Source organism: Aquarana catesbeiana, linkage group LG04 (genome assembly GCF_042186555.1).
Source record: "Aquarana catesbeiana isolate 2022-GZ linkage group LG04, ASM4218655v1, whole genome shotgun sequence".
In the NCBI taxonomy this organism is placed as follows: Eukaryota; Metazoa; Chordata; class Amphibia; order Anura; family Ranidae; genus Aquarana; species Aquarana catesbeiana.
Window position 1 is genome coordinate 684,682,770 of NC_133327.1, and position 144,179 is coordinate 684,826,948.

The 144,179-nt window shown below is 45.3% G+C and overlaps 1 protein-coding gene across 1 annotated transcript; it reads left to right on the top strand.

The window, feature by feature from the left end:
* The first annotated feature begins 24,579 nt into the window (after window positions 1-24,579).
* KCNK17 (potassium two pore domain channel subfamily K member 17) lies at window positions 24,580-92,696 on the top strand. The gene is made up of 5 exons (XM_073628753.1): window positions 24,580-25,277; window positions 82,455-82,569; window positions 84,154-84,320; window positions 87,707-87,875; window positions 92,112-92,696. The coding sequence occupies exons 1-5, from the start codon at window positions 25,026-25,028 to the stop codon at window positions 92,423-92,425; spliced, it is 1,017 nt and encodes a 338-aa protein (XP_073484854.1). The 5' UTR covers window positions 24,580-25,025; the 3' UTR covers window positions 92,426-92,696.
* Window positions 92,697-144,179: the final 51,483 nt, after the last annotated feature.

The following is a 144,179-nucleotide window of genomic DNA, read 5'->3' on the forward strand; positions in this document are numbered from 1 at the left end:
GAGGTGAGAATTATCCGATAATATCCGGGGAGGTGAGAATTATCCGATAATATCCGGAGAGGTGAGAATTATCCGATAATATCCGGGGAGGTGAGAATTATCCGATAATATCCGGAGAGGTGAGAATTATCTGATAATATCCGGGGAGGTGAGAATTATCCGATAATATCCGGAGAGGTGAGAATAATCTGATAACATCCGGAGAGGTGAGAATTATCCCATATTATTCGGAGAGGTGAGAATTATCCAATAATATCCGGAGAGGTGAGAATTATCCAATAATATCCGGAGAGGTGAGAATTATCCAATAATATCCGGAGAGGTGAGAATTATTGGATAATATCCGGAGAGGTGAGAATCATCCCATATTATTCGGAGAGGTGAGAATTATTGGATAATATCCGGGGAGGTGAGAATTATTGGATAATATCCGGGGAGGTGAGAATTATCCGATAACATCCGGAGAGGTGAGAATTATCCGATAATATCCGGAGAGGTGAGAATCATCCCATATTATTCGAAGAGGTGAGAATTATCGGATAATATCCGGAGAGGTGAGAATTATTGGATAATATCCGGAGAGGTTAGAATTATCCGATAATATCCGGAGAGGTGAGAATTATCTGATAATATCCGGATTGGTGAGAATTATTGGATAATATCCGGGGAGGTGAGAATTTTCCGATAATATCCGGAGAGGTGAGAATTATCTGATAATATTCGGAGAGGTGAGAATTATCGGATAATATCCGGAGAGGTGAGAATTATCGGATAATATCCGGAGAGGTGAGAATTATCGGATAATATCCGGAGAGGTGAGAATTATCGGATAATATCCGGAGAGGTGAGAATTATCGGATAATATCCGGAGAGGTGAGAATTATCCGATAATATCCGGAGAGGTGAGAATTATCCGATAATATCCGGAGAGGTGAGAATTATCCGATAATATCCGGAGAGGTGAGAATTATCCGATAATATCCGGAGTGGTGAGAATTATCCGATAATATCCGGAGAGGTGAGAATTATCCGATAATATCCGGAGAGGTGAGAATTATCCGATAATATCCGGAGAGGTGAGAATTATCCGATAATATCCGGAGAGGTGAGAATTATCTGATAATATCCGGAGAGGTGAGAATTATCGGATAATATCCGGAGAGGTGAGAATTATCCGATAATATCCGGAGAGGTGAGAATTATCGGATAATATCCGGGGAGGTGAGAATCATCCCATATTATTCGGAGAGGTGAGAATTATCCGATAATATCCGGAGAGGTGAGAATTATCCTATAATATCCGGGGAGGTGAGAATTATCCGATAACATCCGGAGAGGTGAGAATTATCTGATAATATCCGGAGAGGTGAGAATTATCCGATAATATCCGGAGAGGTGAGAATTATCTGATAATATCCGGAGAGGTGAGAATTATCGGATAATATCCGGGGAGGTGAGAATCATCCCATATTATTCGGAGAGGTGAGAATTATCCGATAATATCCGGAGAGGTGAGAATTATCCGATAATGTCCGGAGAGGTGAGAATCATCCCATATTATTCGGAGAGGTGAGAATTATCCGATAATATCCGGAGAGGTGAGAATTATCCGATAATATCGGGGGAGGTGAGAATTATCCGATAACATCCGGAGAGGTGAGAATTATCCGATAATATCCGGAGAGGTGAGAATTATCCGATAATATCCGGGGAGGTGAGAATTATCCGATAACATCCGGAGAGGTGAGAATTATCCGATAATATCCGGAGAGGTGAGAATTATCCGATAACATCCGGGGAGGTGAGAATTATCCGATAATATCCGGAGAGGTGAGAATTATCCGATAATATCCGGAGAGGTGAGAATTATCCGATAATATCCGGAGAGGGGAGAATTATCCGATAATATCCGGAGAGGTGAGAATTATCCGATAATATCCGGGGAGGTGAGAATTATCCGATAATATCCGGGGAGGTGAGAATTATCCGATAACATCCGGAGAGGTGAGAATTATCCGATAACATCCGGAGAGGTGAGAATTATCCGATAATATCCGGAGAGGTGAGAATTATCCGATAATATCTGGAGAGGGGAGAATTATCCGATAATATCCGGAGAGGTGAGAATTATCCGATAATATCCGGGGAGGTGAGAATTATCTGATAATATCCGGAGAGGTGAGAATTATCCGATAATATCCGGAGAGGTGAGAATTATCGGATAATATCCGGGGAGGTGAGAATTATCCGATAATATCCGGAGAGGTGAGAATTATCCGATAATATCCGGGGAGGTGAGAATTATCCGATAATATCCGGAGAGGTGAGAATTATCTGATAATATCCGGAGAGGTGAGAATTATCGGATAATATCCGGAGAGGTGAGAATTATCGGATAATATCCGGGGAGGTGAGAATTATCCGATAATATCCGGAGAGGTGAGAATTATCCGATAATATCCGGAGAGGTGAGAATTATCCGATAATATCCGGGGAGGTGAGAATTATCCGATAATATCCGGAGAGGTGAGAATTATCTGATAACATCCGGAGAGGTGAGAATCATTCCATATTATTCGGAGAGATGAGAATTATCCGATAATATCCGGGGAGGTGAGAATTATCGGATAATATCCGGGGAGGTGAGAATTATCCGATAATATCCGGGGAGGTGAGAATTATCCGATAATATCCGGAGAGGTGAGAATTATCCGATAATATCCGGGGAGGTGAGAATTATCCAATAATATCCGGAGAGTTGAGAATTATCTGATAATATCCGGGGAGGTGAGAATTATCCGATAATATCCGGAGAGGTGAGAATTATCCGATAATATCCGGAGAGGTGAGAATTATCTGATAACATCCGGAGAGGTGAGAATTATCCCATATTATTCGGAGAGGTGAGAATTATCCAATAATATCCGGAGAGGTGAGAATTATCCAATAATATCCGGAGAGGTGAGAATTATCCAATAATATCCGGAGAGGTGAGAATTATCCAATAATATCCGGAGAGGTGAGAATCATCCCATATTATTCGGAGAGGTGAGAATTATCCGATAATATCCGGAGAGGTGAGAATCATCCCATATTATTCGGAGAGGTGAGAATTATTGGATAATATCCGGGGAGGTGAGAATTATTGGATAATATCCGGGGAGGTGAGAATTATTGGATAATATCCGGAGAGGTGAGAATTATCCGATAATATCCGGAGAGGTGAGAATTATCTGATAATATCCGGATTGGTGAGAATTATTGGATAATATCCGGGGAGGTGAGAATTTTCCGATAATATCCGGAGAGGTGAGAATCATCCCATATTATTCGGAGAGGTGAGAATTATCGGATAATATCCGGGGAGGTGAGAATTATCCGATAATATCCGGAGAGGTGAGAATTATCCGATAATATCCGGAGAGGTGAGAATTATCTGATAATATCCGGGGAGGTGAAAATTATTTGATTTTATGCCGATGCATTTTTTATTAAACTCTTTCCATAGACTCTGTGACGTCATCTATCCATCAATCACCAGATTCCTCCATCCATGCTGAACTGTAGAGATGGAGGAATCCCCCCGGTCACCAGCCGTTGTCAGAATCCACCCACAGTGACGGCAGCGGATTGAACCGGCTCCTGAGATCTTCAGATTGAAGCTTGTTGAGTCGGGTGAAGTCACGTTCACCCAGAGATCAAATCTGGGGTGACATTTGATCTGTAAATGGCCAGCTTTAGTCACATGACCTATCCCAAGTTTCTCCTCCAAGGGGGATTATCCAATCACATGAATGTGACTCATCAATTCAATGAATGAATTATGGGTCTAACATGTAACACGTTCAAAAGGTGAACTTTGCCTTTAATTCAGAGCAAAGTTGTCACTGTGGTGAAGGCGGAGCCTGATTGCATTTCCAGTGGGAAGAGAAGATGTTGCAGGAGGATGACCACGCCTATCATCGCTGACTCATAAGCCTATAGCTTGTCAATCATCAACTAACCGCACCTAGTCCCACCCACTGCTTTGCAAGGCCTCTGTTGCTTAAACCCTCCCATTGGGAGCTGCAGTGTCTGGTAGAGGGAGCATGTGAGACACATATGAAGGAGGATTTGGGGGGGAGGAAATTTTAATTTATAAAAAGTTCAATAGACATATGTCACAAGCATTTACCCTGCTTTAATAGAGTTGTTTTTGTTTGATCATCAGCTCCATCTAGTGGTGATAATGCAGTATTTTTTCTTGATAGAAGTATTTCAGGAAAAATACCACTGTATGGTCACTAGATGGAGCTGATGGTGATCGGAATCAACATATTAAGGAAAATATGGTCAGAATTCGTAGTGACTGGGCATATGCTTGTGACATGCATCCAGTGAATTTTTTATGAATGGACCCCATAATAACTGGATCTGGTACTTGTTTAGACTGACATATAAGAGATTTTAGTGGCAATTTAAGACCTATAACACTAGTGTTTACATTATGTGTGCCCACCCGTGTAGGTGGAGTCAATCCCATCAAAGTATTAAAGAGAGTTGCTAACACATAAGGAAAGCAATCAGGTGGTTTAACTGTTCATCACCTGGACTGTGGGTGGAGTGATCCTTTAAGAGTGAGCTCATCAGTTTTCTGGACGCTGTGCCGGGACACATTTGCTGGGCTTATAGAGGGGTGAGGAGGTTACAGAAATGAAGAGGAGGCAGCCGGCTCTTGTGAGAAGTACCAATAACAGGATATACATCTGCTAAAGCTTCTCTGTATAATATGTCACAAGACCCTCCCATTCCATACTGGAAGCCCCCAACTATAAACAGCAAATTCCTTCCTCCCCACTCTGCAGAATTCCCATTCCTGAGCCCGGGCCCCGTAATATCTGCACCTCCCAGAACTCCACAAACACACAGCCAGCACCGTATGCATTCTACAGTGGGGACGGAAAGTATTCAGACCCCCTTACATTTTTCACTCTTTGTTATATTGCAGCCATTTGCTAAAATCATTTAAGTTGATTTTTTTCCTCATTAATGTACACACAGCACCCATATTGTACACACAGCACCCCATATTGTACACACAGCACCCCATATTGTACACACAGCCCCCCATATTGTACACACAGCACCTCATATTGTACACACAGCCCCCCATATTGTACACACAGCCCCCCATATTGTACACACAGCACCTCATATTGTACACACAGCACCCCATATTGTACACACAGCACCCCATATTGTATACACAGCACCCCATATTGTACACACAGCACTCCATATTGTACACACAGCACCCCATATTGTACACACAGCACCCCATATTGTACACACAGCACTCCATATTGTACACACAGCACCCCATATTGTACACACAGCACCCTATATTGTACACACAGCACCTCATATTGTACACACAGCACCCCATATTGTACACACAGCACCCCATATTGTACACACAACACCCCATATTGTACACACAGCACCCCATATTGTACACACAGCACCCCATATTGTACACACAGCCCCCTATATTGTACACACAGCACCTCATATTGTACACACAGCACCCCATATTGTACACACAGCACCCCATATTGTACACACAACACCCCATATTGTACACACAGCACCCCATATTGTACACACAGCACCCCATATTGTACACACAGCCCCCTATATTGTACACACAGCACCCCATATTGTACACACAGCCCCCTATATTGTACACACAGCATCCCATATTGTACACACAGCACCCCATATTGTACACACACCACCCCATATTGTACACACAGCACCCCATATTGTACACACAGCCCCCTATATTGTACACACAGCCCCCTATATTATACACACAGCCCCCCATATTGTACACACACCACCCCATATTGTACACACAGCCCCCCATATTATACACACAGCACCCCATATTGTACACACAGCCCCCTATATTGTACACACAGCACCCCATATTGTACACACAGCCCCCCATATTATACACACAGCCCCCCATATTGTACACACACCACCCCATATTGTACACACAGCACCCCATATTGTACACACAGCACCCCATATTGTACACACAGCACCTCATATTGTACACACAGCACCCCATATTGTACACACAGCCCCCCATATTGTACACACAGCACCCCATATTGTACACACAGCACCCCATATTGTACACACAGCACCCCATATTGTACACACAGCACCCCATATTGTACACACAGCACCTCATATTGTACACACAGCACCCCATATTGTACACACAGCACCTCATATTGTACACACAGCACCCCATATTGTACACACAGCACCCCATATTGTACACACAACACCCCATATTGTACACACAGCACCCCATATTGACAGAAAAACACAGAATTGTTGACATTTTTGCAGATTTATTAAATAAGAAAAACTGAAATATCACATGGTCCTAAGTATTCAGACCCTTTGCTCAGTATTTAGTAGAAGCCCCTTTTGATCTAATACAGCCATGAGTCTTTTTGGGAAAGATGCAACAAGTTTTTCACACCTGGATTTGGGGATCCTCTGCCATTCCTCCTTGCAGATCCTCTCCAGTTCTGTCAGGGGGGATGGTAAACATTGGTGGACGGTCATTTTTAGGTCTCTCCAGAGATGCTCAATTGGGTTTAAGTCAGGGCTCTGGCTGGGCCATTCAAGAACAGTCACAGAGTTGTTGTGAAGCCACTCCTTCGTTATTTTAGCTGTGTGCTTAGGGTCATTGTCTTGTTGGAAGGTAAACCTTCGGCCCAGTCTGAGGTCCTGAGCACTCTGGAGAAGGTTTTTGTCCAGGATATCCCTGTACTTGGCCACATTCATCTTTCCCTCGATGGCAACCAGTCGTCCTGTCCCTGCAGCTGAAAAACACCCCCACAGCATGATGCTTCCAGCACCATGCTTCACTGTTGGGACTGTATTGGACAGGTGATGAGCAGTGCCTGGTTTTCTCCACACATACCGCTTAGAATTAAGGCCAGAAAATTCTATCTTGGTCTCATCAGACCAGAGAATCTTATTTCTCACCATCTTGGAGTCCTTCAGGTGTTTTTTTTAGCAAACTCCATGTGGGCTTTCATGTGTCTTGCACTGAGGAGAGGCTTCCGTCGGGCCACTCTGCCATAAAGCCCCAACTGGTGGAGGGCTGCAGTGATGGTTGACTTTCTACAACTTTCTCCCATCTCCCGACTGCATCTCTGGAGCTCAGCCACAGTGATCTTTGGGTTCTTCTTTACCTCTTTCACCAAGGCTCTTCTCCCCCGATAGCTCAGTTTGGCCAGACGGCCAGCTCTAGGGAAGGTTCTGGTCGTCCCAAACGTCTTCCATTTAAAGATTATGGAGGCCACTGTGCTCTTAGGAACCTTTTTGTGCAGCGGAATTTTTTTTGTAACCTTGGCCACATCTGTGCCTTGTTCCTTTGACCTCATGATTCTCATTTGCTCTGACATGCACTGTGAGCTGTAAGGTCTTATATAGACAGGTGTGTGGCTTTCCTAATCAAGTCCAATCAGTATAATCAAACACAGCTGGACTCAAATGAAGGTGTAGAACCATCTCAAGGATGATCAGAGAAAATGGACAGCACCTGAGTTATATATATGAGTGTCACAGCAAAGGGTCTGAATACTTAGGACCATGTGATATTTCAGTTTTTCTTTTTTAATAAATCTGCAAAAATGTCAACAATTCTGTGTTTTTCTGTCACTATGGGGTGCTGTGTGTACAATATGGGGTGCTGTGTGTACAATATGGGGTGCTGTGTGTACAATATGGGGGGCTGTGTGTACAATATGGGGTGCTGTGTGTACAATATGGGGTGCTGTGTGTACAATATGGGGTGCTGTGTGTACAATATGGGGTGCTGTGTGTACAATATGGGGTGCTGTGTGTACATTAATGAGGAAAAAAATGAACTTAAATGATTTTAGCAAATGGCTGCAATATAACAAAGAGTGAAAAATTTAAGGGGGTCTGAATACTTTCTGTCCCCACTGTATATACAGTATCTCACAAAAGGTAGTACACCCCTCAGTCACATTTGTGTAAATATTTTCTTCTATCTTTTCATGTGACAACACTGAAGAAATGACACTTGTCTACAATGTAAAGTAGTGAGTGTACAGCTTGTATAACAGTGTAAATTTGCTGTCCCCACAAAATAACTCAACACACAGCCATTAATGTCTAAACCGCTGGCAACAAAAGTGAGTACACCCCTAAGTGAAAATGTCCAAATTAGGCCCAATTAGCCATTTTCCCTCCCCCGGTGTCATGTGACTCGTTAGTGTTACAAGGTCTCAGGTGTGAATGGGGAGCAGGTGTGTTAAATTTGGTGTTATCGCTCTTACTCTCTCATACTGGTCACTGGAAGTACAACATGGCACCTCATGGCAAAGAACTCTCTGAGGATCTGAAAAAAAGAATTGTTGCTCTACATAAAGATGGCCTAGGCTATAAGAAGATTGGCAAGACCCTGAAACTGAGCTGCAACACGGTGGCCAAGACCATACAGCGGTATAACGGGACAGGTTCCCCTCAGAACAGGCCTCGCCATGGTCCACCAAAGATGTTGCGTGCACGTGCTCAGCATCATATCCAGAGGTTGTCTTTGGGAAATAGATGTATGAGTGCTGCCAGCATTTCTACAGAAGTTGAAGGAGTGGGGGGTCAGCCTGTCAGTGCTCAGACCATACGCCGCACACTGCATCAAATTGGTCTGCATGGCTGTTGTCCCAGAAGGAAGCCTCTTCTAAAGATGATGCACAAGAAAGACCGCAAACAGTTTGCTAAAGACAAGCAGACTAAGGACATGGATTACTGGAACCATGTCCTGTGGTCTGATGAGACCAAGATAAACTTATTTGGTTCAGATGGTGACAAGCGTGTGTGGGGGCAACCAGGTGAGGAGGACAAAGACAAGTGTGTCTTGTCTACAGTCAAGCATGGTGGTGGGAGTGTCATGGTCTGGGGCTGCATGAGTGCTGCCGGCACTGGGGGGCTACAGATCATTGAGGGAACCATGAATGCCAACATGTACTGTGATATACTGAAGCAGAGCATGATCCTCTCCCTTCAGAGACTGGGCCGCAGGGCAGTATTCCAACATGATAACCACCCCAAACACACCTCCAAGATGACCACCGCCTTGCTAAAGAAGCTGAGGGTAAAGGTGATGGACTGGCCAAGCATGTCTCCAGACCTAAACCCTATTGATCATCTGTGGGACATCCTCAAACAGAAGGTGGAGGAGCGCAAGGTCTCTAACATCCACCAGCTCTGTGATGTCGTCATGGAGGAGGGGAAGAGGACTCCAGTGGCAACCTGTGAAGCTCTGGTGATCTCCATGCCCAAGAGGGTTAAAGGGGTAGTAAATCATCGTGTTTTTTCACCTGAATGCATCCTGGCTCTTGATTGGATAGATTGATAGCAGCGCAGCTATTGGCTCACACTGCTGTCAATCAAATCCAATGATGTGGGGGCGAGGCCGAGTCGTGTCTGGACGCATTATTATGTGTATTAATAATGTATTCAATTAATTATTATTCTTTAATATTTAATAATAATATTAATAAATATTATTATTAATAATAATGTAGCACTTATCCCTGAAGGAGCCGCTGGATGTTTTTGGTCCCCTGTTCCTATGCCCACATCATTGCAAAGAACACAATGATCTGTGTTATAGGCTATAGCTGGCGGCACTGATCATTAATGGAAAAACTCAGCAGGCTGGTTACACACAAATTGATCGATAGATCTACTTGTGTACACCCAGCTAGCCCCTACATGGAACGAAATTCAGCTGGTCCCTGCTGAATCAGCCGAATTTCGATTCCTGTGTGACCAGCTTAAGAGAACTATGCTGTGACGATTAGGCAATCGGAGTAGTATGATGCAGAAACAATTGTTATAAAACAGAACCTCCCCCGCAGAACCCTGTGCTGGGAAACCCATTTTATGCAGGTGTAATGCAGGGTTGGCCAGTGGCCTCTCACCACTCTATGTCACCAGGGGATCTCCTTCTGCTCACTGACAAAGTGTGCCTTGGGCAGTGTCCTTAGCATCTGGCTCTTCAATTAGGCAGCCGGCTCAACCAGCATCCAGAACTTCCTCCGATGCTCTGGATCAGCTGCCACTGTCTCGCTTTCTCCAACAGTCAATAATTTACTACTTTATTTCTTTTGCTGGCCAGCTCAACCATTATGGTGGAGCGCTGAAAGTAATGTCCATTTAAGGACTGATGCAGGCACTATCACTGTGTTTCATGCAGACAATATTGTCCCTCATTTATCCAGGTGTAATGCAGGGTTGGCCAGTGGCCTCTCACCACTCTGTCACCAGGGGATCTCCTTCTGCTCACTGACAAAGTGTACTCCGGTTAGTGTCCTTAACATCCGACTCCTCAATTAGGCAGCAGGCTCAACCAGCATCCAGGATGTCTTCCGATCCTCTGGAATGGCTGCCAATCTTTTTTTCAGGTGCAGAATTCCACTTGCAGACTCAGTTTCTTTGACGGTTCTTTTTTCTTCCTCTCCTCAGCCCAAGGACACAATTACAACACTCTCCTTTCTCTCCGCTACAGAGGAAGGGAATATGTCCCCCCCTCCCCATGAAACGTACTTTGCAAGAAGATGACGTGACAAAGCCTGTTAATGGGATCAGGATTCATCCCTACATTCTGTCCTCCAATAGGGATGTGTGTGTGGGGGGGGGGTCTGAGGGAGGCGAGACTTATCAGTACCTCCAGCCCATCAATTTGCAAAGCAGGCACTCCTACAGCTGATATAAAATTACAGCTGGTGTGTGTTTTAGGTAATTGCACTGGCTGAACTGAAAACTGTTTTATTTCTTTGTAAGGTATTAGTGAACCAAAGGGGGTGGAATCATCCCTTGCCTTCTTATGCTGGATGTACATTTACGGGTCATTTGCTGTATGAATATGTTAAACATTCCCCAGTGAAAAATCACTGCATGATTATTTCCTTTTATCATCAGTGCCATCTAGTGGCTATAATGTGGTATTTTCCTGATTGAAGCATTTTGGGAAAAATGTTGCATTATGGCCACTAGATGGCATGTATGATCATAGGAAATAATCATATTACACAAAAATATGGCGATTTTATTTGGTTGCAGCTGTGCAAATTTTGTCCCATTCATGCAGCAGTTTTTCATGCATAGACCCCATAGTGACGAGTTAGATAAATGAAAAGGCCAAAGGATAGGTGATTGTGTGAAATAAATTGGAGTTATTTAAGCCAGATTATCTTTTCAAATAGAAGAAATGATCAGATATTGTACTTCCCATGAAAAGAACCGAAAACGTCAATTTCTGACCTTTCTTAATACTTCCCACGGACGGGACGGACGTGTCACTCAGTTTCACATCTGTAAGTAAAACTTCCTTTTCTTCTTTGTGTTTCCTGTGAGTGACCTCATCCTGTGACCTCATCTCCCGCACGGCTCTCTGTGTGCAACGTACACAAAACTGATCTGTAAGAACTGCAATCTGCTGACACAAGAAAATGTATCCAATCAGAAAAGCGCTCTTTAAAAAATCAACAAAGCCTCATATAATAAAATGCAGATACTTCACATGCGATTGTCAATTCAAAGGTCTTTTTTTTTTTAACTCTGCAGCTTTCGTTAAAATAATCCCTGGTGATCCTGCCATAAAAGGTCCCTTTCTCAGGCACTTCCTTTTATAGGGTGGCAACATCCTGTTTCTGTCTCCGAATTGTGGCTCGTGTGTTGTCATCCTAACTTCCAATGGAGAGGTGCAGCATTTATAAACCCACATTCCATGCAGCCGACCTGCATGGTGTGACCATAAGTGCCCATCAAACGGGGCTCCAGATCTTGTAATTTGCACTGCCATTACCTCCATATATTCCCGATTTCCCATTTGTTGCTCTTAAGTGCTCCATGCACATAGTAACAATTGTTTGTTTGTTCCCTGCATGTGACGATTGTTCATGTGAGGTCTGAGTATTGCAACAATTGTCTATTTGTGTCCCACACATTGTAACAATTGCCAGTTTGTTGCCCATGTATTGCAATAATTGCCAGTTTGTTGCCCATGTATTGGAATGACTGTCCACTTTGTCTCCCCACACATTGTAACACTTTTCTGTTTTGCTCCCTGAAAATTGTCACAATGCATGTTTGTTGCTTGTACATTGTAACGACTGTCCATTTTTTTGCCAGCACATTGTAACAACCGGCTATTTTTTGTCCACACATTTTAAAGAATGCCTTTTTTCCCCCTGCGCATTGTAATAACTGCCCATTTTTCACCCTCACATTATAACAACTGGCTATTTTTTTTACCTGCACATTGTAAGACTGCCTGTTTCTGCCGGGACATTGTAACAACTGCCAATTTTTTTACCTGCACATTGTAACCATTGATTGATTTCCATCTGTACGTTGTAATGACTACCTATTTCTCACGTGAACATTGTGACAACTGCCCATTTTTTACCAGAGCATTGTAATAACTACCCATTTTTTACCAGAACATTGTAATAACTGCCCATTTTTTACCAGAACATTGTAATAACTGCCTATTTTTTACCAGAACATTGTAATAACTGCCCATTTTTTACCAGAGCATTGTAATAACTGCCCATTTTTTACCAGAGCATTGTAATAACTGCCCATTTTTTACAAGAGCATTGTAATAACTGCCCATTTTTGGGAAAAGATAGCCTGGCCACTGCACACCTCACCCGGCCCCAGTGTCTAGCAGGTAAAAGCAGCCTCAGCTCGATTCATCCAGACCACAACTCCAACATGTTTCGCCCCGCCCTCGGGACTTAATAGGTTTGGCTTTGGGTCTGAACAGACCTTTCCTCTGCCTTCACCCTCACTAGCCAGCAACATCCAACTCATCGGACCTTGAAAATCTGAGCGGGGACCCTTAAGCATTTATCATTGCCCTTTTCTTGCCCACATATTGCAACGACTGCCCATTTTTCACTCACACATTGTAACAACTGCCAATATTTTACCTGCACGTTGTAATGACTGATTGATTTCACCTGTACATTGTAACAACTCCCCATTTTTCGCACGTACATTGTGACTACTTCCCGTTTATCATGTAAAATTTGTAACAACGGTCCATTTTTCACCCACACATTGTAACTACTGCCCGTTTTTTACATGTACATTGTGACAACTGCCTATTTTTAGCCCACACATTATAACAACTGCCCATTTTTTTTATCAGCACATTGTAACAACCGCCAATTTCTTTACCTGCACCTTGTAACAACGGATTGTTTTTCACCTGCATATTGTAACAACTGCCTATTTTAACCCACACATTGTAACGACTGCCCATTTGTTGCCTCTGCATTGTTACATTGCTAATTTGTTGACCATGTTTTTGTGCCTGGTTATAGGGGGGATTCTGGGACCCTGTAATTGCCCAGTGCTTGTCCATGTTGGAGGTACAGATATTATGGGGCCCAGGGTCAGAAATGGAGTTCTGCAGAGTAAGGAGGAAATAATTTGATGTTTACAGTTGGGGCCCCTAGTATGGAATCGGAGGGTCTTGTGACACATTATACCGAGAAATTATGGAAGATGTATGTCCTGTTATCAATACTTCCTACAGGAGCCTGTGCCTCCTCTTCTCTTCTGTAAATTCCTTGTCCCTCGCTCACCCGCTCATCCATGTCTTTATGGACCTTGCTTTGTGCACTGGTGGGCAGTCATGTTGGAACAGGAAGAGGCCATCCCCAAACTGTTCCCACAAAGTTGGGAGCGTGAAATTGTCCAAAATGTCTTGGTATGCTGACGCCTTAAGAGTTCCCTTCACTGGAACTAAGGGGCCAAACCCAACCCCTGAAAAACAACCCCCACACCATAATCCCCCCTCCACCAAATGATTTGGACCAGTGCACAAAGCAAGATCCACAAAGACATGGATGAGCGAGTTTGCGGTGGAGGAACTTGACTGGCCTACACAGAGTCCTGAGCTCAACCCAAAAGAACACCTTTGGGATGAATTAGAGTGGAGACTGCGAGCCAGGCCTTCTCGTCCAACATCAGTGTCTGATCTCACAAATGCGCTTCTGGAAGAATGGTCAAACCTTCCCATAGACGCACTCCTAAACCTTGTGGACGGCCTTCCCAGAAGAGTTGAAGCTGTTATAGCTGCAATGGGGGGGCCAACTCAATATTGAACCCTACGGACCAAGACTGGGATGCCATTAAAGTTCATGTGCGTGTAAAGGCAGGCGTCCCAATACTTTTGGTAATATAGTGTATGTGATCCTGCCTTATATGTCAGGAGCAGGAGAATTCATTTTAGGTTGTTTTTTTGTGGTGGGTCATAGGAGTGGCAAGAAATAACCAACTAAAGCTTAAAAAATGATATTCTTTTACTATTTTCGAGCCAGTGTTCCTTTGATAGCAAAACAAAAGCAGTAGATATTAATTTTTATTTATCGATAAATGAACGTCTGATTGATCCTGAAAAAAACAAACCAAGGTCTAATTCTCCCGGATACATGAAGTAGCTGCAGAGACGTCCAGATTTATAACATAGACCTGTGCTGTGTTCAGACATTCTTCTCATTGTCTTTTGTTGTATTTCTCATACATTGTACAGTCTGTGATTGAGGAATATTGATGGTCTGATGGTGGACAATATATACAGATCCCTTTGTGATGTCAGAAATCAATATTCCAATGTCGTAATATAAACAGCATTCATGGAAAGGTCCACAGTACTGAGATATACCGTATACCAGCAATATTCTACACTTACCAAGCAAAAAGTCCCCTGCTTGTTTATTTTACTTTATAGAGTTTCAACATTATTATCACTGGATTGGCCAATGCCAATCCATTAGTCAGTGCACCAGAAGAGCTTACACTCTAATGTCCCACCACAGCCACATGCTATTATAATTATACATGTATATAGCTATAACATACAGTGCATTAAAAAAGTATTCACACCCCTTGAAATTCTCCACATTTTGTCATGTTACATCCAAAAACGTAAATGTATTTTTTTGGGATTTTATGTGATAGACCAACACAAAGTGGCACATAATTGTGAAGTGGAAGGGAAATGATAAATGGTTTTCAAAATGTTTTAGAAATAAATATGTGAAAAGTGTGGGGGGCATTTGTATGGCGCCCCCCGGAGTCAATACTTTGTAGAACCCCCTTTCTCTCCAAGTCTTTTTGGGGATGTCTCTACCAGCTTTGCACATCTAGAGAGGACATTTTTGCCCATTTTTCTTTGCAGAATATCTCAAGCTCTGTCAGATTGGATGGAGAGCGTCTGTGAACAGCAATTTTCAAGTCTTGCCACAGATTCTCAATGTGATTTAGGTCTGGACTGTGACTGGGCCATTCTAACACATGAATATGCTTTGATCTAAACCATTCCATTGTAGCTCTGGCTGGATGTTTCGGGTTGTTGTCCTGCTGGAAGGTGAACCTCCGCCCCAGTCTCAAGTCGTTGTTCTGTATTTGTCTCCATCCATCTTCCCATCAACTCTGACCAGCTTCCCTGTCCCTGCTGAAGAAAAGCATCCCCACCGCATGATGCTGCCACCACCAAGTTTCACAGTGGGGATGGTGTGTTCAGGGTAATGTGAAGTGTTAGTTTTCCCCCACACATAGAGCTTTGCTTTTAGGTCAAAAAGTAAAATTTTGGTCTTATCTGACCAGATCACCTTCTTCCACATGTTTTCTGTGTCCTCCACATGGCTTCTCACAAACTACAAACAGGACTTCTTATGACTTTCTTTCACCAATGTCTTTCTTCTTGTCACTCTTCCATAAAGGGCAGATTTGTGGAGAACACGACTAATAGTTGTCCTGTGGACAGATTCTCCCACCTGAGCTGTGGATCTCTGCAGCTCCTCCAGAGTTACCATGGACCTCTTGGCTCTTCTCTGATGAATGCTCTCCTTGCCCGGCCGGTCAGTTTAGGTGGACGGCCATGTCTTGGTAGATTTGCAGTTGTGCCATACTCTTTCCATTTTCAGATGATGGATTGAACAGAGCTCCGTGAGATGTTTAAAGCTTGGGAGATTTTTTTATAACCTAACCCTGCTTTATACTTCTCCACAACTTTATCCCTGACCTGTCTGATGTGTTCCTTGGCCTTCATGATGCTGTTTGTTCACTAAGGTTCTCTAACAAACCTCTGAGGGCTTCACAGAACAACTGTATTTATATTGAGATTAAATTACACACAGGTGGACTCTATTTACTAATTAGGTGACTTCTGAAGGCAATTGGTTCCACTAGATTTTAGTTAGGGGTATCAGAGTAAAGGGGGCTGAAAACAAATGCACACCACACTTTTCACATATTTATTTGTATCATTTATCATTTTCCTTCCACCTCACAATTATGAGCCACTTTGTGTTGGTCTATCACATAAAACCCCAATAAAATACATTTACGTTTTTGGTTGTAACATGACAAAATGTGTGAAATTTCAAGGGGTATGAATACTTTTTCTAGGCACTGTATCCGTAGACCCCCTTAATGCGAATCCTGCCCTAAAGTATAAATAAAACCTAATAATAAACTTCTCATATTTTGCTCTGCTAAATACGGTATAGAATTGAAATCATTGCATTGTATCTGTTCATTACGTGTAAAAAAACACCAGTTGATCCTCCCAGGAATCCTAAGAGCTGGAAACATTGTTTCCAGTTTTCTTTGTGGACTACAGAACCCCTCCCCTCTATGTTATGGGCACGGGGTGGGGGTTGGGTTCTGATAGATATAGTGCGGTGACCCTAAGAGAAGAAGTATGTTATTGGCAGGATCACTAAGTGAAAATAAAGGAACCAGCCTGGGAAAGAAATCTAATGCAGCCACCACATCTAAGGACAGGGAAGTTACAATGTATCAAGTTTTTGTTCTTGTGTTTACACTTGGGATACATTTTACTATCATTTGTATAATCTCCTGTCCTGGCTGTGGATATAATGCAGTTTGATGATACAATACAGATATCAGTCCTGGGGGGGGGGGCCATAACGTAACGTCTACATGATTACATAAAGGTTGTATTATGAGCGCTGGGTGCGGGCAGGCTGTGGTTCCTCTCTGCTGATAATAATGTATTATTCTATTCACAGAACAAAGAGAAGGAGAAGTAGAATATTCTCCCCGTGCAGCAGCTCTCCTCCCCCCCCCTTTTTTTTTTTTATAAAAAATTCACTTATAAGAGCCGGTTCAAACTGCTGCAGCGCAAATTTTGCGCCAATTTGATCCGATTGCGTTGCAAATTTTCGTTGCGAATTCTTTATGTGTTCTGGCGAATCTACTGCGATTCTACAGCAAATATTGCAAATTGGTTGTCAAATTGGGAGGGGATCGCGATTTTATGTCTGGCCAGCCATATCAAAAAAAAAAAAAAGAATATCGCAGTGATGCGAATGTACAATTGCGGTTTTCATGGCGCGTTCAATTGCAGTCTATGGAGCTGAATTCGCATCGCACACGGATCGAACTCGCGCAGGAACCTTTTTGTACGCAGCTTAGATTCGCAACGCATTGATGTGAACGGCGCTAATGGACACACTATGTTATTGAAATGACTTGCGAATTTGAGCGATCGCAGCGGCTCAAATTCGCAATAGAATTCGCAGCAGTGTGAACCGGCCCTTAATGAGTTTTAACCACTTCAGCCCCGGAAGATTTGGCTGCTGAATGACCAGGCCATTTTTTGCGATACAACACTGCGTCGCTTTAACTGACAATTGCGCGGTCGTGCGAAGTTGTACCCAAACAAAATTGACGTCCTTTTTTTTTTCCCACAAATAGAGATTTCTTTTGGTGGTATTTGATCACCTCTGCAGTTTTTATTTTTTTCGCTATAAACAAAAAAATAGCAACAATTTTGAAAAAAAAAACCCACAATATTTTGTACTTTTTGCTATAATAAATATCCACAATTTTTTTTTTAAAAAAGCAAATTTTTTCTCAGTTTAGGCCAATATGTATTCTTCTACATATTTTTGGTAAAAAAAAAAAAAAAAAATCACAATAAGCGTATATTGATTGGTTTACGCAAAAGTTATAGCGTCTACAAAACAGGAGATAGATTTATGGCATTTTTATTATTATTTTTTTTTTTTTACTAGTAATGGTGGCGATTTTATCGTGACTGCGACATTATGGTGGACACATCAGACACTTTTGACACATTTTTGGGACGATTGACAATTATACAGCGATCAATGCTATAAAAATGCCCTGATTACTGTATAAATATCACTGGCAGGGAAGGAGTTAACACTAGGGGGTGATCAAGGGGTTAACTGTGTTCCCTGGGTGTGTTCTAACTGTAGGGGGGAGGGGAGAGGACTGACTAGAGGAGGAGAGAGATCGCTGTTCCTAGCTATTAGGAACTCACGATCTGCACCTCCTCTCAGAACAGAACAGGGATTTGTGTGTTGTACTCACACATGTCCCTGTTCTACCTCTCGTGCCCGCGATCGCTCGTGACCGGTGGTCATCGCGACCGCCGGTCACGAGCATCAGCACCCCCGCAGTGCAGCGGAGCGCGTGTGCCTGCTATCCCGCTTAAAGGAGCCGACGTACAGCTACGACGGCTCGCGGGATTGTACTGACCTGCCACAGTATAATGAAGTGGTTAAAAAAGAATATCCCGGGGAAAATTACCTTAAAATGATACGACGCCCTCAGAATTTTAAGCACTTCCAACAGTTGACTTAACCACTTCAGCTCCGGAAGGTTTTATCCCCTTCATGACCAGGCCATTTTTTGCTAGTAAGCACTGCGCTACTTTAAAATGATTGTAAAGTCTCGTTTAAAAAAAATAAAAGCGATACATGTTATACTTACCTCCTCTGTGCAGTTAGATTTGCACAAAGCAGCCCAGATCCTCCTCTTCTCGGGTCCCCCTTCTGTGCTCCTGGCCCCTCTCTCATATCTAGTGCCCCCACAGCCAGCAGCTTGCTATGGGGGCACCTGAGCCGATGCCGATTGGTCCGGCACTTACCTGGATAGATCCAGAGTGTCATCTAGCGCAGCGGGGTGCAGGCAGCAGCTCCAGGTTAACGTGTGCGGGGTCCGGGCACCGGCTCCAGGATAGTGCATGCAGGGTCCGGGCAGCGGCTCCCGGCTAGCGGGTGTGGGGTCCGGACAGCGGCTCCAGGCTAGCGGGTGCGGGGTCTGAGGAGTGGCTCCAGGTTAGCGGGTGCGGGGTCCTGGCAGCGCCTCCAGGCTAGGGGGTGCGGGGTCTCGGCAGCGCCTCCAGGCTAGCGGGTACGGGGCCCGGGCAGCGCCTCCAGGCTAGCGGGTGTGGGGTCCGGGCAGTGCCTCCAGGCTAGCGGGTGTGGGGTCCAGGTAGCGGCTCCAGGCTAGCGGGTGCGAGGTCCGGGCAGCTAGCGGATGCTGGGTCCGGGTAGCAGCTCCAGGCTAGCGGGTGCTGGGTCCAGGCAGCGCCCCCAGGCTAGCGGGTGCTGGGTCTGGGTAGCGGCTCCAGGCTAGCGGGTGCTGGGTCTGGGTAGTGGCTCCAGGCTAGTGGGTGCTGGGTCCGGGCAGCGGCTCCAGGCTGGCAGGCTTCTTCTCCGGCTCCAGCGGCTTCCTCCCTGGCTCCACGTTAGGCATCCAAAAGCATCACCTGATGTTTTGGCCAATTGGGAAACAGGTCTCATACTTGCTTCCTGATTGGCGGGAAGCAGATTTAGTGACGCCCCCCCTTGCCTTCTTCCCATACTGTATCCTGGTGCCATCTCTTCCCCGGGTATGCAAGGCACGTAGTAAAGCAACGTAATCCATCAGACCAGGCCACCGTCTTCCATTGCTCTAGTTCTGATGCTCACGTGTAGGCAGGTGCAGCCTATTTTCCTTACCGCAGGTAGCGCTTAACCACAGAGGGAGAGAAAGTCAAGAGGAAAGCAGTACCTCTATGGTTTCATGGGTCACTGGAGCAAGGATCTGGTTGGATCCATGGATCACAGCCCATGTGACTCTGGTGGCCATCTTGGGTCAGGCAGAGTCTATTTAAGACCCTGGCTCCTGAGTTTGGCCAATGTTTAGTGTGTGGGTAGTGTAGGAACAGGTCACCCATCTGTCAGAGACAGAAATAGCGGCAGGGAAAGGTTCCAGATGAGTAGGGAAAGACTAGGGATACACCACTTCTCCTGGAAACCTTCCCTCTATGACACAGACTGGCCAGGCCGTATTCCACCCCTCAAAACAGACGCGGTCAGTTGTCAGCTGAAATCTGCTCTGGTAAAATCCCCTGCTGACTTTAATGTTAGCTGTAAGCAACAAACACATACTAGAAATATATTACATATCTATGTTCTGTGTACTGTGGGAGACCAGAATTAGTAAATGCAGGATCCTGGGGAGACCAGATATAGTGAATGCAGGGTCCTGGGGAGAGCAGTTATAGTGAATGCAGGATCCTGGGGAGAGCAGATATAGTGACTGAAGATTCCTGGGGAGACCAGATATAGTGAATGCAGGATCCTGGGGAGACCAGATATAGTGAATGCAGCATACTGGGGAGACCAGATATAGTGAATGCAGGATCCTGGGGAGACCAGATATAGTGAATGCAGGATCCTGGGGAGACCACATATAGTGAATGCAGACTCCTGGGGAGACCAGATATAGTGACTGCAGGCTCCTGGCGAGACCAGATATAGTGACTGCAGACTCCTGGGAAGACAAGATATAGTAACTGCAGACTCCTGGGAAGACAAGATATAGTAACTGCAGACTCCTGGGGAGACCAGATATGGTGACTGCAGGATCCTAGGGAGACCAGATATAGTGAATGTAGGGTCCTGGGGTGACCAGATATAGTGAATGTAGGGTCCTGGGGAGACCAGATATAGTGACTGCAGACTCCTGGGGAGACCAGATATGGTGACTGCGGGATCCTAGGGAGACCAGATATAGTGACTGCAGGGTCCTGGGGAGACCAGATATAGTGAATGCAGGATCCTGGGGAGACCAGATATAGTGAATGCAGGGTCCTGGGGAGACCAGATATAGTGAATGCAGGATCCTGGGGAGACCAGATATAGTGAATGCAGGATCCTGGGGAGACCAGATATAGTGAATGCAGGGTCCTTGGGAGAGCAGTTATAGTGACTGCAGGATCCTGGGGAGACCAGATATAGTGACTGCAGGCTCCTAGGTTTAGTAACATTTTAACCACTTTCCGACCGCTGTACGAGATTTACGTTGGCAGAGTGGCACGGGCAGTCAAAAGGGCGTACCTGTACGTCCCTTTGAATTTGCCGCCTAGCGGGCGTGTGCCGCGGGTCCCGCAAACTCGATGTTCGCCGGCGGCACGCGATTGCGGCGAGGAGAGGCAAAACGGGGAGATTGTAAACAAGGCATTTACCTGTTCTGCCTAGCAACATGACAGGGATCTACTGCTCCCTGTAATCGGGAGCAGTAGTCTCTGTTCCAGTGAGCCCATCCCCCCTACAGTTAGAACACATCCAGGGAACACACTTAACCCCTTGATCGCCCCCTAGTGTTTAACCCCTTCCCTGCCAGTGTCATTTATACAGTAATCAGTGGCTATTTGTAGCTCTGATCGCTGTATAAATGTCACTGGTCCCAAAATAGTGTCAAAAGTGTCTGACCTGTCCACCATAATGTCACAGTCCCGATAAAAAAATCGCAGATTATCGCCATTACTAGTAAAAATTAAAAAAAAATAAAAAATGCCATAAATCTATCACCAATTTTGTAGATGTTATAACTTTTGCGCCAACCAATCAATATACACTTATTGCACTTTTTTTTACCAAAATTATGTAGAAGAATACATATCGGCCTTAACTGAGGAAAACATTTGTTTTTTTAGATTTTTGGGGGGATATTTATTATAGCAAAAAGTAAAAAAATATTGCTTTTTTTTCAAAATTGTCACTCTTTTTTTGTTTATAGAGGTGATCAAATACCACCAAAAGAAAGCTCTATTTGTGAGGAAAAAAATACGTCAATTTTGTTTGGGTACAGCGTCGCACAACCGCACAATTGTCAGCTAAAGCAACGCAGTGCCGAATCGCAAAAAGTGCTCTGGTCAGGAAGGGGGGGTAAATCCTTCCGGGGCTGAAGTGGTTAACTTTAAGAGAGCAAGTTTTCCAAGGATGAGGGCCGCTCTCCAATACTAAAGCCCTAAAACGATCGGATTGTTGGCCAACAGAGCGTCAGATTTTTGTCCGAAGGGCATGTGCCAGGAACTTGTCTTGCAAACTAACGGCACACAATTGTCGGCCAACAAACACGAACGTAGTGACGTACTACGTGAAATTTCAGCTCTTGAGCGCCACCCTTTGGGCACCTTCTGCCAATGTCGTGTTTGGTGAGCATTGATCCCGAGCATGCGTGTTTGTACTTTGGACTTTTGTGTGACGGACTTGTGTACAGATGATATGAAAATCTGACAACAGACCGTTGTCCGCCGAAAATTTACTAGCCTGCCATCCAACATTTGTTGGCCGAAAGTTGGACAACAGTTGTCTGAAGGAGTGTACTAACGGTTGGATTTTAGGCAAACAGTCTGTCATCACACAATTCCCTGCTGAAAATCCGATTGTGTGTACAAGGCTTTAGACTGGGAGGGAAGATTGGCATCAATGAACACAGAACAGAAATAGGAATTCTTCTAAAAAAGAATGTATGTGAACTCACTGCAAAGAATATTCCCATGGGCAATACGTGTAAAAGACCAAAAATAAAACCTATGTGGCTCACAGCCAAAGTTAAAAAGAAAAAGCTACAAAATAATAAGAAAAAAGCTTTTTAGAAATATGAAAATGAAGGAATACTTTTATTGTTTAAATGCTACAAAGAAACAGGATATGTAGAAAGGAAATCAAGATCGCAACAATTCAAAACCAACGACAGATTGCAAAAGATAGTAGCACAAAAAAACAGAAAAATTCTTCAAAATGAATAGTAAAAAGGTCAGGTCTGAGCATGTAGGACCTTTACAAATGAATCTGGAGTGGGTGAGCGGGGACAAAGAGAAGGCAAATTTATTAACCACTTGCCGACCAGCCGCCGCAGTTCTACTGCGACAGAATGGCACGGCTGGGCGAAACGATGTTATGTAACGTCGCTTCGCCCTGTGCCCCCTGCTCGCCCCCCGTGCCGATGCGAGTGCCCGGCGGTCAAGATCACCGCTGGACTCCCGCGATTGCCGCTGACACACGGAGAACCGGGTCATCTCCTATAGTCGCATCCGCAGTCTCTGGTCATCTCCTGTAATCACAACGGCAGTCTGGTTATCTCCTATAGTCGCATCCGCAGTCTCTGGTCATCTCCTGTAGTCGCATCTGCAGTCTGGTTATCTCCTATAGTCGCATCCGCAGTCTCTGGTCATCTCCTGTAGTCGCATCCGCAGTCTCTGGTCATCTCCTGTAGTCGCATCCGCAGTCTCTGGTCATCTCCTGTAGTCGCATCCGCAGTCTCTGGTCATCTCCTGTAGTCGCATCCGCAGTCTCTGGTCATCTCCTGTAGTCGCATCCGCAGTCTCTGGTCATCTCCTGTAGTCGCATCCGCAGTCTCTGGTCATCTCCTGTAATCACAACGGCAGTCTGGTTATCTCCTATAGTCGCATCCGCAGTCTCTGGTCATCTCCTATAGTGGCATCCGCAGTCTCTGGTCATCTCCTGTAGTCACATCCGCAGTCTCTGGTCATCTCCTGTAATCACAACGGCAGTCTCTGGTCATCTCCTATAGTGGCATCCGCAGTCTCTGGTCTTCTCCTGTAGTCACATCCGCAGTCTCTGGTCTTCTCCTGTAGTCGCATCTGCAGTCTGGTTATCTCCTGTAATCACAACGGCAGTCTCTGGTCATCTCCTGTAGTCGCATCCGCAGTCTACCTAAAAGTAGTTCCTGCTGGGGGTTGTTTGCCGCCCCCCCCCCCCAAAATAAAGCACTAGTCGCCACTACTCTATAGTGTGTACTTGTTTTAATTAAGAGCACTAAGTGCCACTTTTGTCTGCTGCTTCGTTCCACTGCTATGATCATGAATCACTTCTGACAAGTTTTCCTGACACCAAGAGAAAAATGGTGACAGGGTAGGGAATCTACAGCACACAGCCTGCGATTGACAACCTCAGCTATGTTCCTGTGTGTTGTGTGGAGGGGGGGTGTGCCCCTTCCCTCCAATCAGCTGTCAGAACTCTCCTCACTGAGCTCTCAGACAAGCTGCAACATTCAGCAGAATGGATGTAGGGACGAGAAGACTGCAGATAAACAGGTACAACGTATGTGGGAGGATTTGTTTCATCTCTGTGTATCACCTGAGGCCGGTCATTTCCCTGGGGATATGGAAGGGTTTGCGACCACTTTAAATAAATCTATTTTTTCTACTTATTATAGATATTATAAGGATATATTATTATATATGGGATGTAGTACTATACACGTAACATCACACGGACTCAGTGTTGCTGTTGTGGAATGAGTCATCGTGTTTTGTACCAGAAAGAAGAGTCAATCCACCCAGCTCCGCCTATTTCCCCGAGCAGGCCCCACCCACCCCCTTTCCTCAGCTTCAGCACATTCTTGTTGCTGCTGTCAGATGGAGGGTGTAGGAGAAGTTGCAGACAGTTGTATGAGGAACTTGTGATGTCTCTGATGTTTAGATGATGGGATCCTACTGACACTGTTATACAGAAGGGCTCTGCAATCATTGACTATGGATGGACCATGGCGCCAAATTTTTGCATGGAGGGGCTCCATTCTGATGGCTAAGGCCGGGCTCTATTGCTGTCACTAACCCATTGCTGGGCTCTATTGCTGTCACTGACCCATTGCTGGGCTCTGTTGCTGTCACTGACCCATTGCTGGGCTCTGTTGCTGTCACTGACCCATTGCTGGGCTCTATTGCTGTCACTGACCCATTGCTGGGCTCTACTGCTGTCACTGACCCATTGCTGGGCTCTACTGCCTTTGATGACTATGCCTGGACTTTGCGATTGTCACTGACCATGGCTGGACCTTGCTGCTGCCAGAATGCCGGATCCCCATCCTACTGCTGTAAGCCTGAGCGTTGCCGGGTTCCCATCACCCTCATCCTGCTCATCCTTTACTTCTGCTACCTGCTGCTGGGGGCCACTGTCTTCTGGGCCCTGGAGAGCGAGGCTGAGCATGACCTGGCCATCAACTTCCAGCAGGAGAAGTGGGAGCTGCTGAGGAACCACACCTGTATGGACAACAAGACCCTAGAGATGTTCATTTCGGTGAGACATAACATATTCCATACGTAAGAATTATATGGACAGGGACCAGCGTCCTGCCGCTTGGTTATATAGCTTTTTGCAATCGAATTATATTGATATAATTATAATATAATTGATACGGTCGGGGAGGTGGTATCCAGTCTGGTCAACTGAATGGATGAGCTCTGAATGAATCTTAGGACTCTCCTGTATATGTATACTGTTCAGTGAACTTTCTGAGTTAAATTTACTGTTGTTGTATTAGGGTGATTCTACTCATGTGGTTGGTGCTTTTCCAATGAGTTGCACCAGTCCAAACTATATTTTAGGACATGGCTTCCCACTTTTACTAAATAAAACAAAAAGCTCACCTAGACATTCATTGCCCACACAGGGGTTTCCACCATCAACACAAAAAATCAACTGAAAATGACGATCCATCTGGCTCCCTTGTTTGCAGCACCCCTGTTCTTCTTACCAGTCTCTCTGACTATGTTGCTCAGCTCTCCTGGTTCACTTGGCTCTCTTAGCCTTTAGTTGCAGCACCCTGCTGCCCAGCCCACTCCTTGCCTCTGGATAAGGGTTCTCCTGACACCTGGATAGGAGCCCACCTGACTCCTAGAACAAGACCTCCTGTCTGGGCATCTCTGACCCCTGGGTAAGACCTCCTGTCTCCTGGCTGGGGCTCCTCTGATTCCTAGGTGAAACTTTCTGTCTCTTGGCTCCTGGCTGGGGCTCCTCTGACCCTTAGGTGAGACCTCCTGTCCCTTGGTTCCTGGCTGGGGCTCCTCTGACCCCTAGGTGTACCCTCTTCGCTCCTGGCTGGGGCTCCTCTGACCCTTAGGTGAGACCTCCTGTCCCTTGGTTCCTGGCTGGGACTCCTGTGACCCCTAGGTGAACCCCCTTGGCTCCTGGATGGGGGCTCCTCTGACCCCTAGGTGAGACCTCCTGTCCCTTGGCTCCTGACTGGGCCTCCTCTGACCCCTAGGTAAATCATCTTGGCTCCTGGATGGGGGCTCCTCTGACCCTTAGGTGAGACCTCCTGTCTCTTGGCTCCTGGCTGGGTTTCCTCTGACCCCTAGGTGAGGCCTCTTGACCAGGGTTGCCAACCTCCCACAGCATTTTTTACTGACAAAACATGGACAATTTACTGGCAGAGCACTTTTTTTTACTGGCAACCTGAGAAATTACAGAACTCCTATTGAAAACTAACACAGCGAATAACAGTATAAAAAACAGTATAAACATGATATGGAAACACTTATAATACCTATAACAAAGTAATTTGCTTGGTTTACCCTTAAAAAGTCAACACAGCATGAAATTATTTACTGATATTTACTGACAGTTGTAAAAAAAAATCACTGACTGTTACAAACTCTTAGTAAATTTACTGGTGGTTGGTAACCCTGCTCTTGGCTCCTAGCTGGTTCTCCTCTGACCCCTAGGTGAGGCCTCTTGGCTCCTGGCTGGGTCTCCTCTGTCCCCTAGTTGGGGCCTCTTGGCTCCTAGCTGGGGCTCCTCTGACCCTTAGGTGAGACCTCCTGTCTCTTGGCTCCTATCTGGGTCTCCTCTGACCCCTAGGTGAGGCCTCTTGGCTCCTAGCTGGGTCTCCTCTGACCCCTAGGTGAGGCCTCTTGGCTCCTGGCTGGGTCTCCTTTGACTCCTAGGTGAGGCCTCTTGGCTCCTAGCTGGGGCTCCTATGACCCTTAGGTGAGACCTCCTGTCTCTTGGCTCCTGGCTGGGTCTCCTCTGACCCCTAGGTGAGGCCTCTTGGGACTTTTCTGACCCCTAGGTAAGACCTCTTGGCCCCTGGTTGGGGCTCCTCTGACGCCTGGGTGAGACCTTCTGTCTATCAAACTGGGAGCTCCGAGTTATCCTCAGGCTTGAGTATATAGTGATCCTGCACACCTGTATACTCAAACAGGCTGCAGGCCATAGGTGTGCGCAGCCTATTGCATTAGGGTGTGCACCCCAAAGCTCAAACACACATATCTTTCTCTGCAGCCTCAGCTGCACTGGACAGTGAATGAATGGCAAAGTGCTCTGTGCTGGGTGGTTTGCTGTCCATTCACAAAATGAAGCATAGTAAACACAGTTTACTATACTTCGGTGATGAATGAACACCACAGGGAGTGATTGTGTTTACTGTGTTCATTTTAGAAAAGGAAGGGGCCAGTAAATTAGATATTTACTAGCCCCTTCCCCTACTCTCCATTCTGGGAGAGCAACATGGGGGGGGGGGGGAGGCCCAGATAATAGGGGAAAATTGGCACAGCACACAGTGATTGGAGTGTGCCCAGACACACCTGGCACACCCCCTGCACACGCCTATGCTGCAGGCAACTGGTAATATCCAGAGACAGAATTGAGGGTTCCGTCCCGCCCAATATACTTTGGAACCTTCAGGCCCCAGGTCCCGATTCGGGATACGGAATCTGGAGAAAACCAAAAACCCAGCTTTCCCTGCTCAGGAATGATAGCCTGAAACTTTTCATTAACCCCTAAAGCAATTTCTGTGTCATATTCTCCTTGTTCACAGTGGCAGGGCATCACACGGTCACACTGTTCATCTGCGAGAAACACCCCATACATGTACACAGTCACCCTCCGACCCAGGGAGGTCCAAGAGAATAGCATCTCGACTTATTGCTTCTCTTGCTTTAAAGCTGACCATACACCTTACAGCTTGATTGTTTCAAGCACCTACCTGACTGGAGGCAATCGGAATAGACTGTTAGGCAACGCTGTATCCTGGCCAACAAGGTCCAGACCTAGGGCAGCACTTTGCAGGGGGGCAGCACTTTGCAGGGGGGCAGCACTTTGCAGGGGGCAGCATGGAAAGAGTCCCCACCGGCTTGCGCTGTTGCCCAGTCTTATGGGCCAGACGGGGCTGAGAGGCAAATTAGCCTAGCGCCCCCATAAAGCAGCCGCACTACTTCTGGTATGCGGGGCGGCCGGCATTCCGCAACTGTGGGGGTGGGGGGGTGCTGCTTCTAATTTTGACTGTCCTATCATCGTGGACCACAAACCTTCCTCACTGTGCTATATGTTTTCTGCTGCACCATTGGCATGGTTATATCTTCTTAGTCCTCTCCATAAAATTATCAGAAATTTGTGCTTAAAGTAGAGCTATGGGCAAAACTTTTTTTTTTTTTTCATTTTGGATAGAGTAAGGGAGGGTTATAGCCCCTGTCAGTTTACTTTTTACCATCCCTGTCCCATTGCAGAGATTTCCCTTCACTTCCTGCCCCATAGCCAAACAGGAAGTAAGAGGATATCTATGAAAATTAAGGGAATCCATTGCAACCCCCCCCCCCCCGCCAGGCCCTCAGAACTAGTGTCCCCACTCGAAAATTTCAGGGTGGGTCTTGAACAGCAAGGGGTGGGTAATGTTTAAATTAGGGGGGTGCACGAGTAGTTTAGTCAGGCCTAGGGCAGCACAAAACCTAAATACACCACTGCTGTTAGGTACTGTATGTCTTCAGCTACATGGTTTTAAAAACTTTAACTTCTTGCCGACCAGCCGCTGGTCGTTGTACTGTGGCAGGTCGGCTCTTTCCTGCGATTTGCCATCATTGTGCACGCGCGCCCACTGGCCAGCAGGGGGGAGTCAATCAGCGGCACCTGACCCACCAACCCCTTAAGCCCCTCCTGCGTACCTGACCCACTAATTTCTATAACCCCTTCCTCCGCACCTAACCCACCAACAGCTGTAACCTCTCCTCTACACCTGACCCATCAACTCCTAGAACTCTTCCTTCACACCTGTCGACTCCTATAACCGCACCACCACTAACTTATCAACTGCTATAATGTATAATCCCTCCTCTGTACCTGATTCACTAGTGGAACCAACTACTAATATCTTTCCTTTGCACCTAACCCACCAACTCTTATGACCCACCCACCCCGCCACCCCACCATTGCACCTGACCCACCAATTCATATGACCCTTTCTTTTGCGCCTGGCCTATGTGGATTTTTTGAGGCACAGGGACCTCATAATATACTATAGAAATGGCTGTAGATTAGTGTTCTCTTATGTTAATTTAGAAGCTGGGTGTCATGAGGTCAAAAATGAGGTACCACATCCCATATACGTAAAGAAAAAAGAGGAAAGGGGCAGGTGGGACTTTTAAGGTACCAACGATTTGAAAATAAACAATTCATTTTTAGAAAAATATTAATTTTATTATAAGCAACTCTTAAAATCACAATAAGCACTTACAAGGATCCCGTATCGAATTTTTACATATACATCCACTTCTTACTCTACAAGTTTCTCTCAGATGAGCTTCCTCAGGAGATTTTTTGAAGTATCACATGAAGTAAAATATACTATAGGAGAAGCAACATTTATAAATGATTATACTAGGAAAGTTGTCAAGAAATTTCTTAGTGTTTCTTTCTTTCTTCTTTCTTCTAGTGTTCTCTTATGTGACCATTTTACATACGAATAACATCCAGCCCTGGAAAAAATTTCATACCAGCCCCACAGCATTATTATACCACCGCAACAGCATTAATAAACCAGCGCAACAGCATAACGTCATTGATTTCTTGTTCATGAAAGGGAAAACCATAAAATGCACATTTGAAGAGTGTATTGTATATAGATAAGACAGATATGAAATCACATAGGGCTTTATATATATATATATATATATATATATATATATATATATATATATATATATATATATACTTATATATATATTATTATTATTATTATTATTATTATACAGTATTTATATAGCGCCAACAGTTTACGTAGCGCTTTACAACTTGAGGGTAAACAGTACAAATACAATACAATTTGATACAGTAGGAATCTGAGGGCCCTGCTCCTTAGAGCTTACAATCTAAGAGGGAAGGTCAAGAGATACAAGAGGTAATAACTGTGGGTGATGTGCTGATTGAGAAGATAAATGTACAGTTGTTAGGTGGGGGCCAGATAGGCTTCTCTGAAGAGATGAGTTTTCAGGGATCGTCTGAAAGTGGATAAAGTAGGAGAAAATCGGACGGATTGGGGTAGAGCATTCCAGAGGATGGGGGAGGCTCTGGAGAAGTCCTGAAGGCGAGCATGGGATGAGGTGACAAGGGAGTTTGAGAGCAGGAGGTCTTGGGAGGAGCGAAGAGAACGATTAGGTTGGTATTTTGTGACTAGGTTAGAGATGTAGCTGGGGGCCAGGTTGTGGACGGCTTTGTAAGTTATAGTTAGTATCTTGAATTTAATTTGGTGACTGAGTGGTAGCCAATGGAGAGATTGGCAGAGGGGTGTGGCAGACGCTGAGCGGTTTGTGTGGTGGATGAGCCTGGCAGCAGCGTTCATGATGGACTGAAGTGGGGATAGCCTATTTAGAGGTAAACCAATGAGGAGGGAGTTGTAGTAATCGAGGCGGGAGATGGCCAGGGAGTGGATTAGAAGCTTTGTGGTGTCATTGGTTAGGAAGGGGCGTATCTTGGAGATGTTGCGAAGACTGAGGCGGCAAGCTTTGGATAGTGATAGAATGTGGGGTCGAAAGGTTAGTTCAGAGTCCAGGATTACACCTAGGACCTTGGCGTGGGGAGATGGGTTGATAGTTGAGCCGTTGATCTTGACAGGGAAATCAGGGGAAGTGGCACCTGAGGGAGGAAATATCATGAGCTCAGTTTTAGATAGGTTGAGTTTGAGAAAGTGATGTGACATCCAGGCTGATATGTCTGCTAGTAAGTTGGTAATGCGTGAGGAGACAGATGGAGAGAGCTGGGGGGTGGAGAGATAGATTTGGGTGTCATCAGCGTAGAGATGATATTTAAAGCCGTGGGAGGCAATCAACTGACCCAAGGAGGTGGTGTAGATTGAGAAAAGGAGAGGTCCAAGAACAGAACCTTGGGGGACCCCAACGGAAAAAGGAAGAGGAGAGGAGGAAGTAGAGTTGTAAGTGACACTGAAGGAGCGGTGGGATAGGTAGGATGAGAACCAGCGAAGAGTACAGTCACGGAGACCGAAGGAGTGGAGTTTTTTGAGGAGGGGGTGGTCCATTGTGTCAAAGGCAGCAGAGAGATCCAGGAGAAGTAGTACAGAATAGTGTCCATTGGCTTTAGCCATTAGTAGATCATTTGAGAGTTTAAGGAGAGCAGTTTCCGTGGAGTGTTGAGGGCGAAAACCGGACTGAAGGGGATCAAGAAGTTTATTCATGGTCAGATGGTCGCTTAGTCGGTTGTAGACCAGTCTTTCAAGAAGTTTGGAGGAGAAGGAGAGTAAGGAGATGGGACGTAAGTTGTTGAGATTGGTGGGATCCAGTGGGGGCTTTTTTAGTATGGGGGTGACTAGGGCATGTTTTAGAGAGTTTGGGAAGATGCCACAAGAGAGGGAGAGGTTGAAAATGTGAGTTAGAGAGCGTAGAATCGAGTCAGAGGGTGAGCGTAGCATTTGTGAGGGAACAGGATCCAGGGGGCAAGTGGTTAGATGAGTGTTAGATAAAAGTTTAGCAACCTCAGTAATAGTAGCAGGGTTGAATGAGGGAAGTAATGATTGTGTCTGTGGACATGGGGTGTTGCATGGGGGAGGTTTTTGCGCATTGGCGATCTCCTCATGAATTGTATCAATCTTAGTTTTATATATATAAGCAAATTCCAGTTAAAAGTGGTAAGTGATCAATCATCAAGGGGGGCCCCAGGAACTCAGAACGTGGGGGGGGGGGGGGGGACCACCTTCCGCAGAAAGAATACACTAAGGTAAGGGGGGGTGGGTTACTGATATAAGGCTGTGCTTTATATCGGTGCCCCCTTACATTATTGTATTCACTCCCCCCTTACATCAGTGACCCCCCCCTTCAGACTGGCCTAGCGGTGCTGTCACTGACCTCCTCTCAGGTGCACCGTGTAGGGCTCAGTCAGTCGGCTCCAGCTCGGTGGCTCTGGTTTTATCCTATAGTCTCCTCTCCACAGTCCACACTTGTCTGATTTCTCCCATGACCCCCATCCCGGCGGTGCTCCCACTCTTGACTCCTCTGCAGACTCCCTCAGAGACTGCAGACATGATACAGGAGATGGTCAGAGACTGCAGACATGATACAGGAGCTCAATGCAGCCTTACCAGTGCCCATCAAATGCAGCCTCACCAGAGCCCTTCAAATGCAGCCTCCCTGTGCCCATCAATGCAGCCTCACTGTGCCCATCAATGCAGCCTCACTGTGCCCATCAATGCAGCCTCACTGTGCCCATCAATGCAGCCTCACTGTGCTCATCAAATGCAGCCTCACTGTGCTCATCAAATGCAGCTTTACTCTGCCCGTGAATGCAGTCTCACTGTGCCCATGAATGCGGCCTCACTGTGCCCACCATTGCAGCCTCACTGTGCCCATCATTGCAGCCTCACTGTGCCCATCATTGCAGCCTCACTGTGCCCATCATTGCAGCCTCACTGTGCCAATCAATGCAGCCTCACTGTGCCCATCAATGCAGCCTCACTGTGCCCATCAATGCAGCCTCACTGTGCCCATCAAATGCAGCTTTACTGTGCCGTGAATGCAGTCTCACTGTGCCCGTGAATGCAGTCTCACTGTGCCCAGGAATGCAGCTTCACTGTGCCCATCATTGCAGCCCCTCCTGTGCCCCATGGCCCAGTCAGCAGTCCCTGTCTGTGGGAAGGTGTGTTGTTAAAGCTTGGTACGGTACCTTGCATGCCAGCAGGATATCCATGATGGCCAGCAGCAGGCAGGGTCTGTTCTCGTTTTGGATGGGGACAGTGCTCCTTCCAGAGGATCTGTTTGCTGTGAGATGGAGTGGTCCCTGGCCACCTGCACCTTCAGCCATCCTCATTTTCCGGCCCCTGTCAGTCTGTCCTCTGGTCCTGGGGAAGTGGAGAGCACTGGGTGGCAGCTGGAAAGAAGGGGGAGCAGAGAGTACTGGCGGGGTTGGAGAGCACATGGGTGGGGGCAAAGAGCAGGGGGGAGTGGAGATCACAGGGATGGGGAGCGGAGAGCACTGGGGGGGACTTGAGAGCACTGGGGGTCCAAAAAGAACAGAGGTGGAGAGCACTGTGGGGGCTAAGAGTGTGGGGTGGCGAAGAGCACTGGGGGAGGGGCAGAAAAACAGGGGTGGAGAGCACTGGGGGGTACAAAGAGCAGGGGGGAGTGGAGAGCAATGGGGGGAGCTTGAAAGCACCAGTGGGGGCCAGAAAGAACAGGGGTGGAAAGCATGGGGGACTGGAGAGCACTGGCGGGGGTTGGAGAGCACATGGGTGGGGGCAAAATGCAGGGGGGAGTGGAGGGTACAGGGGTGGGGAGCAGAGAGTGCTGGGGGGGAAGCCTGAGAGCACTGGAGGGGGAGCCAAAAAAAACAGGGGTGGAGCGCACGAGGGGCAAAGAGCACAGGGGGGGGGGCAAAATGCAGGGGGGAGTGGAGAGTACAGGGGTGGGGAGCGGAGAGTGCTGGGGGGGAAGCTTGAGAGCACTGGAGGGGGAGCCAAAAAAAAACAGGGGTGGAGAGCACGGGGGGCAAAGAGCACAGGGGGGGCTGGAGAGTGATGGGTGGAGCTTGAGAGCACCGGGGGGGGACCGAAAGAACAGGGGTGCGGAGAATGGGGGGCTGGAGAGCACTGTGGGGGGCGGAGAGCACTGGGGTGGGGGCTGGAGAGTGATGGGGAGAGCTGGAGAGCACTGGGGGGGGGGAGAAAGAACATGGGTGGAGAGCACTGGGGGAGTGAAGAGCACTGGGATGGTGGCTAGAGTAGGATGGGGAGAGCTGGAGAGCAGGGGGGGGCAGAAAAAACAGGGGTGGAGAGAACTGTGAGGGGGGGGGCTGGAGAGTGTGGTGAGGGGAGGAGAGCATGGGGGGGAGCCAGGGAGCACAAGGAGAACTGGGGGGGCCAGTAAAAGAAGTTGGATAGGAGGATCGGCGGGGGGCCACATATAGAGGAAATTAGCTTTCTATATTCCTCTATGCAGCCGCTGAATGCTTGATTCTCCTCCTCTCCCTCCTGCAAGTATTCAGCGGCTGCATGGAGGAATATAAAAAGCTAATTTCCTCTATATGCGGCCCCCCGCTGATCCTCCTATCCAGGCACACAGGGCGGACTGTACGGGCATCTACTCATGTGGATCACGGAGCTGGCTGGGTCTGTGTTCGGCAGCGGCGCTGTAACATGGTCTCGCCCCCTAGACCGGCTCGTGTGATAGGCGGAACACTGATTCTATCTACTATCACACAAGCCGGTCTAGGGGGGCGGGACCGTGTTACAGCGCCGCCGCCGAACACAGACCCAGCCAGCTCCGTGACACGCAGGAGCAGGAGAGAGGGGAGCACTGCAGCCTCAACTCAGGCGGCCTACTGGGAAATCTCCCGGTATCCCGGTTTGCCAGTCCGGCCCTGGGCGCAGGGGTGCCACCCCCCTAATTTCCATGCGGGGAGCCGCAATCAAACGGTTTCTATGAGGTTTTTTTTAAGCACATGATTAGAGCCTGAGGTTCCAATTGGCTTCAAAAAGGTTGAACCCACCCACTTGTGACATTAGCGAATCAATATTTACTTCCAGCTTCTCCTCCCGGCCAATCAGGACAGGAGGCGGACCTTAAGACCGGATTAGCCAGGAGGAGAAGCCGTGAAAAATACCCCCCAAACACACCCTACTAGCACAAATCCCCCCCCCCCCATGCCCCCTCCTAGCACTAATCATCTTCCCTCCATCCCCCTACCACAAACCCCCAAATCATCCTTCCTAGCACATTCCCCCTCCTAGAACAAATCTTACCCCCCCCAAAAAATATTCCTCCCTGTCTGCACAAATTCTCCCTCCCAAATTTCCTCTCCCTCCCCCAATATAATACCCTCTAGAACAAATCCCCCCCCCCCAAGCCCCATTTCTAACACCCCCAAAATCTTTCCAAAATAGTTGGGGACAACGATCATATTTTGTCATCCTACCTAGTAAGTATCTATACCTTGTGTGAGCAGCAAACATGCAAGATAGGAGTCGTCTATGGACTACATGGCTTGTCAGGTCATTGGCTGACCAGGATGGAAATGACAGTCCTGAACCTTCAAACAGCTGGTCAGCAATGGCAGCTCATGTGTTTTTTTTAACCTTCATAGGTTCGTTTTAAATGCCTGGTCACATGATAGCTATGGTCATGTGATCAGTATAGCAAATACTCCCGCAGCATTGTCAATACATTTCAGAGATAATTTACCAGGAATGAAAGGAGCGGACATCCAAAAATTGGTAATAAGGAAATGAAATGAATACAAAAGTAGCAATATTGTGTGCAAACAAATCAAACCTTTCATGCAAACGTGAAGTGAAACGCCAGCCAACACAATTAGTCACAGAGAGATGGAAATGACCAGGGCTGGACTGGGACAAAAATTTGGCCCTGGACTTCCTCATGACTGGCCCACTTTAATTTTGAGTGTCCCCAACAGCGTCCCCCTTACATCAGAGTGTCCTCAACAGCACCCTCCTTACATCAGAGTGTCCCCAACAGCGTCCCCCTTACATCAGAGTGTCCCCAACAGCACCCTCCTTACATCAGAGTGTCCCCAACAGCACCCTCCTTACATCAGAGTGTCCCCAACAGCACCCTCCTTACATCAGAGTGTCCCCAACAGCGTCCCCCTTACATCAGAGTGTCCCCAACAGCGTCCCCCTTACATCAAAGTGTCCCCAACAGCACCCTCCTTACATCAGAGTGTCCCCAACAGCATCCCCCTTACATCAGAGTGTCCCCAACAGCATCCCCCTTACATCAGAGTGTCCCCAACAGCACCCTCCTTACATCAGAGTGTCCCCAACAGCGTCCCCCTTACATCAGAGTGTCCCCAACAGCACCCTCCTTACATCAGAGTGTCCCCAACAGCGTCCCCCTTACATCAGAGTGTCCCCAACAGAGTCCCCCTTACATCAGAGTGTCCCCAACAGCGTCCCCCTTACAGAGTGTCCCCAACAGCGTCCCCCTTACATCAGAGTGTCCCCAACAACGTCCCCCTTACATCAGAGTGTCCCCAACAACGTCCCCCTTACATCAGAGTGTCCCCAACAACGTCCCCCTTACATCAGAGTGTCCCCAACAGTGTCTTCCTTACATCAGAGTGTCCCAATCAGCAGCTCCCTTCACAGAGAGTCCCCACCAGCAGCCCACTTCACATAGCAGTCCCCACCAGCAGCCCCCTTCACATCAGAGTCCCCACCAGCAGCCCACTTCACATCACAGTCCCCACCAGCAGCCCACTTCACATCACAGTCCCCACCAGCAGCCCACTTCACATAGCAGTCCCCACCAGCAGCCCACTTCACATAGCAGTCCCCACCAGCAGCCCACTTCACATCACAGTCCCCAGCAGCAGCCCCCTTCACATCAGAGTCCTCACCAGCAGCCCACTTCACATCACAGTCCCCACCAGCAGCCCACTTCACATCACAGTCCCCACCAGCAGCCCCCTTCACATCACAGTCCCCACCAGCAGCCCCCTTCACATCAGAGTCCCCACCAGCAGCCCACTTCACATCAGAGTCCCCACCAGCAGCCCACTTCACATCACAGTCCCCACCAGCAGCCCACTTCACATCACAGTCCCCACCAGCAGCCCACTTCACATAGAAGTCCCCACCAGCAGCCCCCTTCACATCACAGTCCCCATCAGCAGCTTACTTCACATTAGCATCCCCATCAGCAGCCCACTTCACATCACAGTCCCCACCAGCAGCCCCCTTCACATCACAGTCCCCATCAGCAGCCCACTTCACATCACAGTCCCCATCAGCAGCCCACTTCACATCACAGTCCCCATCAGCAGCCCACTTCACATCAGCGTCCCCATCAGCAGCCCACTTCACATCACAGTACCCACCAGCAGCCCACTTCACATCACAGTCCCCATCAGCAGCCCACTTCACATCAGCGTCCCCATCAGCAGCCCACTTCACATCAGAGTCCCCACCAGCAGCCCACTTCACATCACAGTCCCCACCAGCAGCCCACTTCACATCACAGTCCCCATCAGCAGCCCTTCACATCACAGTCCCCACCAGCAGCCCCCTTCACATCACAGTCCCCATCAGCAGCCCACTTCACATCAGCGTCCCCATCAGCAGCCCCCTTCACATCACAGTCCCCACCAGCAGCCCCCTTCACATCACAGTCCCCATCAGCAGCCCACTTCACATCAGCGTCCCCATCAGCAGCCCACTTCACATCACAGTCCCCACCAGAGAGCCCCCATCAGCAGCCCTTCACATCAGTGTCCTCCCTCTCCTCCCCCTCCCACATGTACTCACCGTTTTGAAGGCAGCTTCTTGTTCCTCTCTCCAGTCATGTGATAACAAGTGATAGGGGAGAGAGGAAGGAAAGTCTGGCGTTGGTCTATTTCCCCCTGCAGGCTGGAGGGAGCATAACGCCTAATGGAAGGAAGCTTCTCCTCCTGACAGGAGTGAAATTGCGATCACTCACTGTCAGAGAGGAGCGGCTCCAGGACTGCATCTGACTGGCCCACTGAGCCATCAGCCCACCGGGAATCTCCCGGTAGTCCCTATGGCCAGTACAGGCCTGGAAATGACCCCCTGATGCAATATGAGCTACAGTGCCTTGAAAAAGTATTCATACCCCTTGAAATTTTCCACCTTTTGTCATGTTACACCAAAAACGTCAATGTATTTTATTGGGATTTTATGTGATAGACCAACACAAAGTGGCACATAATTGTGAAGTGGAAGGAAAATGATAAATGTTTTTCAAAATTCTTTACAAATAAATATATGAAGTGTGGGGGGGCATTTGTATAGCGCCCCCCTGAGTCAATACTTCGTAGAACCCCCTTTCTCTGCAATTACAGCTGTCTTTTTGGGGATGTCTCTACCAGCTTTGCACATCTAGAGAGGGACATTTTTGCCCATTCTTCTTTGCAAAATATCTCAAGCTCTGTCAGATCGGATGGAGAGCGTCTGTGAACAGCAATTTTCAAGTCTTGCCACAGATTCTCAATGTGATTTAGGTCTGGACTGTGACTGGGCCATTCTAACACATGAATATGCTTTGATCTAAACCATTCCATTGTAGCTCTGGCTGGATGTTTCGGGTCGTTGTCCTGCTGGAAGGTGAACCTCCGACCCAGTCTCAAGTCTTTTGCAGACTCTAACAGGTTTTCTTCTAAGATTGTCCTGTATTTGTCTCCATCCATCTTCTCATCAACTCTGACCAGCTTCCCTGTCCCTGCTGAAGAAAAGCATCCCCACCACATGATGCTGCCACCACCATGTTTCACAGTGGGGATGGTGTGTTCAGGATGATGTGCAGTGTTATGCCGTGTACACGTGGGCGGACTTTCCAACCGGACCGTGTGTGGTCTGCATCGGACTTCCGACGTACTGTTTCAGTCGGAAATCCAACGGACTTTAGATTTGAAGCCTGCTTCAAATCTTTACGTCGTAACTCCGCCGGACTCAGTTCCTAATGGAAAGCCCGTTTGTCTGTATGCTGGTCCGACGGACCAGATACGACGCGAGGGCAGGGTACTGCATCTCGCACTCGCTGCATCAGGAAAAACAAATTTTCCTATTGCGACGATGTCACTTTGGTCTGGTATGGATTTTGGGGGGACCCCATGCCGTTTTTTCGGCATAGGGGGTTCCCCTTAAAATCCATACCAGACCTAAGAGCCTGGTATGCCCTGCAAGGTGTCAATCTTGCCGATAAAAGAGGCGAGATTGACTTCCTTCCTTTTCTAGTCCTGTCGTACCCGAGTCACGTTCAAAATGAATGGACTTGTTCGTGTGTGGGCATGTCCGTTCATTTGGAAAGTCCGCCGTAACTCCGTCAGGAAATAGGTCCACGGAAAGTCCGGTCGTGTGTAGGCAAGTCTGTTCGTAAAAAAAAGTCCGGCGCAATGTCCGTTGGACCAGTCCAGTTAAAAGTCTGACCGTGTGTACGTTGCACTAGTTTTCCACCACATGTAGCGATTTGTTTTTAGGCCAAACAGTTCATTTTAACTCTAATCTGACCAGAGCACCTTCTTCCACATGTTTGCTGTGTCCTCCACATGGCTTCTCACAAACTACAAACAGGACTTCTTATGACTTTTTCTCCAATGTCTTTCTTCTTGTCACTCTTCCATAAAGGGCAGATTTGTGGAGAACACGACTAATAGTTGTCCTGTGGACAGATTCTCCCACCTGAGCTGTGGATCTCTGCAGCTCCTCCAGAGTTACCATGGACCTCTTGGCTCTTCTCTGATGAATGCTCTCCTTGCCTGGCCGGTCAGTTTAGGTGGACGGCCATGTCTTGGTAGGTTTGCGGTTGTGCCATACTCTTTCCATTTTCCGATGATGGATTGAACAGAGCTCCGTGAGATGTTCAAAGCTTGGGAGATTTTTTTATAACCGAACCCTGCTTTATACTTCTCCACAACTTTATCCCTGACCTGTCTGGTGTGTTCCTTGGCCTTCATGATGCTGTTTGTTCACTAAGGTTCTCTAACAAACCTCTGAGGGCTTCACAGAACAGCTGTATTTATGCTGAGATTAAATTACACACAGGTGGACTCTATTTACTAAGTAGGCGATTTCTGAAGGCAATTGCTTCCACTAGATTTTAGTTAGGGGCATCAGAGTAAAGGGGGCTGAATACAAATGAACGCCACACTCCTCAGATATTTTTTGTAAAAAAAAAATTAAAAACCATTTATCATTTTCCTTCCACTTCACAATTATGTGCCACTTTGTGTTGGTCTGTCATATAAAATCCCAATAAAATACATTTATGTTTTTGGTTGTAACATCACAAAATGTGCAAATTTTCAAGGGGTATGAATACTTTTTCAAGGCACTGTATGTTTAGGTATAAAATAGTATGTTCCGGTTGTACAGAACCTCCTCAGGATCTTTATATGGATCTTGCTCATGGCAGTCATGCAGGGTTTGGACATGTCATGACAGGGATAATGCGCTGAAGTTGGAAATCATATCCCTGACCCGACCCCCAGAACCTAAACAAGGTTCTCGCCCTGGTTAGCGAGTCACCATGGGTATTCCGCCCTGACATCTGGTGACTTTGCTTATCGATTGGTCTCCCTCGCCCCTGTATCCTTTTTACCCCTGTTCATGAAATTATGGTATTAACCTCCTGGGGTCAACATGACATGTAGGCAAGGCCTTTGTTCAATGGGAATGTGGTGTTATGAAGTTCCAGCACCTCCATCACTGAATATACTGTATGTGTTGGTAAGAGGTGCTGAGGTATGCCAGGAGAATCTATTGATGCTGACTACTGGGGGATCTATTGTTGCTGGGGGGAGGTTTTATGCTGCTGGGAGGATCTAATGTTGAGGGAGTCTATTTTTGCTGGCTGTTGGAGGGTCTGTTGTTGCTGGCGGGGGTCTATTGTTGTTGGGTTGATCTGTTGTTGCTGATGTGGGTCTATGGTTGCTGGTGAGGGGGGGGGGGTATTTTGTTCCTGGGGGGAGGGTCTATTGTTGCTGGGTAGGACTTATTGTTACTAGGGAGATCTGTTATTGCTGGGGGGGGGGGGTGTTGGATAGGCTGATCTGTAATGACGAGACTTCTCGCAATACTCACATGATACATTCCTGCAGATTTCCTTTACTGAATCTTGTCTATGTTCTTCTAGATTCTCTATTCTGGTATCATCACTCTTTTTTTTTCTGATAATCACGGCTGAAAAATCACAACGGTAAAAATAGCAATTTTCCAGAGCAGTATTTATTTTTAGTGTTTGATCCCTTCATCTTCTTTAGTTGACTTATCACCAGTGTCAACAAAACGCACAGTGAATTAATCCAATGTTTGTACTATGAGCCATGTTCTACTGTGCTAGAAGAAAGAGAAACCTTAGAAGTATTGTATACTGACACGCTATACACGCCTATCTACTGACTACTGGATAAACACAACGCACATGAACAAGTTAGTTTATTTATGGCGAACCAACGAAAATCTAAAAAGTATGGAAACTCAAAGCAGCAGATCATAACTGAACTGACATTTGGTTGGTTGTTAATTGTGTTTTGCTTATTGGGTAAGCTCATTGACCATGAGGTCCTCTTACCGTTTCATTCACGGGTCCTGTTAGCAGTATCTCTCTCACTCTCCAGGAATGGGGTCTTACAAGGTTTTGCTTATTAGGTAAGCTCAATGACCATGAGGTCCTTCCCCCCCCCCCCCCCCCCCGTTTTATTCCCGGTACCGCTAGTGGTATCTCTCTCACTCTCCAAGAATGGAGCCTTACAATGTTTTGGTTATGACCATGATATCCTCTTCCTGTTTATCTGTCGGGTACTATTCGTGGTATCTCTCCCACTCTCCAAGAATGGAGCCTTACAAGGTTTTGGTTATGACCATGAGGTCCTCCTCCTGTTTATCTGTCGGGTACTATTCGTGGTATCTCTCTCACTCTCCGGGAATGGGGCCTTACAAGGTTTCGCCGAGTGGGCAAGCTCAATGACCATGAGGTTCTCCCCCCCATTTTATTCCCGGTACCGCTAGTGGTATCTCTCTCACTCTCCAAGAATTGAGCCTTACAAGGTTTTGGTTATGACCATGAGGTCCTCCTCCTGTTTATCTGTCGGGTACTATTCATGGTATCTCTCTCACTCTCCGGGAATGGGGCCTTACAAGGTTTCGCCGAGTGGGCAAGCTCAATGACCATGAGGTCCTCCTGCTATAGGAAGTTCAGCAGATTTCTGAAAAACCTTGTAAGGCTCCATTCCTGAAGAGTGAGAGATCCTTTTTAAGTTTATAGTTGTGGCAAAGAAAACGTTGGCATAATGTTTCATTTCCGTTGCACGCTATACACGCCTATCTAGTAACTACTAGACAAACACAACTCACATGAACAAGTTAGTTTAGTATGGAGACACAATGAAAGTCTAAAAAGAGTAGAATATTAGTCCATGACCATGAGGTCCTTTTACCGTTTCATTCACGGGTCCTGTTAGCTTTATCTCTCTCACACTCCAGGAATGGGGCCTTACAAGGTTTTGCTTATTGGGTAAGCTCAATGACCATGAGGTCCTTCCCCCATTTTATTCACACTACTGCTAGTGGTATCTCTCTCACTCTCCAAGAATGGAGCCTTACAAGGTTTTGGTTATGACCATGAGGTCCTCCTCCTGTTTATCTGTCGGGTACTATTCGTGGTATCTCTCTCACTCTCCAAGAATGGAGCCTTACAAGGTTTTGGTTATGACCATGAGGTCCTCCTCCTGTTTATCTGTTGGGTACTATTTGTGGTATCTCTCTCACTCTCCAGGAATGGTTTCGCCGAGTGGGCAAACTCAATGACCATAGGTCCTCCTGCTATAGGAAGCTCAGCAGATTTCTGAAAAACCTTGTAAGGCTCCATTCCTGAAGAGTGAGAGATCCATATTAAGTTCATAGTTGCGGCAAAGAAAACGTTGGCATAATGTTTCATTTCCGCTACATGCTATACACGCCTATCTAGTGACTACTAGACAAACACAACTCACATGAACAAGTTAGTTTAGTATGGAGATGCAATGAAAGTCTAAAAAGAGTAGAATATTAGTTTATTGTCAATCTAGTGATAGTGTTAGGTAGTGAGGAGGACCATCGGTGGCGGCCCATGCATTAAGGGCACACGGGCGCCGCCCCCTCTCTCCTGCCATCCCCTTTAGCACCAATAGCCATAGGCTCTAATAGGCATCATAAAACGTGACCTGCGAACGCTATGCTGGGCGCTTGCAGGTCATTCATCTGTGTTAGAAAAGCGAATAAATATTCGCTTTCCTAACACAAAACCGCCTCTCCACCAGGTGTTCAGATCTGTTATCCGTTACCTGATTGGCTGAAATCAAAGTATTCAAAATCGTCGATCTGAATACTTTGAAGTGCAAAGGAGGGATCAGGAGTCTTTTAGATAAAGAGTACCTGTCACCACCTATTACTGTCACAAGGGATGTTTACATTCCTTGTGACAGCAATAAAAGTCATCAAATTTTTTTTTTTTTTTTAAACACAATTTATAAATATAAAAATAAATGAAATAAATAAGGAAAAAAAACAATTTTTTAAAGCACCCCCGTTGCTGCGAGCTCGCGCAGCAAAGAAAACGCATATGGAAGTCGCGCCCGCATATGTAAACGGTGTTCAAATCACACATGTGAGGTATCGCCGCAATCGTCAGAGCGAGAGCAATAAATCTAACACTAGACCTCCTCTGTAACTCTAACCTGGTAACTGTAAAAAAAATTTAAAAACGTCACCTATGGAAATTCTTAGGTACCGTAGTTTGTTGCCATTCCACGAGTGCGTGCAATTATAAAGCGTGACATGTTTGGTATCTATTTACTCGGCGTAACATCATCTTTCACATTATACAAAAAAATTGGGCTAACTTTACTGTTTGTTTTTTTTTTTAATTGATGAAAGTGTCCCTTTTCCCAAAAATTTGCATTTAAAACACCGCTGCGCAAATATTGTGATATAAAATATTGCAACAATCTCCATTTTATTCTCTAGATTCTCTGCTAAAAAATATACATAATGTTTGGGGGTTCTAGGTAATTTTCTAGCAAAAACGGATTTTAACTTGTAAACACCAAATTTCAAAAATAGGCTTAGTCATGAAAGGGATATTCTTAATTCAATTTTTGATTTTGATACTTTTTAATGTATTAATGTTTAATTTAATGTAATGTGTTACCCGCACCTTAAAAGTTTACTGTCCTCTGGACTTTAGGGGAGCTGGACTGCGGCCATTGGGAGTAGAAATTGTCCTGGTGTCAGTGGTCGTAAACCGTATCCCATCATTGGTGTCAGTGGGAGGAATAGTGCCCCATCATTGGTGCCAGTGGGAGGAATAGTCCCCCATCATTGGTGCCAGTGGGAGGAATAGTGCCCCATCATTGGTGCCAGTGGGAGGAATAGTGCCCCATCATTGGTGTCAGTGGGAGGAATAGTGCCCCATCATTGGTGTCAGTGGGAGGAATAGTGTCCCATCCTTGGTGTCAGTGGGAGGAATAGTGCCCCATCATTGGGGTCAGTGGGAGGAATAGTGCCCCATCATTGGTATCGGTGGGAGGAATAGTGTCCCATCATTGGGGTCAGTGGGGGGAATAGTGCCCCATCATTGGTATCGGTGGGAGGAATAGTGTCCCATCATTGGGGTCAGTGGGAGGAATAGTGCCCCATCATTGGTATCGGTGGGAGGAATAGTGTCCCATCATTGGTGTCAGTGGGAGGAATAGTGTCCCATCATTGGTGTCAGTAGGAGGAATTATGCCCCATTGTTGGTGTCAGTGGGAAAAACAGTGCCCTATTGTTGGTATCAGTGACCGGAATTATGCCCCATTGTTGGTGTAGAAGGAATCCCTATCATTGGTGTCAGTGAGAGGAATAGTGCCCCATTTTTTGTATCCGTGGGAGGAATAGTGCCCCATCATTGGTATCAGTGGGAAGAATAGTGCCCCATTGTTGGTATCAGTGGGAGGAATAGTGCCCCATTGTTGGTATCAGTGGGAAGAATAGTTCCCTTATTGTTGGGGTCAGTGATAGGAATAGTGCCCCATTGTTGGGGTCAGTGATAGGAATAGTGCCCCATTGTTGGGGTCAGTGATAGGAATAGTGCCCCATTGTTGGGGTCAGTGGTAGAAATAACCCTCTATTGTTGGTATCAGTGACAGAAATTGTTGGTACCAGTGACAGGAATTATGCCCCATTGTTGGTGTAGAAGGAATCCCTATCATTGGTGTCAGTGGGAGGAATAGTGCTCCATCATTGGTGTCAGTGGGAGGAATAATGCCCCATTTTTTCTATCCGTGGGAGGAATAGTGCACCATCATTGGTATCATTGGGAAGAATAGTGCCCCACTGTTGGTATCAGTGGGATGAATAGTGCCCCATTGTTGGGGTCAGTGGGAAGAATAGTGCCCCATTGTTGGGGTCAGTGATAGGAATAGTGCCCCATTGTTGGGGTCAGTGATAGGAATAGTGCCCCATTGTTGGTGTCAGTGGTAGAATAACCCTCTATTGTTGGTATCAGTGACAGAAATTTTACCCCACTGAAGGAATAGTGCCATGTATCAGTGGGTGGAAAAGTGCCCCAAGGGCCCGATAAAGGCAAGCATAGGGCCACATCCGTCCCCTGGGCCGGAATCTGGAGACCTCTGGTCTAGTCAGTAGGGTGGGAGGACGTTCTTTACTAAACTGTACTGCTTAACTGCATTGGAGGCCAAGGGGGTCCGGTGGGGCCTCGTGGGCCAAAGAACTGGCTGAACAGAATTACGGATTTTATTGAGTTGCTCTTTAAACATTTGAAAGTGAAAAGTTTTTCTATCTCATTTGCAAGACAAACATTTTTGTTTTCCTTGTCTGCCATTGAACCCGGGGTAATGAGTGTAAGGTACGTTTCATATCTCTCTATCTCTTTCTTGGAACCGTAATTGTGTAACCCAATTACTTTGATATAAAACCATAAAAGAAAATTCCAGCGCAGCAGAATAAACAGATGAAAAGAACGATCGGGTGTAGGAGGTAATATTGGAATCGAGCACAATCTTATAAGATAAGGAACTGATTACACCGCGAACGCCAAAGCCACGGCGTGTTTGCCGAGAGGATGTGGACAGGTGGGATCTGACCGAGGAAGGAGAGGAATATATTTATTCTCGGGGTGGAATTCTCTTGTTTGGCTAAGGTTTATCATGCATTTAAATATTTGTATTTTTAATAGGGATGAGTTGTTAAAAGTCATCCCACAGGTTATAGCAGCCTCTCTCAACCTCTTCACCTGCTTAGAGGAACCCTTGAAAATAATTTTCACATCTCAGGGAAACCCTGCAAAACAAATTTATTCAAGATCAGAGGGGAAAATTACCCCCCCCCCCCTTACAGTGGTGGATCAGAGCGTCCTCCCCCTTCCAGACACTTCAACCACCTCGGTACCACCAGCCACTTTTACCCCCTTCCTGCCCAGGCCGATTTACAGCTTTCAGTGCTATGACAATTGGGCGGTCCATGCAATGCTGTATCATTTTTTTTTTTTTTGGAGACAGATAAAGCTTTCTTTTGGTGGTATTTAACCACTTGCCTACCGGACACTTTTTTTTACCCCCCCCCCCCTTCCTGCCCAGGCCAATTTTCAGCTTTCAGCGCTGTCACACTTTGAATGACAATTGCGCGGTTGAGACAGATAAAGCTTTCATTTTGGTGGCATGTATTTATCACCGGGGTTTTTTTTTTTTTATCAAGATAAAGGAGTTGCGGGGATTTTTGCGGTGCCAAGAAAATCCAGAAAAAGTAATTGTTTAAAAAGTATAACAAGCTCAAGGTTAAAAGATACAGGGAAAAATAATCACAATAATGATAATAATATGGTGGTCACAGAAAGCAGGTTCATGTAGAATAGATACATTGCACATTAGCCCGACATGTTTCGCCGATTGCTTCTTCAGGGGATGCAGATAGCGTGAAAAACTAAACAATCATAGAGACAAAGAAATGTAATGAATAAACAAAATAACAAAATATAATATATATATATATATATATATATATATATATATATAAACAAGTATGTCTGCCCCGGTTCACACAGGGGCGGCAGGACTTGCAGGTCGCCTTACCGAGGCGACCTGCACACGACTTCCACGGCGACTTGCAAAACGACTTCTGTATAGAAGTCTATGCAAGTCACCTCAAGTCGCCCCCAAAATAGTACAGGAACCTTTTTCTAAGTCGGAGCGACTTGCGTCGCTCCTATTAGAACGGTACCATTGTACAGAACGGGAGGTGACTTGTCAGGCTGACAAGTCGCCCCTGTGTGAACCGGCACTCAAGGTTTTTGTTTATATATATATATTATATTTTGTTATTTTGTTTATTCATTGTTTATTCATTATATTCCTTTGTCTCTATGATTGTTTAGTTTTTCCCGATATCTGTATCTTCATTCGCACATCCCCTGAAGAAGCAATCGGCGAAACATGTCGGGCTAATGTGCAATGTATCTATTCTACATGAACCTGCTTTCTGTGACCACCATATTATTATCATTATTGGGATTTTTTTTTCCCTGTATCTTTCAACCTTGAACTTGTTAAAATAAAATATTAGTTATATACTTTTTAAACAATTACTTTTTCTGGAATTTCTTGGCACCGCAAAAATCCCCACAACTCCTTTATCTTGATTTACCTATATCTGGGATGAGGTGCCATTTGATTGGGTGTTTCACCATTAATCAGACCAATTCTTTGTCTGGGGTTTTTTATGTTTTTTTTTTAATTTTTTTTAGCAAAAGACAGAAAATTTTGAAAAAAAAAAAAAAAAAGTTTTCTCAGTTTCTGTTATAAAATTTGTAAATAAGTAATTTTTCTTCACTGATGTGCGCTGATGAGACTCCACTGATGAGGAGGCACTGATATGCAGCACTGATGTGTTGATAGTCAGGAAAGTAATGATAAGTGCCCTAAATTATCAATTACCTGTGACAGCGCGTGAGGAAAAGACTGCCGATAACCAGCAAGTCTGTTTACATGTTATCAACTGTGATTGGATACAGCTGATCACATGGTAAAGGGCTGTTGTGATTGGCCCTGCTCGTGACACAGCCATTTTTTTTAGGGGGCCGTTTTGGAGTTTTTTCCGCTCACCGAGCATGTGTCTTATGGCTCTAACGTCCGAAATCTACATACCGGGAAGTCATGACGTTTTCTATGAACGCAGCAGGGGCCGAGGTAAGGACTATTTCTAAAAATCAAAGAAAGCTTTTCTTTTTCTGCAATCGAGGTATATCGGTACATAGGGGAGCGAGATTTAAAAAGAAAAGAAAAGTGAACTTAGCCTTTAAGCCTATGCAGGAAACCAGCAAGTTGGGCCGCAGAGAACCAATTAGACATCAAAGAAATCCTGGACAGCCCCACTCCAAAAATATTTGCCTTTTATTCAATAAAGTGTCATCCAAAATACAGGTCACAGCAGAGTGGAACAAAGCTTACGCGTTTCACACTACACAGAGTGCTTAGTCATAGCTATGACTAAGCATTCTGTGTTAGTGCGAAACGCGTAAGCTTTGTTCCACTCTGCTGTGACCTGTATTTTGGATGACACTTTATTGAATAAAGGCAAATATTTTTGGAGTGCGGCTGTCCAGGAATACTTTGATGTCTAACTGCTACAGCATTTCCAGCACCTGGACTTCTAGACTGAAGGAGATGCCTTTTACTTTGATCTGACCCACCTGGAGCGGTGATATACTCTCTCCGCAGAGAACCAATGATGATTAAGAGGCGTGACTGTGGAGTTCTGCATTTTTAATGTTTCACTTTAAGCATTGTTAAAATTTCTGCTCCCTACCAAACGGAATTGTTAAACTTTGTTTTTTGTTTTTTTCCCTGGTACAGTACATTTTCCCCAGGGTATTTCTCAGCCCCCCCCCATGCCGATTATTTGACAATCCCTTGCCTATTAGTCTAGAAAATGGCCGTTACTGACTTCTATGGCCGTGGCTAAAAGTTTTTGAGAATGGCACAAACATACATTTACACAAGGTCTGCTGCCTCGGTTTTTATGCTGGAAATTAGCATTTATGAAAAGTGATCAGATGAATTGCAATTAATTGCAAAGTCCCTCTTTGCCCCCCCCAAAAAAATTTTCACTGCATTTCGGCCCTGCCACAAAAGGACCAGCTGACATGTCAGTGATTCTTTCGGTAACACAGGTGTCAGTGTTCACGAGGACAAGGCTGGAAATCATTCTGTAATGCTGATTGAGGAAGAAGAACACACTGGAAGTTTTAAAAGGAGGGTGGTGCTTGAAATCATTGTTCTTCCTCTGTTAACCATGGTTAACTGCAGGGCGGGGACAAGGGGTGGGCAGAAGGTATGGCTGCCCTGGGCACTGTGGTATCATGTGAGGTGGGGAGGGCACCGCAAGGAGATTGGAGGAGGTGATTTGTGTTGGGGGGGGGTTTGAAGGGTGGCAGGGGATAAGAATGGTTCTAGGAGGGGAAAAAAAATGGAATGGTGTTTAGGGGGATTTGTGTTGTGAGGGGGAATGGGGGAAGAGGATTTGTGCTAGGTGGGGGGATTTGGGGGGGGGGGGTATGCGCTATATGTGCTAGAAGAGATAATATAGAGAGGAGGAAATTTGGCTAGGAGGGAAAACATTTTTTTTGGGGGGGGGGGAGGGTGAATGGGGGTATTTGTGCTAGGAGGGGAAATTTGAGGGAGGGGAGGATTAGTGCTATGAGGGGGGGACTGGGGGAAGAATTTGTGCTGAGAGGGGGGTTTGGAGTTGAGGTAAAGGATTTGTACTCTGAGGGGAAGTTTGTGGGGTATAGAATTTGTGCTAGGATGGTGATTTTTTTTTTTTTTGGTGGGGAGGGGGTTGGATTTGTGCTGGTGGGATTTGGGGAGAGAGAGGATTTGAGCTTGGAGGGGGGACAGGGGGGCAAAGATTTATGCTGGGAAGGGGGATTGCAGCAGGGGGGCAGAAGGGTACTGAGAGGAGGAGGAATTTATGCTTAAAGGGGAAGCATAAAGATTAGTGCTCAATTTAGTTTTTTTTTTGGTGGTGGTGGGAGGGGTGTTGGGAGGGGGGGGGTGGGTTTTGCTGATACTTAATGATCAGGGTTTGGAATGTTGGCCCTGGGCTCTAGATGATCTTGTCCCGTCACTAGTTACCTGCAAGGAAACATGTACAGCAGGGCTGTCTTAATGCATGGGCACCCTTAGGCACTCCCTGGGGGGCCCCGGGTGCATGGGGGGCCCCATGCTAATCTTGCATTACATCATACTTGCCAACTGTCCCGGATCTGCCGGGATAGTCATGCTTTTTACTAAGCTTTGTTGGGATGGCCAGCGTCCCGGGAACCTATACTTTGCCCTATTGATTCCAGTATCTTGCCCTCCTGATCCCCACCCTCTACTTTGCCCTTCTGTCTCCCCCCTGTACTGGGCCCTTTGCGTTAAATTAGTCTTTGATTTATGGCATGTTTTCTTATTGTTTAAAATCGAAATTTGGGCCATGCTGGTAGGGGCCCCAGCACATTACTTTGCCCAGGGGCCCATGATGCTATTAAGATGGCTCTGACGTGCAGTCATCATTGCTTTGCACAAAAAGGGATTCACAGCCAAGTATATTGCCGCTACTAAGATTGCTCCAAAAGCAACCATTTATCGGATCATCAAGAACTTCAAGGAGAAAGGTGTAATTGTTGTGAAGAAGGCTTCGGGGCGCCCAAGAAAGTCCAGCAAGCGCCAGGACCGTCTCCTACAGTTGGTTGAGCTGGGGGATCAGGGCACAACCAGCGCAGAGCTTGCTCAGGAATGGAAGCATGCAGGTGTGAGGACATCGGAACGCACAGTGAGGAGAAGACTTTTGGAGGATGGCCTGGTGTCAAGAAGGGCAGCAAAGAAGCCACTTCTCTCCAGGAAAATGATCAGGGACAGACTGATATTCTGCAAAAGGTCCAGGGATTGGACTGCTGAGAACTGGGGAAAAGTCATTTTCTTCGATGAGGCCCCTTTCTGATTGTTTGGGACATGGTTGCATAATAAGGAATAAGGAATAATAATAAGGAAAATTGCATAATCTACGGCCTGCTTAAGGGTTCTTTCACACCAGGTGCAGTGGGACTGTGTTTTTTGGCTATTCCCAAGCAGCCCCACAGCACCCCCAACACAAGACAAGGAAAAACAACGGCCTGCGCTGCGGTGGTGTGCAGGTGGTGTGTACTGAAAAAATACTGTGCACGGCACGGGTCACCTCCTGGCAGCTGACAGAACTCTATAACTGTGACAATTCAATAAAGTTTGTTTGCAAATAATAAAAAAGAAGAACAGTGCACTGCACTGGTGTAGGAGAAGACCAGTAAACCGACGTGCATTGGCCCGCATGCGCAGATGCACAAGAAGGAATATGCGCGAGCGCACTCGCGTGCACATACACACGTGCACGCATTGGCACCAAACGGCCTATTTAAACCAAGCAATGACATGAACACATTGCTGAGTGGTCTTTCAGCTTGTCCCTGTTTGCCTGGGCCCTGATCTGTTTCCTGCCTACCTGTGTTTGACCTGGCTTTACCTGAACCCTCCTCTAGACTTCCGCCTGCCTACCTGTGACCTCGGCCTGTGCTTAACCCTGCTCCTGTCTCATGCTCTTGTACCTTGCTGCCCGATTGTGAACCAAACCCGGCTTGTATCCTGTTCCTGCTTCAGTCTCACGTTCCTGTACCTGTACTGCCTGGCTGTGGATGAACCCCTGGCTTATGTTCTGGCTACGCTCCTACCTACTGATCAAGCGTCAGAGTTCCAGTTACGGGTGCCTGTCTGGTGATCTAAGGCCAATGGGTCAAGCCTCAGCTGGTGCCACCTGCTATACCGGCCCTCGTGCCACTCTGTGTCCTACACTCCCTGTCATCTCTACCAGGGGTGTTGGACAGGAGGTGCAAGAGAAGCCCCCTCTACAGCTCGATCTCCACCAGGTTCGTGACAACCGGTATCAGTGAATCAACACTGTGCTGTTCCTGCTGGGCCAGACCTCACCACACCACACACGTTGCAACGGTTGGTGTGACCCTAAGCTCCTGTGTTGAGAGGCTTTTGCTTGCTTCAAGTAGGCTTTCCATACCTATGGAAGTCTATTGGAATGTAAAATCTGCATGTCAAGGTTAGGTTTGGATTTCTTCTGGAGGCGCTTTGAGTGGACATAACTGATATACTCCGCTCTGCGGGGGCGGGCCTTAGAGAACAGAGGCCGCATATGGAGAGCACAGATGCTTAGGGGTAAATGCAGGTCAGAAGGAGGTCAAGTGCACCTGTCAATGAATTTGGACTGATCACTGAAACATCTCAGACTCATGTCAGAACAAATGCCTATGCTAAGTGATAACGAAGGCACTTCCAGTGGGGGAAGTGCTCATATTCACCTACTAAAATACCCCTAAATTACATCACATTGGACCAGCAGATAGGATTGGACTAAATCAATATTTGTGGATTATTGGTTATTCAATACTGATCTGACCACACAGGTACCGCTCTTGGCTGTCGGTGCCACTTATCCCAGGAGGGACACCAGGGATGGGGACCTGCCCAACTAATGTTCCATTTGATGGTGGTCATGTGACATTCACAAACCAGTTTAATAGTCAAAGAATTAGGACTCCATCAGGCCAAAAATTACCCCAAAATAGGTCAACACGCAGACTGAAAGATTAACCTGTGTATGTTTAATTACAATACATGTTGCTAAGTAAAACGGGATTAACTTGCATGAAGATGTTCCTATAGAGAGAAACCTAAGACAAATCAGCAGGTTGCAAAAAAAGTATACCTTCCAGCTTTACTTCTCATCCAGAAGAGGACAAAAGCCTTGTATTTTCATTACATCAACACCGGAGGGCTCAAATTTAGCCCTATCAAATTCCAGGACAACAGGTAAGATTCATTAGCTCTCGAAGTATGACTCACAAGGAAATAATTCCGTAATCTCTTTATATATCTCTTCAAAGTTATCAAGCAGGAAAGAAACCACCTAAATGCCCTCTTCAGTGTTGTCAGTGAGAATGCAAAGAATAAAAGAACCCTCTTCTGCCATACCCGGGGGCTTCCCTCCTCTCTTCTCCACGCTATCCACACAGAGCCATGGGAGGAAGTTACATTACAAATCGTAACTTCCTCCCAACGATGCCGCGGAGGAGGGTAGGTGGAATATTAGGCTGCTAAGACCTGCCAGTGACACTTCCTAGTATTGGCGGCTGCCAGTTGTATTAAGTGCGGCCACCGGTCTGTCCGAATTACAGACCAGTCACCGGCTGCCGGCCGGTATTATCACTTTATAGGGGCGCCAGATAGGGTTGCCACCTTATCCCTTTAAAACCGAACACATATTATTTACAGAGGTTCTGTGGCCCATTAAGGTGGTAATTAAACTCGGTGCCTTATCTGCATTAAATTAACCTCAGAACCTATGTAATTATTATGTGTTCAGGTTTAACGGTGTAGCAAGGTCCCGGGCCTCTAGAGGCCTAATGGTGACCCCCAGAGTCGAAGAGAGCTGACATCCTTCTTGGTAGAGTGGGTTACAAGGCATGGTGGGTGTAATACAAGTTGAAGTGATGGGCGCCAGACACTTTTTGAATGCGAAGAGATTTATTGTCTCTTGAACAAGAACTGTGGGAGAGAGGGTTAGGGCCAGGACACCCTTAAGTAGATGCAATGGCAATTGGCAGACTCTGAGACTTCTATAGGTAGACAGCTATACAGTGGAAGGCCTCCAGCCGGACACCACTTTTGTATAGGTACGACCACTATTTCCTATGGCAAAAAATCTTGTAACAGTCACTAACGGTGGTTGTATTTAACTATTGGTAACACAAATAGTTCTCCTCACACTCTACAGTCTCTCACTGTAGGTCTTCACTCACTGAGCTCCCAGTCTCTCATTAGACTCTCAGACCCCATCGCCACTGAGTCCCCTGAGCTCTTCCACTTCCATATCTCAGTGTCTTCCTCAAGCATCACCCCCGCTTCCCTGGTGGGTCCCTGGCTTGGCACTCACTGATGCTCCTCAAGCGTCACCTCTGCTGTCCCGCTGGATCCCTGGCTTGGCACTTGCTGAAGTTTTCCCACTTCTTCACCGTCCCCGGCTGGTGAGAAGACTGCTCTGGTACTGGCTCCAGCTTACTCACAGTGGTCTCCTGTAACTAGGTGGATGGTCCCTTAGTGGCGACAGCTTCCCCTCTACCTCCGACCACAACTGGTTCCTCATCCAGCTGAACCATTACTCTCGGTTGGACTCCAATCCTGCAGTCCCAACCCTGCGCTGCTTCTCCTGCTTCTGAATAGGCCCTCAGACCGCCTAGCAGCCAGATGTCCCCGGGATAGGCCTCAGGCTACCGGCCTAGCAGCCCGGCACAGGATAACACACGTCCACCCAGACAGCCGTCTAGATGGCATAGAACCCCGATCACCTGACTCCAAACTCCCCAAATAAATAGGCTCTCCCAGTAGGCCAAGGGACCAAAGAAATTGGCTGAGACACCCCATACACATTCATAACCTGACCTTGCTAAGCCCTTGTCTACCTAATGTCACCAGCATGATGCCACCTATCGACAGAAGAGAAAAGGTGCTAGAGGGGAATCAGTGGATCTACTAACAATTAACCTGCATCTACTGTCTGGCAAACTAAATTTACTAGCAACCCTGCCTAAACACAAAGGGACAAAGGGATGGGGTGGCAGCCCTAGCGCCAGACCGATTTGCCTCCTGGACCCTGCCCCCAGGCCCAGTCCACCCCATAAGACAGCGGGTACTCTTTTCGTGCGGGAGCAGGCTGTTTTTTGTTGGGCAGGGGCTTTCTTGGGCCCCCCTCCTGCAAAGTGTCACCCTAGGCCTGGCCCTGGTTGGCCTAGGACAAGATACAGTGTTGCTAAGAACACAGCCATCAATAAAGAATGGCGCAAAAACCTCCTTCGAGAGCAACTTCTCCCAACCATCCAAGAACAGTTTGTTGAGGAACAATGCCTTTTTTCCAGCATGATGGAGCACCTTGCCATAAGGCAAAAGTGATAACTAAGTGGCTTGGAGAACAAAACTTCGAAATTTGGGTTCATGGCCAGGAAACTCCCCAGACCTTAATCCCATTGAGAACTTGTGGTCAATCCTCAAGAGGCGGGTGAACAAAAAATAAATTCTGACAAACTCCAAGCATTGATTATGCAAGAATGGGCTGCCATCAGTCAGGATGTGGCCCAGAAGTTGATTGACAGCATGCCAGAGTGTTTTTGCAGAGATTTGTGTCATTCTCAAAACCTTTTGCCTGGGCTGTAAGCCTTGACTCCTATTGACTTTAATGGGGTTCAAAATTGGCATCCCAACTTGACTAAAGTTCCTTAAACCCGCCTAAACCAAACCTAGGTACAGTACATTAAGCTTGTTAGTAGTCAGGATCTTCAGTTATTTAACTTCACATCAAACACCGGAATGGGGGAATAATGTGATTTCAAGGATTTTGACCATGGTATGAATGTTGGCGCCTGGTTTGAGTTATTTCTGCAACTACTTATCTTCTGGTTGGAGATTTTAGTAAAGCTATGGTAACTACTTGTATAGCTAATATACCATACCTGTGGGATCCCTCTAGAAGCTGCCAATCACGATCTCCATGAGCTTCCAGGTCCTGTGCCTAGTGGCTGCCTTGCTGCTTACTTAACACAGGAGCTCTTTGGCACCAGCACCATTTAAAGAATTACTTTTATCAATATAGGCTCCTCTAGTATACAATGTAGCGAGGTGAATTTATACTGACTCAGCAGCTTATGTGAGTCTGGTAATTAGCTGTGGGTTCGGTTTAAGGTCAGGCTGAAAGGCTCAGCAGACCAGGCCTCTATCGCCTCCCCCTGGTTCTAGAGGTCCATGGAAAGTTCTAGAAGCTAGTGGGTGGAGGCAAGGAGGCAGGGTCTGAATCAGGGCTGGGACCAGGGGTGGGCAGGAAGGACAGCTGCCCTGGGAGCAATGGTTTATTGCAGGTATGTGGGCACCCTGACCCTAACCCTAAAGGGAAGGTGGGGGGGCGCAGTTTGGCATCTTTGCCCTGGGCGCTGGATGGCCTTGTCCCGGCACTGGTCTAAATATTGATGGGAGTTTTGACCAATCCCCAGACAGGAGGCCTGGCAAGGTGGTCAGACTGACACATAAATATTAAGGAGCCTGGCCAGGTGGTTGTTGTCGGGTCCCATAATCCCTCTTTCCCATCCAAGTTGTTTATCCTCAATAAAACAACAAAAACAAGCCCATGGACTGGTTACTGGAAGTTGGAAAATGTGTGTTGTCTGGCTGTGCAGGAATGGGGGGGGGAACCCAAAAATACAGTGGCTCTCTAGGGGGTAGCGCTGCATCAATGAGAGCAAATCGTTCTCTGATTAGAAGAGGTGGAGAGTGTGTACTCATTGCCCCAACTCTCCACCTCATCCAATCAGAGAATGCTCTGCATTCATTGAGAAAAAAAAAAACATCTGACTGGCACCCGCTGCAAGCGGACAACCTCCTGTGTTCGGAATACAGCAGGGCAATCGCTCAGCATGGGACCCAGAAGCTAGTGGAGATAACGGTAGTAGCAGTGTGATAGCAGTGTCTATTAGACATGTGCGCCGTCAATAAATTTGTTTCGTTTCATTCCATTTCGTATTAGAATTAATTCGTATTTCGTAATTCGTGTCCGAAATCTCGTACGAAATACAAATTTTCGTTAGGTTCGTTAACTTTTCGTAACAATTATGAATGTTCCTTAGGAATTTGGATCCGAAATTCGTAAACAAAATTTCGTATTTCGTACAAAATTCGGAAGCATAGCAATTCATTTTTTGGATCCTCCCGAATGTATGAATTTACGGAAATTCGTACGAAACTAATCGCACATGTCTAGTGTCTATTGATTTCCAGCTTCTAGGAGGGATCCCACAGGCATGGCATATACTGTACATAGCTGGGGCAAGCTGGAACAATGTAAATGTAATGTAAAATAGACATGTGCAATTCGTTTTATTCCAAATTCTTTTTTTAACGAATCTCGACAAATTTGTTAATTTCGGAAATATCCGAATTAACCAAAACCGTTTGACGAATTTTTCTGAATATTCGGAAAATAGAATATTCGGAAATTCAAAATTCGGAAATCCAAAAATAAGAATGAAAATCTGAAAATTCAAAAGAACGAAATTTCGAAAACCCGAAATTTCAAAAATCTTCTATAATAACTAATACTAACTTTACTAAACTATTAAATTATAGGTATTGGAATTTCCTTTCAAATTTGGCTGTTAGTGAACGTAACGAATACGAATTTATCTGAAGTTACGAATTATCCGAAAATAACAAATGCCGTATCTAAACAAATGGAACTTAACAAATTACTTTTTATTATTATCATTATTTATTATAAATTTGTTCCGTTCCACTTGTGTAGATGCGACATTCATTATTTCGGATAATTCATAACTTCAGATAAATTCGTATTCGTTATGTTCACTAACAGCCAAATTTGAAAGGAAATTCCAATACCAATAATTTAATAGTTAGTTATTATTAGTTAGTTATTATTAGTTAGTTTGTTATTATTAGGTCGTTATTATTAGGTTGTTATAATTAAGTCGTTATTATTGATTCGTTATTTTTGGTTCGTTATTATTAGGTCGTTATTATTGGTTTGTTATTATTAGGTCGTTATTATTAGGTCGTTATTATTAGTTTGTTATTATTAGGTCGTTATTATTGGTTCGTTATTATTAGGTCGTTATTATTAGGTCGTTATTATTAGTTAGTCGTTATTATTTTTTTTTTTACAAGAAAAGTTAGTCGTTATTATTAGTTCGTTATTATTAGGTCATTATTATTAGGTCGTTATTATTGGTTCGTTATTATTAGGTCGTTATTATTAGTTAGTCTTTATTATTAGTTTGTTATTATTAGTTAGTTCGTTATTATTAGGTCGTTATTATTAGGTCATTATTATTAGTTTGTTATTATTAGTTAGTCGTCATTATTAGTTCGTTATTATTAGTTTGTTATTATTAGGTCGTTATTATTAGGTTGTTATTATTGGTTCGTTATTATTAGGTCGTTATTATTGGTTCGTTATTATTAGGTCGTTATTATTAGGTCGTTATTATTGGTTCGTTATTATTAGGTCGTTATTATTGGTTCGTTATTAGTTTGTTATTATTAAGTCGTTATTATTGGTTGTTATTATTAGTTAGTCGTTATTATTAGTTTGTTATTATTAGTTAGTTGTTATTATTAGTTCGTTATTATTAGGTCGATATTATTAGGTCATTATTATTAGTTAGTCGTCATTATTAGTTCGTTATTATTAGTTTGTTATTATTAGTTCCTTATTATTAGTTCATTGTTATTAGGTCATCATTATTGGTTCGTTAAAATTAGGTCGTTATTATTAGTTAGTCGTTATTATTAGTTCCTTATTATTAGTTTGTTATTATTAGTTAGTTAGTCTCTATTATTAGGTCGTTATTATTGGTTCATTATTATTAGTTAGTTATTATTAGTTCGTTATTATTAGTTAGTTCATTAGTAGTTAGTTCATTATTAGTTAGTTCATTATTAGGTCATTATTAGGTCATTATTAGGTCATTATTATTAGGTCATTATTATTAGGTCGTTATTATTAGGTCGTTATTATTAGTTTATTTCGAATTTTCTGATTTTCTTTCTTATTTTCAAATTCCGAATTTATGAATAAAAAAACAAAAACGAACGAAACAAAAAAATTTTCGACAGTGCACATGTCTAATGTAAAATATCCAGACCTGGAATTCTTCTTTACATGATCTATGAATTTTTAATGAGCTTTGCAGGAATTTTGTAGTTTTTGGATGAGGTTTGAATCCCTGGAACGTGCCATCGCTCGGTGATGGATGCTCCTGCTGGGAAGATGACCAGACAAGGTCAGGACGTATCAGCTTCTCGGAAAACATCCCATTAACAGGAAGGGAATTCCGGCTGACAAGTGTTCGGTTCTCTCGGTTGTTGCGTCGGATATCCTTCAGCTCAGCAATATAGAAATTGATTCAGTAAGAGGCTTCTTCCCTCAGGAAATCGGGGGATTCCGGAACTCCACATCCAGCAACATGGAGAACAAGTGACTCCGTATCGGGTGCAGCCATCTTTCACTGTTTGTGCTGTATGTATTTTATGATAGGGTCAGTGTCTTAGGTTTTTTTTTTTTTTTTTTTTTTAGCAGGACTGTGACATTGCAGTGGACAAATCTGACACTAAGTGACACTTTTTGGGGACCAATGCTTAAAAAATAAAAATAAAAAATGCACTGTCACTGTACTAATGACACTGGCAGGGGAGGGGTTAACATCAGGGGCAATCAAAGGGTTAAATGTGCGCCTAGGGAGTGCTTTCTAACTGTGGGGGGAGGTGTTTTGACTAGGGGAAAACAGAAATCCTTGTTTCTGCTTATGAGAAACGCAAGATCTCCATTTTCTTCCTTCACAGAACGGCGGTCTGCCTCTCCTCAGAACGGTCGGCGGGCCCCGCATCCGCCGGACCCGCTGATTGGCTCCCGCTGTGTCCAATCACAGTGGGAGCGAGTTGCCGGCGGTGCGCGCCCCAGACCCCGTGCACGAAATCACGTACAGGTCCGATATTTTGTGCAGGAGAGCCGCCCTGCCGCAGTATATCTGCGCGGGGCAGTCTAGAAGTGGTTAACAGCAGATTCTTTTCTATGCTATTCTATTCTTTATGTTAACATAAAAAAAAACACAACGCAATGAATTCATTTTTTTTAGGAAAAGAAGTCTTATACTATACTCATAAATCCCCATTTACACCGGAGCGACACTGCCCCATTGCGTTTTTTCGCTCATTTTTTCTTTTTCTATAAATTGCTATTTATGAATCATTTTCAAGTTCAACCCGTCCCTCATGCTGCTTAGCGGTGGCCGTGCTCTCTTACCTTCCCTGCAGCTCCGCTCGGGCCAAAGAATGGAACTGCCGACGCCACTTCCGGCTTTCATCTGTTTCACGAAACCCGAGATTTGAAAAACAATGCTCCCACCCTTAGAACCACAGTGATTTTACGGGCGGAAGCTACTCGGCGCTTCGTATTGCGCCGCAAGGCGGGTTAAATGCCCGCATATGAAGCGCCATGTCTGCAATCTCGTGATTGCATTGACGTGGCGCTTCCCACAGTGCACTGCGTCCGGCGCCACAGTGCACTTTGTTAAAGGACTTTTTTTTTTTTTGTTCTTAAAGGGGCCATTTTAAATTTTTTTATTTTTTTTATTTTATTTTTTGAATACAGGAAGGGGGCAGCCCCCGGGCGCCCCCTATGGACAGGCCACCACTGAACTATCCCCATTAAACTCCCCCCATCCTTCTTCCTATCTTATAGAAGGATATTTACAGGATTTTTATGGAAGCAAAAACACCCGAGAATTACATATGTCCTTCAAACACGACCCAAAACGAAAGGGGGCATTGGTCTTCCAGATCTCAAGAAATACTACCGGGCCTGCCATCTTTCCAGAATTGTTGATTGGGCACTACATAGTCACTGCAAAGATTGGGTTAGACTCGAAAACTCACTGTCCCCTTAACCTTTATGATCGGCACCCGTGTTGTCGCCTAACCATATCCCCTCCATATCCCCTCCACACTCAAGGAACATCCTCTTATTGACCCGACACTCCACTGATTCCAGGAAACTTGTAAAAAATGTCCTCCATTCCGGGACCCTTAAAGTGGTTGTGCACCCCGTGCAGCCACTTTTACCCACAGGTAAGCCTATATTAAGACTTACCTGTAGGTGTTGAAAATATCTCCTAAACCTCCACGGTTTAGGAGGTATTTACAAAAAAGCCAAGCGCCGATGACTACGGCACTTTAGAAAGGGCACATCGTGCCATTTCTAATAGGGGTCATGCCGTGACTGGCGGCTCCCGCGCGCATGCGTCACGCGACTCCGGCCAGTCACAGAGCCGGAGTTCGCGGCCCCGGAAGGAAGAGGGGGGAAGATGGACGCTCCCTGCTAGTGGGGACAGCGGTGACATCGCGGGCTTCGGTTTCAGGTAAGTGACACATAATGGGCTACTATGAGATGCATAGTAGCCCATTATGCTTTACCCTTGCAGGGAAATAAAGAGGAAGTAAAACCCACCGGGGTTTACGTCCCCTTTGACTCCTATAAGACTTAACCCTGCCTTCATCCCTGGTATGTCCGCACAATTCCTCACAAATCAATGGCTACACCCAGAAATATTAGCACATCAATTTTTTCATGACGGCTCTCTCCTAGAACGTCTCGCGTTAGTGCCTACTCTCACCAACAACCCTCTCCCGCTCTGGACCTACTTTCATATCCGTCACCCCCCTTCTTTTCTCTTCTTTTCCAGAAGGCATGGGCCTCCCACCCCTACCCAAAGGACGAGTTCGGGAGATTCCATGTTGATGTTTTCCATTCATCGCTTTTCCGGACCAGGTGTCTAATACACCTAATTACCACCACCCCACCAAGAGATCTCACCAAAACCATTTAAGAATTGGCAGAGACTGAGGGGATAACCACTAACCCACCAATCCTCCTGATCTCCACCCTCCATCCGGGGGGGCGTCTTTAATGTTGATTGGACCCCGGGCAAAACTTTTCTTGGGGGCCCCCCAATGCAGTTTTGCTCTCCACCTGCTCTGAGACATACAATAAATAGCAGCTAGACTCAAAATCAGTTTACTGAATCAGGCAGCTACTGCGTTTGGTTACAGTGTATCATTACCGCTCACTGACTGGTTGCTAGAGGTTACAGCACACATTACGGATCACTGATTAGTTGCTAGAGGTTACAGCACATAATTTCTGCTTGTTGATTGGTTGCTAGAGATTACTGTGGATATGACCTCAGGGGGGAATAATATACATATAAATGCCGCCGGCCGCTGCTATTTACATATGAATGCCGCCGCTATTTACATATGAATGCCGGTAATTTACATGTAAACACAGGGTCTGCAGGTGAGTCATCTGTACACAACAATAGGGCAGAGCTGGGCAGCATTAGTAGCAGCACTTCACATTGAGATATTGGGACACAGCACAGGACTGAAACCTTAAGGGACAAGGGAATTTAAACCAGGATGTTAGTTGGCAAGGATGAGGCAGCTGCTTTGGGCCCCACAACAATGGCAGGGCCCAGGGCAGCTGCCCCTTTTGCCCTGCCTTAAAAACGGCCCTGCCTCCACCCCCACCCCCACCTCCCTGCCTCACCTCCTTTTGCCCCCCCCCCTATACCTTCACCTCTCTGTCTTCCACCACCCACTAAGACCCCATTTTTACTACTTGTTGCTAATCGGATGTTCAAGACAGAACACCCAGTTAGCAACATCATATTCCTTTGGATTGAATTATCATACAAACGCCCACACCACTATTCACACATATGGAATCTCCCTTGACTATTTTTACCACAAGACAGAAAGACGTGCCATGGTATGTAGTAATATTTACTCTAAGGTGGAACTACTGTTGATCTTTTTTACCCTGCATAACACTTAATCTTCCTCTGGATTTTAAACCGCTTACGCAAGAGACTCGTTGTAATGTCTAGGCTTTCGGCGCATTCGTCTTACCCACAACAACCGATGTTCTTTGATTCCTAAACGACTGTATGATAATAATGTAATCTTGCTACTGTTATCCAATCAAAAAAGAATTAAAAAAAAAAAAAAAAAAGAAACACGCTTGGAGTTGCATGTTTTGCCAAATGCGGCAAAATCGCCCCGCATTAAGATTCAGTGACGCACTGCAAGCATATTGGGCATTCCAGAATTCCAGGCAGGATTGTGCAATTCGGCCTGCGATTCCCATACGCTCAAGTGTTAACAGGGCATACTCACCCCTGAGTGATGCCGCTGCGTCGCATTTTTGCGTGCTTTGTTTTGTGCATTCTTTCTGGAGCGGCGCTATTCATTTTGAACGGGCTTCCCTCTGCTCCAAAACTTGGGAGCCGAAGAAGCTCATGTACCAAATTTTGGCTCTGAGCCAGGCGTGGGTTGGTGTCCCACGTCAATTTCGGCAAAATCGCACACTGCGTTTGGGAAGCAATTGGGAAATAATGACGCCGCAAGCGCGTTGCGCATTTTGCGGCGGTTCTGGGATCGTGGGCAGCATAGTGAGTTTCTGCTTGCGATTCCCATATGCTCAAGTGTGAACGACCCCGTGAAACTGCCACGTCACATTTTTAGCGGGTTTTTTTTGTGCGTTTTTTTATAGCATGTTCTTGCAGCAGCACCATTCATTTGAATAGCCCTCCCTCCACTCCGAAAACGCACTAAATGAAGTTTATGTACCAAATCTTAGGGCTAAGCCAAGCGTGCTTTATGATTTTTTTTTTTTTTTTTTTTTTGCGCAGTTTTCCTGTATTCCGTCACATGCAAAACACGCTACAAAGCATTTGAGGTGGTGAGAAAGCGTGTCGGGTGTTTTAGCGTGTTTTTTTGCACATTTGCAGAAGCACTCATTTCCACCCACATATCTGCCACGCCCCGGGTGTGAATTAGGTCTAAACGTTATAATAGTTACAGGATGATGTCATAGCACAGACAAAATGTATCGATTGCAATAGATATACTGTATACAGTGAGGGAAAAAAGTATTTGACCCCCTGCTGATTTTGTACGTCTGCCCCACTGACAAAGAAACGATCGGTCTATAATTTTAATGGTCGGTTTATTATAACAGTGAGAGACAGAATAACAACAAAAATATCCAGAAAAATGCATTTCAAAAAAGTTATAAATTGATTTGCATTTTAATGAGTGAAATAAGTATTTGATCCCCTATCAATCAGCAAGATTTCTGGCTCCCAGGTGTCTTCTATACAGATAACAAGCTGAACTTAGGAGCACTCTCTTAAAGGGAGTGCTCCTAACCTCAGCTTGTTACCTGTATAAAAGACACCTGTCCACAGAAGCAATCCATCAGATTCCAATCTCTCCACCATGGCCAAGACCAAAGAGCTGTCCAAGGATGTCGGGGACAAGATTGTAGACCTACACAAGGCTGGAATGGGCTACAAGACCATCGCCAATCAGCTTGGTGAGAGGGTGACAACAGTTGGTGGAATTATTCACAAATGGAAGAAGCACAAAATAACGATCGATCTCCCTCGGTCTGGGGCTCCATACAAGATCTCACCTGGTGGAGTTTCAATGATCATGAGAACGGTGAGGAATCAGCCCAGAACTACACGGGAGAATCTTCTCAATGATCTCAGCTGGGACCATAGTCACCAAGAAAACAATCGGTAACACACTACATGGGAAGGACTGAAATTCTGCAGCACCCGCAAGGTCTCCCTGCTCAAGAAATCACATGTACAGGACAGTCTGAAGTTTTCTAATGAACATCTGAATGATTCAGAGGAGAACTGGGGGAAAGTGTTGTGATCAGATGAGACCAAAATCAAGATCTTTGGCATCAACTCAACTCGCCGTGTTTGGAGGAGGAGGAGGAATGCTGCCTATGACCCCAAGAACACCATCCCCCACCATCAAACATGGAGGTGGAAACATTATGCTTTGGGTTTGTTTTTCTGCTAAGGGGACAGGACAACTTCACCGCATCAAAGGGACGATGGACGGGGCCCCATGTACCATCAGATCTTGGGCGAGAACCTCCTTTCCTCAGCCTGGGTATTGAAGATGGGCCGTGGATGGGTATTCCAGCATAACAATGACCCAAAACTCACGGCCAAGGCAACAAAGTAATGGCTCAAGAAGAAGCACATTAAGGTCCTGGAGTGGCCTAGCCAGTCTCCAGACCTTAATCCCATAGAAAATATGTGGAGGGAGCTGAAGGTTCGAGTTACCAAACGTCATCCTAGAAACCTTAATGACTTGGAGAGGATCTGCAAAGAGGACAAAATCCCTCCTGAGATGTGTGCAAACCTGGTGGCCAAACTACAAGAAACGTCTGACCTCTGTGATCGCCAACAAGGGTTTTGCCACCAACTACTAAGTCATGTTTTCTGAAGGGGGTCAAATACTTATTTCACTCATTAAAATGTAATTCAATCTATAACTTTTTGAAATTGGTTTCTCTGGATATTTTTGTTGTTATTCTGCCTCTCAATGTTTGTCAGTGGGGCAAACGTACAGAATCAGCAGGAGATCAAATACTTTTTTCTCTCACTGTATATGATTCAGTGAACATTAGTTGGAGGATTAACAGTAGTTTCCAACTTGCAAATGTAATTGCATTTTGCTTGTTGCAGTCGCTGCATCGTTCCCACTTATCGATCGCCTTTTTTTTCACAATAACTGGTGATTGTTAAGAACAAATAACAGTCAGGTCAGTGCAGTACGAGTATCACAAAAATGTAACATATTACAGCTTACTAAGTCATAGTTGTGGTTGCGGCATTCATTTTTATTTTGAGACTAAGAACAATTTCAACAACTGCCTATCCTTTAAACATGTGCAATTCGTTTAGTTCCAAATTTGTTTTTTAACAAATTTTGACAAATTCGTTAATTCCGAAATTTCCGAATTTTTCAGTTTCCGAAATTTCCGGAATTCCGAAATTCGGAATTTCCGAAACTCGGAAATTGGAAGATTTCGGAAATTGTAAAATTCGGAGATTCGCAAATTCGGAGATTCGAAAAATTGAAAAACCAAAAATCAGAATTTTCGGATTTTCGAATTTTCAAATTTTCGAATTCCGAATTTTCAAAAAAAGCAAAAAAACGAATGAAACGAAAATGAACACATTTTTTTGTCAGTGCGAATGTCTACATAGCCTTCCAAAAAATGCTGTGTCCTTGTCGCTTCTGATGAGCTAAACTTAAAAAAGAGCAAACAATGTTATCTATAGCTTTTGTAAACTTCTAATCTGGACAACAACCATGTAATGGAGATGAACAAAGGCAGGCATGTTTGGATTTCAGCCTGGGTGATAACCATGGATTACTCCTTAGCATAGGCGTGCGTGCGGGGTGTGCCAGGCGTGCCTGGGCACACCCTAATCACCAATTGCGGTGCCAATTCCCTTTGCTTCCTGGTGACCCTTGTTTCCCCCCTTGCAGTGCTGCCAGCTTCCCTTCTGTCCTCTTCTGGGGGGATGTTTCAGGATGGATGGATGAATGAACACAGTGAATGATCTGTACCAGTCGCTCTTGTGTTTATTCTTAACTGCAGCATACTAAACTATGTTTCTTATGCTTCGGTTTGTGAATGAACGGGAAGCCGCGCAGCACAGAGCACTTCCCATTCGTTCGCTATCCAGTGCAGCTGAGGCTGCAGAGAAAGGGACTGGGGAAGCTCTGTCCTCACTCCCTTTCTCTCTGTTTAGACCCCCGATATTTCACCAAAGCCCCCCCCCCCCCCAACAGGGCTCTTAAAAAAATATAAAAACAATATTGTAAAAAATTCAAAAAAAAACTCCTGACATCGCCCACGGCGATCCTTACTCCCTTTCTCTCTGTTTAGACCCCTAATATTTCACCAAAGACCCCCAATGGGGGCTCTTAAAAAAATTGTAAAACAAATAAAAAAAATATTGTAAAAAAAAACAAAAAACGATACCGTCCTACTGACACCAATCCCAATCTCTAATGACACCGTCCACCGCTCTGCTGATATACACACAGGTGTGTTTGTGGTCTGGGGGGCGCACATTCTAATGTAATAGGCTGCACACAACAATGCTCTTTAGATACAATAGAGAATAAAGCAGAGCTACCCAGTGACACGAGGAGGGTTATTCACAAATAATCAGAAGGTTATTATTAAGGGATAAATAGGAACACATTTTATTTACTGGCAGCTTGATGCAGATTAGAAGACGGAGGGGGGGGGGGGGGAGTCACGAGAGGGTCAGAAGGGGGTTAGGAGAAGGTAAGGGGAGGATCAGTGTTGGGGGGGGGGTAGAGGAGGATCAATAGGGGTTCAGAGGAGGATAAGTAGGGTGGTCCGAAGGAGGTAAGAAAGGTGTTTGAAGCGGATCGGGGGGGGGGGGGGGGTAGAGGAGGATCAATAGAGGGTCAGAGGAGGATCAGTAGGTGGTCAAAAGGGAGTTCGAAGGGGATCAGATAAAGATCAATGGGGGGTCAGAGGAGGATAAGTAGGGGGGTCCGATGGAGGTAAGAAAGGGGTTATAAGTGGATCAGAGGGGGATCAATAGGGGGTCAGAGGAAGATCAATAGGGGGTCAAAAGGGAGTTAGAAGGGGATCAGATAAAGATCAATGGGGGGGTCAGAGGAGGATAAGTAGGGGGGTCTGAAGGAGGTAAGAAAGGAGTTAAGTGGATAAGGGGGGGGGGATCAGAAGGAGGTTAGAAGAGGGTCCGATGAAGATCAGTAGGGGGTCCGAGTAGGATCAGTAGAGGTGTCAGAAGGAGGCCAAAAGAGGAAATGAAGGGAGTAAGAGGGGGATCAGTACGGATTCAAAGGAGGATCAATAGGGGGTCAGAAGGGAGTTAAAAGGGGGTCCAATGCAGATCAGTAGGTGGTCTAAGTAGGATCTGTAGGGGGGTTAGAGGAAGACCTGTAGGGAATCAAAGGGAAATCATTAGGGGGTCAGATGAAAATCAGTGGGAAGTCAGAGGAGGATCAGTAAATGGAAAAATGCACCTATAAATATAGTAGAACATCTCAAATTGACTGCAACTACAAGTTGAATGCACATGAAAACACAATGCATTTACCAGGGATTTGCAATTAGCGGACCTCCAGCTGTTGCAGAACTACAAGTCCCATGAGGCACAGCAAGACTCTGACAGCCACAAGCATGACACCCAGAGGCAGAGGCATGATGAGACTTGTAGTTTTACAACAGCTGGAGGTCCACTAATTCCATATCCCTGATCTACACAATAAGTTACTTTTCCTAAGTATCATTTTTGGAGATACATTCAAGGTCAGTGAATGAGATAGTGAATCCAGGATAAGGATGACAGACCCGCTTTCACCACATCTCCTCTATAGCCTCCCAGGTTCCCCCTACCAGCCGCCAGCTTTGTCAACCGTCAGCATTCTTACTGGCAGACAGTAAGTAAACAGGCAATTTTCTCCTGCCAGTAAATGCCAGTAAAAGTAAAAAGGTTGCCACTAGTAAGAAAAATATGGCTGTGCCGCTCAGCTTGGCCCGGAGTTGGCTGAGACCATCAGAACACCTGCTACAGTGTGATGGGGCGGCTCTGGTGGAGGCGGTGCCTGAGCATGTCGTGTGATGTCATAGTGCAATGCAGCCAAGCAGAGCGGCCAGAGCCTTGTGTGCGGGTCTGTGGTATGGCAGCAAGGCGGGCTGGGACCGGGACCATCAGTGCTGTTTACACTGGAGGGACCACTTGGCTTGGAGACTGACTGTTGATCTGTGCTGCTGCCCACCGCTGTCAGTGTCACTGTGAGAGTCAATTTTATGTGTGTGCCGCCCATTCTAATTTCTTGCCCTCCTGAGTCCTGTCCCTGAGCTACTTACTCACTATATTGAAAATTAAAATAAGAAATATGTTTTTTGCCTTGTTATCTACCTTAACCACTAGCTGACCAGCACGCGGCAATGTATGTTGGCACAATGGCACAGCTGGGCAAATGGGCATACAGGTACGTCCCCTCTAAATCGCGGCAATGTGGGAGAGCTGCCCGCCGCGTACTCCGTGAGTGTGCCCGCGGGTCCCGCCGGACTTGATGTCTGCCGGGGGCCCGCGATCGTGTCACAGAGTGGAAGAACGGGGAGATGCCCCGTTGTAGACAAGGCATTTCCTTGTTCTGCCTAGCAACATGACAGAGATCACTGCTCACTGTGATCGGGAGCAGTGATTGCTGTCATGTCAGTAGTAGCCCCTCCCCCCTACAGTTAGAATCACTCCCTAGGACACACTTAACCCCTTGATCGCCCCCTAGTGTTAACCCCTTCCCTGCCAGTGACATTTACAAGTAATCAGTGCATTTTTATAGCACTGATCGCTGTATAAATGTCAATGGTCCCAAAATAGTGTCAAAAGTGTCCGATGTGTCCGCCGCAATGTCGCAGTCGCGATAAAAATCGCAGACCGCCGCCATTACTAATAAAAAAAAATTAATAATAAAAACGCTATAAATCTATCCCCTATTTTGTAGACGCTATAACTTTTGCGCAAACCAATCGATATACGCTTATTGCGATTTATTTTATTTTTTTTACCAAAAATATGTAGAAGAATACATATCGGCCTAAACTGAGAATTTTTTTTTTATATATATATATATATTTTTTGGGGATATTTATTATAGCAAAAAGTAAAATTATTGCTTTTTTTTTTTTTCAATATACGTTGGCAGAATCACGTACCTGTACATTGCCCTTTAAGAGGCGGCTTGCGGGCGGGCGCCCACCGGGAGCTTCGTGAACACGATCACAGGTCCCGCGGACTCGATGTCTGCGGGGATACCCGCGATTGTCTCACGGAGAGGAAGAACGGGGAGATGCCGATGTAAACAAGCATTTCCCCCGTTCTGCCTAGCGACAGGACACTGATCACAGCTCCCTGTAGTGTAGTGTCGTATCACACACAGCCCCTCCCCCCCCCATAGATAGAGTCACTCCCTAGGACACACTTAACTCCTACAGCGCCACCTAGTGGTTAACCTCTTCACTGCCAGTCACATTTACACAGTAATCAGTGCATTTTTGATTGCACTGATCGATGTATAAATGTGAATGGACCCAAAATAGTGTCAAAAGCGTCCGATGCGTCCACCGCAATGTCGCAGTCGCGATAAAAATCGCAGATCGCCGCCATTACTAATAAAAAAAAAATTATAATAAAAAGGCTATAAATCTATCCCCTATTTTGTAGACGCTATAACTTTTGCGCAAACCAATCAATATACACTTATTGCGTTTTTTTTTTTCTTTTTACCAAAAATATGTAGAAGAATACATATCGGCCTAAACTGAGAAAAAAAATTGTTTTTTTTAATATTTTTTGGGGGGATATTTATTATAGCAAAATATAAAAAATATTGCTTTTTTTTTTTTCAAAATTGTCGCTCTTTTTTTTTGTTTATAACGCAAAAAAAATAAAAACAGCAGAGGTGATCAATTACCATTAAAAGAAAGTTGTATTTGTGGGGGGGGGGGACGTCAATTTTGCTTGGGTACAGCGTTGCACGACTGCGCATTTGTCAGTTAAAGCGACGCAGTGCCGTATCGCAAAAAAGTGCTCTGGTCAGGAAGGGGGGTAAATCATATCGCTAATTGCATGGTGTAAAAACTTGGCCGTGCCAGTAAATTTTTGGGTGCCGCGTCAGTAAATTGCAATCTGGTAGGTTGGCAACGCTGCCGGCCGCATGTCCATGGCTGTAGAAAGGATATCATCAAATTGTGGACAGATCTGTGATCTGATATACTGAGCTTCCAATACTTGTGTTATAACAATAGGACCATTATGTCCCGGGGGATGGGATGGCGATACGTTGTTTGTTGGAAGGATCGTAAAGTGGAGATCTTATCTTTTATCAGCTGCCCCGGCGACCTCATCAGTGTCAGGCGTCCCGCTTTATTCCACATCTCATCTATTATCTTTCATGATAAACGTTCTAACATTTTGCTTCATGATATTGTGAGAAAGTCAATCTGATTATAAAAGAAAAACAAAAAACAAAACAAACAGAATACTATATAGAAATAAGACTTAGGCTCCATTCACACTAGCGCGTTTCTTGATGCATTTTGCATTTTGCAGAAATGCATGGGGAATTTTTTTTTAACATGGGTTCCTATGGAACATGTTCACATCAATGCCTTTTTGTACCTCTGCATTTTTGGAAAGGGTCGGGGACTTTTTTTCATGCAAAATGCAGCGTTTTGCATGTAATAGAATTCAATGGACCAGCATCAAAAACGCAAGTGCAGCGTTTTTGCAGCGTTTTTGGCGTATTTTTTTTTTTTTTTAGACTGTATACAGTCTAAAAAAAACTGTAAAAAAAAACAAAAAAAAGCAAAACGCGGCAAAAACGCCACAAAAACGCTGTAAAAACGCTACAAAAACGCTGCTCAAAAACGTGGCAAGCATCACAAAAAAAACTCCCAAAACGCTCAAAAGCAACATGCATAGATGTGAATCGAGCCTTAGGCTCCATTCACACTAGCGCGTTTTTTGATGCATTTTGCATTTTGTTTCTCTGCATTTTTGGAAAGGGTCAGGGACTTTTTTTCATGCAAAATGCAGCGTTTTGCATGTAATAGAATTCAATGGACAAGCATCAAAAACGCAAGTGCACCGTTTTTGCAGCGTTTTTGATGCGTTTTTGCCGTTTTTTTTTTTTAAGACTGTAAAAAAAAACTGTAAAAAAAAAAAAAAAAAAAACGCAAAACGCAAATCGCGGCAAAAACGCCGCAAAAACGCTGCTCAAAGATGTGGCAAGCATGAAAAAAAAACCTCCAAAAATGCTCAAAAGCAACATGCATAGGTGTGAATCGAGCCTTAAAGTGGATGTAAACCCGAAATTTATTTTTTTGATGTCCTAATGTAGAGTATAAGGTTTCCTATCATTTGAGCCCAGTCTTGCCACAAAGAGTTAATCCATCTCTGAGCAATCCTCTTTTATTGTTCAGTGAGATAAATCTTGACAAACAGAGAAAAACTTTGTCAAATCCTCCCCCTTGCTGTGAGTGACAGGTGATTTACATATCTCGTGCACCAGCCTAAGACATGCATTATTTTTTAATTCCCACCCACACTCTTTTCTTCAGCAGCTCTGCAAGGATTGGCTGTTCCACACCTCAGCATGATTGGGCATGCTAAAGTCATGTGGTTACTTTCCTGTCTTTTCATTGGGTGTTAGAGATCATAGCAGAAGTTCAGTGTAAGAAATACACAGGAGAAAATGCATATTGACAAGGGGAGTGTAGAGGTGGGCGGGGAGTCTACTGACATCACGACTCCACCCACCGAACTCCAGACAACAGACCCCGCCCACAGAATCTGCAGTTTTTCGGGTCTCATAACAGACAGAGGGGAGACATTGGACAGGTAAAGATACATGCAGGAGGCGTGTCTATCCTTATAGATAACCCCTATGGCAGGAGTTTAGAAAGGATGACATTGGGTTTACATCCACTTTAAAGTGTATTTCCACTTTTCCAACTGAATTGGGGGTGGGGGTGGGGGGGGGTGACACCTACTTTCTATTTCTTACATATTCCCATTACTATAGTAAAACCTTAAAAAAAACAAAATCCAAAAATTACTGGTTACCTTTTTAAGTGCCCTTTACTTGCTTAAAAATCCTTCTCTGTTCTCCCCGCTTTGTAATGTTTATCAGGGGGGGGGGATGTGGAGCAGTGGCGGCTAGTGCTCAATTATTTTTTTTTTTGGGGGGGGGGGGCAAACAAACCTAGCAACCCCCCCCCCCTTGATCAGTCGCCATCCAGGTTGTGGGCGGCTTCCCAGCTGCTTCTCCTCCTGGCCAATCGGGTCTTAAGACTTAAGGCTTCCTGATTGGCCCCCGGGAGGAGAAGCAGGATGACAACGGCGAATAATAATTTGCTAATAGCGCACCAGTGGTGGGTGCGCGCCCCGAGCCCACCCATTTTGAAGGCAATTAGAGTCTCAGGCTCTAATCACGTGCTTCAAAAAAAAAACAAAAAAAAAAACACGTCTTAGAAGTTCATGCGTCTGTGAGTCCTTGTATATTGTGATTGGGCAGCTGAAGGAGCTGAGACTAGAAGATCCATCATCAGAGCAACACCACCATAGAGATAGATAAATAGATAGATAGATAGATAGATAGATAGATAGATAGATAGATAGATAGATAGATAGATAGATAGATAGATAGATAGATAGATAGATAGATAGACTCCGGAGCTTTGTAAAACTGTCAGATGAAATGAAAGTGATAAATCCCTCCACTGACACCAATGATGGGGCACTATTCCTCCCACTGACACCAATGATGGGGCACTATTCCTCCCACTGACACCAATGATGGGGCACTATTCCTCCCACTGACACCAATGATGGGGCACTATTCCTCCCTCTGACACCAATGATGGGGCACTATTCCTCCCACTGACACCAATGATGGGACACTATTCCTCCCACTGACACCAATTATGGGGCACTATTCCTCCCACTGACACCAATTATGGGGCACTATTCCTCCCACTGACACCAATGATGGGGCACTATTCCTCCCACTGATACCAATGATGGGGCACTATTCCTCCCACTGATATCAATGATGGGGCACTATTCCTCCCACTGACACCAATGATGGGGCACTGTTCCTCTCACTGATACCAATGATGGGGCACTATTCCTCCCACTGACAGCAATGATGGGGCACTATTCCTCCCACTGACACCAATGATGGGGCACTATTCCTCCCGTTGATACCAATGATGGGGCACTATTCCTCCCACTGACACCAATGATGGGGCACTATTCCTCCCACTGACACCAATGATGGGGCACTATTCCTCCTACTGATACCAATGATGGGGCACTATTCCTCCCACTGATACCAATGATGGGGCACTATTCCTCCCACTGATACCAATGATGGGGCACTATTCCTCCTACTGATACCAATGATGGGGCACTATTCCTCCCACTGATACCAATGATGGGGCACTATTCCACCCACTGATACCAATGATGGGGCACTATTCCTTTCACTGATACCAATGATGGGGCACTATTCCTCCTGTTATTGACCACAGGTGCTATGTAATCTTTTTGCTCCCACTGGTCCGGTCCTGCTAAAGTCTGAAGGATGGTAAACTGGTCCCTTATATAAAGAAGGTTCGGAGACCCCCTGCTCTGACAGAACTGTCACCATCCACCCAAAACTGGAAAAAAAATCATTATTCTGGGTGGAAAGACACTTGGAATCTATTCTAAATCTTCGATTCATAAGGCAAATGTTTTTCTCATAAAACCTTAGTCCAGCGGGAATCATCCGCAGTCTGCCCTGCCATAAAGCCTGTATGTCATAAAAGCTCGGGAGGTAATTAGGCGGTTCAGCCGGGGATATTTGTAAAGGAAATAAATAGACTGCAAATGAAAACTATTTATACTGGCTGGAAAACCAGCGTGGGCGCGTCTCTGCCACCCTCTGTAATTAAAACCCGAGAGAACTGTCTCCAGTGACAGGCAGGTGACATCGGCTCCATGACAAGCCGGACGCACACACGACCGCCTGCGCTTCTGTCGCTGTCTATTCAAAAAAATTCGAAAAAATTGGAGATTTTAAAACAATTGGAAATTTGAAAAAATTCGGAAACTCGAAAAAAAATCTGAAATTCGAACACCCGAAAATCTGAAAATCTGTAATAATTTAAATATTCGAAAATTCATAAAAGTTCGGAAATTATAATAAAAAACAGAAATTCAGAAATTTGAAAAAAATCGGAAATTAAAAAAAAAAATTCGGAAATTTGAAAACCCGAAAATCTGAAATAATAAATAACTAATAATAACTTAACTATTACTAAGTATTAAATTATAGGTATTGGAATTTCCTTTCAAATTTTCATGTTAGTGAACGTAACGAATACAAATTTATACGAATGCCGCATCTAAACAAATGGAACGGAACAAATGAATAAATAATAATAAAACGTTTTTAATACTATTGTAATTTATTATTGATAATTTGTTCTGTTTCCATTTTTTTAGATACGGCATTCCTTATTTCAGATAATTCATAACTTCGGATAAATTCGTATTCGTTACGTTCACTAACATGAAAATTTGAAAGGAAATTCCAATACCTATAATTTAATAGTTAATAATAGTTAAGTCATTATTAGTTATTTATTATTTAAGATTTTCAGGTTTTCGAACTTCCGAATTTCCGTTTTTTTTTTTTTTTTTGAATTTCTGTTTTTTTTTTCGAATTTCCAAATTTTTGCAAATTTATGAATTTTCGAATATTTAAATTTACAAATATTCGGTAAAGTTTCCGAAACGGGTCTTCGTTAATTTGGTTATTTAAGGAATTTGTCGAAATTTGTTACAAATACGAATTCGGAATGAAACGAATTGCACATGACTAGGCCCAATTCATGCGCTCCAGTCAGTGACTTTGCCTAGGCTGAGATGATCTCATTAGTCTGCTGCAGGCAGGAGGAAGCATTTCCTCAGTCTCCCCTCCCCCCCAGTGATTGGACTGCAACATTGTAACTTTGTAGCAAGTCACAAGGTGAAAGGCTGCAGCAGGGGGCTGATCTGTGTCCGTCAGAACACAGCGAAGAACTGCATAGGCGTCAGAATTTACATGGCTGTGTCATTTCTGATCCGACATCTAAGTCCAGGAAGTAGACAAAAATATATTCAAGCTTTTCAAAATATATTGATTTTTTCTTTTAAGTCTTTTTAAAAAAAATTTATTATTGCGATGAACAACTCTGCTTTTTGTGGTGTCTAGTTTTGTTATTTAATAATGTTTATCAAATGTATTTGGTTTTGTTACAAGTTAATTAATGTTGTCTTTCTTGATGCACAATGCTGATGTATTTTAAATCATTCGATACATTGTTTCAATTTCTTATTGTGTGACCTTCAATGGTTTGTTACATACAGTAGGAATATGTCCAATCAGTGACATAAACAAAAAGTACTCAATGGGTGCAACAGCGACACCTGCATTTGAAAAGTGGGTATAGCACACAACAATGTCCTATTTCTCTCCATTGGCTACTTCTATGGCTATACACAGTGCATCTGGAAAGTATTCACAGCGCTTCACTTTTTCCACATTTTGTTATGTTAGGTATAGCCTTATTCCAAAATGGAAAAAAAAAATCAGGATTTTCCTCAAAATTCTATAAACAATACCCCATAATGACAACGTGAAAGAAGTTTGTTTGAAATCTTTGCAAATTTATTAAAAATAAAAAATGAAAAAAATCCCATGTACATAAGTATCACAGGCTCCTCCCATTTACATAGGTATCACAGGCTCTTCCCATGTACATAGGTATCACAGGCTCCTCCCATGTACATAAGTATCACAGGCTCTTCCCATGTACATAAGTATCACAGGCTCCTCCCATTTACATAGGTATCACAGGCTCCTTCCATGTACGTATCACAGGCTCCTCCCATGTACATAAGTATCACAGGCTCCTCCCATGTACATAAGTATCACAGGCTCCTCCCATGTACATAAGTATCACAGGCTCCTCCCATTTACATAGGTATCACAGGCTCTTCCCATGTACATAGGTATCACAGGCTCCTCCCATGTACATAAGTATCACAGGCTCCTCCCATGTACATAAGTATCAAAGGCTCCTCCCATGTACATAAGTATCACAGGCTCTTCCCATGTACATAAGTATCAAAGGCTCCTCCCATGTACATAAGTATCACAGGCTCTTCCCATGTACATAAGTATCACAGGCTCCTCCCGTGTACATAAGTATCACAGGCTCCTCCCATGTACATAAGTATCACAGACTCCTTCCATGTACATAAGTATCACAGGCTCCTCCCATGTACATAAGTATCACAGGCTCCTCCCATGTACATAAGTATCACAGACTCCTTCCATGTACATAAGTATCACAGGCTCCTCCCATGTACATAAGTATCACAGACTCCTTCCATGTACATAGGTATCACAGGCTCCTCCCATGTACATAAGTATCACAGGCACCTCCCATGTACATAAGTATCACAGGCTCTTCCCATGTACATAGGTATCACAGGCTCCTCCCATGTACATAAGTATCACAGACTCCTCCCATGTACATAAGTATCACAGACTCCACCCATGTACATAAGTATCACAGGCTCCTCCCATGTACATAAGTATCACAGACTCCTCCCATGTACATAAGTATCACAGACTCCTCCCATGTACACAAATATCACAGGCTCCTCCCATGTACATAAGTATCACAGACTCCTCCCATGTACATAAGTATCACAGACTCCTCCCATGTACATAAGTATCACAGACTCCTCCCATGTACATAAGTATCACAGGCTCCTCCCATGTACATAAGTATCACAGCCTTTGCTCAAGTCTTGTTGAGTATGATTCTACAAGCTTGGCACACCTATTTTTGGGCAGTTTCTCCCATTCTTCTTTGCAGGACCTCTCAAGCTCCATCAGGTTGGATGGGGAGCGTCGGCGCACAGACATTTTCAGATCTCTTCAGAGATGTTCCATCGGGTTCAAGTCTGAGCTCTGGCTGGGCCACTCAAAGACATTCACAGAGTCGTCCCGTAGCCGCTCCTTTGTTATCTTGGCTGTGTGCTTAGGGTGGTTGTCCTGTTGGAAGATGAACCTTCGCCCCAGTCTGAGGTCCAGAGTGCTCTGGAGCAGGTTTTCATCAAAGATGTATCTGTGCATTGCTGCATTCATCTTTCCCTCGATCCTGACTAGTCTCCCAGTTCCTGCCACTGAAAAACATCCCCATAGCATGATGCTTCCGCCACCATGCTTCACTGTGGGGATGGTGTTGACCAGGTGATGAGTGGTGCCTGGTTTCCTCCAGACATGACACTTGCCATTCAGGCCAAAGAGTTCAATCTTCGTTTCATCAGACCAGAGAATTTTGTTTCTCGTGATCTGAGAGTCCTTCAGGTGCCTTTTGGCAAACTCCAGGCAGGCTGTCATGTGTCTTTTACTGAGGAGTGTCTTCCATCTGGTCACTCTATCATACAGGCCTAATTGGTGGAGTGCTGCAGAGATGGTTGTTCTTCTGGAAGGTTCTCCTCTCTCCACAGAGAAACGCTGAAGCTCCATCAGAGTGACCATCGGGTTCTTGGTCACTTCGCTGACTAAGGGCCTTCTCCCCCGATCGCTCAGTTTGGCCACTCTAGGAAGAGTCCTGGTGGTTCCAAACTTCTTCCATTTATGTATGATGGAGGCCACTGTGCTCATTGGGACCTTCAATGCTGCAGAAATGTTTATGTACCCTTCCCCCGATCTATGTCTCTATACAATCCTGAGGTCAGAGGTCTACAGACAATTCCTTGGACTTCATGGCTTGGTTTGTGCTCTGACATGCACCGTTATCTGTGGGACCTTCTATAGACAGGTGTGTGCCTTTCCAAATCGTGTCCAACCAACTGAATTTACCACAGGTGGACCCCAATCAAGTTGTAGAAACATCTCAAGGATGATCACAGGAGGCACCTGAGCTTAATTTTGAGTGTCATGGCAAAGGCTGTGATACTTATGTACATGGGAGGAGCCTGTGATACTTATGTACATGGGAGGAGTCTGTGATACTTATGTACATGGGAGGAGCCTGTGATACTTATGTACATGGGAGGAGTCTGTGATACTTATGTACATGGGAGGAGCCTGTGATACTTATGTACATGGGAGGAGTCTGTGATACTTATGTACATGGGAGGAGTCTGTGATACTTATGTACATGGGAGGAGCCTGTGATACTTATGTACATGGGAGGAGTCTGTGATACTTATGTACATGGGAGGAGTCTGTGATACTTATGTACATGGGAGGAGCCTGTGATACCTTTGTACATGGGAGGAGTCTGTGATACTTATGTACATGGGAGGAGCCTGTGATACTTATGTACATGGGAGGAGCCTGTGATACTTATGTACATGGGAGGAGTCTGTGATACTTATGTACATGGGAGGAGCCTGTGATACTTATGTACATGGGAGGAGTCTGTGATACTTATATACATGGGAGGAGCTTGTGTTATTTATGTACATGAGAGGAGCCTGTGATACTTATGTACATGGGAGGAGCCTGTGATACTTATGTACATGGGAGGAGCCTGTGATACTTATGTACATGGGATTTGTTTCTCTTTTCATTTTTAATAAATTTGCAAAGATTTAAAACAAACGTCTTTCACGTTGTCATTATGGGGTATTGTTTGTAGAATTTTGAGGAAAATAATGAATTTAATCCATTATGGAATAAGGCTGTAACATAACAAAATGTGGAAAAAGTGAAGTGCTGTGAATACTTTCCGGATGCACTGTAGGTATGACCTCAGATTGAGAGTAACATGGTTTACGAGTGTTTCGCAATACAAGCTATTATTTTTTAAAAATCCTGACTCGGTTTGCGAGCGTTGTCTCGCAAGACAAGCAGGATTCAAGCCTCTGGGGTGTGCAGTACTGCATTTGGCCAGAGGAGGTGCAGGGGGGCGCCGGTGACACTTGGAGCCGCTCGGAATCACTCCGTTCCAGAGTGTCTCCCAGTGTCTTCAAGTGTCTCCAGCACCCCCCCCCCCCTTTGGCCACATGCGGCACTGCATACACTAGCAGTGACACTGGAACAAATTATCTCAGTTTCCATTGATTCCTATGGGGAAACTCGCTTTGATATACGAGTGCTTTGGATTACAAGCATTCTTCTGGATTGAATTATGCTCGTAATCCGAGGTACTACTGTATACTTGTATAGGACAGAAAACAGCCCCCCCCAGGTGTGTATAATGTTATATATCACTTTGCTTTACCCACTTATTTTCTGTTAATGAAGGGGGTAAAAACTTCCCGGAGGTCAAGTAGTTAAAAATAACAATGTACATGCAGTATTGTGCTGACAACAAACGAGGCTTTCTTTTTTGTTATACAATCTCCCAACAATGATTTGCAATCCCTGGACAAAAAGTGTAACAAAACATAATAAAAAAAAAAAAAACACCTTTTTTTTTTCTAACCAGTGTTAGTGTAAAATAATAATAATGTTACAGTAAATAAAAATAAACATTTATTCAGTAATCTGTTTTAAAATGACAATAAAATTCTGATTTTGGTACAAAGCATTACAAAGTTATTTACTTATAATGACATGAAGATTTTTTTTTTTTTCAATTTTGCGCGTTTTTTTTTTTTTATATGACACTAACATATTAACAAACAGAATGAAAAAACAAAAAATGGAAATATTAATTGTTAAAAAAAAATAGAAATAAACCAAAACAATCAGCAGTAAAATAATAGTTATAGCCAGAAGGAGAAGAAGGAGTTAATTGAGGCTGATTAGGCCAAACTAAAGGTTCAAACTAAATATAAAATGACAACATGGTGCTACCTAAAACTCTGTGAGTGTGTATCTTGGATGTGGTACAGCTGTGACACAATAATGAGTGAGTGTACCACAACGAAATAAATAAGAAAACTAAAAACAAAAAAGTGAGCTAGACAATAAGTAAAGTCTGTGTAGCATAAATAATAAGGTCCACAATATTGTGACAAGGTGAATCCCTCCTGTGAGGATGTCTTCCGTCACGTGGGGGCAGTAGACTGCTTGTCTGTAGTTACTTTCCGGTAAACGAAATTGGAGAAAAATTGGGTACTCTTACCAGCTGTGGTGGACCCTAGATGTCATCTGACAGAAGGGTCATACAGGCTTTAGATCATATGATATATGGAGCAGGTGTGGAGGTCAGACGGGTCCTGGTGTGGTGTCCCCGACTCGCGGTCCGTAGACTTCAAAGGTGCTCGGCGGTCCTGACGGTGGTCTCGGGACCCACCTCTTCATACGCTCCAAAGGACGAACACGTAGAGAAAGGAGAAGGAAGAAGAACTCCAAATGGTGCAGGTCAAATCGAATGGTTTATTGGTAATATCAAATCGCAAAGCGATAAAAGTGATCACAAAACAATAAAGGGATAAAAGCAATGTGGGGTACAGGTAATGCTGGACCGACGCGTTTCGACACTAGGAGGTCTTCAACTGGGGCAAAGAAACTAAAGGTTAAAGTGAAGTTCCACCCAAAAAAAAAAAAAACCAAAAAAAAAATCATTAATGTGCATGAAAAAAAAAAATGGAGATTTTTTTTTTTACTCACCTCTTTAATGCCTGTTGCTAGGGGGTCCCTTGTAATCTGCCTCCTTCGGCGCCTTGGCTCCTGACGTCACTTCCCTCAGCGCCGGAAGGGAGATCACCTCTCCCCCCTCCCTCTCGGCAGTCATCTGGGACCTGTGACGTCACAGGTCCCAGATGATTGAGTGGCCAGTCATGGCACGCGCCGCGGTTCGCGCATGCGCAGTGGGTGCCCAGCTGTGAAGCCACAGCCGGGCGCCCACAGTAACAATGCTGGCGCCGCCAAGTGGAGGGAGGAGATGAGTGGGGCTTCGATCCCCCGCATCACTGGACCCTGGGACAGGTAAGTGTCCGATTATTAAAAGTCAGCAGCTACAGTATTTGTAGCTGCTGACTTTTTTTTTTTTTGTAAGCGGAACTCCACTTTAATAAGTGGTTAAATAGAGACAAATTTGAAACCTTTTTTTTGTATTTGTTGGGTTGTAAAATGTTTGTAAAAAAAAAAATGTGTTATATATACGTGCTCTGTGCAATGATATTGTACAGAACAGTCCTGATCCTCCTTTTCTGGAGTCCCCCACTGGTGCCCTTCCAGCAAGCTGTGTGCTGAGTGAACATGTGGGCATGCTCCCGAGCCAGACTGTGTGCGTCTATAGACGGACAGAGCACAGCTCTACCACGCTCCCACTCCCTTCTCACAGGATATGACTGATTCCCGTTGTTGCCTGAATCTCCTGTGAGAAGAGGAAGTGAAGGGAGAAGACCTGATGCCGGGACAGTGCGGGGTCACTGATAGGACCCAGGTAATTGATTGGGGAGGGGGGGGGGGCTAGGGAGAACACTTATGCCCCATACAACACAATGTAAACAATGTTACCTTGTATCTCTCTATCTCCTGTCTGAACAATGTTTACAAACAATGTTACTTTGTATCTCTCTACTCTCCTGTCTGATCAATGTTAATAAACAATGTTACTTTGTATCTCTCTATCTCTTGTCTGAACAATTTTTATAAACAATGTTACTTTGTATCTTGTATCTCTAATCCTGCATATGAATGAAACAGATTAAATACAAAACAAACAATATTACTTTGTATCTCTATCTCCTGTCTAAACAATGTTTATAAACAATGTTACTTTGTATCTCTCTATCTCCTGTCTGAACAATACTTATAAACAATGTTACTTTGTTTCTCTATATCTCCCATCTGAACAATGTTTATAGACAATGTTACTTTGTATCTCTCTATCTCCTGTCTGAACAATGTTTATAGACAATGTTACTTTGTATCTCTCTATCTCCTGTCTGAACAATGTTTATAGACAATGATACTTTGTATCTCTCTATCTCCTGTCTGAACAATGCTTATAAACAATGTTACTTTGTTTCTCTATATCTCCCGTCTGAACAATGTTTATAGACAATGTTACTTTGTATCTCTCTATCTCCCGTCTGAACAATGTTTATAGACAATGATACTTTGTATCTCTCTATCTCCTGTCTGAACAATGTTTATAGACAATGATACTTTGTATCTCTCTATCTCCTGTCTGAACAATGTTTATAGACAATGATACTTTGTATCTCTCTATCTCCTGTCTGAACAATGTTTATAGACAATGATACTTTGTATCTCTCTATCTCCTATCGGAACAATGTTTGTAAACAGCCTTTTTGTGACAGCAACAACTTCTAGTGCTATGTACAAAGCATTTCCTGGCTTTCATTTTAATAGCTGGGAATTTACAAGAAGCGGGTGGAGGGGAGCGCGGGTGGCGGTGGGGAAGAAGGATTCGATGGACTACGCATGCCCGGTGTCCTCAGATACATAAGTCGTTGTGTGGAAATGGGCAATGCATTGTTGGCCGCCCCATCCCATATCTGGGAAGAAGATGGATTTTCAGTATCCCGATGAGGGTAGTAACCAGAAGATTCTGTTTTGCAGGGTATTATCAACGCATACAAGAATGGCATCAATTTATTGGGTAATGATAGCGGTCAGGAGACCTGGGACTTCAGCGGCTCCTTCTTCTTCTCGGTAACGGCCATAACCACCATCGGTAAGTTCCTGTGACCAGCATTATTTCTTCTATCAGAACCTTTAGAAGTGCATTTCTAAAATAAATTGTCTAGGGGCAAAAATGGAATGTTCTCAAAGATATTGTCTTCAGATGAAATATTGGAGAAAATAGTGCATTGGGGCCACAAGAGGGAGCTGAGACGCAAACTTATTTTGTATGTTAGCCATCGCCATCTAGTGGCCATAATGTGGTATTGTCACCATTCACATATTGGATCTGCAGAGAATACACGATGATTCGGTGGCTGATTGGTGTGTGTGCACCCCAGATATCAGCAGAGCAGTGGACGGAGTCATTAGAGCAAGGAGTGGTATCAGTAGGGTTTTTTTTATTTTTATTATTATTTTTACAATATTATTTTTATTACTATAGGAATAATGAACTTAGAGGATTTAAAAAAGCAAAAACAAAATCCATTGGCATGATATATATGATTTATGTGTACGAATTATGGCAACTAACACTTCTCTGTTTAGTATCACTTTAAAGCGGAGTTCTGCTTAAAAAAAAAATTAAAAGTCAGCAGCTACAAATACTGCAGCTGCTGACTTTTAATAATCGGACACTTACCTGTCCCAGGGTCCAGCGATGCGGGTGAACAAAGCCTTGCTCGTTTCCCCCTCCTCTATGCGGCGCCGGCATTGTAACTGTGGGCATCTAGCTGTGGCTTCACAGCTGGGCACCCACTGCGCATGCGCGAGCCACGCCGTGTGCCGTGACTGGCCGGGCAATCATCTGGGACTTGTGACGTGTTCCAGAGAGGGAGGGGGGAGAGGTGATCTCCCTTCCAGTGCCGCGGTGCGCCGGGAGTAAGTGGGAGCTGGGACCGTCTAAAAAGAGGGTACCCGCCCCCCCCCCCAAAAAAAATGACATGCCAAACGTGGCATGTCAGGGGGTCACCTCCCTTAAAGCGGAAGTTCCATTTTTGTGGGGAACTCTGCTTTAAGAGCTCTTTGAAGAATAATAATAATAAAAAAGTGCATAAAAATGTCTGGGATAAAAAAGGTATTTAGGCATTTCCATTGGCACAAAGACAGACTAAATAGGACAAGGGAAATTCTTTGGCGGGATTTTTAGGGGTGAAATTACTTTTTTTCTTTTTTCTCTGCCGGCACCCCTAAAAATCCCACCAAAAAGTTTCCCTTGTCCTATCTATTTACAGGGATGTTGCTGATATTTTCTTGTCATTGTCACCTACCCATATTGCTACCTTCCAAAGACAGACTAAAGGAAGCCAGAACATCTACAGCCATTCAAATTTTTCCCTAAATCTGACACTTTCTGTCCTCAATTGGTCACATAGAGCCGTAAAAGTCTTCTTTCTTCCATAACTAAAAGAAAAACAGTTTTGTTGGGGGTTGGGTGGTTAAAAAAAAAAAACCCTGAAACCCCATGCATAGACATCGCTTTCATTAATTGGATGTGGTGTAATCAGATCTGCGGTGGGGATCCTATCTGAGGTGGAAGTTCTGAGGGACTCAAAGTCATCTCTGTTCTCTTTATAAAGCTTTACTTGGTGGACGGTCTAACACTGTGTTTTTTTCTTTTTCCTCCTCTTGGTAGGTTACGGGAATCTGAGTCCCAACACGGTCGGAGGTCGCATCTTCTGCGTCTTCTTTGCGCTATTTGGCATTCCGCTGAATGTGATCCTGCTGAACCGTATCGGCCAGAAGATGCTCTATCTGGTCCAGAGATATGCCAACTTCCTGGGGACAAAGATCCAACGCAAGGTGAGAGAGTCTGGTGCCGTATCTATGCTAGATGGCTTTTCCAGCAAATTGTAGGTCTCAGATTGTCCTGGGTATGGGCATATTTGTTATCCAACCATTCTTGAAACCCAGGAACCACGATCCATGAATTACATCAGGGTTTCCCAGCCAGGGTTCCATGGAATTCTAGAGTTCCTCCAGAGGTTGCTGGGGGGCTTCTTGAGCAATGAGAAATGTCTGCCTCTCAGATAAGTTTCCCTGTCATTAATCTTTTTAGCTATCTGTAAGGGGGTAATTCTTCCCAATCAACCTAAATGTAAGGAGCATTCTTCCCTCTGACCATCACACTGATGTATCATGAGTTGTAGATATAATCTTTATTAGCAGAGGGTTCCGTGAGACCGGAAAGTTATTTCAAGGGTTCCTCTGTGTTGAAAAGGTTTAGAAAGACTGAATTACATGAGTTACAAATCCAAAATGTTATTGAAACAACAAAATCAGCATGCAGGGGGTCTCTAAGTGAGGTCATGGGGGGGGTGGTCACACTGTGATGTCACCGGTAGACCATGCCCCCATGTTTACTTACCAGTAGAGGAGAAGTGGCTGTCATTCGGTATCCAACCGTGTTCGTAGGGCGTCAGGATTTTTTTTCTGGCCTGCCAAGCTGCATGCTCAGATAAGGGTCTGGTCAGTGGTGGCCCGTCCATACAGGGCGCAGGGGCGTCACCCCCCCTAATCCACGCACCCGGTCCCTAATCTACATGCAGGGTGCCGGACGCATGGATTCCAATGTTTTGGGGTTTTTTTAGAAGCACATGATTGACTTAAAAAAAGGGTGGACTTGGGGGCACAGAGCACTGCGCCCTGAGCCCATCCAGTTGTGTGACAATAGCAAATTAATATTCGCTATTGTCTTCCTGATTCTACTCCCGGAAGTGGGTCCTGAGACCCGTCACCCGATTGGCCGAGAGGAGAAGCGATCCTATTGGCTGCCAAGGAGGAGGAGGGAGGAGACGCAGCGAAAGCTGCCATGAAGTCAAGGAGGAGGAGACGCAGGGTGAAGCCCCCGCTAGCCACATGGAGGAAGCGCTGCTTGCTACCTAGATGGGGTAAGTTTGGGGATGGTGACTGACCAACCGACCAGGAGGGATGTGCCTTTGTTAGTTAAAAAAAAAACGGAATGCTCCAAACACCAGCGATCAAATAAATTCAAATGTGAGGCATGTATTCCTTTAGAGATATCCCCACCTTCCGCCACCATATAGCATGTGATACTTCAGATGACACCTCCACCATAGATAAAGTGCTCGCTTACCAGCTTGCACAGGCCTCCCACCACAGAAGGTCAGTGACGCTTGTGGCTTCAAACCCAGCCAGGGCCTTTACATCCTCTGGAGGACTCCCTTGTGGACTTATGGACCACCAATCTGGGAAGTGATAAGGTTCCCAAAATATAAAAGGCTCACCATAGCATAAAATTCTTAGAACTTCTATTAGAGTACACAAAGTATTGCACTTACATCAAACGAATTGTCTATGCGCCTTAGAACAAGATAAGCTGGCCGGCCGTAATAGCAGCGCCTGTCCTTCCGGGACTCGAAAGTTGAGGTGTCGTCAGCACGTTGCTCCACCCTATGTGTTTCGTCATAGGCTGACGTCATCCGGGGGGCACTTATTTGAACATTTGCTTTAGGGTTGTGCCATATTTCACAGAAGAGTTGCTGCTCTGATGTTTGTTTGTACATATATGGTTTGAGCACAGTTTTTTTCTTATGTTTTTGACAAAATGGTTAAAGAAGCTCTGAATGGAGGGACAGCTGGGAGAGAAAGTTGGATAAAGTTAGTAAAAAGTCAGATGGTATAAAGAGAGCTGCAAAATTCACTATATCAATTGATAAGAAAAAGTAACTTAACTTTTCTAACGACTAAAATATGACTAAAACTAAAATAATTCAGATGACTAAAATAAGACTAAAACTAAAATGGCATTTTAGTCAAAATACTATGACTAAAACTACATCAAAATCTGATGTAAAAATAAACACTGGTTATGTATCACAATGACTAAATCTGTGTCTGCAGTGCATGTTCAAACCTTCAAGTAATACTAAAGTCTAGTTTTTTTTTTCTTTAACCACTTCAGCCCCGGAAGGATTTACTCCCTTCCTGACCGGGCCCTTTTTAGCGATTCGACACTGCGTCGCGTTAACTGACAGTTGCGCGGTCGTGTGACGCTGTACCCTAACAAAATTGACGTCCTTTTTTTCCCACAAACAGAGCTTTCTTTTGGTGGTATTTGATCACCTCTGCGGTTTTTATTTTTTGTGCTATAAACAAAAAAAGAGCGACAATTTTGAAAAAAAAAACACAATATTTTGCTATAATAAATATCCCCCCCCAAAATATAAAAAAACAAATTTCTTCCTCAGTTTAGGCCGATATGTATTCTTCTACATATTTTTGGTAAAAAAAAAAAAAATCGCAATAAGCGTATATTGATTGGTTTGCACAAAAGTTATCGCGTCTACAAAATAGAGGATAGTTTTATGGCATTTTTATTATTAATTATTTTTTTTATTAGTAATGGCGGCGATCTGCGATTTTTATCGTGACTGCGACATTGCGGCAGACAGATCGGACACTTTTGACACTATTTTGGGACCATTGTCATTTATATAGCGATCGGTGCTATAAAAATGCACTGATTACTGTGTAAATGACACTTGCAGGGAAGGGGTTAAACACTAGGGGGGGATCAAGGGGTTCAGTGTGTTCCCTGGGCATGTTCTAACTGTAGGGGGGATGGGCTCACTGCAACATGACAGAGATCACTGGGTGCAGTAGATCCCTGTCATGTTGCTAGGCAGAACAGGGAAATGCCTTGTTTACATAGGCATCTCCCCGTCCTGCCTCTCTTTGTCACGATCGCGGGCCACCGGTGGACATCGAGTCCGCAGGACCCGCGGGCACGCTCCTGCGCGCACGCTAGCCACCAATGACACAGTGAAGTGCGGGTACGTTTTGCGCACCCATGCCACTTAAAGTATATTGGCGTGAGCCAGTCGGCAAGTGGTTAAAAAAAAACAATCATGTTATACGTGCCTGCTCCGTGTAATGGTTTTGCACAGAGCAGCAGAGATCCTCTTCTTCTTGGGTCCCTCGTCTCTGCACTTTTTTTTTTAGGTGAAGTACAGTACAGAGCATATGGGGGGAGGGATGTGCTGCAGCGCACTGTAGATGTGTGTTGGGGCCCAATTACCTTTACATTTGCAACACACCACAACACACACCTACAGAGCATTGCCAAGCGTTATAATGGGCTTCATGGCGTGAATGAGCCTTAAAGTTTCTCTCCCAGTTCTGAGACATCCCACCTTAACACCGAGATCTCTGGTTGTGTCTTACAGAAAATGGTGAAGCTCTTCTCCAGCTCATGTGCGTTGTTTGCTGGTCTCCTCCTCTTCTTCCTGCTCCCCCCTATTCTCTTCCAGTGGGTGGAAGGCTGGACATACGAGGAGGGGTTCTACTACTCCTTCATCACACTCAGCACCATTGGCTTTGGAGACTACGTCATTGGTAAGTACAGAAAACAAGGTGTTTGTATTTATGATCCAACAACACTGGTAATGGGGGTGCGAGGTGTGGCCGTGGTTTTGGTGGCATTTGGGATATGGGAGCATTTTTTAGCCCTTGAAGCAGAACTTAAGCCTGATAGACCTCTCCTCTATTGATGCAACGCCCACGAGGTTTCTTGCCAACACCATTGCCTGGTCTCCTTCTGGGTTCCACATCTTCGGCCATCTTGATTGACCATCCTGGGATGTGTGTGGGAGGTAATTAATCCTAAAAACGAGGCATCTAAAGAAGTTTGCCAACAGGAAGGTTAGAAGCTTTTATTGTAGAAGAGATATTATAGGTTTCAACATTATCCCAGTATAGGTCTTTGGGAGTCTCCAGTTGGTGCACACATTACTTAGTAGCAACATCACAAAGTCTCTCAGCATTTCCTTCTCTGAGATACCCCCAAGGGGAACACGCTCCCCGTCTTGTTTCCTCAGAAGAGGACTCACTTCTTGGTCACATGGTGGGCCTATTCGCGTCACAGCTCCGGAGAACAAGTCTTCTGTCTCTGACCACCTCTGCATTTCAGCATTCTGCAGTTAGCGGGCAAACAATACATCTGCGTGCAATTCTTTGCATCTGATTATGCCCATGCAAGATACAGTACTGGCGGAAGTGCCGGTTCTAAGAGCAGGTACCCCCACACCTCTGCGCTATGGCATGCCCCGACACTGTGGATCCAGCAGTTTCCCAACTTAACAAGGCCTTGATCACCTCTGTAGAGCAGTGGTATCCAAACTGTGGCCTGGGGGCTAGATGCGGCCCTTTGCCTGCTTTTATGCGGCCAGTAGGGAATCCCCCCCCCCCACTGTCAACAACAGTGGGGCATAGTTCCTGACACCAACAATGGGGCACTAGTCCTCTCACTGACATAATTGATGGGGCATTAGTCCTCTCACTGACACCAATGATGGGGCATTAGTCCTCTCACTGACACCATTGATGGGGAACTATTCCTCCCACTGACACCAATATTGGGGCACTATTCTTCTCATTGATACCAATGATGGGGCACTATTCCTCTCATTGATACCAATGATGGGGCATTAATCCTCTCACTGACACCATTGATGGGGCATTAGTCTATTCACTGACACCATTGATGACGGAGCACTATTCCTCTCACTGATACCAATGATTGGACACTATTCCTCCCATTGATACTGATGATGGGGTGCTATTCCTCCCACTGACACCAGTGATGGGGCACTATTCCTCCCACTGACACCAATGATGGGGCACTATTCCTTCCACTGACACCAATGATGGGGTACTATTCCCCCCACTGACATTGATGATGGGGCACTACTTCTACTATTGATACCAATGATGGGGCACTATTATACCCCCCAATACCAATGATGGGGGTTTGTTTACTCCCACTTACGCCAGGACATTTTCTTTCCCCACTAAGCACAGTCCGGCCCCCCTAAAGTCTAAAAGACAGTGACCCTTTGTTTAGAACGTTTGGAGACCCCATGCTGTAGAGAATGCATCTGTGTTTAAGGAACGAATAGGAGTCCGATCAAGTTGGAGTACCGCACCCCGATTGAATCTGGCACTGTTAGAATCACTGGAACGCCTTCCATCTTGATCCTGTAGAGCAGACAAATAAGGAGTTTTAGGGCGTAGATCAGGGAACACATTCTAGAGCAGTGATGGCGAACCTTGGCACCCCAGATGTTTTGGAACTACATTCCCCATGATGCTCATGCACTCTGCAGTGTAGTTGAACATCATGGGGAATGTAGTTTGAAAACATCTGGGGTGCCAAGGTTCACCATCACTGTCCTAGAGCATGCACTGCCTCCACCATCTGTACATGGAGACAAATCTGTCCATTTTGTTGTTGAATCTGCCACTACATATGGTGTCCTTTACCTGGGACACAGGTCCTTGATTACCTCTGGGTGTTGGGACAACTCTGCGTGGCCAGGCCCAGTAAACATCACCCCTTACACTACAAGACCCCTCACTATGGTATAGAAGTCTCCTAATCTTTGCAGCGACACAGGCAGGATCAAAGATATGAACCAAGCAGGGGGCTGAGAGTTGGACTCTAGCTTGTAGCCTCTGGAAACCACCTTTCCTCACTCAAGCATCAAATATGCCCGCTGACCAAAAGTCTACAAGTACCCCCCCCCCTCCACTTTGGAAAGTAGGGGCACCCCTTCATGCCGAGAAAGGCTTGTGGAACTTGGAGGTGCAGGGTTTGCCAGCGAATTAATTTCAAGGCTTGACTTTGGCTTTGGAGTTTTAAACTAATTAAATAAAACCCTTCTTGACCTCCAATGAGAGATGAGGCTTCCTAGACTGAACATTAGGCTTCTTCCCTTGGGGTTGATGGTTACTCTTGCTCACATTGCTTACCTATTTTTTCATTTGTCAGTGTCCAAATCCTCCTGTAGGTGGCAGAGTAACCCAACAGTCATTGAGTTCCCGTGTCCCTCAATGTTCTTCAAGAAATGGAGTTTACGGAAAGTATAAACATCTCACTTTTAGCATAATAAGCGCATATAAACGAAGGTCCATATTCTTTAGCAGCCTCCCGTCCAACGACGTACCTGAAGCCGGTAAAAGTAAGCAGAGTAGCTAAAGAGCTGCTGGATTACTTTTACGCTTGGCGGAAAGGGGGTCCCTCCCCCCTCCGGCCGCCCCACCGCCACCTTTTAAGGATTTGACCGGCAGCATCAGGGTCTGGGCGTGCAGTGAGACGAACTGAAGTTGTTCCTCCCATCGTGTGATGGCAGAAAAACGGAAGTGACAAAAGATTTCATCACTTCCGGTTTCAGCTTTGCGTTTGCCTGGCTGATTACCGGCCGGTGAAGCAGCTGATCAGACTGATCTGTGTCTGAATGGCTGCATTGAAGGCAAGAGAGGACAGATCTGGGTTCTAATAGACCCCAGATCTCTCCATAAAGAGGACCTGTCACTGGCCATGCTATCACATAGGATGTTGTTCATCCCTTGTGACAACAATAAAGTTGATAAAAAAAAATTAAGAAACAAGGTAAAAAAATGTTTGTTCAAGTAAATAAACAATAAAATTAGAAAAAAAAATTTAATTGCCCCCGTCCGCTGGGGCAGAAATGCGTATGCACACACCAGTCCTGCACGCATAAGTAAACAATGATCGCACCACACATGTGAGGTATCGCCACAAATGTCAAGGCGAGAGCAATAATTCTAGCGCTAGACCTCCTGTGTAACCCTTAACTGGTAACCTGTAAAGTTTTTATAAAGTGTCACCTATGGAGATTTTTAGGTATCGAAGTTTGGTGCCGTTCCACGGGCGGATGCAATTCGAAAGCATGGCATGTTTGGTATCTATTTACTCAGCGTAACATCATCTTTAATATTTTACCCAAAAAATCGGGCATTATGTTTTTTGTGCATTAAAATTCATCAAAGTGTACGTTTTGCAAAAAAATTAAGTTTGAAAAACCGCTGGGCAAATATCGTTTGACATAAAAATATGCAACACGCACCATTTTATTCTCTAGGGCCTCTGCTTAAAAATATATAATGTTTTGGGGTTCTAAGTAAGTTTCTAGCAAAAAAAAAAAAAAAAATGTTTTTTTACATGTAGGAGAGGAATGTCAGAATAGGCCAAGACTGGAAGCGGTTAAGAGGTTACTCACCTTTCACAATGGCCACCAATTATGGCAGCATTGCATCACACCTTCATGGTTTTGGGGGGGGGGGGGGTTCTTGATGGTAAAGAAAGTGCAACACATAAGGCCAGTTAGCCGTATTTGACACTCAGGCCAAAATATCCCAGTTCTCACCAATAAGAACCCCTAAAAGCAGGGGTCTCCAAACTTTCTAAGCAAAGAGTCAGTGGCCACTAGGTGTAAACCAAGTCCCATCATTGGTTTTATAGGGAGGAATTGTGCCCCATTGCTGGTGTCAGTGGTAGGAATGGTGCCCCATTATTGGTGTCAGTTGAAAGAATAGTGCCCCATTGTTGGTATCAGTGGGAGGAATAGTACCACATAAATGGTGTTGGTGGGAGGAATGGTGGCCTGTCATTGGTGTCGTTTGGAGGAATAGTGCCCCAAGGGCCACATACAGGCAAGCAAAGGGCCACAGTTTGGAGACTTCTCTCTTAAAGGAAGAACAAAGATAATGCCTCTTAGCTGACTGAAATGCTCATCTGGAAAAAAAATTACTTTTTTTTCTTTTTTTTAGGAAGAGACCCCAACAAGCAATACCCCAACTGGTACAAGAATGTGGTGTCGCTGTGGATCCTGTTTGGCTTGGCATGGTTGGCTTTGATCATCAACCTTTGTATTAATCTCCTGGAGAACTGTAAAAAAGTCGGCCAGTGTTGCAAAGCAAAGCAAACCTATCCAATAGATCAGGAACTGATAGAGATCACCCAAAATGGACACGTTGCTTCAAGACTGAAAGGGGCTGAGGACTCGCAATCGTCCACCGCAAGTGACACTAAACCCGAATCACCTGACTGGGGGGAGGGGGTTAATGACCTTGATAAAAAATGAGAACAAAAGTGTGCCTGTACTCAGAACACTTCCAATGGTGTGCCAAATTGCAGAGTCCAGAGTGAAGGATATCAAACCGAGGATATGTGGCACCGGGTCTATCTGTGATGTCCATCGAAAAGGATTCCCGGCAACACTTCCAAGAACAAAATACACGGTGCCATGAAAAATGTAAATACAGAACAGAATTTATACCATTGCTTAACGTTGTTTTGTAAAGGACATTTCTTAAAAAGTTGAAAATATATTAAAAAGGGGCCTATTTATGGTTTATTATGGTTCATTTTTATTATTATGCAGGTTTTTATTTAGCGCCAACAGTTTACGCAGTGCTTTACAATATAAAAGGGAGGCAATACATTTAAAATACAGTTAAAATACAAGAGGATTAAGAGGGCCCTGCTCAGAAGAGCTTACAATCTAATAGGGTGGGGCAGGTGGTACAAAAGGTTGTAGCTGTGGGGAACGAGCTGATGGAAGTGGTAGGAGATTAGTTGGAGACGTGAGAGGCTTGCCTGAAGAGATGAGTTTTCAGGGATCGCCTGAAGGTAGCAAGAGTAGGGGATAGCCGGACAGGTTGAGGTAACGAGTTCCAGAGGATGGGAGAGGCTCTGGAGAAATCCTGGAGATGAGCATGGGAGGAGGAGACCAGGTAGCTTGAGAGTGGAAGGTCTTGAGAAGAGCGGAGAGGACAGTTTGGGTGATATTTGGAGACAAGATTGGTGATGTAGCTTGGGGCAGAGTTGTGAATGGCTTTGTATGTTGTGGTTAGTATTTTGAATGTAATTCGCAGGACGATTGGGAGCCAGTGTAGGGATTGGAGGAGAGGGTTGGCAGACACTGAGTGGTTGGTAAGGTGGATAAGTTTATGTAGATGTAGATGTTTACTTAATGGGAATTCTAGTTACATAGTACGTAAGGTTGAATAAGGGCACCAGACCATTCAGTTCAACCTGTGTGGGTGTCTGTATGTATTATGTTTCTACCACTTCCCATATCCATGTATATTGTGTTCGCTAAGATGCCCATCTACGTTTTCTGAAATTTTCGACAATTCCCACCAATTGTGGAAGGGAGTTCCACATGATCTAACTGTAAAGAACCCCCTATGGAGTCTAAGGGTTAACCTTTTCTGGTCCAACTTCATTGATTGGCCATGTCTCTTCTTAAGTGACTTGAGATATTTGTACATTGTGATTATGTCTCCTCCCAAACGTCTCTTCTCCAGGGAAAATAAGTTTTAATGTGTGTAGCCATTCCTCATAACTGAGGTCCTCCAGCCTCCATAACTGAGGTCCTCCATTCCGCATAACTGAGGTCCTTCGTCCCGCAAAACTGAAGTCCTCCATACCGCATAACTGAGGTCCTCCATCCTGCATAACTTAGGTCCTCCATCCCTCATAACTGAGGTTCTCCATCCCTCATAACTAAGATCCTCAGTCCAGCAAAACTGAATCCTCCATAACTGAGGTCCTCAATCCCTCATAACTGAGGTCCTCCAGCCTGCATAACTAAGGTCCTCCATCCCTCATAACTGAGGTCCTCCAGCCTCCATAACTGAGGTCCTCTATTCCGCATAACTGAGGTCCTCCGTCCCGCAAAACTGAGGTCCTCCATACCGCATAACTGAGGTCCTCCATACCGCATAACTGAGGTCCTCCATACCGCATAACTGAGGTCCTCCATACCGCATAACTGAGGTCCTCCATACCGCATAACTGAGGTCCTCCATACCGCATAACTGAGGTTCTCCATCCTGCATAACTAAGGTCCTCCATCCCTCATAACTGAGGTTCTCCATCCCTCATAACTAAGATCCTCAGTTCAGCAAAACTGAATCCTCCATAACTGAGGTCCTCAATCCCTCATAACTGAGGTCCTCCATCCTGCATAACTTATTCCTCCACCCCCCATAACTGAGTTTCTCCAGCCCCCTTATTAGCTTTGTTGCCCTTCTCTGGCCTCTCTCCAGTTCCAGCACATCCTTCCTGAGGACTGGTGTCACATACCTAATCGGACACTGAAAATTATGAGGTTGGCCTCTCTTGTATTTCCAGCCCAGGTCCCGCTGAGGATGGAACAGAGGGTACCAAGGGACAGGAGGAACATGAGTGAAAGGAGCGGTTGCAGCAGGTGACGCAGTCCCAGGCAGGCTGGCAGAACATCAGGTCAAGAACAGGAACTGTGCACGGGGATCCAGCCGAAGTTAAAGGGGCACTCCACCTGAGAATCAAGGCTTGTCAGAGCTCCCAGCAGACTTGAGACAGGAACTCGCTCTGGTGAGCAGAGACTATTACATATGACAGCCAGGTAGGCACTCAAACATGATGTGGGAACCCAGCCAGGAATTAATAGATTTCATTCAGAAAAAAAATGGTTGCTTATAACAGTGGAATTCACTGTTATAAGCAATCATAGTGTGTAAAAAAACAAAAAAACACTGATCACCTCCCTAGAGTAGTAAAGTATTACGATATTAATATTTTTCTGGTCACAGTATGTAAAGATAAAAAAACAATGTAATAAAAAAGAAAAAAATTATATTTATAAATGTAAAAAAAAAAATTAAATAGTTTTTTTTTTTCCATGCTGTCACCAGTCAGTGTCTATTATCACCAACACACCAGTTACATGATGATGCTTTACTGCACCGGTGACAGCAGTGTTAATTTAGTCAACTAAAACGTTTTTGTCAAAGATTTCGTCAGCAGCATTTTTACAGTGATGAAAACTAAACGAAAAGTACAGCACATTTTCATCCACTGACGAAAACTATTGGGAAAATCAGATCCTTTCTCATTAACGAACGAAAATGTGAGGCAGGGACGTTTACCCTCGTGAATTAACTTCCGGCTTTTCATGGTGCTCTGCCTATTTCCACTATCCGCTCCCAGCAAGCAAGCGCTCCGTGATGAGACGACTGCCAGCAGGGCCGAAACTAGGGAGGGGGGCAGGGGGGAAAGGTGCCCCTAGCGCCACACAGAGGGGGGGCGCCACTGCAACCTCCACTCCCTGACATGTCAGTTCTCCGCTATTTGATGGCTTCTGGGTCTCTATGCTCCCGTTGTACTGACATTCACTCTCTGCGCCGACAATCTTTGCCCTCCGCTCTGGTCCCGCGGCTCATCTATTCTCTTTGCTTTGGTCTTTTCTGTCTCTCCTCCCCGCCACACCTGTTTGCTCTCTTATCTCCCCTTCACCGACCGTTCCAGCTACACAATTACAGCAGGCCTGAGGTCTCCCCTCAGACCACCATCCGTCCAGAGGACACTGTGCAACTGTGCATTACAGACCTCCTCTGAGCAGTGGCATCCAGGGCACTGTGCACTACAGGCCATCCCTCAGACCTGCCTGAGACCACCGTCCAGAGCACTCTGCAGCATTACAGGCCTCCTCAGACCACCCTCCAGAGCACTGCACAGCATTACAGGCCTCCCCAGACCACCATCCAGAGCAATATGCAACATTACAGGCCTCTTCAGACTACCCTCCAGAGCACTGCACAGCATTACATGCCTCCCCAGACCACCATCCAGAGCACTGTGCAGCATTACAGGCCTTCTCAGACCACTGTCCAGAGCACTGTGCAGCACTACAGGCCTCCCAAGACCACCGTCCAGAGCACTCTGCAGCATTACAGGCCTCCTCAGACCACACTCCAGAGCACTGTGCATCATTACAGGCCTCCTCAGACCACCGTCCAGAGCACTGTGCAGCATTACAGGCCTCCCCAGACCACCATCCAGGGCACTGTGCAGCATTACAGGCCTCCCCAGACCACCATCCAGAGCACTGTGCATCATTACAGGCCTCCTCAGACCACCGTCCAGAGCACTGTGCAGCATTACAGGCCTCCCCAGACCACCATCCAGAGCACTGTGCAGCATTACAGGCCTCCCCAGACCACCATCCAGAGCACTGTGCAGCATTACAGGCCTCCCCAGACCACCGTCCAGAGTACTGTGCAGCATTACAGGCCTCCCCAGACCACCGTCCAGAGCACTCTGCAGCATTACAGGCCTCCTCAGACCACACTCCAGAGCACTGTGCATCATTACAGGCCTCCTCAGACCACCGTCCAGAGCACTGTGCAGCATTACAGGCCTCCCCAGACCACCATCCAGAGCACTGTGCAGCATTACAGGCCTCCCCAGACCACCGTCCAGAGCACTCTGCAGCATTACAGGCCTCCTCAGACCACACTCCAGAGCACTGTGCATCATTACAGGCCTCCCCGGACCACCATCCAGAGCACTGTGCAGCATTACAGGCCTCCTTAGACCATCCAGAGTGGCTAAATTTGAATCTGTGAGCTTGTTCAAACCTTAATAAATGATAACATGATAATAGATTTTTTTACTCCAGGAGTATATAATGAGTTTTTAAATTCTAGAAAATGCTTAAATAATGCATTATTTAACTAAACAGTTAGTTGACTAAAATGATTCTAGTCGACTAAAATGTACTGGAGGTTTAGTCGACTAAATATAACTAAAACTAAAACAATTGCAGGAAACTAAAATGGGACTAAAACTAAAATTCCATTTTAGTCCTAAGACTAAAACTAAATCGAAATTTGCTACCAAAATTAACACTGGGTGACAGTATGTAAAATAATTAAAAAAAAAAGAATTGTGAAAAAAACAATTTTTTTTAAAACTTTTCCATTTTCAAAAAAATTGTGACAAAAAGTTACAACTTCAAAAAACTCGCCATACCTCTCTCTAAATACCTTGGACTGTCTACTTTCCAAAGAAGGGGCATTTGGGGGGGGGGGGGGGGGGTATTTGTCCTGTCCTGGCAATTTTGTGCCTCAAGAAATGACATCGGCCGTCAGTACATCAGGATTGATCGATTTTCAGATAATATATCCCATAGTTTGTGGCAGGGGCGGACTGACCATTCGGGCACTCGGGCACCGCCCGAGGGCCCCATGCCACTAAGGGGCCCCATCAGGGTTGCCAGCCTCAATCAAACCAGGGACAGTATGTAAAAATCTATGTTTTTTTAAAAAATCCCAATAGCTGCCCCGCCTCTCCAGTACCTTTTCAGTGTGTCCATGTGTATTCTGTGTGCGTATATTGTGTGTGTATACTGTATGTGTGTGTGTGTGTGTGTGTGTGTATATTGTGTGGCCCCAAAATCTATTGCCTGGGGCCCCATAATCTCCTATTGCCTGGGGGCCCCATAATCTCCTATTGCCCGGGGGCCCCATAATCTTCTCCTATTGCCCGGGGGCTCCATAATCTCCTCTTGCCCGGGGGCCCCATAATCTTCTCCTATTGCCCGGGGGCCCCATAATCTCCTATTGCCCGGGGGCCCCATAATCTTCTCCTATTGCCCGGGGGCCCCCATAATCTCCTATTGCCCAGGGGGGCCCCATAATCTTCTCCTATTGCCCGGGGGCCCCCATAATCTCCTATTGCCCAGGGGGGCCCATAATCTTCTCCTATTGCCCAGGGGGGCCCCATAATCTCCTATTGCCCAGGGGGGCCCATAATCTTCTCCTATTGCCCGGGGGCCCCCATAATCTCCTATTGCCCAGGGGGGCCCCATAATCTTCTCCTATTGCCCGGGGGGCCCCATGAGTTGTCAGTCCACCCCTGGTTTGTGGACTCCATAACTTTCCTATAGACTAAACATAATAATAATAATATAATAATATAATATACACTGATTTGGGTTATTTTAGCCAAAGAAATGTAGCAGAATACATTTTGGCCTAAATGAAGAAAACATTTTTTTTGTCTTTTTCAGTTTATTTTGCAAAAAAAAAAATACAGCAGTGATTAAATACCACCAAAATAAAGTTCTATTTGTGTGAAAAAAAAATGATAAAAATGTCATATGTGTACAGTGTAGCATGACTGCGCAATTGTCATATAAAAGTGTGAGAGCGCTGAAAGCTGAAAATCGGCCTGGGCAGGAAGGGGGGTGAAAGTGGCCGGTGTTGAAGGGGTTAAGCAGCTATACTGTAGAGTAGGAAGAATACCGATCGAAACAAAAGATAATTATACAAAATGAGATTCAACAAAAAGCCATTGGCATTAAATGTTTCTTTCTGTTAATTCACGTATCATCCTAATGGAAAATTCCATCCCCGTGTTATGAAGTGATGGACGGTGGGTCCAGCTCTATCCTCTCAACATCTCTTTGCACAATAACTAATATAATAACAGATAATCCTCAGGAAGCTCCGATCTTCTTCACCTTTCATTGCACACAATGGACCTCGTTCAGTTCCCTGGTGTTGTCATGCGGTGTGAAATGGTTCTTGAAAAACATCTCGGAGGAGAGAAAGTCAAGGAAAACATTCCAAAGTCCTCTTACGTAGAAAGGAAAGTTACAGAATGTGATGCAAAACAAAGCAATGCTGGCAAGAGGTTTAACCCCATCTCAGGGCAAATATTTACAACCCCCCCACACCTAGGGTTGCCACCTTTTCATCAAGCCAAACCCCAACACTTTAGTGGCCTGGGGCACCTTAGTGTGACCCAAGGAGATTAGTCATGTGGTGCGCATAGCGTGCCACAGCGAACGGTGGGCGTGGCCAAATTGCTCTTGCTGACATCATCACCCTGCCCCCCCAGCGATGCCAAACCTGCCCCCAGACAGCTGCCCACAGCTCACAGATGGCAACAGATTAGTGAGTGACTATCTCGGTTACTTGGGGAGCCACAGCCCGGTCTGAATAATGTGTCCGGGTTTCAGTCTGCCTGAAAACCCGGACACATGATTCAAATCCCGGACAGGTGGCAACCCTACCCCCACCCCATCTTCCCATACCTACCTCCCGCCCCTGCCCAAAACCCCCCGCAGGTTTTCATTTCCTTACATTGCGAAAAAATACTCACCTAAGACCACCAATCAGGTCCCTCACCAGCACCGTTTTCCAGGTTTGGGGGAAGTGCTAATCCTGTGCTGTAAAACGTGCCGGCTCTGGTTGGTCCTCAGCAGTTCCTTTTCCCCCGACGTTGCTGCTATAGACTCTTCTTCTGGATTCTGAGAGGACTACCCGCCGCTGGATCGCCAATAGGAAGCGTTCATGTCAGGCAGACAGAAGACATGAGACTGGAAGGCCATATCACTGCCGCTTAGGTGAGTAAAAAGGGTGTTTAGATTTTTTTTTTTTTTTTTTGCAATGCCAGGGTTGTGGAGGGGTAGATAGCAGAAAGTCCAAAAATCAGCCCTGTACAACCACTTTTACCTACAGGTAAGCCTATATTAAGACTTACCTGTAAGTGCTGGAAATATCTCCTAAACCTTCACGGTTTAGGAGATATTTACAATAAAGCCGCGCGCCGATGACTACGGCGCATGCTCACTTTAAAAAGGGCAGATCGTGCCGTTTCTAAAGTTGGTCATGCCGTGACTGACGGCGCGCACGCGCGGGAGTGACGTCATGCGACTCCGGCCAGTCACAGAGATGGAGTTCGGAAGGAAGAGGGGTGAACATGGACGCTCGCTGCTAGTGGGGACAGCGGTGAAATCGCAGGCTTCAGTTTCAGGTAAGTGACACATAATGGCCTACTATGCGATGTATAGTAGCCCATTATGCTTTACCTTTGCAGGGAAACAAAAAGGAAGTAAAACCCACCAGGGTTTACTTCCTCTTTAAACACTTGCCACCCATGCTATAGCCGAAAGAGGGCAACCGCGTGGGCTTAAATTGCTGGAAGGGCATCCATGGACGTTCTCGGGCTTCCTGCGCGCCGCCCCCTGAGGAGCGTGGACGCCGCGCTCTGCGATCGCCGAGTCCGTGAGACCCGGCTCATCATAGATCAGGTAAAGGGTCAATCACAGCAGGCCCTTTAACATGTGATCACCTGTCAGCCAATGACAGATGATCACAGAAATAAACAGATGCTAGTTATCGTTTTTTTTTTTTTTTCCTTCACGCTATCAGCTCTTTAACCACTTGAAGACCACGCCTATTCTGACACTTGTTGCTTACAAGTAAAAATCTGCATTTTTATTTTTTTGCTAGAAAATTACTTAGAACCCCCAAACATTTTTTTTTTTTTTTTTAGTAGAGGCCCTAGATAATAAAATAGCGGTCGTTGAAATCTGTTTGGAAAAAAAAACTTTTTTGAAAAAACACAATAGATAACCCAATTGTTTTGGTAAAAATATAAAAGATGATGTTATGCCAAGTAAATAGATACCTGACCTCAAGAATATATGAAGATAAAGTCCACCGTTCATCAGAGACCATTGCTAGATGGTTTGCGGTGGGGTGGGGGTTGTTATGTGTTTGTTAGGTGTGGCTGTGTCCCATTGTTCTATTGTGTCTGTCTGCCTTAAAGTATTATGGGATGTGCATGTGTATTTGCTGTGAGGAGGGAGAGGGGAATTCCTCCAACAGCTCTCCCTGCTGATTGGACAGTCTACTGATGAGAAGTTTGAATATCTCTGTGTGCCTGTGTTCAAATAAAACAGTTCATGTTCAGCAGCCAAAACGAGTACTGCCTAGTTTGTGGTTGCAAGCGGTTGGAAGATCTGATATCTGTATTCAGACTGAAAGGAAGCGGTATATGAGGAAAGCATTTAAGTGGAGTGTGGGACGTTTCATTACAATGTGACTTCTGAAGGTAATCGGTTCCACTAGATTTTAGTTGGGGGTATCGGAGTAAAGGGGGGCTGAATACAAATGTACCCCCACACTTTTCACATATTTATTTGTAAAAAAATTTGAAAACTATTTATAATTTCCTTTCACTTTACAGTTATATGCCAGTTTGTGTTGGTCTCTCACATACAATCTCAATAAAATACATTTATGTTTTTGGTTGTAACATGACAAAATGTGGAAAATTTCAAAGGGCTATGAATACTTTTTCAAGGCACTATATAACAACTTCATCTCTTCTGGGAAGGCCGTCCACAAGGTTTAGGAGGGTGTCTATGGGAATGTTTGACCATTCTTCCAGAATTGCATTTGTGAGGTCAGGCACTGATGTTGGATGAGAAGGTCTGGGTCACTGTCTCCGCTCTAATTCATCCCAAAGGTGTTCTATCGGGATGAGGTCAGGACTCTGTGCAGGCCAGTCAAGTTCCTCCACCCCAAACTCGCTCATCCATGTCTTGCTTTGTGCACTGGTCTAAATCATTTGGTGGAGGGGGGATTATGGTGTGGGGCTGTTTTTCAGGGGTTGGGCTTGGCCCCCTTCCAGTTCCAGTGAAGGGAACTCTTAAGACGTCAGCCTTCCCAGAAGAGTTGAAGCTGTTATAGCTGCAAAGGGTGGAGCCAACTCAATATTGAACCCTACAAACTAAGACTGGGAAGTCATTAAAGTTCATGTGCGTGTAAAGGCAGGCGTCCCAATACTTTTGGTAACAGTGTATATATATAAAAAATGTATTTTATTTTATTTTTTTAATGGGTATTCTATTTTGTTTGCAAATAAATGGCGAATGTACTGCAACCTCAATGGCACTGAATGTGACGCTGGGACGGTAACGCTTCAATGGCAGCAGTATAGAGCAGTATAGGGCTGATGGTGCCAGCGGGATCTTTGGTGACTCTTCCCCTACTGGGCACCCATACAGAATATGTTGGCGTGAAATGAATGTTAATAACTGCGGATGACACGCAGAGCTCCTCGCTCGGAGCGTTGGAAAAAGACAAGATATCTGGAAGGACTGGATCTGAGATGAACGGGGACAATGGGGGTGTTGTAGGAAAATTCCTGCACTGAAGAATCGCCAATCAGGCAGCCAATATCAATATCTGCGAAGCGCCATCCACTCTGCCAAGGGTTTGTCTAATCCCGGCATAGACACAGCACAGGAATGAAGAGCGGTGATGTAATAATAAACCTTTCTAAGGAACTGAACCTCATAAGGTGATGAACAATACTCCGTGTGAACAGAAGGGCCCATTGTCACCCCTAATGAGCTGATGGAATATTCCACTATTACTTCCTAGACTGAAAACTCCGAAATTAGTGGTGGGCATAGAAGGGTCACAAATATCCCAATTTTTATATATGACAAGGGGGGGGGGTTCTAAGGGGGAATGCTGATATATGAGGATCTTGATCTAATGGGGGGGGGTCCCTAAGGCGGGGGGTGATATAAGGGGACTCTGATCTAATGGGGGGTCTCTAAGACTGGGGGGGTGATATAAGGGGACTCTGATCTAATGGGGGGTCTCTAAGAGGGGTGCTGATCTAGTTGTTGGTTCTAAGGTGGGGTCTCTGATCTAATGGGGGGGTCTCTAAGGGGGGGGGGGTGCTGATATAAGGGGACTCTGATCTAAGCAGGGGGGTTTCTAAGGGTGGGGGTGCTGATATAAGGGGGCTCTGATCTAAGAAGGGGGGTTTCTAAGGGTGGGGGTGCTGATATAAGGGGGCTCTGATCTAAGAAGGGGGGTTTCTAAGGGTGGGGGTGCTGATATCAGGGGGCACTGATCTAAGGGGGTGGGGGAATCTCTAAGGGGGGTGCTGATATAAGGGGACTCTGATCTAAAGGGGGCGATCTCTAAGACCCCTTTCACACTGCTAGCTCGGCCCCGTCATTGGTAAAGCGCCGCTAGTTTTAGCAGCGCGTTTTACCGTCGCTTTAGCTGCGCTTTTCGGCCACTAGCAGGGTGCTATTAACCCCGCTAGCGGCCGAGGAAAGGGTTAAAAGCGCCCGCAAATCACCACTGCCAAAGCGATTTGCAGGCGATTCGGCAGTGCTGCCCATTGATTTCAATGGCAGGGGCGGTGGAGGAGGGGTGAATGCACCCCTCCTCCACCGCACCAAAGACGCTGCTTGCAGGACTTTTTTTTTTCGGTCCTGCAAGCGCACCTTCCTGGTGTGAGAGAGAGCACTCAGACTTTCACAGTGGCTTGAGAGGCACTTTACAGGCGCTATTTTTTGTGCTAAAATGCCTGAAAAGGGCCTTCAGAGTGAAAGGGGTCTAAAGGGGGGGAGGGGAGGGGGGTGCTGATATAAAGGGGCTCTGATCTAAGGGGGGAGGGCGGGGGGAATCTCTAAGGTTGGTGCTGATATAAGGGGACTCTGATCTATGGGGGGAGAATCTTTAATTGGGGCACTGATATAAGGGGACTCTGGTTTGATGGGAGTCTGTAATGGGGGGGGGGGGAGGTGCTTTCCACAGCAAATAATTTGGAAATTGTGATTAACTCCGTATGATTAGAAATTTTATTTAATCACAAAATGTATGTATAGTGAGATTTCAGTGCGGAGTGATGATCTAATGGTTGGTCTCTAAGGGGGGGGGGGGGGGGGTGATCAAAGGGGACTCTGATCTAATGGGGGTCATAAATGTTATAATAATAATAATTATTATTATTATTAATACTAATAATAATAATATCATTTTTGTTTGGGTTTAAGTGTTTATTATTGTCAATAATAATATAATAATAATAAAATAATTTACACCCGAACAAAAAATACATTAATAATAATACTAATAATTATAATTATTATTTATTTTGTGTTAGGGGATTTAGTTATTTATTATTATTGTTGTTATTATTATTATTACTATTAGTATTATTATTATTATTTTTTTATTTTTTTTAGGGTTAGAGGTTAAGAAGTTAAGGTTAGGGGTTAATTATTTATTTATTATTACATATTATTAATTTATTGTATTTATTTATGATTATTTTTATTTGTTTGTGCATTTATTTTACACGCATTTATTAATTTATTATTATTATTTATTTATTTTGTGTTAGGATGCTTAGTTATTTATTATTGCTTTTTTTATTATTTATTTATTTATTTTTAAGGGTTAGGGGATATTTGTTATTACATAGTATTCATTTACTGTATTTATTTATGATTTGTTCTATTTATTTGTGTATTTATTCATTAAATAATAATACATTTAATAATAATAATAATAATAATAAGTAGTAGTAGTAGTAGCAGTAGTAGTAGTAGTAGTAGTAGTAGTAGTAGTAATATAATAATAATAATAAAATAATTTACACCCAAACAAAAAATACATTAATAATAATACTAATAATTATAATTATTATTTATTTGTGTTAGGGGATTTAGTTAGTTATTATTATTGTTATTATTATTACTATTAGTATTATTATTATTATTTTTTATTTTTTTAGGGTTAGAGGTTAAGAAGTTAAGGTTAGGGGTTAATTATTTATTTATTATTACATATTATTAATTTATTGTATTTATTTATGATTATTTTTATTTGTTTGTGCATTTATTTTACATGCATTTATTAATTTATTATTATTATTATTATTTATTTATTTTGTGTTAGGATGCTTAGTTATTTATTATTGCTTTTTTTATTATTTATTTTTTATTTTTTTTAAGGGTTAGAGGATATTTTTTATTACATAGTATTAATTTACTGTATTTATTTATGATTTGTTCTATTTATTTGTGTATTTATTTTACATGTATTTATTCATTAAATAATAATACATTTATTAATAATAATAATAATTAATAGTAGTAGTAGTAGTAGTAGTAGTAGTATTAACACCCTAACGAAAAAAAAAAAAAATTAATCCTGACCCTAACAAAAATAATAATAAAGATAAATGAATAAGTAGAAAAAAAAAGAAATAAAAGCCGATGGAAGCTCAGAAATCTGAAATACCTAGCAACAAATGATGCAACAGATAACAGTTTCCACTATTGGCTAATAGAAAAAACGCCAAAGCTCAAAAATTCTGTATAAAAACGCACAAATCGTGCATAAAAATGCGCAAAAAAAAACAAACACTGTAAAAACAGTGAGGTGTGAATGCAGCCTCAGGAAGATTTGTAGTCCAGGCCGGTGTGCTGTCGCCTTCTCTCGCCTTCTCTCGCACCGCCCTGCCCCCGTAGTTCTGTACAGACGGGTTCAAAAACTGTGCAGCCGATGAGTCCAAAAAGTCTATCGGAACCAGCAAGCCTTTTTTTTTTGCTGTTTGGTGACCCTGGCGGCGTCCTTCGTCACATCTTCTATTATGTCAGAGGCACCCAACGTGGTGGTCGGCCGTCTCCCACCAGCGGTGCCTCTCCACCAATCAGGAGCCAGCGTTGGTCTCCGGCCCCCTTTTATTGATCGAGTTCCCAGCTCAGCAAACACAGCTGATTGATAAGAGAGTGTCAGGATGTCCGGCCAAGCGGCAGACGCGTGAGCCAATAACGAGTGACGCAATCCTCCGGGGGGGGTGCTCTGAGGTCAATGGGAGTCCTGCGTCCTTCCTATCACTGATCCAGTCTATAATACTAATGTCTGACAGCAGGGGGCGCCACCAAATATCGGAAAAAATGCGGCAGAGTGTTTTATTATCAGGAATTTAGAGGGAATTATTGCCAACGCTGCGATCGGAGCTCCGCCATCAATCACCTTTATGTAATCATTAGAACATAACGATCACTTCAAACGGCGGCGGTGATGTGTGCCGGGGGGGGGGAGGGGGGCGCCGGGGCGATAAAACGTATTTTGCAATAAAACATCCGAAGCGGCCCCATTGTGCGCCATTCAGCGGAGTTCAGATTTAGAAACACAAGTGGAAGACGTGATCGTCGTTCAGAACAACATCGGCGCTTCTAATATTCCCGCGGCGTGACGGATTCGCAGGCCGGATGGGAAGGGTCATTTGCGAGCAGCGGGAGGTCTCTGAAAGTTTGAATTCTCTGTTCTGTATGATGGCGGAGGAGACGATCGTATCTTAAAGCCGTATTAAATCCCCAAAACTGTCATATATTACAGCTTACCGATCATTAGATGTGGCGGCCGCATTCGTTTTCTTTTTTAGTCTTTTTTTCACTTGGTGATCTGGCCACCTCCTGTATTAGTGCCCCCCCCCCCACTCTGGATGAAGGAGCACAGGAGGCACCTTTGGACAGCAGCACTGTCAGTCTGGGGAAGGGGGAGGGGAGTGTTAGATTGACGAGCAGATTCACAAATTGAAGCCACGCCACACTCACACTTTATAATCAGTTATTGTTTTTGTTCCTTTTGGGATTAAATGTCTTACATGAACAAATAAAAGATGATCATTGGAAGCACCCCTTGCCACCGTGAAATGGTTTGTCCCATCTCTGCGACTGCATGAGAGCTTTTCTGCTGAAAAAAAAAACAACAGACTTACTGGCCAGATCACCGGATGAAAATAGGAGAAAAGAGGCGCATGCGCGCCATCGCGGGATATGGCTGCCTAGTCCCTGCCAACGGCCACTACACATTCGGCTGACGGAGCACTACTCACCCGCAGACACGAACAGTCAGGCTCCCGTGACAGCGGACACCGCCAGGCACCGTATGTACCGCTTACAAAAAAAAATAAAACGAAACACACCAAACAGTACAAGATGAATCCCGTGGCGGGGAAAGGCAAGATGGCGCCCGAACCTCCTGAGCCTGACGACTCCAAGAGGCTCTCTACAGCAGGCTCAGCTTCCCCTCCAGACAGTCTGCAGCAGTTCCCCTCGGATCTGGTAAGCCCTGAGCAGCATGTTTCAGAAGATATGCTGGCCAAGTTTCGCTCCATTGTGAGGGATGAAATCTCCACAGCCTCACGCAAGCTTTCCTCTGACCTCATGCGGGGCCTTAAAGAGCTAGGCCACCGCACAAACCAGCTAGAACAGAGGATGGATTTAACCACCACAGTGCTGGAGGGTCATGAAGATGAAGTTGATAAACCTAATGCTGAGCTGGAAAACCTGCAAGACAAATTGGAGGACTCTGAAAATAGGGCCCGCAGGGACAATCTCAGAATCCGCGGGATCCCTGAGGTCATAACTGACTTACAAGGCACAGCCACTGCTTTCTTCCAGGAGCTGGCCCCTGAGATTCCCCTGGAGCTCTGTTTACAAGATCTCCTTGTTTGCGGATGACATTCTGTTGACAATGACATCACCCAGAATCCCATTACCTAACCTATTCTCCCTCTTGGGGACCTTTGCGTCTCTTTCGGGTCTACATGTTAACCCTACTAAATCTAAGGCAATGTCTGTAAATCTTTTCCCTCCAGAATTGACCTCTCTAAAAGAAAACTTTCCATTTCAATGGCCCCCCTCGCTGCCCTATTTAGGCATACGCCTCACTCCTAAATATGATGGTCTATATCAGGCTAATTTTCTCCCTCTCTTTCGGAAACTTACTGAAATGTTATCCTCCTGGTCCCACTTCCCGTTATCCTGATTTGGCAGGATCTCTGCGGTCCGTATGACCTACCTCCCAAAACTGTTGTATTTTTTTTGAGTATTACCAGTCCCAATTGCCTCCTACATATTGTGAATCCGCCAACGCAAACTCTTGAAATTTATATGGGGTTCCACTCGTCCCCGAATTAAAGGGGTTGTAAAGTTATTTTTTTTTTTTTTTTTTAAATAACAAACATGTTATACTTACCTTCCCTGTGCAGCTCGTTCTGCACAGAGTGGCCCCGAACCTGGTCTTCTGGGGTCCCTCGGCGGCTGTTTCAGCTCCTCCCCGCAAGCATTTACCACCTTCATGCGAGCTCCCTGGCACGGTGGTGAGTGCTTGCGGGCGCGCTCCCGTGATACAGCCGGCGGCTATAGCCGCTCGCTGTATCACTCGGCCCCGCCCCCCGGCGCGCCGCGTCATCGGATGTGATTGACAGCAGCGCGAGACAATGGCTGCGCTGCTTTCAATCCATCCACTGCAGCCAATCAGCGACCAGGCTGAGCTGCAATGAAGCTGACGAGGACGAGGAGCGAAGATTCGAGGCGTCAGGTAAGTAAAACGGGGGGCCTGGGGGCGGCGGTACTGTCAAAAGTTTTTTCACCTTAATGCATAGAATGCATTAAGGTGAAAAAATTTTTACCTTTACAACCCCTTTAATAAGCGAACATTGTACGCCCGTCGGATCAATGGGGGGTCTCTCAGTCCCCAATCTTCAGACATACTACACGGCAGCGAACATTGCTCCAATAACTCGACTTCATGACACCTATCAAATGCCGATATGGGCCACTATTGATCTGGTCGATTCACACCCTATACCCATTTCCTCTGTACCCTGGCTCCCTCCCCCGAAACGTCCACATGGGTTTGGGCCGGGTATGGCTCACTCTCTCCGCCTATGGGACTCTGTTAAATATTCGGCTGGCCTACTATCTCCCCACCTACCACTACTGCGCCTTGCTCATTGCCCGTTATTTCCCCCCAGCAGTGAAAACCCTAAACAATTCTCGTGGTGGGCGGATAATGGATTCACTGATGTCCATTCTCTGTTCACCCCCATGAGAATACTCACATTTGAAACACTTAGATCTTCCCATGATATACCCCTTCGGGAACGTTATAGCTACCTTCAAATCAAACATTTCCTTCAACAACTCATAAGGGCTCAACCTATCCCATACACCTTGGCCCCCTTTGAAAGGATTTGCAGGGCTACACCTCACTCCCCGGGGGTAATATCTCTACTTTACTCTTCCTTTATCTCCATTAGGAAACCCCCAGTGAGATCATATCATCTCCAATGGGAGAAAGACCTGGGTAAACAATTGGATCCAGAGGACTGGCAGATCATGACGGTATCTCTTACAAAGAGCTCTAGAAATGTTCTTACGCTAGAAAATGCATACAAGGTTTTCTGTAGATGGTATTACACGCCTGCTAGGCTAGCTCATTTTATCCCTTCCTACTCTCTCCACTGTTACCGGGGTTGTTCACCAGAAGGTACCATGGCCCACATCTGGTGGACATGTCCGAAGGTATGTAGACTTTGGGTCAGGGTCTATACCCTTTTACGCAATATGCTCCACTCCAACTTGAAGAGAGACCCCTCTGAAGCTCTTCTATGTAAACCTATCCTTGAACTTCTCCGCCCAGAACGCCAATTGGCCCTACACCTTTTTAAAGCAACCAAGCTAACCATTGCGAAGGCTTGGAAAACCCCTGTACTTAGCTTCGAAGTGGTGAAAAATCGTATGAAGGCCATTATGATTAATGAGAAACTGACACCCCTGGCTTCTGACACACACAATAAATTTCTTAGGGTCTGGCAACCATGGATATCATATAACCAACCCTCCAGGTTTAATAACCTACTTTTATCAATCTAAAGGCCTCCGGATGCAACCCCCCCCCAATGATGGACTCTTCCCCCTCTTTCCCCTCTTCTTCTTCTTCCTCCCTCCTTTTCTTTTTCTCTTATATTCCCCCCTATTCTCTGCTGTCTACCCATTCTCTATTTTTTGTGTGTATTCTCCTCTGTGAGAATACACACAAGAAGGAGGAAAGCCTAAAAAAAGAAAACTAATGCAGCTGTCACATCTAAGAATTTGTAAGCTGCCCCCCCCCATAGCAAGCGGCTTGCTATGGGGGGGGGGGGTGCACTCTAGGCAGGCCTGATCACAAGCCGGGCTCTCTGTGTGTTCATAGACACACGCAGCGTGGCTCAGTCTGCCCCGCCTCCCCCAGCTGTGATTGACAGCAGCAGGAGCCAATGGCCAATGGCTCCGTCTGCTGCCACTCTGTCCAGTGAGAAGAGAGAGAGGAGAGAGCCGCTGCTCTCGGGCACAGCACTGGATGGAGATCGGGGCTCAGGTAAGTATTTCACCTACCGGCATGTCTTTGAAGTGTGGGAGGGAACCGCACCAGGCACAGGGGGCACATGCAATCTTCAGGCACATGAAGGGCACTTTCCCACTGGGGCGGGGGGAGGGAGGGAGCATCGGCGGTAAAGCGCCGCTATTTTTTTCCAAGCTCCGTGGCTTCAAACCGGAAGTGACGCAAAGACGCTAGAAGCTCCGCCCATCGTCTTGCATTCCTGGTTTTAAAAGCGTCAAACTTACTGAGATTATGTGAGTACATTATTCATTGTGAAATAAACCGACTGAAATCGGGAATTATGCTGTGGGAGGATCTCATTCCTACATGTGGGGGATGTGGAGGAACATGTAAAGCGTAAAGAAAAGATCGATCTCTAAAAGCGCCGATCTGGATATCCGCACAGCGGCAAACTCTGCGAAAGTGAGATACCCCACTGAGAGGTGAGGAACTCCGGTGAGGGCAACACCTATAGGGGGCGCTATAAGAAGACGAAGGAACACATCTGAAGAGCACCTGTCACCTTTTTGGGAAAACCTACATTTTTATTTATATATATATATTTTATTTTTATTTTTTACTCTTTGCATATGGACTGCATATTACCACGGCATCATTTTCAAGTTTGTAATACTTCATAATAACGAGCACCAATCATTACAGCCATCTGTGCGAGATCATCCGTAATATCTTCTAATTCATTACATCAGGTGTCCCCATCAGGTGTCCCCATCAGAGTGTCCCCTTACATCAGGTGTCCCCATCAGAGTATCCCCATCAGAGTGTCCCCATCAGAGTGTCCCCATCAGAGTGTCCCCTTACATCAGTTGTCCCCATCAGAATGTCCACTTACATCAGTTGTCCCCATCAGAGTGTCTCCTTACATCAGGTGTCCCCATCAGAGTGTCCCCATCAGAGTGTCCCCTTACATCAGGTGTCCCTATCAGAGTGTCCCCATCAGAGTGTCCCCTTACATCAAGTGTCCCCATCAGAGTGTCCCCATCAGAGTGTCCCCTTACATCAGGTGTCCCCATCAGAGTGTCCCCTTACATCAGGTGTCCCCATCAGAGTGTCCCCTTACATCAGGTGTCCCCATCAGAGTATCCCCATCAGAGTGTCCCCATCAGAGTGTCCCCATCAGAGTGTCCCCTTACATCAGTTGTCCCCATCAGAATGTCCACTTACATCAGTTGTCCCCATCAGAGTGTCTCCTTACATCAGGTGTCCCCATCAGAGTGTCCCCATCAGAGTGTCCCCTTACATCAGGTGTCCCTATCAGAGTGTCCCCATCAGAGTGTCCCCTTACATCAAGTGTCCCCATCAGAGTGTCCCCATCAGAGTGTCCCCTTACATCAGGTGTCCCCATCAGAGTGTCCCCTTACATCAGGTGTCCCCATCAGAGTGTCCCCTTACATCAAGTGTCCCCATCAGAGTGTCCCCTTACATCAGTTGTCCCCATCAGAGTGTCCACTTACATCAGGTGTCCCTATCAGAGTGTCCCCTTACATCAGTTGTCCCCATCAGAGTGTCCACTTACATCAGGTGTCCCTATCAGAGTGTCCCCTTCCATCAGGTGTCCCTATCAGAGTGCCCCCTTACATTAGGTGTCCCTATCAGGTGTCCCCATCAGAGTGGCCCCTTACATCAGGTGTCCCCATCAGAGTCCCCCCTTACATCAGGTGTCCCTATCAGTGTGCCCCTTTAACATAAAATGTACCCATCAGAGTGAACCTTAACATAAAATAAAAGGCATGCTGATGGGCACATTTTATGTTAAGGGGCACTCTGGTGGGTACAACAAAAGGTGCCCATCAGTGTTGCTCTTAACATAAAATGTGCCCATCAGCGGGACCCTTAACATAAAATAAGTAGCATGCTGATGGGTACATTTTATGTTGAGGGGCACAACAAAATATGCCCATCAGTGATCACCTTATGAAAAAATGTGCCCCACATACCTTGAGGGCAGGAGTCAGCGCAACTGGCAAGCTGCAGGGGGTTTAAACTGCAAGATATACCTCGCAAGGAGTGAGAGCCAGGAGTCGGGAGCCGGGAGCCGGGGGGGGGGGGGGGGGCGGGGCATGCCCGTGACGTCACACCCCAACTCACAGCCCGGCCGGGAGTGGGAGCGAGAGCCGCGGTCAGGAGCAGGGGGCGGGGCACACACACGCCATGTCACTGGTTGCGGGGAAACTCGCGGTTGGCCCACAGCTATCACATGGTACCTGAGCCAATCACAACACCCTGTACCATGTGATTAGCTGTAGTCGATCACAGATCATTCATGCTAGACATGTGCAATTCGTTTCATTTCGAGTTTGTTTGTTAACGAATTTCGACATTTGTTAATTCGTTAATATCCGAAATAAAGAAAACCCGTTTCACAAATTTTTCCAAATATTTGGAAGTTCGAATATTCGAAAATTCGCAAATGAGAAAATCCGAAAATCCAAAAATAAGATTGAAAATCCGAAGATTCAAAAGAACGAAAAGCCGAAATTTCGAATGCCGCAGTCCCACTAAAAATCATTGATCGCTGCCATTACTAGTAAAAAAAAAAAAAAAAAAAAAATTCCATAAATATATCCCATATTTTTTTTGCGCAAACCAATCAATATACGTTTATTGGGATTTTTTTAAAACCCGCAGAGGTGATCAAATACCACCAAAAGAAAGTTCTATTTGTGGGGGGAGAAAATTGTATTTGGGTACAACGTGGCACGACCGCGCAATTGTCAGTTAAAGCGACGCAGTGCCGTATCGCAAAAAAATGGCCTGGTCATGAAGAGGGGCGGGGGGGGGGGGGGGGAACCTTCCGGAGGTCAAGTGGTTAAAAACGGAAAGCTTGTTTAAGGGTGACAACACTGCTGTGCAATTTCACTGCAGAACAAAGAAGGTTGTCACCCTATTAGAGGGAGTAAAAAAAATAACTGCGGGCACAGCCATGTTAGTAAGTTGTGAATGAAATAACTACAAGTCCCATCTTCCACTATGGTGGAGGGACTGTTGTTCTCAATGGAGCACACATGTGGTGACTGTCGCTGCACTTGTAGTCCATTGATCCTTCCTCCATCTCCATAGCTGAAGCCCCATATCTCTGTGCAGACCAGAGGCTGGAGGAGGAGTCTGCAGGAAGCCAGGGCATCGCACCAGCAATCCACTAGGTGGCGTGTTCTATGCGAAAGAGAAATGTCTCCTAATATTTAATTGCAGCTCATATTAATTAATACATCAATAAATATATATCCTTTTTTAAATATAAGCAAATAAAGTTCCTAAATGGGACTTAGTAGCAGACTGGTGCAGTTCCTGTACAGCAGAGCACAGGCAGGAAGAAGAAGAAGCAGCACAAGTTGCCAGTTAGAGCTCACGTGCTAACAAGGGATATGCTGTTAGGAGGAGAGATCAGAGTGATGGAATTATTAGCTCATCAGTCTTCTTCTTCTTCTTCTTCTTTCACTGTGTGGTCATGGGCCGGGGGGGCATGTTCATCGTGACCTGGGCTCAGAGGAAGTGGATTGAACGAAGACTATGACTAGGGATGAGCTGATGGTTCAGGTTTGGACTGAGTTTTAGACATGTGCAATTTGTTTAGTTCCGAATGTGTTTTTTTTAACGAATGTTGACAAATTAGTTAATTCTAAAATTTCTGAATTTTTTAATTTCCTGAAATTTCCGAATTTCCAAAATTCAGAATTTCCAAAATTCCAAATTTCCAAATTTTCGAATTTCCAAATTTTCAGGAAATTAAAAAATTCGGAAATTTAAAATTCAGAAATTCGGATATTCGAAAATTCAACATCTCTACTGCATCTATATATGACAGCCTCCCGCAGTCACTGGTTCTTAACCGTTTGCAGAACCGTTTGACGGTGGCGGTATGGCACTCCTGCGCGAATCGCCGTAGCTGCATGGAGTATACGGGGGAGCGCGCCTAGTATAGAACAGCGATCTGTTTCCTCCAGTCAGTCCCTTCCCCCCCCCCCACAGTTAGAATCACTCCCTAGGACACACATTTAACCCCTTGATCGCCCCCTAGTGTTAACCCCTTCCCTGTCAGTGACATTTATACAGTAATCAGTGGCTATTTTTAGCTCTGATCGCTGTATGAATGTCAATAGTCCCAAAATAGTGTCAAAAGTGTACAATCTGTCCGCCGCAATGTCGCGATAAAAATCGCAGATCACCGCCATTACTAGTAAAAAAAAAAAAAATTAGTAATAAAAATGCCATAAACCTATCCCCTATTTTGTAGACGCGATAACTTTTGCGCAAACCAATCAATATACGCTTATTGCGATTTTTAAACAAAAATGTGTAGAAGAATACATATCGGCCTAAACTGAGGAAGAAATGAGTTTTTTTAATATATTTTGGGGGATATTTATTATAGCAAAAAGTACAAACTTTTGCTTTTTTTTCAAAATTGTCGCTCTTTTTTTTTTTATAGCGCAAAAAATAAAAACCGCAGAGGTGATCAAATACCGCCAAAAGAAAGCTCTACTTGTTGGGAAAAAAAAGGACGTCAATTTAGTTTGGGTGCCACGTCGCACGACCGCGCAATTGTCAGTAAAAGTGACGCAGTGCCGAATTGCAAAAAATGGCCCGGTCAGGAAGGGGGGGGGGGTAAATCCTTCCAGGGCTGAAGTGGTTAAAGAGGCTGCGGGTGCTTGCAACCTCCGCATCCCTAGCAACCGCCGATGTCACAGGGGAGTATCCCCGAAATCGGTGTGCACCGGGTCATCAGTTTTTTTTTTTTTTTGGTGGGAAACGGACATTGTTACACCCCGATTCCTACTAGTTTATCTCCGCAGTTGTTCAGGAGGTTATATAGATGGCCACTAGAGGGAGACAGTGTAGCTCTGTATAAGAAATCCAATCTTAGGAACACAAGACAATGAGAATGTCACAATGATAAAATCTTTTTGCTCATTTCTCAGATACAGATCACAATAATTCAAAGGGACATGTTTACATTGTGCTTTAGTTCTACTGAGCTTATTATACAGGTCCTGGGTTGGATTGTAAGCTCCCAGGATCAGGGCACTCCTAACCCTCTTTTCTTGAATTGTATTATAACTGTACCGTCTTTTACAGTGCCTTGCAAAAGTATTCACCCCCATTGGCTTTTTACCTATTTTGTTACATTACAGCCTTTAGTTCAATGTTATTTAATCTGAATTATATGTGAAGGATCAGAACACAATAGTCTAAGTTGGTGAAGTAAAATTAGAAAAATATATACATAAAACTATTTTTCAGAAATAAAAAAACTGATAATTGACATGTGGCTATGTATTCACCCCCTTTGTTATGAAGCCATAAAAAGCTCTGGTGCAACCAATTACCTTCAGAAGTCACATAATTAGTGAAATGATGTCCACCTGTGTGCAATCTAAGTGTCACATGATCTGTCATTACATACACACACCTTTGTGAAAGGCCCCAGAGGCTGCAACACCTAAGCAAGAGGCACCACTAACCAAACACTGCCATGAAGACCAAGGAACTCTCCAAACAAGTAAGGGACAATGTTGTTGAGAAGTACAAGTCAGGGTTAGGTTATAAAAAAAAAAATCCAAATCTTTGATGATCCCTAGGAGCACCATCAAATCTATCATAACCAAATGGAAATAACATGGCACAACAGCAAACCTGCCAAGAGACGGCCGCACACCAAAACTCACGGATCGGGCAAGGAGGACATTAATCAGAGAGGAGCACAGAGACCTAAGGTAACCCTGGAGGAGCTGCAGAGTTCCACAGCAGAGACTGGAGTATCTGTACATAGGACGACAATAAGCCGTACGCTCCATAGAGTTGGGCTTTATGGCAGAGTGGCCAGAAGAAAGACATTACTTTCAGCAAAAAACAAAATGGCACGTTTTGAGTTTGTGAAAAGGCATGTGGGAGACTCCCAAAACTCCCGAAACGCTATATCTGGCGCAAACCCAACACATCACATCACCCAAAGAACACCATCCCCACCGTGAAACATGGTGGTGGCAGCATCATGCTGTGGGGACGTTTTTCAGCAGTCAGGACTGGGAAACTGGTCAGAGTTGAGAGAAAGATGGATGGTGCTAAATACAGGGATATTCTTGAGCAAAACCTGTAGCACTCTGTGTGTGATTTGAGGCTAGGATGGAGGTTCACCTTCCAGCAGGACAATGACCCCAAACACACTGCTAAAGCAACACTTGAGTGGTTTAAGGGGAAACATGTAAATGTGTTGGAATGGCCTAGTCAAAGCCCAGACCTCAATCCAATAGAAAATCTGTGGTCAGACTTAAAGATTGCTGTTCACAAGCGCAAACCATCCAACTTGAAGGGTCTGGAGCAGTTTTTCAAGGAGGAATGGGCAAAAATCCCAGTGGTAAGATGTGGCAAGCTCATAGAGACTTATCCAAAGCGATTTGGAGCTGTGATAGCCGCAAAAGGTGGCTCTACAAAGTATTGACTGTAGGGGGGTGAATAGTTATGCACATTGACTTTTTCTGTTATTTTGTCCTATTTGTTGTTTGCTGCACAATAAAAAAAAAAATCTTCAAAGTTGTGGGCGTGTTCTGTAAATTAAATGATGCAAATCCTCAAACAATCCATGTTAATTCCAGGTTGTGAGGCAACAAAACATGAAAAATGCCAAGGGGGGGGTGGGGGGTGAATACTTTTGCAAGACACTGTATATTGTAAAACACTGGAGGAGAACCAACAAGGGGAATTAATACTAACATGAGGATGAAGGAGAACCGACAAGAGAATTAACACCAACATGAGGATGAAGGAGAACCAACAACAGAATCAATAGCAACACGAGGAATTAAAAAGAACCCACAAGAGAATGAATACCAACATAAGGATGAAGGAGAAAAAATAACTGAATAAATACCAACATGGACATAAATGAGGACCAACCGGAGAATGAATACCAACGTGAGGATGAATGAGAACCAACAAAAAATGAATACCAGCCTGAGGTTGAATGCGAACAAACAAGAGAAGGAATACCAACATGAGGATGAGGGAGAACCAACAACTGGATGAATACCAACAGGGGGATGAATGAGGACCAACAAGAAAATTAATACAAACGTGAAGATGAAGGAGAACCAACAAGAGAATGAATACCAACACAAGTACAAGGGAGAACCAACAACTGGATGAATACCAACATGAAGATGAATGAGAACCAACAAGAGATTGAATACCAACAAAAAGATGAAGGTGAACCAACAAGAGTATCAATACTAACATGAGGAGGAAGGAGAACCAACAACTGAATGAATAACACCATGGGGGTGAATGAGGACAAACAAGAAAATGAATACCAACATGAGGATAAATGAGAACCAACAGGACAATAAATGCCAACGTGATGATGAATGAGAACCAACAGGAGAATGAATACCAACAAGAGGATAAAGGAAACCCAACAAGAGAATGAATGCCAACAGGATGATGAATGAAAACCAACAGAAGAATAAATGCCAACATGATGATGAATGAGAACCAACAGGAGAATAAATGCCAACATGATGATGAATGAGAACCAACAGGAGAATGAATACCAACACGAGGATGAAGGAAACCCAACAAGAGAATGAATGCCAACATGATGATGAATGAGAACCAACAGGAGAATAAATGCGAACTTCAGGATGAAGGAGAACCAACAAGAGAATGAATACCAATATAGAGGTGAATGAGAACCAACAAGAGAATGAACACCAACATGAGAATGAAGGAGAACCAACAACAGAATCAATAGTAACATGATGATTTAAGAAGAACCAACAAGAGAATAAATATCAACATAAGGATGAAGAAGAATAAACAACGGAATAGATACCAACATGGAGATAAATGAGGACCAACCAGAGAATGAATACCAACATAAGAATGAATACCAACATAAGAATGAAGCATAACCAACAATTGAATGAATACCAACATGAGGATGAATGAGGACCAACAAGAAAATAAATACTAACATGAAGATGAAGGCAAACCAACAATAGAACAATAGAATTCGGGATGAGCCGAACTACCGCCCCCCCCCCCACCCCCCCACCCCCAGTTCGGTTCCCAGCAGAACATGCGAACAAACAAAAAATTTGTTCGAACACAGGAATACTGTTGAAGTCTATGGGACACGAACATGAAAAATCAAAAGTGCTCATTTAAAGGCTTATATTCAAGTTATTGTCATAGAAAGTGTTTGGGGACCCGGGTCCTGCCCCAGGGGACATGGATCAATGCAAAAAAAGTTTTAAAAACTGCAGTTTTTTCAGGAGCAGTGATTTTAAGAATGCTTAAAGTGAAACAATAAAAGTGTAATATCCCTTTAAATATCGTGCCTGGGGGGTGTCTATAGTATGCCTGTAAAGTAGCGCATTTTTCCCATGTTTAGAAAAGTACTGCAGCAAAATTACATTTATAAAGTAAAAAATGTCATTTAAAACTGCGCGCGGCTGTAATGTAATGTCTGGTCTTAGCAATACAGATAAAAATCCCCCCAGATGGGGGTGCCCTCCTGCTGCTGTCTAGTACTCCATTCTCGACAACTCCTCCCCATTGGCCTGTTACCTCAGCTTATGTAGGAGGCCCGCCCCCTGCCAATACCAGTTGGGGATTGGTCAGGGCTCCCCACATGAGCTGCCTGCCACTCCAGTCCTAGGCCCTGCCCCTCTTCCAGAACATTCTCCCTGGAAGCAGGGGAGGCGCCTCAGCACCAGAGCACAGGTGGCCACACCCACTGCTACTCTAACCACTCCCAGCCCCCAGATCAATACAGACAGGCCGAGCTCAGAGCATAGGCCTGCCTAAATTTACCTGTGCCTACAGTTTCCCGAGCAAAAAAAAATCCTATGCTAGCTCCTACGTATGGTAGAGGGTGCTACATATAGGTAACAAGCGTTTACAACCACTTTAAATACGAAACTTAATTCTCCCCCATTTATGGGTGTTTCCGGTCTGAGTGTTACCATATGGCGCTCCGGAGGCGGATGATCTGCTCTCTTTATTTACATTTATTCTAAATGATATTTGGGATTCAGACACAATGTACCCTCCAGGTAATGGAACATCTGAACCTTCACCCCGTGAGGAACACGAGGAGCACAATCAGGCGTTCGGACGCACACGGACCGCGGCACCTTCTTGTTATTAATAGTTTTTGGCAAATAAACTGTCTTGAAAAAATGGTCCGATGGCTGAAAACGTGATTAATAGACCCACTGTGCACACGGGACGGGCTGTTTAGTCCTATTCTAAACCGCATATTTGTCCCACGCAGTGTTAAATATTTACTCCTCTTCAATACAATATGGACCAGCCCAGAGCACTGTTAATATTGACTCCGCCAGCCCTTGTTGTTCCCAAACGCCCGCCATAAAGAGGCATTCTGGGAAATCGTTCGTTGTGGGCAGATCACTTTTCTGTTTCATTTCAAGGGAACCACAAACTGCAACAAATCTATAATCAACACTTCTCTCCTGAAATACTCTGCATTGCTGGAGGACTCCTCTCCTTCCTCTATAACTCTCCTCTCCTGAAATACTCTGCACTGCTGGAGGACTCTGCTCCTTCCTCCATAACTCTCCTCTCCTGAAATACTCTGCACTGCTGGAGGACTCTGCTCTTTCCTCTATAACTCTCCTCTCCTGAAATACTCTGCTCTGCTGGAGGACTCCGCTCCTTCCTCTATAACTCTCCTCTCCTGAAATACTCTGCATTGCTGGAGGACTCTGCTCCTTCCTCTATAACTCTCCTCTCCTGAAATACTCTGCACTGCTGGAGGACTCTGCTCCTTCCTCTATAACTCTCCTCTCCTGAAATACTCTGCACTGCTGGAGGACTCTGCTCCTTCCTCTATAACTCTCCTCTCCTGAAATAATCTGCACTGCTGGAGGACTCTGCTCCTTCCTTTATAACTCTCCTCTCCTGAAATACTCTTCTCCTTCCTCTATAACTCTCCTCTCCTGAAATACTCTTCTCTGCTGGAGGACTCTGCTCCTTCCTCTATAACTCTCCTCTTCTGAAATACTTTGCACTGCTGGAGGACTCTTCTCCTTCCTCTATAACTCTCCTCTCCTGAAATACTCTTCTCTGCTGGAGGACTCTGCTCCTTCCTCTATAACTCTCCTCTCCTAAAATACTCTGCACTGCTGGAGGACTCTACTCCTTCCTCTATAACTCTCCTCTCCTGAAATAATCTGCTCTGCTGGAGGACTCTGCTCCTTCCTCTATGACTCTCCTTTCTGAAATACTCTTCTCCTTCCTCTATAACTCTCCTCTCCTGAAATACTCTGCTGGAGGACTCTGCTCCTTCCTCTATGACTCTCCTTTCTGAAATACTCTTCTCCTTCCTCTATAACTCTCCTCTCCTGAAATACTCTTCTCCTTCCTCTATAACTCTCCTCTCCTGAAATACTCTGCACTGCTGGAGGACTCTGCTCCTTCCTCTATAACTCTCCTCTCCTGAAATACTCTGCACTGCTGGAGGACTCTGCTCCTTCCTCTATAACTCTCCTCTCCTGAAATACTCTGCTGGAGGACTCTGCTGATCTTTTATTGAAAAGAATCAAGCAACAAATTGTATACAAAAGTAAAAAAACCATAGTAAAATACTTCAACAGAAATCCAAGGAATACACATCCATGTTCAGAATATTTACAATATATACATAATCCATTACCAAAACATTTTTAGAAAACTATTTACATAAAGCAGCAGAGAGGGCCTAAGAGGCACAACCCATCACCTATGTACGCAGCCATTTATCAAAAATTAATCCAAAAAATAATAATCTAGTGTGATAAGAGACAGACAGCCACACCCGGGAAAGAGACTCCTGGCAGTCAGGGAGGCTTGAAACCCCTCCACGCCTTCAACCAAGCCCCCCGACTCCGCTTGTCTCTCTCAAGTACCCGAATCTTCTCCACCTCATGCAAAATGTCATACACCACCACCTGAACAGGAAGGATTTTATGCCGAATGCTGACCTGACACCATGCGTTCCAAGTGAAATAACGGACTACTAGGCTAACTAGAAAAAGTGTATCTAAACAAAAACCACCACCAGTATTGAATGCTCCGTACACCCACTCAGCATAACCCAGCCTGGAGAGGAAAGGGACACCGAGGGCCCGCCCCACCCGTTTGTACACCTCTATGTTAAAGGGGCAATGAAGCAGAAAATGGTCCATAGTCTCCTCCTCACCTGCACACTCCTCCCGAGGACAGCTACGATCCACCCCACTGCGGAATTTCAAATTGCCCCTAACATAGAGCCTCCCATGGAAGCACAACCAGGCCAGATCCCTAAATTTAAGGGGGACTCTATTGAAATTAATCAGTCTTAACCCTGCCCTCAAAATTGGGCCTGGGCAATCCCTTAAGGCCAGTGGGTCATGAAAGACTTCGCTCAAGACTCGACACATAAGGACTTTCCTCGGAACCGATCTGAGATCTTCAGCCGACAATCGCCACTGCCGCAGTAACTTCAAGCACGGAGCGACATAGGCTGGTAGCTGACCACGATGACCCCTGAGATTCTTTGCTTGGCCTCCTTCTTCCCAAAGTTGTAGAAAAGGCCTAAACCAAGATCTAAACATGCCTACCCATCCAGGAGGTTCCACTGCAAGCATATTACCAATGTTACACTTAAGAAATAGCAGTGAAAAGAAAAAAACTGGGTTAACCATTCCTAAGCCACCCTCCCTCCTGGATAGATAGGTGACATTCCTTTTGATGAGGTTCAGACTGTTCCCCACACCATCCGGAAGAACACACTACTGACCCTAGCATAGAGAGACACTGGCAAGATGCAGACAAAGCTGACATACAAGAAGATCGGAATCAGGTAAGTCTTAACAAGATCAACCCTTTCCCTCAGAGATAACTTCCATCTCTTCCAGCTGACCACCTTAGAATTGGCAATCTCCAGTCTGCCTTCCCAGTTTTTGAGGCCATAATCACCAGGTCTAAATTCAAAGCCTAGTATCTTAATTTTTTCCTGGTGCACTGGAAAGGTGTCTGGGAGATTAAACCCCTCACCTTCCTTTCCCATCCAGAAAAATCACTCTTTTCCTGATTGATCTTGGAACCTGATGCTTCAGAGTACCATGATGTCAAAGAGACCACCTCCTCCGCTTCATCCATCCCAGTGACAATCACTGACACATCAACCACATAGGCAACAACCCTCAAAGGCGGCTCACCTGGGAGCCCCACTGTTACCTCACACAACATGTTGTTCTCTAGTCTTCCGATGAAGGGGTCGATTCCAAACACATAGAGCAGGGGACTCAGGGAACAACCCTGGCGCACCCCGTAGCAAACCTCAAGGAACTGCCCAACCCAACCATTAAAAGAGGGAAGCTTTCTGCCCCCTTTTTCAAGACTTTCAACCAATCGACAAAACCACCCGGCAGACCATACTTACCAAGGAGCAACCACAGGTATTCATGGTTAACACGATCAAAAGTCTTTGCTTGATCCAATGCCAGCAAAATACTTTCCCGATTCTGCAGCCCTGCATCGCTCCAAGGCCTCCCAGACAGCTAAAAGGTGCTCCTACCCTGGACCGAACAGTGCTGATGGGATGGCGAGAAAGCAAAGACTCTGCTACTGACGATAGGCGCCAGAAAAGTATCTTCGCTAGTACCTTTCTATCTACATTGAGAGGGCTGATGGGGTGTCAATTCTCAATCATCGAAAGATATTTACCTTTTGAAAGAAGAATCACAGCTGAGTGCCTCATGGAAGGGGGAAGCACTCCCTCAGTGAGGCAACTGTTAAAAACCTCTACCAAATGTGGGACCAGAATAGACTTAAAGGTTTTTTAAAAATCAGCCGTCAAGCCATCCGGTCCAGGTGACTTTTTGATCACAAGCTGTTCAATTGCCCTCATCACCTCTTCAGCTGTGATCTCCTCTGTCAAATTCATCATCAATGAAAGATCTCCACCGTTTAGACCTGGAGTAGAGTCCAAAAAGCTGTCCATCTTGTCTGGATCAAGCTCTTTCCTCCCAAGAAGGTCGGCATAAAAGGACCCCACAACCTCCAGGATCCCTGACCTGGACTTTGTCAAGGAACCTGTACTAACCTTAAGGCCAATGACCGTCTTAACAGCTACACCTTGTTTGCAGTTCTAGTAAGGGTCAGGCAAGTGGTACTTCCCATAGTCTCTCTCCAGAACCAAAGAGAGGCATGCCGGTCATATTGACACTTCCACCTCCTCTCAAGGTAAGAATATCCTCTTCAAACGTTGGTAGGTCATGTATCTATCAAACTGTTTTCTATTGGCTAGGCCCCTGAAGAATCCAGCGATCCTCTTTTTGGTCAGCTCCCACCACTCAGCCCTGCTTCTACAAAAGTCCATCTATTCTATTCTGACTACTACCTCGATGAAAGGTGAACCCTATGTCTTCCAGGAGATGCTTGTCCTTAAAGCCCTTCCTGTCCTTGGGCCTAGTCATACTATTAAAGTTACCTCCAAAGCTTACTTGCCAGGATGTAAAAATAAATGGCTTGATCCTTGTAAAAAGGCATTTCCTGTCCCACTTTGTGTGCGGCCCATAAACATTAAAGCAGGATTCCGGCCAGGAAATTTTTTTTTTTAAAGTCAGCAGCTACAAACACTGTAGCTGCTGACTTTAAATAAGTAGACTTACCTGTCCTGGGTGCCCGCGATGTTGGCCACCCGAGGCCGACCCGTCCCTCGGCTCTCGGGTCCCGGCACCGCCATCCTAACTAAGGGAAACAGGCAGTGGAGCCTTGCGGCTTCACTGCCAGTTTCCTACTGCGCACGGGCGAGTGGCGCGGTGCTCTGTGAATGGCCCCGTGGTTTTCTGGGAACATACACAGTTCCCAGAAGGCAACGGGGCCGCTCACCGAGGAGCAGGACACGCCGCGGAATAGGAAGAGGCAGATTAGGAAGACTGCCTAGCAACAAGGGTTTCAGGTAAGTTTAAAATTTTTTTTTTTTCAAATTTTTAAATTTTTTTTACGACTTTTCATGCTATTTTTTATTATAGGGTGGCCCTCCACTTTAATTAGGTGAAGGTTCTGTCCTCCCACAAGGATGTCTAAGACCATACATCTCCCAATCTCCACCTCAATAACCCGCTGGACAGTTTCCATGCCGGTTTTAAACAACATCAGCCTCATCAGTGCCCATCAGTGCAACCTCATCAGTGTTTATCAGTGGAGCCTCATCAGTGCCCATCAATGCAGCCTCACCAGTGCCCATCAGTGCAGCCTCATCAGCGCACATCAGTGCAGCCTCATCAGTGCCCATCAGTGCAGCCTCATCAGTGCCCATTAGTGCAGCCTCATCAATGTCCATCAGTGCAACCCCATCAGTGCACATTAGTGCCCATCAGTGCAGCCTCATCAGTGCCCATAAATGCAGCCTCATCAGTGTCCATCAGTGCAGCCTCATCAGTGCCCATCAGTGCAGCCTCATCAGTGCCCATCAGTGCCTCCTCATCAGTGTCCATCAGTGCAGCCTCATCAGTGCCCATCAGTGCAGCCTCATCAGTGCCCATCAGTACAGCCTCACCAGTGCCCATCAGTGCAGCCTCATCAGTGCCCATCAATGCAACCTCATCAGTCTCCATCAGTGCAACCTCACCAGCACACATCAGTGCCTCCTCATCAGTGCACATCAGTGCAGCCTCATCGGTGCCCATCAGTGTAGCCTCATCAGTGCCCATCAATGCAACCTCATCAGTGTCCATCAGTGCAGCCTCATCAGTGCCCATCAATGCAACCTCATCAGTGCCCATCAGTGCAGCCTCATCAGTGCCCATCAATGCAACCTCATCAGTGTCCATCAGTGCAGCCTCATCAGTGCCCATCAGTGCAGCCTCCTCAGTGCCCATCAGTGCAGCCTCATCAGTGTCCATCAGTGAAAACAAAATCACTTATTTGCAAAATTATAAAATGAAAGTGAAGAAAAAGTTTTTTTTTTCAACATTTTCTGTCTGTTTTTGTTCGTTTAGCAAAAAATAAAAGCCCAGTGGTGATTAAATACCACTAAAAAAAAAAAAAAAAAGCTCTATGTGTCTCAAAAAAATGATAAAAATGTCATATGGTTACATTGTTGCATGACCGCGCAATTGTCATTCGAAGTGTGACAGCGCTGAAAGGTGAAAATTGGCCTGGGCAGGAAGGGGGTGAAAGTGCCCGGTATTGAAGGGGTTAAACCGATCCTCCATTTGCCATGTCAGAGACTTCCTGACCCCCTCCCCTCCTCTGCCCACCAGTGATCGGGCAGACATTGGTATCATCAGTCATCATTATCCTCCAGGATGTTAGGAAAACAATCCGTGACCCGTCGCACGTTGGGGTTCCTGTTTTCCAGAACTCCGATCAGAATCTCATGCTTGTCATAATATTTACAGGAGAAATAAGACTTTGGTTAGTCCCCGAGACTTCTACCGCCTTCCATACACAGCTCTCTCCACCATCCGTACAATGCAAACAAATCCCAGTAATTGTGTTTTGTTAGCTCAGCAGAATTTATTAAAGGATTACAGCAGCTTATGGCCTTCAAAAAAAAAAAAGAGAGTCTAGCCAATCGACTCGTAGGAGGCATCCATGGAGAGAAGAATCCAAGTACACCCAACTTCTCTTTTCATTTTGGGTAAAGTATGGAGAGTCGATATGTGTGATTTGTTTCGTTACGAATCGAAAGTTCTAAGAAATTTTCTTTATCTGGCGATTCGGATGTATCGGAATTTCCGAATCACAATATTAATGAATTTCAATGAATCTGAAATAAACGATAACGAAGCGAATAATCCTCATTTGAAAATGAATTAGAAAATGAAATAGAGTTTGAAAATGAATTTGGATTTGAAATGGAAACTAATTGCAATAAATACAGTAAGGTATAAAAGTGAAATAAGATGATGATTCCTACTTAACCACTTACAGACCGGAAAGGATTTACCCCCTTAATGACCAGGCCATTTTTCTGCGATTCGGCGCTGCGTCGCTTTAGCTGACAATTGCGCGGTCGTTGCGACGCTGTACCCAAACAAAATTGACGCCCCTTTTTTTCCCACAAATAGAGCTTTCTTTTGAGGGTATTTGATCACCTCTGCGGTTTTTATTTTTTGCGCTATAAACAAAAAAAGAGCGACAATTTTGAAAGAAAAAAACAATATTTTTTACTTTTTGCTATAATAAATATGCCAAAAATATATATAAAAAACTAATTTCTTCATCAGTTTAGGCCAATATGTATTCTTCTACATATTTTTGGTAAAAAAAAAAAAAAAAAAAATCGCAAAAAGCGTATATTGATTGGTTTGCGCAAAAGTTATAGTGCCTACAAAATAGGGGATAGATTTATGGCATTTCTATTATTATTATTTTTTTTTTTTTTAGTAATGGCGGCGATCTGCGATTTTTATCAGGACTGCGACATTATGGCGGACACATCGGACAATTTTGACACTATTTTGGGACAATTGTCATACAGCGATCAGTGCTATAAAAATGTACTGATTACTGTATTAATGACACTGGCAGGTAAGGGGTTAAACACTAGGGGGTTAAGTGTGTCCTAGGGAGTGATTTTTTTATTATTTTGTTTTTAACTAGTAATGACACTTTTTTTGACACTTTTTTTGGGACCAGTGACAAATATTCACTTACGGACTGCCCGCCGCAGTTTTACGTCGCTACTTTGAAGAGAAATGTCGTCGTTATGGTGGCAGCTAGCTGCCATAACCCCAGTATCCTCTTCTTCAGCGGGCGGTCCGCTTTCAGATAAAAGTGGTCTCTGCGGTGGATTCGCTGCTAGATCACTTTTAACGGCGGCGGGAGAGGGGCCTCCGCCACTTACCGGAGCCGTCGGTAGCAGCGGAGGCGATCGGGTCCTGTCCCTGGCTTGGTATGGAGACGAGTGAGGGGAAGATGGCCCCCCACCCGTCTCCATATCATTGCAGGGCGGAAATGACGTCAAAATGTCACTTCCGCCCATAGCTCTTAAAGGGACATTTTTTTTTTTTTTTTTATTGCATTTTAGTGTAATAATGAGATCTGAGGTTTTTGACCCCCCAGATCTCACATTTAAGAGGTCCTGTCATGCTTTTTTTTCTGTTACAAGGGATATTTACATTCCTTGTAATAGGAAAAAAGGTGACACCATTTTTTTAAAAGAGCAGTATAAAAAAAATAAAATAAAAGGTATCATAAATAAGAAAAAAAAACAAATTTTTTTAGACACGCCCTGTCCCGCCGAGCTCGCGCGCACAAGCGAACACATACGTGAGTAGCGCCCGCATGTGAAAACGGTGTTCAAACCACACATGTGAGGTATCGCTGCAATCGGTAGAGCAAGAGCAATAATTCTAGCCCTAGACCTCCTCTGTAACTCAAAACATGCAACCTGTAGAATTTTTTAAACGTCGCCGATGGAGATTTTTAAGGGTAAAAGTTTGTCGCCATTCCACAAGCGGGCGCAATTTTGAAGCATGGCATGTTGGGTATCAATTTACTCAGCGTAACATTATCTTTCACAATATAAAAAATGTACTGTTGTCTTATTTTTTCATTCAAAAAAGTGTATTTTTTTCCAAAAAAAGTGCGCTTGTAAGACTGCTGCGCAAATACGGTGTGACAGAAAGTATTGTGATGACCTCCCTTTTATTCTCTAGGGTGTTAGAAAAAAAATATATATATAATGTTTGGGGGTTCTAAGCAATTTTCTAGCAAAAAAAACTGTTTTTAACTTGTAAACAACAAACCTCACAAAAAGGGTCCTTAAGTGGTTTAATAGCGATCAGTGCTAAAAAAAAATGCACGGTTTACTGTATAAATGTCACTGGCAGGGAAGGGGTTAACACTAGGGGGCGATCAAGGGGTTAAATGTGTTCCCTGGGAGGTGTTTCTAACTGTATGGGGGCTGGGCTGACTGGAGGAGGAGAGAGATTGCTGTTCCTAATCACAAGACGATCACTCTCAGCTCCCCTGTCAGAACGGGGATCCGCCGTGTTTACACTGGCAGATCCCCGTTCTGCCTCTGTGTGGAGCAATCACGGGTGGTTGGCGGACATCGGGCACACACTGGCACGTATAATGACGGCGATTTGCCTAATAGAGCCAACCTCCTCCAACTGAGACGGCTGGTCTTTAAGTGGTTAAAGTTGATAACTCAAAATGTAGAATTTTCCTTCACTTTCCTGATGACTGTGGGAAAAGGTTCAATCTCCTATTGTAAAGGGTCAGGCTCGGCGGCCACTAGCTATAGCAGTAGAGAGGCTTCCACCGACCAGCAGGATAGTAGACAAGCTGGTGGATGACATGGGCTCACCCGAGGTCTGCACACTGACCGGTGTTCACCGGAAATCCTGATGGTGTGGACGGGTTTTGCTGTATGTTAATACCAGGTTGTGGTCCTCAGGATCGCCCCACCAGGAGGTGAGCAAGCCGGGGTCCAGTAACAGATATAGTAGGTTGGGATCAAGCAGAAGCATAGTCAGTAAACAAGCCAAAGGTCAGCAACAAGTGATTGCAGGTTGGGATCAAGCAGAAGCGTAGTCAGTAAACAAGCCAAAGGTCAGCAACAAGTGATTGCAGGTTGGGATCAAGCAGAAGCGTAGTCAGTAAACAAGCCAAAGGTCGGTAACAAGTGGTTTCAGTTTGGAATCAAGCAGAAGCGTAGTCGAGGAACAAGCCAAAGGTCGGTAACAAATGGGTGCAGGTTGGGAATAAGCAGAAGCATAGTGTCACGAGAGCCACATACCTGAGGTGAGAGCGAAGTAGTGGGGAGCTTGCACCTCGGGTCCTTGAAGCCTCTGGAGATGGAGACAGAGACTTGGTGGACACCGAGTGGCACGGGTGCCAGGGGCGCGGAGCACCGTGCAAGCCTTAGTCTGAGATCCGAGCCGAGGTCCAGTCCAGTTTGGCAACAAAGTATAAAAGGGTTAATCAGAAGAAGAATGGTTCGAGATTCAAGCCAGGGTCAGTTCCAATCTGGCAGCTGAGTACAAAAGGGGCAAAGAAGTAGAATGGTCAAGGGTACTAATCCGAGGTCAATGGCAAGCAGCAATCAAGAGTAGTCAAATAGGTTTCCAGTTCACAACAAGTTCAGACAGATCATATACTAGCACGCGAACAAGGGGGGAGTGAAGATAATCCAGCAATTTGGCAGTGTCTGGGCTGGGCTTATATAGGGAAGTTTGAGGTCACTTCCTGTGCGCCTCCTGGGCATTTTCCCGCCTTTTTCCATCAGGTTGAGGTCACTTCCTGTGCGCCTCCTGGGCATTTTCCTGCCTTTTTCCATCAGGTTGAGGTCACTTCCTGTGCGCCTCCTGGGCATTTTCCTGCCTTTTTCCATCAGGTCTTCTACGCAGGTGCGGGCTGGCGCAGTGAGGCATCTTTGGCGCATGCTCAGTTGGCACGGATTTCCTCTTGCGCCAATGTGCCATTGGTGCATGCGTAGTAAGCCCTGGACTCTTACACATAGTAAACAAGCCAAAGGTCGGTAACAAGTGGTTGCAGGTTAGGATCGAGCAGAAGCGTAGTCAAGGAACAAGCCACACAGTTGGAGCTGGTGCTAATTTTTTTTGGGGGGGAGCGGCAAACAAACCCACCCCCCTCGCTCGCTAGCACAGCTCGCCTGCTCACAAGCACGCCAGCCCCGCACTTGGGCGTACAGGTACGTCCCCTTTAAATTTCGGCATTGTGGCCTGATGTGTACTCCGTGACTGTGCCAGCAGGTCCCGCAGACTCAATGTCCGCCGGGGGCCCGCAATCGTGTCACGGAGCGGCAGAATGGGGAGATACTTATGTAAACAAGGCATTTCCTCGTTCTGCCTAGTGACATGACAGAGATCCACTGCTCCCTGTCATCGGGAGCAGTGATCGCTGTCATGTCAGTGGTAGCCCACCCCCCCCACAGTTAGAATCACTCCCTAGGACACACTTAACCCCTTGATCGCCCCCTAGTGTTTAACCCCTTCCCTGCCAGTGTCATTTATACAGTAATCAGTACATTTTTATAGCATTGATCGCTGTATAAATGTGAATGGTCCCAAAATAGTGTCAAAAGTGTCCGATGTGTCCGCCATAATGACGCAGTCCCAATAAAAAATGCAGATCGCCGCCATTACTGATAAAAAAAAAATAATAATAATAAAAATGCCATAAATGTATCCCCTATTTTAGACGCTTATTGCGATTTTTTTTTATACCAAAAATATATAGAAGAATACGTATCGGCCTAAGCTGAGAAAGAAATTCGTTTTTTTATATATTTTTTGGGGATATTTATTAAAGCAAAAAGTTAAAAATATTGCTTTTTTTTCAAAATTGTCGCTCCTTTTTTGTTTATAGCGCAAAACATAAAAAGGTGATCAAATACCACCAAAAGAAAGCTCTATTTGTGGAGAAAAAAAAGGACGTCAATTTTGTTTGGGTGCAACGTCGCACGACTGCGCAATTGTCAGTTAAAACGACGCAGTGCCGTATCGCCAAAAAATGGCCCGGTCATTGAGCAGCCAAATCTTCCGGGGCTTAAAGTTTTTGGTGCGTCGGAACAGCATACAGACGCGCGGTTGTCCCGATAGTAATTTGTCCCGTCGGAAAAATATAGAAGATGTTCTCTATCTAAGTCTATCTGAAATTTTGACAGAAAAAGTCCGATGGTGCATACAGACGGTCGGAATATACGATGAAAAGCTCCCGTCAGACTCTTTCTGTCGGAAATTCCGCTCGTGTGTGCGCGGCATAAGAGCTGTGAAAATGTGGAATTGACTCTCTCAAGAGCTGGTTCTGTCCTGCTCAGTAGATTGCTGAAAAAAAGGCCTGGATTATTTCCTAAATGTACATAATATAACTTGATAGTAATATTTATAGGTCAAGTTGATCCGGGGAATGTCCGATTGCCTCTTGGGGGATCAGGAAGGAATTTTTTCCCCCGCTGGAGAAAATTAGATCATGCTTTGCTGCGGATTTTGCCTTCCTCTGGATCAACTGTGGTGGGTATAGGATTGTATAACCTTTTTCCCTTTTATTGGTTAAACTAGATAGACTTGTATCTTTTTTCAACCAAACTATGTAACTATGTAATTATATATACCAATGGAAGATTTGGGCTTTCAAGACCTTTATTTATCTTTGAGCCATATATTATATTTTATAAGGACCTGGCCAAAATTCTAAGTCTTCCCAACTCTATCTGAAAAAAACAAAACAAAACAAAAAAAAACTTGGCAGTTAAAAGCGACTTCCAGTTAGTCTTTATGGGTTCTTGTGTTTACCTGTCCTCCTTGCTCCTCATACTTCCTCCTACTGCCTGCCAAGCACACTGTACGCTGGGCACGCAGAGACCAGATTAAAGGATTGCAAGAATTCCAAGGTTACACAATTCACACTCGATTACTCATAACCCATCCACACTGTTTGCTCAAGATTTTCATGCTGGATTTCCCATCACTGCCCTCCTGACCTATTGCACTTACCAAGGAAAAAAAGTTGGGTACCGCAGGAGGTCAACAAGAAGATAAATACATGGTCAGAATGGATAACGGTTTACTCCCTACTTGAATACATTTGCTGTTTGATTTACAGGCGCGACTAGTGAGGCAGAGGTCATATCTCATTAAGACAAAATGTGTCATTAAATAGGTCAAATACACAGAAAGTTCTTGGGAAAGCCAAGCAGAAAGCCTGGTTGATTGCAGAGGCTGGAGATAGATCTGCAGAAAGTGCCATTACTGGCTTGGCCATTCTCTGCTCCAGTGCATAATGGAAGCCTTTGAACATGGTGTCCCCAGAGTGTGTCATATGATGATATGGACCTATTGTGGACACTTGACCATCACATATATATGAGTTTTTGGGCATCCCATTCCAAAATCATGACCATTAATATGAAGTTGCCCCCCTTTACGGATATATAACAGTCTCCACTCTTTAGGGAAGGCTTTCCACAGGATTATGGAGTCTGTGGAAATTTGTACCCTTTTGTGAGGTCAGGTACTCATGCTGGATGAGAAGACCTTGCTCACAAATGGCGTTCCAGTTTATCTCAAAGGTGTTCAGTAGGGTTGAGGTCAGGGCTCTGTGCAGAACACTCAAGTTCCCCCACACCAAACCTCATTGTCCCTCCTCGTCTGGTTCCTTTACCTTCCACAATGCCTATTCTCTCTCTGGAAAGTGGTGGTTCTGTCCTTGTCCTACTCCCACACTGTGGGCCCATCTAAAATATTGACAGGGTGCCTTTTAAGCATCACTCAGCATCAATTCCAATCATAGGCACTGGCCTCCCCAAGATTGCACCGGGGCTACACAAATATGGCCCATGGAGCCCAATAAGAAGGACAAGTCAGTCCTCCACTGAGTGTCCAGAGCACAGGAGTGGTCATTTAACCAATCTGTCCTCTGTACTTCAAGAGATCGCCAAGACTTGTACTGCCCGGCATTGGACTTTGGAATGATGGGCTGCAACTAACAGTGCCACACCCAACGCCCTACTACACTCTATGCAGGACATGCAAGTTCCTCAACACCAAACTGGTCAAACCATGTCTTTATGGAGCTGGCTTTGTACATAGGGGTATAGTCATGCCGGAAAAGCAAAGGGGTCTTCACCAAACTGTTACCACAAGGTTGGAAGAGCACAATTGTCTAAACTGTATTTGTATGCTCAGAATAGATGGGCTGCTTTAATGACACAAGCCTTAACGCATAGTAACATGTTGGGTTAATGTACATACCTGTACCCAACACAGGGCGGGAATGAACCCGTTAAAGTCTTTACATTTTTAAGGGTATTTTCCATTTGATGGAATCCTTTGAAGAACTTTACTGAGAGTTTTGCTGTTCTTTATCAATATTTCCTTCAGAAATGCCTGCGTCTGCTACCTTCACCTGGTGGACTTATTCCGCTGAATTAAATTTTAAAGTTCCCATCGCTCTAGAACAGCGGTCTCCAAATTGCAGCCCAGGGGCTGGATTTGTTTGCTTTTATCTGGCTCTTGGGGTACTATTTCATCCACTGACACCAACAATGGGGCATAATTCCTGTCGCTAAGACCAACTATGGGGTACAATTCCTTCTATTGACATCAAATTCAATGATGGGGCACTATTCCTCCTACTGATACCAATGATGGGGTACAATTCCCCCCACTGACACCAATGATGGGGCACTATTCCTCCCACTGGTACCAAAGATGGGGCACTATTCCTGCCACTGGCACCCATGATGGGCCACTATTCCTCCCACTGACATCAATGATGGGGCACTATACTTCCCATTAACCCTAACGATGGGGCACTATTCTTCCCACTGATACCAGTGATGGGGATTCCTCTCATTGACACCAACAATGGGGCACAATTCCTCCCATTGACACCAATGATGGGCCACTATTCCTCCCACTGACATCAGTGATGGGGCACTATTTCTCCCACTAACATCAATGATGGGGCACTATTTCTCCCACTGATACCAAAGATGGGGCACTATTCCTGCCACTGGCACCCATGATGGGCCACTATTCCTCCCACTGACATCAATGATGGGGCACTATACCTCCCATTAACCCTAACAATGGGGTACTATTCTTCCCACTGATACCAGTGATGGGGATTCCTCTCATTGACACCGACAATGGGGCACAATTCCTCCAACTGACATCAACAATGGGGCAGAATTTCTTCCACTGACACCAACGAAAAGGCACAATTCCTCCCACTGACATCAACAATGGGGCAGAATTCCTCCCACTGATATCATCAATAGGGCAGAATTTCTTCTATCGACACCAACAATGGGGCACTATTTCTCCAGCTGACACTAATGCCCTGTACACACGGTCGGACTTTCCGACGGAATATGTGCGATCGGAGCTTGTTGTCGGAAACTCCGACTGTGTGTGGGCTCCATCGGACTTTTTCCATCGGAATTTCCGACACACAAAGTTTGAGAGCAGGATATAAAATTTTCCAACAACAAAATCCGTTTGCGTAAATTCCTAATGTGTGTGGACACTTCCGACGCACAAAGTGCCACGCATGCTCAGAATAAATTAAGAGATGAAAGCCATTGGCTACTGCCCCGTTTATATTCCTGACGTACGTGTTTTACGTCACCGGGTTCAGAACGATCGGATTTTCCGACAACTTTGTGCGACCGTGTGTATGCAAGACAAGTTTGAGCCAACATCCGTCGGAAAAAATCCATGGATTTTGTTGTCGGAATGTCCGATCAATGTCCGACCCTGTGTACGGGGCATAACAATTGGGCACTATTCCTTCCACTGACACCAACGATGGGGAACTAGTCCTCCCATTGACACCAAAGATAGGGTATCGTTTACTCCCAGTGGACGCCATGACAATTTCTAATACCACCGGCCTTAGTTCGGCCCCCCTAAAGTCTGAAAGACATTAAACTGGTTCTTTGTTTAGAAACTTTGGAGACCCCTGCTCTAGGAGGTTGACTGATAAGGATATCTGAGAAAAAAAATATTTCCAATTTAAAGAGGCTGAAAAGCATCTGGAATAGTGAAGTCCTCAAAGGGCAATAAACCTGATTTTTAGGAAGAAAATACAAGTATAATGCACTTAAAAATTCACCATAAATAGCAAATATTCTGAAGATCCTCACCCTGAACATTCCCTTGATTGATTTTCATCCATTGTTTGCCCACTTCAAAAACAGAAAGTGATCAGAAAACGCCCGCTCGTGCTTTTTTAACTTGATATAAAATTCTCAAAACTACTCAATAGTTAAAATTTCTGTGCAGTTCAAGAACACTCAAAAAGCACTTATGTATACATTTCTAGGACTTCAAACTTTTATTGGATACCCAGGAAAGTGATTTTACACCTTGAAGAAAAAAAAATCATTTTTTGAAGTGTTTTTCTCCGTGAAGTGCTCTTTTGTGTATGATGCTTCTGAGGTCTCCAGCAAGAACTTTACTCTATAAGAAGGCCTAAAAATAGCCATTCAATTCACAGGAATAATAAAAAACATGTAATTTGCCAACAGTTCTTATACATACAGTAGCTCTTTTGGTGGCTCAATGGGCTTAAACACAAAAGAGGGACCAGAGAACATCATTACTCCGGTGACTAGGCGGACAGCCTTTCTCAACCAGGGTTCCGTGGAATCCTCAGGTTCCTCCAGAGGTTGCCACGGGTTCCTTGAGCAATGAGCAATTTCTGCCTCTCAGATGAGTAACCACTTGCCTCAATGAGCTTTTTAGCTATCTGTAAGAGGAAATTCCTTCTAATGACCACAAGTGTAAGCAATATACCTACCAGTGACCATCACACTAATGTACCGTAAGCTGTAGATATAGTAATTATTAGCAGGGGTTGCCTGAGACTGGAAAGCTATTTCCAGGGTTCCTCCATATTAAAATGGTTGAGAAAGCTTTGACTAGGCCGGAGGTCGCCAAACTTTCTAAAGAAAGGACCAGTTTACTGTCCTTCAGACTTGTGGAGGGCTGGATTGTGGTCAGTGGGAGTAGAAAATGCCCTGGCATCAGTGGGAATAAACTTTCTTTGTTGTCCTTGCAAGGAATAGTGCCTTATTGTTGGGGTCAAAGAAAGGAATTGTGCCCCATTGTTGTTGTCATGTTCCCAATGAAAAGGAAAAGGGAAGATACTGCGCTAATAGGACAAAAAAGGAGCTGCTAGCACCACAATTGACATAAATTGCATAAACTAGGAACACATAAGTGCAGCACTAAATGATAAATTGTTCAAATAAATAAACAAATATCACAAAAGGTGTGTAAAAACATCAAACAAAATAGGTGAAACTGAAAAGTTCATAATGAAAAGTCCATAAACAGCCATCAAGGAAGTGTCCATATGGAGTCAAAATCCACAAGGGTGCTTGGAATGAAAGTAAAAATCCATCAATGCCGACGGCCACCAGCATGACAACCCCACCACCATGAATAGTGATATTGCGCTTACTATGTATATTGCCCACCCTGGACCCCTGCACTATGTATATTGTGGACCCTGAACACTTGTCACCATGTGCATTGCCCACCTTGGGTTCCTGCACCGTGTGCACTGCCCATCTCTGAGCCCTGCAATATGTACGTCGCCCACCCCGGACCCCTGAACTATGTAAATTACCCACCCTGACCCATGCACTATGTACATTGCCCACCCTGGACTCCTGCACTATGTACATTGCCCACCCTGGACCCCTGCAATATGTACGTGCAGGGGTCCAGACCCTAGGACAATGTATGTTGCAGACCCTGGACCCCTGCACTATGTATGTTGCAGACCCTGGACCCATGCACTATGTATGTTGCAGACCCTGGACCCATGCACTATGTATGTTGCCCACCTTGGACCCCTGCACTATATATGTTGCCCACCCTGGACCCCTTCACTATGTATGTTGCCCACTCTGGATCCCTGCACTATGTAAGTTGTGGACCCTGAATACCTGTCACCATGTGCATTGCCCACCTTGGGCTCCTGCACCGTGTGCACTGCCCATCTCTGAGCCCTGCAATATGTACATTGCCCACCCTGGACCCCTGCACTATGTACGTTGCAGACCCCAGACCCTTGCACTATGTACGTTGCCCACCTTGGACCCCTGAACTATGTATGTTGCCCACCTTGGACCCCTGCACTATGTATGTTGCCCACCTTGGACCCCTGCGCTATGTAGGTTTCCCACCCTGGACCCCTGCACTATGTACGTTGCCCACCTTGACCCCTGCACTATGTACGTTGCCCAACCAGGACCCCTGCACTATGTACATTGCCCACCCTGGACCCCTGCACCATGTACGTTACCCACCCTGGACCCCTGCACCATGTACGTTGGCCACCCTGGACCCCTGCACTATGTAGGTTGCCCACCCTGACCCCTGCAATATGTATGTTGCCCACCCTGTCCCCTGCACTATGTATTTTGCCCGCCCTGGACCCCTGCACTATGTAGGTTGCCCACCCTGGACCCCTGCACTATGTACGTTGCCCACTCTGACCCCTTCACTATGTATGTTGCCCCCCCTGGACCCCTGCACCATGTACGTTACCCACCCTGGACCCCTGCATTATGTACGTTGGCCACCCTGGATCCCTGCACTATGGACGTTGCCCACCTTGGACCCCTGCACTATGTACGTTGCCCACTCTGACCCCTTCACTATGTATGTTGCCAACCCTGTCCCCTGCACTATGTACGTTGCCCACCCTGGACCCCTGCACCATGTACGTTACCCACCCTGAACCCCTGCATCATGTACGTTGGCCCACCTTGGACCCCTGCACTATGTACGTTGGCCACCTTGGATCCCTACACTATGTATGTTGCTCACCCTGGACCCCTGCACTATGTAGGTTGCCCACCCTGGACCCCTGCACTATGTACGTTGCCCACCCTGAACCCTTCACTATGTATGCTGCCCACCCTGTCCCCTGCACTATGTACGTTGCCCACCTCGGACCCCTGCACTATGTATGTTGCCCACCCAGGACCCCTGCACTATGTACATTGCGGACCCCAGACCCCTGCACTATGTATGTTGCCCACCCTGGACCCCTGCACTATGTACATTGCGGACCCCAGGCCCCTGCACATTACACAGAATATTTTTATTGTTGGAATAAATCGGTCTGAGCGTACTTTCCTCGTCTTTCTCTCATATTTCGTGTTTTATATTTTGTCTGCGAGGCTGAAAGAGAAAACATCTGCACTGATTCCAGGAGGGAAGTCTGAAGGCGTTCTTGGCTCCCCCTCCCCATTAGCGTCCCGCGTGCAGTAGCCGGTCTGACCGAGCCAAAGGAAATATCACTTTCACATAAACACGTGAAATTCCCACCCGCCAAACTTTCCATTTTCTAGAGAGCCGCGATGGCCTCTGAGACGACGCACGCGGCCGGCTGGCACATAGGAAAACCGCAGAGGAATGGAATTCTGGGAGCCCGCAGGAACGAGAGGCGACGAGAGCTCTGACTGATGTGAGGGGAGGCTTGGCTGCGTCCCGGGGATGTGGGCTTTTCCCATCGGGGCCGTCAGGTGAGTCAATGAGGAAGCCGGGACGACGGTGTCTACGCATGTCATCCAAGGGCCCATTAATTACAAAGGTACGCGATCAACCCACGCGAGCGCAGCGACCAATGATATGAGACGGGAGGGAGCAGCGTATGAAAATAGGGGCCATCGGAAGACTTTTATACTTTTATTTTTTTATTCATTTCCATCATAACTATCCAACAATGTGCAACAATGTATACAATTTCTGCATTTAAAGGGGAACTCTGGACACCAATGAAAAACTTTCATTCAAATACATTTTCCTTGAAAAATGATATAATTTCACGTTGTGTGCACCAAATGCCTTTACAAACCCAGATATCACCTTGTAAAAGTAGCAGTGACATCATAAAATTCTCTGTACATAGCCTGCGCATAGAGCAGAACTGTGGGAGGTGTCCAGCAGGCTCCACCTACTACAGAAAACTACAGGAGGGGGCGGAGACCAGACCAGTCCCCCTGCACAAGGAGAGAGAGCAGAGCTGTGGGAGGGGCCCAGCAGGCTCCACCCATTACAGGCCACCTGCAAAAAACTACAGAAGGGGCAGAGACAAGACCAGTCCCCCTGCACAAGGAGCGAGAGCAGAGCTGTGGGAGGGGCTCAGCAGGCTCCACCCACTACAGGCTGCCAGCAGAAAACTACAGGAGGGGGCGGAGACAAACCAGTCCCCCTGCACAAGGAGCGAGAGAACAGAGCTGTGGGAGGAACCCAGCAGGCTCCACCCACTACAGGCTGCCTGCAGAAAACTACAGGAGGGGGCGGAGACAAGACCAGTCACCCTGCACAAGGAGAGAGAGCAGAACTGTGGGAGGGGCCCAGCAGGCTCCACCCACTACAGGCTGCCTGCAGAAAACTACAGGAGGGGGCGGAGACAAGACCAGTCACCCTGCACAAGGAGAGAGAGCAGAACTGTGGGAGGGGCCCAGCAGGCTCCACCCATTACGGGCCACCTGCAGAAAACTACAGAAGGGGCAGAGACAAGACCAGTCACCCTGCACAAGGAGCGAGAGCAGAGCTGTGGGAGGGGCTCAGCAGGCTCCACCCACTACAGGCTGCCAGCAGAAAACAACAGGAGGGGGGGCGGAGACAAGACCAGTCCCCCTGCACAAGGAGAGAGAGCAGAGCTGTGGGAGGGGCCCAGCAGGCTCCACCCACTACAGGCTGCCTGCAGAAACCTACAAGAAGGGGCGGAAACAAGACCAGTCCCCCCGGCACAAGGAGAGAGAGCAGCAGCGGGTGGTCTTTATTACAGGAAGTCACACACTGGATTACCGCATAGATCTGGAAGAAATGCACAGAGCATGCATCCGCTCTACTCCCATTCTTCTTGCTGACCTGGAAGCGATTCGTGTAGCGTATACAATTGCAACACAAGTCATATTGTAACTGAATTTTATTAAAAATGACCTTTCCTTTTCAATCTGCAGAGCTGTAATTTTCCATAAAATGCAATATGGCCGCATGGAGGCACTCTGTGCACAGATACAGAACACCCCCCTCCAAAAACATAATTTCCTGCTTGTGTGATTGGCTCACTGATTTTCCCAGAAGTCTGCACCAAGATACAAGTCAAATTTCCCCTGCAACAAAAACATCTTTGGTGAGATTTTCTCAATAGGAAATCCCATCTAAAGGGATGCAGATCCTGCCACGTTCCTCATTAGAGCCCTGCAAGTGCAGCAGCTGATTGATAATTATAAAACCACTCCCATCCAGATTCACTCATGGACACAGAGAAACAAACCGCTATTTCTTCCGAATATCAAAAGATAGGAATCTGCAACAAAGTTTGTTAAAGTTATTATTATCCCCTTCCCGCCAACCGTACGCAGATATGCGTACTCGGCTTTCCGGGGTTATACCGGGATGATGCCCGCAGCTGCAGGCATCATCCCGGTACCGTTGTTTACAGCGGGTGATCGGCTACCCGTGTATAACAACCAATGTGGCTAAAAGCCACTCAGTTGTTATACCGGAGGAGCGGGAGGGGACAGCCCCCCCCTCCCGCCGCCTCCCGCCGCTGTTACCGGGCCTCCCATGCGATCTAGAGGCCCGGTGTCTGATCGTGTGCCTTCGGTGGCTGGGGGCGGGCTGGAACGAAGCTGTGGGCGGCTTCGTTCCAGCCTTCTCAAGGTAAATGCGGAAGCGACGTCATGACGTCACTTCCCGTTTACTCGGCTGCCAATGGCGCCGAATTTACAAAAGTACACAGTATTCAGAATCACCGTTTTCGGCGATCTGAATACTTTGAAGTGCAGAGGAGGGATCGAGGGTCTTTTAGACCCCCGATCCCTCCATAAAGAGGACCTGTCACCACCTATTACTGTCACAAGGGATGTTTACATTCCTTGTGACAGCAATAAAAGTAAAAAAAAAAAATTTTTTTAAAACACAATTTATAAAGTAAAAAAATAAATAAAATAAATAAAAAAAAAAAAAAAAATTTTTTTTTTTTACTTTTATTGCTGTCAAAAATTTTTTTTTTAAAGTGCCCCTGTCCCCGCGAGCTCGCACAGCAAAGAAAACGCATACGGAAGTCGCGCCCGCATATGTAAACAGTGTTCTAATCAAACATGTGAGGTATCGCCATGATCGTCAGAGCGAGAGCAATAATTCTAGCCCTAGACCTCCTCTGTAACTCAAACCTGGTAACCGTAAAAATTTTTTAAAGCGTCGCCTATGGAAATTCATAGGTACCGTAGTTTGTCGCCATTCCACGAGTGCGTGCAATTATAAAGGGTGACATGTTTGGTATCTATTTACTCGGCGTAACATCATCTTTCACATTATACAAAAAAATTGGGGTAACTTTACTGTTTGGATTTTTTAAAATTCATGAAAATGTCCCTTTTCCAAAAATTTGCGCTTAAAACACCGCTGCACAAATACCGTGTGATAAAAAATATTGCAACAATCGCCATTTTATTCTCTAGATTCTCTGCTAAAAATATATATATAATGTTTGGGAACTCTAAGTAATTTTCCAGCAAAAAATACGTATTTTAACTTGTAAACACCAAATTTCAAAAATAGGCTTAGTCATGAAAGGGTTATTATACACGATTTATACAGTGCCAACAGTTTACGCAGCGCTTTACAATGTAGAGGGGGGACAGCACAATTACAGTTCAATACAGAAGGGACAGAAGGGCCCGGCTCATAGAGCTTACATTCTAAAGCCCCCTCCTTCCGGGACCCGGCTCTCCAGCCGAAGACCCCAAGCACATGTGCCCTTGGCATATATACAGTTACCCAGCATGCACTGGGGCACTTTTCTTTGCCAATGGCCAGGGCTGTAACTATGCCTATGCTCTCATTTGTCAGGTTTCCTCCCACTGTCCAATATGCCCCCCCCTTGGACCAGTGTGAAGCATTCAGACAGCAGACCCTATTAATGGATCCCTGATCTCTGGTAGCCAGAGAGCATCTAAATTTACCTGGCAACCTTCCTGGTAAGCAGAAAGACCCAAAAACTATACTCTCTTCTAGCACCTACCTGGGAGGGGGCTACACACACGTTTAAACAAATCTTTTAGGTCTGAAGATTACATTTAAAAAAAACCCCTGACACTTTATATATTTTTTGAAAGCAGACACCCTAGAGAATAAAATAGTGGTAGTTCCAATTTTTTTAAGTCACACAATATTAGCTCAATGGTTTATGAAATGCAAAATTTCAGTAAGAAAATACAATAAAGTTAATTTTAGGAGAAGGTGTTCTGCAGATTCTGAATTAACCCTTTGCAAACAACTCCAAATCAGGACAGTTCTAGAAAACTTTTTGTATAAAATCAGGGATTTTTGGTTCACATGTATCACAATACAAGTTCAGGCCAATCAACCGAATAATCCCTCTCTGGCCAGTCCCTACTTTACTCTGCAAAATGACAAATACTTATGTGCTTATAGCATTCTTCCTCCTCGTGTGCTCCAGTCAGCTGCAGATCTCCTAACCTCCCACAGTGCCTCCCAGCTTCCATAGAACCCCCAACCTCCCATTGTGGCTCTCAGTGCCCCTCAACCTCCCACAGTGCCCTCAGACCCCCTGAGATCCCTCAGCGCCCACAGTGTCTTAACCTCCCAAAATGCCCTCCAGCCTCCCACAGTGCCTCCAGCCTGCAGCAGAGCCTTCAACCCTCCATAGTGCCCCTCAACCTCCCACAGTGCCCCCTGAGAGCCCTTAGCCTCCACAGTGCCCCAACCTCTTATAGTGCCTCAAAACCTCCCATGGTGCACCCTGAGAGCCCTTAGTCTCCACAGTGCCCCAACCTCCTACAGTGCCCTCCAGCCTCCCACAGTGCCCCCAGCTTGCTGCAGAGTCTTCAACCCTTTGAAGTGCCCCTCAATCTCCTACAGTGCCCCCTGAGAGCCCTTAGCGACTACAGTGCCCCCCAGCTTGCTGCAGAGCCTTCAGCTCTCCATAGTGCCCCCTAACCTCCCATAGTGCCCCCTGACCTTCTACAGTGCCCCAACTTATCACAGTGCCCTCCAGCCTCCCACAGTGCCCCCAGCCTGCTACAGAGCCTTCAGCCCTCCATAGTGCCTCCTAACCTCCCATAGTGCCCCCTGACCTTCCACAGTGCCCCAACCTCTCACAGTGCCCTCCAGCCTCCCACATTGCCCCCAGCCTGCTACAGAGCCTTCAGGCCTCCATAGTGTCCCCTAGACTCCCATGGTTCCCCTCAACCTCCCACAGTGCCCCCTAGCAGCCCTCAGCTTCCACAGTTCTTCAACATCCCACAGTGCCCCCCCCCCAGATTGCCACACAGTTTTCAACTCTCCATAGTGCCCCCTAACCACCTATAGTGCCCCTTGACCTCCCTCAGTGCTCCCTAAAAGCCCTCAACTCCCACAGTGCCCCAACCTCTTACAGTGCCCTCAAGCCTCTCACAGTGCCCCCAGCCTGCTACAGAGCCTTCAAGCCTCCATAGTGTCCCCTAGACTCCCATAGTTCCCCTCAACCTCCCACAGTGTCCTCAGCTTCCACAGTTCCCCAACATCCCACAGTGCCCCCTGACAGCCCTCAGCTTCCACAGTTCCCCAACATCCCACAGTGCCCCCCCCCCCCCTAGATTGCCACACAGTCTTCAACCCTCCATAGTGCCCCCTAACCACCTATTGTCCCCCTTGACATCCCTTAGTGCTCCCTAAGAGCCCTCAACTCCCACAGTGCCCCAACCTCTTACAGTGCCCTCAAGCCTCTCACAGTGCCCCCCAGCCTTCTGTAGAGCCTTCATCTCTCCAGAGTGCCCCCTAACCTCCCACAGCCTTCCTGAGTGCATTCAGCCCCCCCAGTGCCTCAACCTTCCTTAGTGCCTCCCAGCCTGCTGCAGAGCCTCCAGCCCTTAATAGTGCCCCTAACCTCCAAAAGTGTTTCACAGTGTCCTCCAGCCCCCGTAGTATAAACCTCCTGATCCCCCCAAATACCCCATCCCCCACAACTGCCCCCAGTCCCCTCCAGAAAATGCATCCCCTACAGGGTCACCAAGTCTGCTGCAGAGTCACCTAACCCCCTTCAGAACGTCGCCCCCATGGTGACACCCAGCCCCATCCAGAGCCTTCCAGCGTATCAATATATGCTTTCCATCTCCATACTTTTGTTGTGTGTGTGTTAACTTTTTTTACTGCTGGGACATGGAAGATTTTGGAACTTACCAGGCCATCTGAGAACCCCCACTTTAGTGGACGTATGGTGCCATTTATGGGGCAGGTGGTGGGGAGCTATTCTGTAGTCCTGTACTAGGGTGACACAGCTATGGCTCCCTCCATAGATGCAGTATGGTGAGCATTGTCACCCTAGAAAAAGAAGTGTGCTACTGGCAGAATCATTTGATGAAGAAAAGGAAAAACCCCTGAAAAAAGAAAACTAAAAAAGACAGCCACCACATCTAAGGACTGGTCAGCTGCAATATGTTACATTTTTTTTTGGGGGGGGGGGGGGGGGCGGGGGTAGATACAAGTCAAGCTTCTGAATTTCCCTTTAACACAGAAAAAAAAAGGAGTAGCGTCCTTGGACACATCCTTAATTAATGAGAATTACACATTTGTTATTGTTACTTTTTCCTGTTTACATGAAATGTCAATTATTAGGAAGAATTCTTTTTTTTCCAACATGGGACAAATTCTCGCTGCGTCTCCTGCTGAAGAGAGCTGTTTTTTTAATAGTTCCGTGCAACAAAAGCAA

Coding starts and splice junctions, on each gene's coding strand:
- KCNK17 (XM_073628753.1), top strand. CDS start 25,026: ATGGCTGGACCTTGCTGCTGCCAGAATGCCGGATCCCCATCCTACTGC. Junction 25,278..82,454: donor CCCTAGAGATGTTCATTTCG/GTGAGACATAAC, acceptor TCTGTTTTGCAG/GGTATTATCAACGCATACAA. Junction 87,876..92,111: donor CTTTGGAGACTACGTCATTG/GTAAGTACAGAA, acceptor TCTTTTTTTTAG/GAAGAGACCCCAACAAGCAA.